We start from the raw sequence: 144,179 nt of genomic DNA, 5'->3' as shown, positions 1-144,179 counted from the left end.
CCGGTACCGGGTACCAGTGATTGCGGTGCCGGTACCGGGTACCAGTGATTGCGGTGCCGGTACCGGGTACCAGTGATTGCGGTGCCGGTACCGGGTACCAGTGATTGCGGTGCCGGTACCGGGTACCAGTGATTGCGGTGCCGGTACCGGGTACCAGTGATTGCGGTGCCGGTACCGGGTACCAGTGATTGCGGTGCCGGTACCGGGTACCAGTGATTGCGGTGCCGGTACCGGGTACCAGTGATTGCGGTGCCGGTACCGGGTACCAGTGATTGCGGTGCCGGTACCGGGTACCAGTGATTGCGGTGCCGGTACCGGGTACCAGTGATTGCGGTGCCGGTACCGGGTACCAGTGATTGCGGTGCCGGTACCGGGTACCAGTGATTGCGGTGCCGGTACCGGGTACCAGTGATTGCGGTGCCGGTACCGGGTACCAGTGATTGCGGTGCCGGTACCGGGTACCAGTGATTGCGGTGCCGGTACCGGGTACCAGTGATTGCGGTGCCGGTACCGGGTACCAGTGATTGCGGTGCCGGTACCGGGTACCAGTGATTGCGGTGCCGGTACCGGGTACCAGTGATTGCGGTGCCGGTACCGGGTACCAGTGATTGCGGTGCCGGTACCGGGTACCAGTGATTGCGGTGCCGGTACCGGGTACCAGTGATTGCGGTGCCGGTACCGGGTACCAGTGATTGCGGTGCCGGTACCGGGTACCAGTGATTGCGGTGCCGGTACCGGGNTATAAGCATTACCATGACGATTGCCAAGCCTTGTAACACAGGATTGCTAAGCATTACCATCACGATTGCCAAGCCTTGTAACACAGGATTGCTATATAAGCATTACCATGACGATTGCCAAGCCTTGTAACACAGGATTGCTATGTAAGCATTACCATCACGATTGCCAAGCCTTGTAACACAGGATTGCTAAGCATTACTATCACGATTGCCAAGCCTTGTAACGATTGCCAAGCCTTGTAACACAGGATTGCTATGCATTACCATCACGATTGTCAAGCCTTGTAACACAGGATTGCTTCCCTCATTCCCATTCCCGTTGCCCGCGGTCGTGGCCAGCATTCCAGGCGGGAATGAGAGCGCCGGTTGTCTCGTTAGGAACTGACAAGACGCGCTGCTCTTATTACTGAACGCGACTCTTATTGTGTCTTAATTGATATTATATTAGTTACTGCGCCTCTACCGCCATCTTTAATTGCTTTCTCCGTACCAAAGATCCTAAGAAGATCCTGCGACCACATCATTGTTGTTTTGGTCGTTGTTATCCTATTGTAATAACCGCTGCGATAACCGTGCTGCTGCAGCACTATGCGCTCATGGGACTTGTGTGTGTTGATCTCATCTTTTTATAAGATCTGATCATATTTTTTTACAAATTTCTAATTTAAAGCTGGTTTTCCAGAGAAATCCATTTGAAGTAGAGATTAAATTTATTATCATAATACGGTATATGGATAAATCAAATGTTATAGTTATGAAAATTTTAACACAAGTGCCATTTTTAGTTACCTGAAATGCTATGGCAAGGAAAATAATATTTTAGCGTATAATTTAAACTATGACAAGGCTGGCTTAATTTATGACTCTTAAGTTTACCGCCATACCGTCCCTTGTCTAAAATAAAACTAAATCAAGGGCCGGCCTCTGCTAAAGCGCCTCTTGTTTTCGACAGGCACGGAGTGGCAGGTTTACGACACTACTTTTTAAACGATCTATTTCCGCGGCAAGTTTTTATATGACGCTTAAGCCTTCGATCTTAAATTTAGCCTCTTGAACTTACACGGCGAGCACGTCAAGTGACGCGCGCTCTGTCAATGGCCGTATTACTGCATTATGGTCGTATTATGGTCATATTATGGCCGTATTTTGTCTTGGTTATGGCTGTATTATGGTCGTGATGGTCGTTTTTATTGTTGGTCGTTTTGTAAAACCACATGATGGTCGTTTTTATTGTTGTAGTCTTTTGGTCGTGTTAAGGGCGTGATATGACCATGATACTATTGCTGCATTATGGTCGTATTGAGGCCGGTTAATGGCCGTATTATGGTCTTAGATGAGTCGTATTATGCGCGTTTTTTGTCTAAGCTTGGATGACCTTTGCTCTTTATTAGCTAAGCTTCATCCAGGAAGAATACATCCACGGACGATAGTTCTAAAACTAAAAAAAATCAAATTTAACCACAAAAAGCCCCAACTATTCACTTTCTTCTTTTAAAAACGTTTTCGAAAATTTGGGATTCAAGTAATAGTGTCATTAAATAATACTCATAAAAATCTGTGTGCAATATTTTGAATATGCGTACGTTATCAAGTTGAGTTTATGTAGTTATTCTATCTTCTAAAGATATTCTTTAGTAATTCATCGTGACTTCCGAAATGCTCACGCTAGGCCAATATCAGTAAATTTAAGCATTGATTTGAATGTTCTTACTCGAAATCGAATTTAACTTACTTGTTTCATCCTCGAGAACGAATTAAACTTCATTGTTTTCTACTCGTGTTGACTGCTGCTCAGGAATTCAACGTCTCGTTCTCAGCAGTACGCGAGTAAATTCCTCGTTCTTGTCCTGCTAAGAAGTTTGAGCTTTTCTTTGATTCTGACACTCGCAAAGTTCTTAATTATTCCAGAATATTTGCAGCGACTCGTGCTCGATGAACAATACCAAGCTTTAAATGGAGGAAAACCTGTGCCAATTGTTGTATCGCCCGTAGGAATAACACGGTGCTTCATTTACTGCACTTGGTCCACAACAGACACTTAATCCTTGGTGTATATTATTCATGGCGCACTAAGAATTGAATGTAGTTTGAAGGAAGTTAAAGCTGCGTGCGTTATAACTGCTGATGCCGGCCTTGCCTGGTCCCGATACCGCTGCGCACACTTCTCCGATCAACTAACTGGATAATATATACTTTTAGTTGCTTCATATGATATATATCAATAATAAAATAATTATAAAGCCTGAATGAAAGCTTGAGCAAGTAATGAATACAAAACCTTCATGTAAAACGGAAAAACAGGGTCTCGATATCATATATTACTAGTTGCTTCCGATGATATATTTATACAATGACATGTGAACCGAGTCATAAATGAACCTCAAGTTAACAGTGAAAGAAAATCCTTCTTTAAAATAGAAACTCAAAGAGAAACTATTGGCTGCTGATCAGAGAGCAAAAGATCGATGTCGTGATTGGCACTCGGATATCGTGGATTAATTCACTCACTTGACTGATGATGATGTTCTGTTCTCAGCTCATCTGAATGATTTCTCAAATATTTGTAAGCTCTTGTCTGAATTATTTCCTTTTGAAGTTGACTTGAACTAAAGCTCTCAGGTAACGACAAGAGCTCTGCGAACTCTCTAAGTTGTTTTGCTGCGAGTGTCTGGAGTTTGAGGTCCGCGACTTGTCCAATTGCGATCTTGCAAGGAGCACGGCTTCAAGGCTTCAGCTTTAGTTGGTCAGAGAGAAGTGTTGTTTGAACAGAGCAGTTTATTCTCACTGCCTCGCAACTGCTCAGATCTCGTCTCGCCTCACTTTTCTCACTGCCTCGCAACTGCACAGATCTCGTCTCGCCTCACTTCTCTCCCTGCCTCGGAACTGCACAGATCTCGTCTCGCCTCACTTTTCTCACTGCCTCATAACTGCACAGATCTCGTCTCGCCTCACTTTCCTCACTGCCTCGCAACTGCACAGATCTCGTCTCGCCTCACTTTTCTCACTGCCTCGCAACTGCACAGATCTTGTCTCGCCTCACTTTTCTCACTGCCTCGCAACTGTACAGATCTCGTCTCGCCTCACTTTTCTCACTGCCTCGCAACTGCGCAGATCTCGTCTCGGTTCACTTCTCAGCGCACTCCTCGTGTCACTCTCGCATCAGCGAGCGTGCATAGAATAAAATAGATGAATAAATAAATGTTAATAAATACATCTTAGCAGGTTCATGCGCTACAATGGCTAACTGTTTCCAAGATACAGGTTGAGTGTCTTGATGAATGCGTGTAATTCCCAAAAATCCATCGAAAAACGGGAAATGGATATGGATATCCCGCGACCAAAATCCTATCATTCACTGATTTCGCCTGAACTTTCAATAACCATATTACTATTGTAATGGTACGCTTCATTGTCTATCATTGTATCAGCAGCCCACATCCCCTGCACCCAGGAAAATGAAGGGGTCTAACTGTCCAAATAGTGACACTCTTTCTACACGCAGCATTGATACGGTATTTTGCAGGCCTTTACTGGGTCTGGATGACCCTCACAAGGGTGGAAAGTGCATCGCTGTTTGGACAGTGTCTTGTTCATTTCTATGAGTGTATCAACTAAGAAGCCTACGTAATCTATATAGTACAATGATTGCCGTTCGTGCATTGTGGAGTTGTTCTGATGATAGTCATCACCACCGAATTACAGGAGCAGTCTTTCCAAATGATACCCTTATTCTTCGACTATTTTCAGTAAACTAATCTTTAAATGGAAAATAACTATAAGATCATCGTATCGATGTGCAGGAGTTCGCTGATCTTTAATAAAACGCATATGCAAATTTTACTGGGAAATTTAACCTTTGCTGTGAAACAAATAATTCAGTAGGGAATAAGATTAATAGGAAAGTTTCCTGTAAGAAATTCGAGTTTCACTAACGTGTATCAGGGTTCATTACGTGAAGAATATTATTTATCAACAAGAATTATATTTAATCATTCGCCTTTTTTGCTGCAGGTTAGACTTTATATATCAGGTTTTGGTGTTCCGTAACGATGTCTAATCCCTAATACGGAAGAAATTCTACTAAAATGCACACAAAGGCTCGGACACTCGTTGCTGGAGTTGGCGAGACAAGGAACGCTGATGTTTCGTCGGCATCGCGACTTTTCCGGGGCTTTTTGAGTGGAAACAAAACGCCCTGTTGATGGGCTCGTTGCTCATTCTCGCTAACACAAAGTCTCGGGCTCGAGACTGGCAAGGATTTAAATTGGGATGCCGGCAGTGATGTTTCATCTCGTTGAGGTGCCGGAGTGCGAGAGCGGGCGAGAAACTTGGAATTGGCGTGAGTGAGTGAGCGAATAAAGGGTCTGTACAAAATGGAGCGAATGGAAGAGAGGTTACTGCGTGAAGGGAGCGAACGGAAGATAAATTACTACATGAAATGGAGCAAGTGGAAGGTAAGTTACTGTATATGATATGGGGCAGATGGAAGAGAGGCTGTTCCCAAATTTTATAGGTTAGGAGGTATGGAGTTGTAATGATAAATAAGCTGGACCTCAACATGTTAAATTATGGAAAAGTCGTCGACTACAATGAATGACAGCGTCAAAAAACATAAAAAATTTTGTGATGGGAAATTAAGGAAATATAACGAAACCAAGGGAAAAGCTTCGTGTATAGCGAGCTCACGAAATTGACGGAGAAGGGGGGGGGGAAGAACAAAGAAAGATAAAGCTGATGAGAAGAATAGAATTAAGACGAGACTTAGACCCTATCTGGGAGAGGAAGAACAAAGGAAAGAAAGCGATCAGACTCGAGGTGTACGTACGACCTCCTCATCCTACCGATGAAGAGGTCGTCTCTGTACGTACGAGAACGTCGGCGTTATAAAAATGAACGTTGGCGTTATACGTATTATAGAACGTCGTCCACCGGAGTTATTCAAAACAAAACCCGCGTTGTATGAGAGAACATCGGCGTTTCATAAGAGAACACCGGCGTTATATATGAGGACGTCGGCGATATATATGAGGACGGCAGCAACTTATAAGAGAACTCTGGCGTTATATTAGAGAACGCCGGTATTATATAAGAGAACGCCGGCGTTATATATGAGGACGGCTGCATGTTATAAGAGAACCCTAGCGTTATTAGAGAACGTCGGCATTATTTAAGAGAACGGATTTGCAAAGATCAAGAGGCTTGCTGGCGCATGCGGCGTCTCTAGAAATTCTGCGAAAATGAGCGAAATCGCCGCCTTCTTCAGCATTCTCATCAGCTCGCTGGAAGTTTAATGCGCGGATCAAATGAGACTCATTTTTTGTGATATTAGGTAATGGGAGATGAGCTTCCAGGTTATATAGGCTGGCCCAGAAGAATGGCGAGAGCTGGAGTACGTCTCACGAAATATGGAGTACGTCTGACCCCTTAATTACTTTGTGTGAGTCATTCGTCTTCTCGTAGCATTACGGCACTCGGGACGTAGGCTAAATATATTTCCCTTGATATTCCTTTCTAGAGTAGAGGAATTTATTCAGATATTTCATTTTAACATATTCCTCCTTAGAGGAGACTTTAAGGGCACTAAGATATATACAGTAGTGTACAGGAGAATGAATAATAACTAAGTTCGGAAATTTTATTTCCAAGTAATTAACTTTAATTTCAAATTCGATTCGGATTTATTCCGAAATATATGCAGTTCTTAACACTGTATTAATGTATAAATGACTTGACAGAGAAATTTATTGTATATTTTTCAAAATCTATCGGTTTTGTCCCTTGATCATTCATAAAAATGATGTCCCCAACTCTGGCTCACAGTAAATTATGTACATGGTTATTTTAAATGATGGGCCAAATTGCGACAAAATCATTTATTAGTACAGATTATGGAAAATTGTACATGGAATTTTCAATCCTTAATTTGGGTGAAATTTAAGTTTGACACTTAATGTTAGAATAACGTTAAAAAATCGCATTAATTCAATTTTTAAACAATTGGCATCTACCAGCAACTCTGGTTGATCTGAAGAACCGTATCACTGCTACGGTGCACTCAGTAACAGAAGATATGCTTTCTCGTGTGTGGGACGAGTTTGCATGGCTGCCATTTAGATGTTTGCCGTGCAGCACACGAGGGATATATTAATTAAACATTTGTAAATATGTATAAAAACTTTGAATCTTTCCCTTCCCATTGGAGTACAAATTTTACATTTTAAATTTATTCTCAAATGAATACAAATTTATCAAATTGCGTCAATCATTTAGAATAACCCTATATAACTAAATTGCTCCTACTTGCTGTGGAAATAGGTTACGTATTCAACAGTCATTTGCTTTTTATTGAAAAGCTCGGAATGCAGGGTTGATTTTTTTTAATTGAAAACGGGATTAATTAATTAATTAGTCCGTTTAATGGCCCGTTGCGTTGTTATTGTGTTGCTTCAAGAACACAAATTAGCACGTAAAAATTAATAAAACTCTCTTAAATTATATATTTTCAAGCCTGTCTGATGCCTGGAAGCCTTGGTGCCTATTCTGCTATTGTTTTCTGAAGAGCATCACCGTGTTGAACTGTTGAACACAACACCTGTTGATTCATTGAGCAAAGCACCCGCTGAATCATTGAACAAAAAACCAGCCGCTGAGCCATTGAACATAACTACTGCTGAGCAGATAAACTGCACAACTTTTGAACAGAACACTTGTAGAACTGTTGAATAGAACACCTGTTGAACCGTTTGAACTGAACACCTCACAGCTTCACCTCCCATATGTCCCGAACTCCATCATAACTCCACATCAGTTATCTTGATTACATTTTCCCAGCGAGTGACTTGCAATTGAGTGCGGAATAGAACTTGCAGCTAAGTGCCATGTTCTTCAATCATGTTCAGATGTTCTGACTTACTGAGCTCATTTTCCTAGCGTGAATAGCGCGTTCGACGTGCCACAGCTTCTCATCCTCCAGGTAAATGACGTTGAAATAACGTTGATTACGAGTTGATTCCGTTGAAACGACGTTTAATGAAGTTTACTTCATCTGCAAGGATGAGCTATGATTCTATAGGCAATTGAATTTCTGCAGTGTTGGAGAACAGAACAAATTAGTTGAGTAACGTCAACTGCTAACAACTTTGCGAAAGCCATTGCTGTCTGCTCAGGAAACTCTGCAAATTTCCTTTCTCCCTCTTCTGGCAACTCTGCAAATCATATCTCTGCCCATTTTGGCAACTCTGCAAATCTCGTCTCTGCCTACTCTGAGAACTCTGCAAATCTCATCTCTGCCTACTCTGTCAAACTTGCAAATCTCATCTCTGCCTATACTCTGGCAACTCTGCAAATCCCATTTCTCCCTACTCTGGCAACTCTGCAAATCCCATTTCTCCCTACTCTGGCAACTCTGCAAATCCCATCTCTGCCTACTCTGACAACTCTGCAAATCCCGTCGCCCCAAAAATCGTGTCATTTCCCGACCGATGATAGCACAGCCAGCGTCCCGATAAATCGATTGAGTCTGTCCTCGTTAATTAGAAACATTTTTTATATGCCCATCCTAATACGCGCGAGCCTTGCATGTCCGCTGCCTAATTCGCTAGCCAATATTTCCCTGAACACACTCAGAGAAATGTGTGGAACTTTTTCCGTTCCTCGTTAATTAGAAACATTTTTTATATGCCCATCCTAATACGCGCGAGCCTTGCATGTCCGCTGCCTAATTCGCTAGCCAATATTTCCCTGAAGACACTCAGAAAAATGTGTGGAACTTTTTCCGCATAGAAATAAATTTTTTTACTATACTGACCCAGTTTGGCCTTGTTAAATGGGCGTATCACTGATACGTCCGTTCTCTGATCGGGCTGTTGGCAAGGAACTGTGTCACTATTTGGACACATAGACACATTAATTTTTCTGAGAGTAAATTACACGGCAATTGCAGCGGAAATTTAACTTCGATGCTGCAACATGTGTCAAGCTTGAGCTTCCGTTGAGCGTTCTTATAATTCGTTGTAGGAGCTGCGCTGGGCTAATGGTCGGATTATAGGAGGCCGGCTATAATTCTGTGCTCAATAATAATTCTGGTGCTATTATTCTGATGCTACAATTCCGGTGCTCAGTAATAATTCTGATGCTATAATTCTGATGCTCAATAATAATTCTGATTCTTAATAATAACTCTGATGCTATAATTCCGGTGCTCAATAATAATTCTGGTGCTATTATTCTGATGCTACAATTCCGGTGCTCAGTAATAATTCTGATGCTCAATAATAATTCTGATTCTTAATAATAATTCTGATGCTCAATAATAATTCTGATGCCTAATGATAATTCTGATGCTCAGCAATAATCATGCTGCTATAATCCTGTCATTATTTTTAACTGATTAGTGCTTGCCTCTGCGTGCGTTTCTAGGAATCGTAACGTCGTTGGTGGGCTTGATTTCTTGTTTCTTTGCATTGTAATTAACAATTTTTTATTATCTTATATTATAATCTGTTTCTTAAGTAGATCTGAAAAAGGTTACACGAATGTTTAAGTAATTATGATTAATTGCTCGCACTGAGGTGTGTACGTTTTGTGATGAATTTCGTTGCTTTGCAATTTAATTTTTTTTTCGTAAACCTGACAATGCATGCCAACAATTTTTTAAGCAATGATGCGGATTTATTTGAAAATCTAGGGGAAAATTTTAGTTTAAAATAAATTGTTCATCATTCGCTTGAAGTTGACGTATGCAGGGACTTGCACCAGCAACGGTGACGCGTTTCATGAATTAATTTTCTACTTCGTCATGAATAAATTTCCTCATGAGATTAATAAAACTTGCTTCCACGCTCCATAGAAAATGAGTTCTCAACTAATCACGCCCTTGTGAACACGAAAAAAATTTACGCGAGAATTAAAATACAAGTTTTTCGGGACACGGTTTTTCCGGAGCGCAGTCATAAAATTAAGGCCGTTTTATAGGTGGCCGACCGTTGGCATTATTGGCGTGAGTAAAGCCGTGGCATCAGTGGCCAACCGTTGGCATTATTGGCATGTGGCATAACACATCAATATTCATTTAATGTAGACTCGTGGAAGCAAAGTAACGAGCCATACCGTCAGTTGTGTTCTATTTATGAGTGACAAGAGACAAGCGACTGATGAAATTGCATCGATGTTTGTAATTTCAATTTTAGCGGTCGCAGTTGCTTTCTCGTCAATATAAAATAACTTTAACTGTTATTAAATAAGAGACTATCGTCACTAAAAATCTACCACGATAATACCTTGTTTATTTACATCTTAGTCGTATTATTCTCATAAAAATAATATCTGTTGATAGAAATAGTAAAATATTGAGATTTCAAACGAAGTGCCGCTCGTCGTTCCCAATTACCGTGTGTTATCGTTATGAATTTCTTGCTTACATGCCAGGTTTATCTTCAAAGTTTGTAGTTCAGGATTTATCTCTGATATCGTTTAGTGTTGTAATGAACTGTTCTCAGAACGTAGTCGTCTGAGCATCCAGACGTGCTTGGTTCTCAGAAAACAGCAGCTTCCTTAAAATGTTTAACCTGCAAAAATGCGCAGAAGGTTATTAACCTGAATAAATGTAATATTTTATCAGTTTTTAATCGCTTGATATTCATGTATTTATCAGCAGAATCAATGTTTGCAGAAACATTTTCACATGTACGCTATATAAATATTTATTTGTGGAATTTACAATGTTGAAATTTGTCCATATTAGCCTCATCGTTCTGTATGTTACAATAACATTCAGTTTACCAGTTTTTTTATCTGGGAAGTATCGACAATAAATTAAATAGAAGAGAATAATAACGGTTGAATTTTCGGAACCAGCAGAGCGGAAAAATGGAATAGCTTTTGTCACTCATTAGTTGATATACTTTGGCTACTGTTCAAGTCAACACGATATGTTGATCAATATACAACAGTAATACGGTCTGAAAAACGGCACTCTGTAGCTCGATTATTTAGGAGGCAATATATGTTAGGGTTTGCATAAATGCATGTTTTAATGGCTTGTTTTGCAACAAGGTTGTTTTTTAAGTGCACAGGGCTGTTGTGTTTTGACTGGGGGCAACCGTCGCAGGCTGTCGCGTGGAGCATGGCAGTTATACGCTGTTTTGAACGCGTTTGGGGGAGACTTTTGTTTTCTTCTTGGGTTTATGGAAGCGTTCGGTCCTTCAGAACGGTCGGTGAAAAACATTCAGAGCTCAGGCGAGGAGAAAAAACTCTTCGTCTTTTTTCGAGAGACGGTCGTGCATGGTGTTGTTGCGACCATGTCGTGACGGGTTAAGACTTACATTCGTCTTGACAGGTCAAGAAATACATCCATATTCACTGGTAAGATATGCAACCGTCTTGATTGATCGAGAGATGCAACCGTCTTGATTGGTCAAGACTTGCATCCGTCTTGACAGGGTAAAGACATACATCCGTCTTGACAGGTTAAAGACATGCATCCGTCTTGACAGGTCATGACATACATATCCGTCCAGACAGGCTAAAATTTTAATCAAGTATTGTTTTAATATTCGCATTAAATTTTGCCACTGCAAAATTGTATTTTAAAATAAATTTAGCCTTAAAATATTGGTGACCAAAATTCTTCATAATTTTTATAAGATTATTTCAATTTTTTTACTATTTCAATGATTATTTACTGGTAAAGCAACTGAGAAATAACTTACCTTTTGAACTTTCTTCCTATATATAACTTTTTATACAATATTATTATAGTATATCTTCAATATATACTATAATAGTATATCTTAAATATATACTTGTATTGTACATCTTCAATATTATCGGTCGAGACGCCTGAGTAAAACATCTGCCACAGACGATGGGTGCTTCCGGCGATTGCTTCCGGGAGAGCAGCTGGAAAAGTTCTGTTGGGGCACAGGTGTAATTTTTCTGTGTGGAGCAGCTGTGCGAGCGCAGGTGTAATTGGACAGGTGCATTTGGTCGTCATTACAGGTCGCACTTAAAAGACCTTCTTCCGCACACGACCTCTTCACGGGTGCCACCAAAATTCTCTTGGGTGCCACGCAGCTTTGAACTTCTACGTCTTGTTCTAAATGGTTCGGTCTTTAGTGTTCTTTTTGTGTGCGGTATTTAGTGAGGTCTATTTGTGCGGGGTGAAGTGTTTTTTCACGGAGTCGTTTTAGTCTTTTCATTGATTGCTGTGAGGCAAGGATCAGTCTGCCTTGAAGACTTACCTCATATTACATACCCTCTGTATAACTTAACCTGTAAAACTTACCCTGTAAAACTTACCCTGTAAAACTTACCCTGTAAAACTTACCCTGTAAAACTTACCCTGTAAAACTTGTTATCTACAACTTATTTTGTATAACCCTGTAAAACTTATTTTGTATAATTTACCCTGTATAAATTACCCTGAACGGATTAAGGTCACCACTGCTTGCTTGTCAACTCCTAGCGTCGCGGATATCGGCTAATCAGTGGCAAGTGGCGTTCCCGTAACAGATTTTTCTCTCTATTGTAGTATTGAAGTGACGCCGTAATTCCTCAGTTGGCATTATTGGTGCCCGTGATTGCCACGGGGGTAGGAGGGGGCGCTGCGTTCCCTGGCCATGCCAGGGCCCGGTGGCCTGTAATGAATGGCCATTAATAAGACCTAATGTGCTGCCCTGTGCTCATGCTGCTACTGCTCCAGCTCTATTGCTGCTCTGATATATGATGCACACTCCTCATAATAAGAAACAATATATATAAAATATCAAACTTATCTAATATTCATACTACTAGCGTACAATAATAGAATACTTAATGATTTGCCATTCGACATACAAGAATCCATACTTTGGTCATAGAATGGTACTTAATGATTTGGGATTTGATTTAATAGATGAGAATCATGAGATACAGTTTTGAGATTTAATATTGAATTTAAAATTTTTGAAAAATTGACTGCGCGCAGGTTCATAATCCTCATAACCATTTTATTGAAAACTTTATAGGACTTAGAGCGAAATTTTAAAGAAACTCATACAAATGATGTCCTTATAATATTATAACTATTTATAAGGACATCAATATTATATAATACGTAATATTGATCGATTATGATAATATATCTTAGTAAATAATATAGGACATGTAGGGGGAGCAGCCGTAGCAGCGTCACTACGGCCGTTAGGGGGAGCAGCCGTAGCAGCGTCACTACGGCCGTTAGGGGGAGCAGCCGTAGCAGCGTCACCACGGCCGTTCTGTGGCCATCATCGTCATCTCGTTGTGCTGACTCAGCTGTCGTTCGTTGGCTCGTTAGGGACGAACGCTTCGTTAAAGTCGTCCCACGTCGCTGGCTCGTAATATTTTATGACTTCATCGTCCCCTGCTCATCGTACAGAACTTCATCGTCCCTGTATTTGGCTTCGTCAGGAGGCATTCGGATAGCTCGGAGCTGTAAAATTTATGCTGTCCGAGTGTAGCCGTCATCGTCTGTTGGAATCCCAATCTAAAAATATCAGTTGAACGATTTACTTCTCCACGCAAAAAATGTATTTGTGATGACGTTTTTCTAGAGCGAACTTCTAGTTTTCATCGAAGCGAATCTCTTGAACCTCTTTTGGAGAGAAATTATTTCCTATGAAGTTGATATTAAAAGAATTCCAAGAAAACTGGACGCTAAATTATTGAAAATTCGAATCCGTATCTCTTCAGCTACTTCTTGTCACACCTACGACTGAAATAATTTACTGGGCAAAAATAATTTATTCGCAGCCTCGAATCCGGACCAATTTCCATTCACAGCTGCGCAACACCCACCCAGCATCGTTTCGCACAGCTATATAACAATCCACGTAATTCTATATAACAATCCACGCTATATAACAATCCACGTAATAAATGTATACGACTATTTTCATCACCTCATTCGGCGGCTGGAGCGTCTAGTCCTTCCGACTAACTGATACCGACCAGAAGCACTCCATGTGGCTAAGATTCCATCTCTACGTCCATTAGATCACTCCAGGTGCACGGAGTCTCGTATCACTCCAACTGTTGGATACAAACCACTCCAAGGCTCTTCTTGGAGCACTCGATGCGACTGGAGTCTCCCACCACTGCGGCTGTCGCCGAGTGCTGCGAGAATGTCTTCCATTCCTCCAAGGCACTTCTTGGAGCACTCCACGCGACTGGAGTCTCGGCTCTCGTCGAGTGCTGCTAGAATGTCCCCGGCATTGCTTTAATAAAATGTGACGCTATCGACGACTCTGCAGTCAATAGCAGCTGTCGCGCAAGCCTGCCGCCCTCTTATGGACAGCCGGACGCACCTAAAAAACTCGCCAAACACTTTCCGAAAGGGTCGCGCCTCGTGTGCTAAAAACTCCTTTAGCACTTCCAGAAAATTCGCTCTAACTGTCGAGGCAGGAGCACCTCTCCCTTAATGAAAGTTACTTCCTTCCTTTCCTTTGCAAATCTTCTCTGCCGACCGACATGGGCGCTTCTCAGGTATTTCCAGACTTTTAGATGCCATTGAGGTGGTCTTGGGACTAATGGTATATTTTCCGCGTGCCAAAAAATTAATCGATAAAATAATGTAGACCTGATGACATCTAAAATTGTGTCGCATCAATTGTTTTATGTACGAAGATCACGAAAACTTTAGAAAGCGAACGTTGAATTTTTCAGTAGAGCAAATCACTCTTGTTAATTTTAGGAATTTTTAAAGACATAAATGAGAACGGCAGCATAAATGTTGAAGAGATCATTCCGCAATTGAGGATTTAAGTGAATAATCAAACAAAATCATATCAAACAAGCTTTACGAGTAAGGTTTGTGCTTTGGTGTCAGAATCACATCTCGTTAATGTATGACTCATGTGGATTTCATGAAAACTAGCTGTTCATTATCGAACGTGAGAGTTTTGTGCTTACTCATGGTAACTTTGTAATTTATACCTGCGTGATACTGAGCGATTTAAGTCCGCATGTTAAGTTCCGTCTCTCCCTCGTATGTTCTGCAAGAGTGGCACCGTTGCGAGCTCGCGCATTAAAGCTCGCCTGCTTTTTTGGCTGGAGAACATCAAAGGAGTGGCATCTTTTAATCGACGTCGCGCTGGGGTGTGATGGGGAGGGGCGAGTAGAGCTTAGGCTGGTTTGTTGCGCGTGGCGAGGGAACTTGGGGATGAAGGGATAAACGTAAGGGGATTCGTAGCAGTGTGGGGCAACCCCAAGTGTTGGGGAGAAGAAAAAGAAGAAAGGACACACAGACAAAAAAAATCAACGTAGAGGGATTCGTGGCAGTGGTGAGTACAACCCCAAATGTTGGGGAGGAGAAGAAGAGGGACCGAGATAAAAGGATTCTTTGAGGATGCAAGGATGGCTATGATGCGGCCGAGGGAAGGAATCCTTCAGCCGGAATGGAGGCGGCAAGCACCGCTCGTGGACTTGAAGATATAAATTCCAAACGCGTTTCGATTGTTCTATGAAATAAGTCTCCTACAGAAATAATAAAAAATCCATTGTTTTATTTCATTTCTGCAATCAATAAATTAGTCTATGATAGCTTCTGATTACATGTTTTTCAATGATATTTAAACCTGCTTTGAAATGTATCTTTAATCGTTCATATTAGTCAATGTACTTTTCCATTATAAAATTCCTGATTATTATCGTTTGGTTATTCTAGCAACAATTATTTAGTAATTCCAAGTGCGTGCTAGGCGCTAGTTTTCAGCGCAGGTTCGTTCTAGGAGCTCCCGAGAAATCCGACGTTAATTTCCCTCGCCATGGGGTGCGGGCGGCAGCAGATCTCCCCTCACGCTAGGCAGTCCAGCCACCCTCGTGCAGCAGCACCAGTGTTGCTCTTACTGCACACCTCGTTACTAATCCTTCTAATGACTGTTTTATCTGCCACTGATGACAATTTCATCTCCCGCTAATTGCCGTTTTAACTGCCGCTAACGTTAGTGTCGTCTTCCACTGATGACAACTTCATCTGCCATTAATGACCATTTGATATGCCACCAACGATCGTTTTATCTGCCACTAATAACCGTTTTGTCTGCCACTGATGACAGTTTTATCTGCCACTGATGACAATTTCATCTCCCACTAATTGCCGTTTTAACTGCCGCTAACGTTAGTTTCATCTTCCACTGATGACAGCTTCATCTGCTACTAATGACCATTTGAAATGCCACCAACGATCGTTTTATCTGCCACTAATAACCGTTTTTTCTGCCACTGATGACAGTTTTATTTGTCACTGATGACAATTTCATCTGCCACTGAAGACAACGTCATCTAGAAAAACTCATCGTCAAATTTACCGTTGAAATCCGTTTATCATGAAGCGTCGCTTGCAGCATCAGCAAATTAAAGCAATTTCTGAGTGCAGATGTTGAATGTATGTTTGATTGATTTGTTTGCGCCATGTTGTCAGGATTACTTTTGCCTTGCATCGCTCGAGCACCTCTTTGATGTGGACGGAGGAAGATGTACTTTTAAAGCAATTAGCGAGTCCAGATTGGATTTGATATTTTTAATTGGTTGAGGCAGATGCAAGCTCGCCTCAAAGTATTTGATGTATTTTGTGCTGCAGCGCGCGCTGTAAACTTCTTTGTGGAAGGTAAAAATGACAGGACACTCGCAGCGGCACTCAAAGGGAGCTGAACGGTGACTCGCGTAAATGAGCTTCCGGCAACTTGCTCTTGGTTGCTGCACTGATGCGACACGACGTCGGGTGAATGCTTCGATTGTTTCCAGTTCTGAAAATCCGGACTTTCCTGCACGTTTTTCTTGCGCACCATCTACTGTTGTGTAGAGCAGTATTCATCTAGGATCTTTTATGGTTGGAAAATACTCTTGCTGCGCAAAGGTAAATAAGATTACCTTGACAACAGACAATACGGATGTACCGTGTGCCGTGAAAATTTCAATAGCCATTGAGTGGAACGCTTTAGTGTCAAGGGCTAATGACAAGCCTTCTTTGCTTCAGTAGAACGGCGTTCCCGAGAATTTGGTGAGCGTGCTGAAGAGCCCAGAGTTTCGTTCTCCTGCAAATCTTTAAGACAGTGTCGGGGCCTGTGGCGCTCGCCTCCATCTAATCCAATTGCTGCTGATTGCAATTGTCTTTCTGATGCAAATCGTGTCGTTGGCAGCACGGTCATGTGTGGCCGCTATCACTTTGTCTCGGACATTACGAGCCCTGCTTTGTACGGCTATAGAGTGCTGCTGCTGCTGCTGATATTGCTGCTGCAGGGTGCTGATATTGCTGCTGCTGATGTGGCTGCTGATGTTGTTGCTGATGTTTTTGCTGATATTGCTGCTGGTCCTGCTGCTGCTGATATATTGCTGCTGGTGATGTTGTTGCTGGTGCTGCTGCTGTAATTGCTGCTGGTATTGCTGGTGATGTTATTGCTGGTGCTGCTGCTGATATTACTATTGGTATTGCTGCTGCTGATATTGTTGCTGATATTGCTGCTGGTCCTGCTGCTGCTGCTGCTGGTATTGCTGCTGATATTGCTGCTGGTGATGTTGTTGCTGGTGCTGCTGCTGTAATTGCTGCTGGTATTGCTGGTGGTGTTGTTGCTGGTGCTGCTGCTGATATTACTACTGGTATTGCTGCTGCTGATATTGTTGCTGATATTGCTGCTAGTGCTTCTGGTGCTATTACTGCTAGTGCTGCTGTTGATACTGCTGCTGGTGTTGATATTGCTGATGATTCTGAAATGGCTGCTGGAGCTGCTACTGAAATGATTGATATTGCTGCACGAGTTGCTGCCTGCTAATTGAAAAAAAAATTCGTAATTCACAAGCATATAACAAAAAAAAAAACACGCATGCGATAAAAATTCAATCTTCTTTTGCAGGAACGTCAAAGAAAATGGTGCACATTTTATAACAAAGTTCTTTGTTTGTCATAAAAGTGTGGCGTTGATTATTTTGTACACGTTCGTTATTGCCGGGCCAGGTTTTAATATCAACTGTGCGCTGGGTCAGGCCCCGCACAAAGAAGCGCCGCACAATGAAACTATGCCCGGAATTTTCTCCTGGCTTCTCTTGTCTAGCGTGATATTGCGCTTATATTTGAGTGGGGGCTTTTTTTCTTACGGTATGCTTTGACAGCGACGACGCAATAACCGGCAAATGCATGCGTCCCCTCTCTCTCTTCCTCTGTCCCTTCCTGCTTCTTCCCTCCTCCTCTTTCCTTGTCTCTCTGTTCTTCCTAGCCTCATTCTTTTTCCCCTTTTACTGTATAAATCTCTCTTTCTATCCTTTATTGCTCATATTCCTACCTTTCCTTTCCTATTTATCTTTTTCTTTCTCATTTCCCTTTCTTGATTTGCTCCTTACTCTTCCCTGTCCTATTCTCTCTCTCTCTAATTCAGTATTTTAAATGCTGCTGCTGCCCTCCACTGATCAGATAGTCTAGAGCTGCACGCGCTGGCGTCGCTCATGCCGGACTAGAAATACGCTGGCCTACGTAATTTACAGCCTTTTTTTCAGAAAGCGTCAATACAGCGGCGCCTATTGGTCCTAATATCAAAAACAATTAGAAGTTCCTAACTCCATCAGGCAATCACTGACGGTTTCAAGCTAAACCATCCAGTAAAAGGCGAGAAATCAGCCGCCAAGTTTTCTTAGACCGCTACGTGAAATCCCTCTACATGTACTTAGGCCACTACGTGTTCTTACCGCTAAGTGTATTTAGGCCGTTGTCTGTACTTAGACCACCAGGTGTATGGGAAAGTTTTGAAAGTCCGATTTATGAGCTTTATTGAAGCTTTAAATGGTCAACGGAGAGGCGCAAGTCGCGATGGTTCTTAACTCCTTAAAGTCAAAGTGACAGCCGTTGTTTAGATGGCCGATGTCGGCCACCAATTGACCATTGGAAATGCGTGCAGGATTCTTAATGAAGAGCTCAGCTCGTCCTACATGTGGCTTATTAACTGTGGCATTTCATGAGGATCACGTTACCAACATAAAACATGATAAACTGAATATTCAAATTTCCGCCTACATTTCTTAGAAAGCGTATCTATATATGAAATAATAGTATTTATTTTCACATTCTAATTGTGTCAAAAATTTACCTTCATAATAGCTCCAAATTTGCCACAGGTGGACATTAAATTTCGGGAATGGTCTCATATTTTCTGCTACCTTTCGGAAAACCTTTCTGGCGTGTAAATTATTTCACTTTTTTCTTTACAACTTAAAAGTTTCCAATAATGTGATATTAAAACAGTAATAGTTTAGTAATAATATATTAAAAGTATGGTATTAATACATTATATTTTAGGTGATCAAAATCTATGACATATGAATTCAAAATTTTTTAATTAAATAGAATCGACGAGTCTAAGAATGTCTCCAAAAGATAGATTGGTAATATTTTATATAATTTTGATATAAATATTATTAATAATACTTAAAATAAATTTTTTCCTTTCTGCCTACCAATGCCATCGCACATCGGGCAGAGTTCGTAGCTCCTCCACTGGAAGCCTAATTGTTCTTTATAGCGCACTTGTCGAGAACGGCCCGTTTACAGGGGCCTCGTCCCTCGAAAATTGAATATCATGCTTGATTATGATGGAACATTTTTTACCAAATTGCTACCCAGCAGAAAATTCCGCCCCGAATTTCTGAAGCGGGTCGTACTGCATAAGGAATATATTTCCACGTTAAAGGCAGCAAAGTTTGTAAAATAATAAAGTGCTGAATTTCTTCTTATACGTGTGATGTATTGTATGATTTGACTATTAATTGGCTAGCACCTTAATTTCGTATGTCTGAATTTCACAGATTTTAAGAAATATACTGTTAATGATTCACATCATGAATGAATTCCAAAACTAATCTTGTGTTACTTTCTCTATAAAAAGTGTTTGATAGGGAGGAGTTACAATTAAGCGAATTTCTCACCAATACGGTAAAATATTTCTCACTAATATAACATTGTCTTATTAACTCAACCTTTTTACTTCCCTCAAACTCGCTTTTTATACAGGTTATAAGAAAAGGTCTCCCCACATTACTCCGGCTACAACACCTCCTACATTTTTCCAGCTACAGCCCCTCCTTTATTCCTTCTTCTACTTCTTTGCTGTAGGAAGCCAACATTAACCGGCTGATGAATCTGCTACATGTACTTTATTATTGCACCATGAATTTACGTATTATATAACATTTAGAGGAGGGCAAGCCTGGTCTTGAAGGTGCCTGACAATGAGGCCGAGACTGCATCCGCAGGAAGGGGGTTCCAATTGGAAATGGTTCTGAGGAAAAATTTCATCTGGCGGTGTTGAGTTCTGCTGAAAAGAACGGCATACTGTTGAGGGTGGGAATTCCTGGTATTCTAAATGGTGCAGCTGATGGTGGGGAGGTGGTCGGTTTAAACACTGGCTAGGTTGTTATGGATCTTGTAAAACATGGTAAACCTAGCACGCCAACGTTGGCCATCCCAGGTCATTCTGCATGTCATCCACACTTCAAGTGCGGCGGAAACGATGTGAGACCAACCGCTGCTTTTCGTTGCACTCTTTCGAGGGTGGCCATGTCGTCTGCTGTATGAGGATCCCACGCACAACTGACGTACTCCAGTAAATGGGACGGACTAATGCTTTATATGCGGCTGCCTTTATGGATTGGCAGGCGATCCTAACGTTTCGCTTGATGAAGCCTAGGGTATGGTTAGCCTTGGCGATGTTAGAAATATTGGGCCCCCACCTCAGCTCTTTGATGAGTGTGGCCCCAAGGTAACATACTTATATTCTATCAGGCTGCAACCATGAAGCAGTTACTCACGATTCTGGGTCATGCTGTGGCGACTCTAATGGACCTTGGAGCATTTTCGAGGGTGGCAGGACAACTTCCACCGCGGTTCCTACGCTGAAGGGGCATCCACGTCCACTTGTATGAGATCTTTGTCTTCGGTTGTTTTGACTGTCTGGTGGCATGCAGCGTCATCGGCAAAGAGCCTGGCCCTGGCAGAGAGTCTGGCCGGTAGGTCGTGCATGTATAACAGGAAAAGCGATGGACTCAACACGGAACCCTGAGGAATCCCCGGTTCCACTGGAATGAATTCACTGGAAACTTCGATCCGTTAACAAGAACAGGCTGCTTCCAGTCGCTTAGGAAACATCGGATCCGGGCGTTCATCCTTCCGCTCATACTATAATGGTGGGTTTTGCGGATCAGAAGGCTGTGACTCACTTTGTCGAATGCTTTCGAGAAATCGAAAACGATTAAGTCTTCCTGGAACCCTTGCTCGGGAGTCTTTGTTACCTCGTCCAGACCAAGCAACTGAGTCTCACCGGCGTGACCTTTTCGAAAGCCACCTTGTTCTTTACAGAAAATATTCTGCTCCTCACAGTAAGCCATGATCTCTGCGACGAGTATATGCTCCAAGAGCTTACAGGGGATACTGGTCAGCGGGAAGGGTCTGTCGTTCTCATGAGAGTAACGTTCTCCTTTCTTGAACACAGTGCACACGTTTGCAGTCTTCCAGTCCGCTGGCACAACTCCAGCGACAAGGGAAATCTGGTACAGAAGGGTGAGCGATGGGGCCAATTCTGTCGCAAATTAATTTAAAACACCTGCAGGGCTGATCTCGTCCGCCCCACAGGCCTTGAAGAGGTCAAGATAACGAAGCAGCTCCTCAACACCAGCGCGTGATACATGTACCAGCTCCAAGAACAATCTGAGGGCGTTCATCGGTGGCATCAGGCATCTAGACTTGAACTCCTCCTCTGTGAAATCCTCACGGCTAGTGAACGCAGACTGAAACTGCGGTCTTAGTATATCTGCATTGTCTTTGTCGTTCATGGAAAGTTTCCTGCTTTTTTGAGAGGATATATGTTAGTATTGTGGTTCTTAGATAAAAGACCAAAAACGTTTGGTGGGGAGGTGCTGCTCAGCCTGCTCCTTCGCGCATGATTAGTCCATCCACATATATACCTCCGGGACTGGCCCCTCAACCTCTGCTGCACTTGCCTCTTCAGTGACTTGAATGCTTTGTACAGATCGTGTTTTCCTGTTCTCTTCATCGTCTTGTGCAATCTGTCGCTCTGTTTGATGAGCTTCTGTGTCTGATTTTTTCAGTGCCCAATCTGTCTGTGTGGAATGAGTAGTTCAACAAGTTCAATGAGGCTCGTCTTGAGAGCCGCCCATATGATCGTTGTATCGGGAAATGCGGAGTGTGAAGATAATGTTGATGGTGAGCATCTGTTTAAAGGGCCGGCCCAATCAGCCCTCCCACAACACGGCACCTGTCTGGCTACCTGTGTCGCGTGGACAACCTTGAGTTGGAGCTCGGAGTATATAATGTCGTGGTCAAAGAGGCCATGCACAATCTCTTTTCGGGGAAACCTCTTGGGTTGGTTCGTTACCATTTGATCGAGAGTGTTGTTCCCCTTGCATGGTTTTTAAATGATCTACTGCATACAAAGGTCAGTGATGCCTTCCTTAAATTGTTGATGGAGGTGCGGAAATTACGACCCTTTCTTCGCCACCCCTTCACCCCGCTCCCAGTCCTCACCAGGTAAATTGAAATCCCTCCAATGACGACAATGCAGTTGGTTCCTCCGGCTGTAACCCTTCCAACATTCCTCCGGCTACAACCCCTCCCTTCATTCCTCCGGTTACAACCCTTTCTAAATTATTTGTCTACAACCCCTCTATTTACATTAATGCAGTTACAATCTCCCCTTACATTATTCCGGATACAGCCCCTCCATACATTCCTCCGACAATAAATCCTCCATACATTCCTCCGGCTACAGTCCCTCCTCGTATCTCTCCGGCTACAATAACTCCACACATCCCTCCGGTTACAATCTCTTCTGCATTCCTCCGGCAGTAACCCATCCATAGATTCTTACAACTACAAGCCCTCCGTACATTCCTCAATGTCCCCTCTACATGCCCCCTCTCGCGAAAGCCTCAGATGTCGCGAGTCCCAAACTTCCAAACTGCGATGCTAAGCCAACAATAGTCATCGCTGATGTACGTTCCATTGGCAATTCGATGCGTGTTTGATAGTATCTGGCGGTCGCATTCAGCGCTCTCCCCTCTCTCCGTATTATGTATAAAGCAACGATTTAAGTTCCAACTCCCCTCACATATAGGGTACCTGAGAGCCTGATTGTCAGCATGCGTCGGCAGTTTGGTGTGTTTGCTCGGCTCAAATGTAACGTATATCATTTAGAGCTGCCGACAATTAGCTGGATGGTCCTCTCCCTCTCTTGGCGTTCCTAACTGTTAACGTGCAGAATACCTGCAACCATTTAACACTCAGTCTGGGGCGCATTTGCATGCATATTAGCTGGAGTACAGCAAGGCTCCGTCGACTCGCCATAGACGCGGATGGCGGTTACGTTGGCCATTGCTGCTTATGCTTACACTCAGGAAAATAATGGGTCATCTTGTTCAAATTACGGTACACTTCCTGCAAGTAGCACTGATACGTCCTTTATCGGCAAAAATGGGTCAAAATGACCCACACAAGAGAAATACGTGCACCGATAGTACTACAGAGTTTCGTTCATTTCTCTGAGTCTAGCGCTTTCGACCCTCGACGTGCACTCTGAGAAATGAGTGAGACTTTGTCCAAAAGGAGATGCTCCTTTCGCGCTTGTGTGGGTCATCCTGACCCAGTTTGGCCCGGCATCCTGGCGTATCAGTGCCGTGCGTGTGCTCTCTGCATGCGGCAGCATTTTGTAGCTGTATTACTCTCCAATTAAAACATGTTCAATATTTTCAGTCTAATTCATTTTATTTAAATTTTATGCATTTTAGTTTAATAGTTTCATTGATTTCGTTTCGAGCCAAATATGTTAATTAATCCTGCATAAATTTACGTGAATTGTTATCTAACAATAACTCAGCACATCTGTTATCTAAAGCAGACAGCCAATAAATTATCATATTTGAACATGTAAAAAGAACCGCGTGCCTAGACTTCAGAAGGTAAATAAGATTCGAGCACAAAGGTTCTCTGATCAAAAACCGCTGACTGAAATTGAGCTCAAATTGAAGATTAAACGGACAAATTTCTCAGATCGCAATTTGCATCCCAAAAAAATATGCGAGCGCTCATCGAAGCTTCTTGTTTTTGAACGTCAAGCATCTCCGACTTGAGTGTGAAGCAGCGTGCGTGTTGTGAAGCGTGTAGCAGCGTGTGTGTTGTGAAGCGTGTGGCAGCGTGGGTGTTGTGAAGCAAGAAGCAGCGTGTATGTTGTGAAGCGAGAGGCAGCGTGTATGTTGTGAAGCGAGAAGCAGCGTGCGTGTTGGAAAGCTGTATTCTATTTCAAATCAATCACATTGGTCGATCTTATTTCTGTTACAGTGAATTTAGAGATCTTTTTGGGTTGCTAAGGTGCTTTATTGACAAAAGATATGCTGAGATGGTTGAGTGATACTTAGTGGCAATCATGGTGCCATACAATCACGGCCACGGCAACCTTGAGATGATGGAGTGATTGATTTAACATGACTCAAGACAAATTTAGAGTCGAAACACTCTGAACTTAAATGAAACTTGCTCTACTTAAACTTCTGAGTCAGGAGATTATGTCGAAATTGACATCTAGATATTATTTCTGTAATTCACACAAAATAATTGTACAATTTATATGTTTATTCGCAAGTGCCTGTTATCTGATGAACCAGAAATGTAATTATATGTTCGATCCCAGTTAACAATATGGCTTCATGCCTCGAATATTCTATCCAATTTCAAGTGTATAACTTTTTCTACAATCAGGTAAGAAGTACCATTTATTTCCATTTACAATTCCTACGAGAATAAGTTTCTTTGATGCAGTGTGCTCATGTTTGGTGCGTTTAACAAATTTTTCGGACAGATTTTAAAGCCGTCACTCGAACTTTCTTTCCGGTACCAAACTGAACTGAACAAGATTTTCCGAGGACAAGATCCTTGTACATGAAGCACTACCATGCAAGTCCTTTCATTCGCGCCTGCTTTTTCAAAAAGAACGACTCAGGATGACGTCTGGTAATTCTCATCTGAAATCCCCCTCCAGCATCAAGATCTGCTTTTTGATGAATTGCACCTTAAGCTTGATAGCTTGAGCCTATGCAGCGTAAGAATATGATGTGTGGTGAGGGATAAAAAAAGTCAGGCCTAGGGAGAAGGTATGCAAATGTCGCCTAAAGATGCATAAATGCTGGAGGTGCGGGGCAGAGGCAGGCTCGTGTGAGAGGTTCCTGTAGATTGCACGAAATTGCATGCTAAATGGAGTTGGGAGAGCGCGCAGCTCAGCGCTGCCTCGCGTCAAAGAGACTGTCGGCAGAGAGCGCACGAATCTCTGCCAGAGCAAGCAGTGCAAGAAACACTGACACTGCACAGGGATTTTACGGTGGCAATTTCAAAATTACAGGGAGTGCAGGAGATTTACTCAAATAGTGAAGAGATTACCAGCAGTGCAAGTGATTTAAGCAAGCAGAATTGGGATTACTGACGTTGCCAATAGAATGGGAATCACTGGCACTGCAACGGGATTTGCGAAAACAGTACTGGAGTTACTGGCACTGTCAAGAGAACTGAAATTACTGGCATTGCAATAAGATTTTATTATGTTTTCCACGAGTCCTTGCGAATAGGACTTCATGGCAGTATTAAGAAAACAAAATTGAACTTTTTGGGATCGATACTCGTGTTGAGTAACCTTAGGAGGTGATTCTACCTTTTTTTGCGTGTTGACTTAGAGGCACAACGCTTGCTCTGCTGGTGCCTAATGTGCTGGTGGGTCGGCAAACGACTTTAGACAATGCTAATTACGAGCTGATTTCGTTGAAAACAACTTCGTATGTACGTTCATTCAGCGTCACTGTGACGACACATCGTACGGTGCAACTGTCATTGGTGGACTTCTGGAGCCATACATTGGAAAACGGTCATGAGACGAACATCGATGAAAATTGGCCGTTTTTGCAATTCGGTCGCTACGTGTACTTCGGCCGCTACGTGTACTTCGGTCACTACGTGTACTTCGGTCTCTACGTGTACTTCGGTGCATGCTAAATGGAGTTGGGAGAGCGCGCAGCTCAGCGCTGCCTCGCGTCAAAGAGACTGTCGGCAGAGAGCGCACGAATCTCTGCCAGAGCAAGAAGTGCAAGAAACATTGACACTGCACAGGGATTACTAGCAGTGCATGAGATTTAAGCAAGCAGAATTTGGACTTCTGGCGTTGCCAATAGAATTCGAATCACTGGCACTGCAACGGGATTTATGATAACAGTTCTGGTCTTATTGCCACTGTCAAGAGAACTAAACTTACTGGCATTGCAATGAGATTTTTATTCTGTTTTCCAGGAGTCTTTGTAAATATGACTTCACGGCAGTATTAATTTCAAATTGAAGCTGAATTTCAAGTTGAAGCTGAAAAATTTCAAGTTGAAGCTGAATTCCAAATTGAAGCTGAATTTAAATTTGTAGCTGAATTTTAAGTTGGAGTTGCTAATCCGGCCGTAATTTGCACGGAAGGTAAGGCCGCGGGGCGGAGAGAGCACACCTTTAACAGCCGTCGTGTCCCTCGACGTCAGCTGCGGCAACGCTGCTATTGCCTTCACTCACAGACATACGTGAGACTTTGTCCCAACAGCGATGCACTTTTTGCGGATGCCTGGGTTATTCTTACCCTTTTTGGACCGGAATAAAGACGTATTAGTGCTAAATTTGGGAAAAAGTGTGTCACTAAATAGGCTAAATGATCCATTCATTTTCCTGAGTGTTGGCTCTGCCAAAATGCTTAAAATTTACTTTTTCTGGCGTCTCGTTGGCAGAAGTTTGTGTCTAAAATTATAATCATATGCAGATAATCATAATTATATAATCTTTGAATTAATGTTGTGTCATCTGCGAATTCATGACGCATGTATATTTTTAGCACAAACAATTCTCATTACTTAACTTTCTTTTCGTTTAAGAAAAAATTAATTATGTTTATTATTATAGTATTTATTATATATTGTTTAATTAATTTTATGTTTTTCAGTGAGAAGTTTTTAATTCATTTCATCCGCTCAAATAAATGAAATGAAAGAAATCTACCGGGATTTTTATCTTAAATTTATGAAGTGATTTATGGTAGTAAATCGTTCACGGAATTAATTGAAATATACTGTATGAATAAATGTTCCTTCTAATTTCGTTTAACTAACATTGTCACTTGTTCGAGGAGTTCTCTGGTTGTTTCTTAAATACTTGATACTGAACGAATTACTCTTTTTAATTTCCGCTTCCGCTTAAATAACTTCCTTGTAACAAATCTTGATGATTTATTTGTTAATCAATTAGTTGCATATTATCTTATACATCTATTAGAGTTCCCTTGCATGACTTAACGAGTGACTCAGAAGCTACATCGTTTCTTTAACCAATTATTTACGAGCCTCCCATAATTAAAGTTGACAATCACAGAAATTAGTGGTTCATTGTCCAAATTACGAAGTATTTTTTTATATTTTATGGGTCATCCTGACCCAGTGAAAATGCATATTAGTGATAAGTCCGCTCTCTGCTTGTGCTTTGGGTAAGAAAGTGTGTTTCGGTATTTGCATAATATGATCCAATAATTTTTTTTGCGTGTGTAATTTAGCCGGCATTACGCGTACTATAAGAGAAAATGTCTGCCTGGAAATGTTCATCCATTTCTCACTGCATCAAATATCGTCAAAACCGGCAAACAAAATAGGAATTCTCTCGAAATTCATGCTCAGAATATGAATTGTTCTTAATGAATTTTTATTCCGCCCAGGCCGCTGCAGTTAATTCTCATGCATATTCAGTGGATTGAAAAGAAAATGCTACCGAGTTTGTTTTTGTTGCGTGTCAGCGCTGAAGTTGGGCAAATCAGAACTGTTATTGTTGGGGCGAGAAACTGTGGTGCTGCGTCGAGTTATTCAACGTCCGGCCTATTAGAATTATACCTACCTAATAAAATAAAAAAATAATGTTATTATTAATACAAATAAAATAAATATGATGTAATTTACTTTACTGCAAGACTTTCAAAATCTTTTCTATGGGTTAGCACAATTAGGAGATACTCCAGAATTCAATGCAGTATATTTGAATAGATTAAGGTACTATATGTTGTAGGAACCGGGCATCGTTATTGGACTTAGTAAAAAGTGATGGATGAAATTGATCACCAAAAACTTGTATTGATTAGTTGTTTTATGTTAGGATGGAACATTTGGTCCCATATGCATATTGTGAATGGTTGTATTTGGTGATTATGTTTTGATTCGAGACAGAAATTGCTTTGTTAAGATTATGGAAGCTAGATCAGTGGAGGCTTTTTGGCTATTGGTTTCCGGGCGGTTGGCCGACGATAAAATGGCTTCAGATTACGGTTAGCCGTCGATAATACGGCCCTTAAAATATTGTTGGCCTTTGATAATTCGGCTCAAAAATGTGGTTTACTGTCGATAATACGGCATACAAACTGCTCGATGGTGCTCATGTAGCCATTGCGCACCATCAATTAACAAACCGGCGCACCGCTGTTGCACCATCGCACCGAGAGTGCGTGGCGTGACGCACCGAAACTTCGGGCGCACTCTTTAGCAATTAGCGAAATTAGCCTTGCATCGATTTAATAAACTCACTAATGGCTCAATTATGCAGGATTTATAGCGAGCAGGATTTTGGCGCGCGCAAGCCTTGCGCGTCCTACCAGATGCTGCCTGCATTATCCTGCGCTGGTTAATGGTGATTAGAGGGATGCTCGTTAGTGGTGACGATGGTGTGGTGATTAGAGAGATGCTCGTTAGTGGTTATAATGGTGTGCTGACGGTAATGGTCGTTAGTGGTTATAATGGTGTGGTGATTAGAGGAATGCTCGTTAGTGGTGATGATGGTATGGTGACGGTAATGGTCATTAGTGGTGATAATGGTGTGGTGATTATATTGGTGGTCGTTTGTGGTGATAATAGAGTGGTGATGGTAGTGGTCATTAGTGGTGATAGTGGTGTGGTGATTAGATTGGTGGTCGCTAGTAGTGCAAAGGTGTGATGATGATGATGGTGATCAATAGTGGTTAAGAGTAATAATGGTTTCAGTGAACCATTATGACAGATCTAATGTTCAACATTTATTGAGTGGTGGTAGTGATGCCGATTATTCTGCTGGTTATTAGCGGTTATTATGGTGGTGACTTTGGTGATTACGAGGCTGATAATCTTCAGTGGTGTTATGAATACTAGAGGTGATAAACTTATAGTCACTCACCTCTAGTATAAGTTAATGCTTATAGTGATTAACTTGAGATGAAGATGGTTAAATATCAGCGGTAAATACAGAATCTTTCCTATTCTTCCTTCTCAGCATATTTTACCTTCTCCGAATCGGTCGTTTTCACAAAGAAAAATTAATGGGTTGTATTGATCAAATAGTGGCACACTTTCTTACCCAAAGCAGTGGGCGTACCACTGATGCACTCTTTTACTAGGCCGAGGTTCGTCAGGATGACCCGAACAAGGGCAAAAAGTACATCGATGCTAGGAAGGACAAAGCCTCACACATTTCTCGTAGTGCAAGTCGACGTCTGCGAGTGACGTATCGCGTCTATTCCACTTAGTGATGTTAAAGACCAGACGTTCTTGATTTAATTAGTTAGTTAAGAAGCACCTGGTGTATGACATTAAAATGTTCTGCAAGTGTAATGTAATGTTCTGCAAATGTAATGTTCTGCAAGTGTAAATATCACTCAGAGAAACAAGTGGGAATTTGTTCAAATAACTATGCTTTTTGCCACCCTTTAAGGGTTTTCGTGTTCTAGTTTGACCCGGCAGAGGGCGCATCTGTGCTACGGCCGCTTTCTGCTGGTGCTATGAATAATAGAGTGTCACTATTTGGACAATATTACTTATTCATTCTTCTGAGTGATAATTCAATCATTTAACTGTAAGTTTTCGAGGGATCAGCAAGCCTATCGTTTCACGCGTTTTTTCGGTGCTTTGCAGGGTGGTTAACATTTCCAAGCTTAGAGCAGCGAAGAGTTGGGGGTTCGAAACCTGATTTTAGTTTTGGAAAATTTTGGTCTAAATCTGCGATAGGTGGCCGGCTTGTTAAGAATCGGCGAGATGCCAAAGAAAAACACAGCATTATTTTTACATATTCGTATTTTTTTTTATCTGAATTAGACAGCGCCTCATTATTCACTATTTTCGGTCAACTCTGCGGCTGTGAACAAATCTTCATCTGAAGAAGGGAACATGCATCTTTAGTTTCGAAAATAAGTCATAAGTTCGCTCGACGGTCGGCAAATATCTGACGCTACACAATCATTCCATTTTTTCAAAGGCTCTAAGAGCTCGTTGGTGCTTTTCATGGTACGCAGTACCATAGTGAGTAGTCGGGATACAGGGCACGCAGTACGTTTAGGAGCATATACTATGTACAGTCAGGGCACGCAGTACGTTTAGGAGTATATACTGTATATAGTCAGGGCAAGCAGTACGTTTATGTGTATATACTACGTATGTACAGTCAGGGCAAGCAGTACGTTTAGGAGTATATACTGTATATAGTCAGGGCAAGCAGTACGTTTATGTGTATATACTATGTACGTACAGTCAGGGCAAGCAGTACGTTTAGGAGTATATACTGTATATAGTCAGGGCAAGCAGTACGTTTATGTGTATATACTATGTACAGTCAGGGCAAGCAGTACGTTTATGTGTATATACTATGTACAGTCAGGGCACGCAGTACGTTTAGGAGCATATACTATGTATAGTCAGGGCACGCAGTACGTTTATGTGTATATACTATGTACAGTCAGGGCAAGCAGTACGTTTATGTGTATATACTATGTACAGTCAGGGCACGCAGTACGTTTAGGAGCATATACTATGTATAGTCAGGGCACGCAGTACGTTTATGTGCATATACTATGTACAGTCATGGCACGCAGTATGTTTGTGAGCATATAGTATGTACAGTCAGGGCACGCAGTATGTTTGTAAGCATATAGTATGTATAGTCATGGCACGCAGTATGTTTGTGAGCATATAGTATGTACAGTCAGGGCACGCAGTATGTTTGTGAGCATATACTATGTACAGTCAGGGCACGCAGTACGTTTGTGAGCATGTAGTATGTACAGTCAGGGCACGCAGTACGTTTGTGAGCATGTAGTATGTACAGTCAGGGCACGCAGTATGTTTGTGAGCATATAGTATGCACAGTCAGGGCACGCAGTACAATGTGGCAGTTGAGACTGGCGAAATTTTAGAGGTTTTATCAGGAGCGGAGGTGTTTTTACCGGGGGCGTTGAGCCCTCAGGAGGATTCGCGCAGACCGGGATGAGCTGCCTAAAGCTGTGTCAGCAAATTCAATTGGAGGGACTTGAAGCGATGAAATCACTTAGGATGATATCGGGCTGCGCCGCACGCCATCTTGCATAAGTTGACACTGATGACCGAATGAACGACGAGATACGATCTAGAGACTGACGTACGTTGCCTTCTTTCCCCCAGTCCCACGTCACGACGAGACTTTTGTTATCGTCATCGTCGCTCTTTAAGGCTGACGAGACCGGCTGAAGAAGTCCCCCCTAAAAAAACGAAAGATTGCCTCCCAAAAGTCTCTGAAGTGTGAAATGTAAAATTACTGGAGAATCTCGCGAGACGGCGCTGTATGTCTTACATTAAAACTTTTCCCAATTATTTTTATATACGATCTTCAGCGATTGTGATTATTATGATTTAAGATCATTTTTAAATTTAATGTTCCGCCAAATTTCCGTTTTGAATCAAGGGCATTTTTGCCTATAAATTTGACTTTAGCTCCATTTGCTAATAGAAGTTTATTTTCTACCATCAATATTTTATTATTTGGAATGCTTATGCACATCTTTTCAAATTCATGGAAATTCAGCTTCCAATATTTAGCTATATACATTGGATATCTTCGAGGTTTTCATGTATTTTTTCTTGTTCTCTTTTCCAGGTATGCTGTTCTGAAGGTCAAATCGTTCTCGATTGAGTCCAGGAGCGTGAGTACATATAAATATGATTCTTTTCGTTTTTAAACGCGAAAAAAACTCAATGTTTTTGAACTTGTTGCGGTCTTCCTGCAACTGAACATCGATCAGCGTTTACAAGATTGAAGTGAGTTTTTGAGCAGCTTGACATTTCAGCGCAATGTAGGACCTTCTCTGACCTATAATACGAAGCGCTTTTCATCGCTAATTCCCTTTAGGCGAAATTCATGTAAAGACGAAAGCGCCAAAAACTCAAGCTATTATCTGAAGCTCGTCAATAGACTCTCTCGGTTCCTGTAATAAAATTGTTGGTGAAATATTATTTGGTTTGAGGTCAAAAATAAATTAGTAGGTAAAGTGTTTTTTTTTCGTTCCCAGGTCAAGTAATGAAATTCCAGGTACACTGATTCCTCTTGAGTTTTGATAAGGTGATTTCATATTCTCATACTTTCCGATTTTTTTAAGAAACTAAACTCGTTTAAGCGTCGAATGAGAAAGATTTGCCATGCAGATTCATTTCTTCACACGTACTGCTTGGCAGACGATTTTCTCAAAAGACTAAATGGGGATTTTGTCGGCATTTTAGTGACCACTTTTTTAACTGCCAATGCATTCAACGATGTCTTTTGTTTGGTTTTATTGATGTAATCTGTTGGATCAGGATTGCATTAAGTGTGGTCCAAGGAAGGAAAGCTTTTTCATGATCATTTGTACCTTTTTGGAGGTAAATAATGATTCGGCTGATACTAATAAATAATATCGAAGGATTTAGAACCATGAATCACCACCCACAGGTTTCTTATCGGATGATCCTACAAACTTGCGGGCCTTTGATGATCCCTTGAATTTTAACTGTATTTTTAAGCAAAGGTTCGTTCCAATCAGTATGAAAAACAATTTATCTGCCCACATCACCAGTGAGCCCTGGTTAAAAAGGATAGCCGGATTTTAGATGGTCACTCAAAATAGCCTATCGTGCCAGCCCTACGATTTGTTGGATGAGGATTTGGTTGCACGAGATTCGCTTGCCTCGGTCAGTCCCTTGTGTGTCCTTTACCTCCTGCTTCTTTTCGTTGCTTCCCTCTACTCCCTAAAGTGGAAACACGATCCCTGTCGTGATTAGAGCCTGGGTGTTGGGCGGGGGCAACAGGGGGCTGCGCTTCCTGCTTCTGCCAATAGTTCATCATTACTGGTGGGGCTGAGAGCCGCTCCCTGAGAAATGGGCAGCGTGGTCGTGTTCCTTATGTTTTTCAATCATGGCAGATGGAAGTGATCAGCACTGATGTGTCGGCCCTCGATTGTGTGTAGCTTCCCTCATCGCCCTCGTTAAGCTCGCCTAACGAGCGCCCCGATTAGACATTCATCTTTCCCCTTCTTTTGATGTCCAGGATATCGAAGGAAAATTTCCATAAACCTTGCAGTCTACGCAGGATATTTGGCCACGGAAAGCATCGTGTGAGCCAAGAACCTATCGACATGACAGGCAATTGTTAACGGACCAAGCCTCCGTTACTCAGAATCATAACGATGGAAACCAAAAAGCTCTAAATGCGTAACTGGCGAAGATAATTTCACAGACGTTCCTGAGCTCAAATTAGATGCACATACAATTTTATTTTTATAGCAGTGTTCATGCATGGTCATCAATAGTGTTAATGGATGACAATATATCAAAGGCCTCATGCATGTGTGAGCATGTAGCTTGTTAAAATCATGCATAATGCTCCCAATCGTAAAATGAAAAAATACAATGAACGGATCAGGATTGATCAATTTGTGTCTCCAACGAGTAACTGCATTTAAATTTACAGAAATAATTCAAGTCGGTTTGATAATAAAGGAATAAATTTATATATATGAAAATAAAAATATGTACACATAGGAGTATGACACGCTGTAACGCGCCATTCTCCTCCTATAATCTTTCTCTGTTGAACTTTAGGAAACTAATTGAGAAAGCTGCATGCGTTCTAAAGCTGTTCTCGTCTTCATTGTTGAGTTTTAATTCAGTTGATAGCAGCGAGCTCAGTTTAATTCAGCAGCTGCAAGAAGTTAGGGCGTGCATTTAAGTGGCGGAGGCGAATGCTTTCACGTCTACGCATGTCGCTTCAAAACTTCTTATTTCCGCGCTCCATAGGAAGTGTAGGCAGATTTTCCAGGATTTAAGTTCGTTATTTTTTATTCACATAGGATTGGACAATCGTAAAACAATACTAAAATAATAAATAGTTGTTTAAGACATATTGAGTGTAGCCCTCAGCCTACCATGCAATCTAACCAGCATCTAACATCTTAGCAACAGCTTGCGAAGAAAATACGCTTCTAAAAAATACGCTACAAAATACTACCGTTAGCGTCATGCTGCATTCATATACCACATGTACAGAGCTCGCTAATTTGCGCTCACGTGAACGTGATAATGACAAAGTCGATCACAACAGGAATTCTTGATTGTATTATCCTTGGCTAACGTACGGTGGATGGTTGGCCGAGCATAGTTCGCTCGCGAATTTGTATAGAATGATTGCGTAAATTTTCAAGTTTACGGAGCCATATGGATTGGTGATTCATTTTTTGGCATACACGTGTAGAAATCCTATGGATTTTAATTATGAATTAGTAATATTTTTTACTTGATAATTTGTCGTGTGGATTTTCGGAGCTCATCGGGAAATTGTTTAGTTTATCCCATTTATAAGTTCAGTGAGGTAGTTTCAGATTAACGTAATGAGAATTAACGTAAGCAATGAATATTTCAATCAATATTTCAAATTCAAATGAGACCGAAATTATTGAAATTCGAAACAATGTTTTACTTTCCGGACAAGAACCGTCGTGTTGGACCCAATATTTCAGAGCAACTCATGTAGTCATGTTATTGCACCCTCGATTGATGTGCAGGCTCGTATTGCCCTCGTATTTCATTAAAATTGTCCTGGTCGTGCCGATTTTCAATACATCGTTGATGTATTATAGAGAGTTGGCAAACTCTCTGTACATCGATGATGTATTATAGAGAGTTGGCAAACTCTCTGTACATCGATGATGTATAGCGCAAACTCTCTATACATCGTTGATGTACAGCGCAAACTCTCTATACATCGTTGATGTACAGAGTCCCCAAACTTTCTATATGCATAGTTGATGTACAGTGAGCTCGCCCGGCCGTGGCCTTCAAATGTCAGCTGCCAGCCTTACAGTTGTATTCTTCTTGAACTTCTTGGCCACGACTGTATTCCTGTCTCAGAACCACTTCCGTCTAATTAAATCAAATGCCACTCGTACCTATCGGAAAAAATCAGTCTATGAAACCGATGGCGAACGATTGAATGCGGTCGCGTACATTGATATGGCTCTGGATTCGATTTAAGGATGTACAGACTTTCTTAATTGCAATGGTTTTCTAACAGGCTTTTAAGCCGGATTTTTGGATAAATTAACCACCGTTTTATAAAAATACTACTTATCTTAGCATAGACCGATCTGAACTACGTAATATGTTGTTCACAAATGTATGTTTATTATTGATATCAATTTAAGTTCAGAGTCTTTTCAGTTATAAGGTCTAACTGGCGGTCGATACAGTTATCCCAGTTCTGTAAAGTTGCCTTGATTTTCGCAACGTGAAATGTCAGCGGAAATATGATCGAGTTGTCAATTTAATGGAATAGAAAGGTAAATAGAAGTTATAGCGAGTAGTAATATTTTCTTCCATTTGACTCATGGGAAGCACATTCAGTACAAATAAAATTATCCGTGAATATTAGTAAAGGATGGCTGAATTTGTTCTTTTAAACAGGTTTGATTGAAGGCCGGAGAATTAGTTTATTGACGACTTTTTAAATAAGATTTTTCACTATATCGAACACATTTTTCGTTTATCCGTGAAATGCTGCAAAAAGTCCTGCTAAATCATGCCACTTATCGAGTCACGTATTATTTCACGGATTTTAGTGCCATCACTACAACCGCCTACAATTTTTTCAGGTGAATACCGGCATGTTATGTATACATAACATACCTCCATAAAGACACGTGGCACAAAGGAGATCACTCAGCCAGGTCTTGTAATTCGCTAATGCAGCTCCGCGTCTGTTCGCGTTTCTTCATCTCTTCTAATCTTCGTAATTCCTGAGGCCTCGCTTTGTCCTCTCCGCACTTCACTTGGTTGCTGGAGAGGACCACCAGCCGCCTCAGCCGTAAAAATGGCCATATTATCGTCGGCTGACCTGCGGCCGCATATTGGCCGCTGACCAGGTGACGTTTTTTTTCAATTTATCGTCGTCACCGAAATCGCTTATCAGCAGTCGATTGATCACGTATCCAATGTAATTTTTTTTTCGAACGGGCATCACTACTCGTATTACTTTCGCAAGCGGGGAATTAGATAGGTTTTTACTAGCGCTTTGTCGATGTCGAATAGGAAGCATGGAACAACAACTCGACATGATATAAAATTAGGGACGAGTCTTCCAAATCGACGTTATTTTCATCCATTATGCACAAGCACAAGCAAAGTCGTTTTGCGCGTCAGGATTTGCCTCCGATTCGTTGCACTGCGATGCTAAATCACTGTGATGTTTTGTTGTCGCTCGAGTTTTCGTCACCGCACGTTAGAAAATTTTTTCGTTTGAATAGCATGAGCCCTGAAGCCTCACTCACAATGACGCCAGGCTATTGTTTTAGAGCAACGCACGTGATATCGTCCGTCTGGCTGCTTTACTTGCCACGCTCTACGTGTATTATCGTCCTATCAGTCACGCCGCGCCGCTCACTCAAAGCCTTCGCCTCTCGAGCAAAATTCTGCTCGCAGGTTCGCGTCGGTCACGTACTATTGCGGTTGTGGGATCCCCAGCACGAGGGGTACCAAGCCCCCACGCTGGGGTCAAGGGCACAACCTCCAGGGGTTCTGCTTCAATTTCTCGAAGCCTGCACTCGTCCATGTCAGCTTCAGTGAAGCGCATCACGCGGCGCGCTATCACGAAGCATCGGCTGCGCTATAACCGGACCTTCTTATCGTAGCTGCGGTCTGTCGGGGGCCACACCTTCCTTTGTTGGGTCGCGCTACGCCGCGCGCTTCGAGAAGATATTCATATCCTGAGTAGGATTTAATTCTTGGAGGTGAAGATTGCGTGACTTATTTAAAAATAGACTTCATCTCCTGATGGAAATATTTATGAATGCTAAAGTAGAAGGCCTAGAGTATATATGAATATTATTTTTTGAAATAGGCAAATAAAAACTTTCTGACGATAACATAAAGCCAATTTAGCACTCGTGATTGAGAAAATTTTCGTACGCAAGTTTATATTAACTTCATTGTTCTTGAAGTCCTATTTTAATATACCTGTTATTGCATACCTGAATCATTCAACTCTCATAATTTCGGTATAGGCGTATTTTTCTGATGAAAGCTAAAATTTTTCTCGCTGCCGTAGCCGAATCGGTATTAACGCGCTGCTTGACCTTGTTTTTTATACAGCATTAAAAATGGTTGACGCAAAACGCAGGCTACGATCGCGATAAAGAACCTACCCTATTTTCAGTTTCGGCGAGGTCTCCGTATTATTTTTAAAATTAGTTCTAGTAAATCCGGGTTTTTACTCGAACTGCGTTTGGGAAGAGGTCGTTCGTGCTCAGTTCGTTCCATCGTTTAATGGAGGGCCTACATTTTTCTCTGGGCTGAATGATGTTGAGTTTGTGATGGTGAACTGGAGTAAATGGCGGGGGAGTGAGGGCTGTGGGGGGACCAGGGGGCTAAGGGAGTGGATACTAGGGGGCTCGAAGGAACCAGGGGGCTAAGGGAGTGGAGATTAGGGGGCTCGAAGGAACTAGGGGTCTAGGGGGAATAAGGGGCTAAGGAGGACTATCAGGAACAGAGGGGCTAGCGGGGAATAGGGGGCTAGGGAAGTGAGAATTAGGGGGCTAGGGGACTCGGGTCTAGGGGAGACAAGGGGGCTTGGAGGTTGGGACTAGGGGGCTAGGGAGGTGGGAACTAGTGAGCTAGGGGGTGGAGTAGAATGAGTGAGTGTTGAAAGCGTCCGGTCCATTCATTTTGTTGCATCTGGTCTATTTCGTAGTATTAGATTTTGGTATTCTTATATCGTGTCATTACTATTATTAACAAGCAATATGGATATTAGTAGCATTCCCTGCAAAAGTTTTTGTAATTATTATGCATTACTTTGCATTAATCGCATTGAGATGATAAAAAATGAAGACATATTCTACGCATCAATTTGACTTTAATTATATTAAAAGAGGTCAGTTGTGTTGAAGCTAATAATATTTCAAGAATATTGATCGCGAATAAAATTGGATTCCATATAAGAATTTCGATTATTACTTTCTACTGCGAATATTTTTCAGTCGTAATAATTTTTTTTATTTCGGTATTTTCAACAGTGGCTTACGAAAGTCTGCTAGTCAATAATGCTTCTTTATTAATCCAGAGAAGCATATTTATTCGACGAAAATTATTTGCGAGCGATGAACATATTTCATAAGAATCCTTGCTTGTTGGTATCTTGATATTCTTCCTGAACAAAGCGCATTCAGTTGTATATTGGAAGCCACCATGTGGCTGTTGCATGTCCCTGCCACTATTCGTGGGCGTTCAGAGTCGATATTATAGTTCGGCGCTGGCCAAGAGGCGTTCGTAAAGGGGTTTTCAAGTTGTGTTATAGGCTGCATCCAGCTACAGGAAATAATGCTGTCACTGGACGAGAGTGGTGGCCGTGCCAAACTATATTTTATCCCTCAATGGCTTCCTTCACTCGCCACGATATTCTGACGCCTCGGTTACGCTTCGCCGCCCGATTGCCTGCTACGCCAGAATCGACTTTTTGGTTCACATTTGGTTCAGGAATTTTCAGGTTCACACTTCTGGTTTTCTGTGATAAAGTTTTTAGTTCAAACTTCTGGTTATTATAATCTGGTAGTAACGTTTCTGGTTCTTGTGATATAGTTTTTAGTTCAAACTTCTAGTTTTTGTGACCAAATTTTGGTCCACCCTACTGGTTTTTCGCGTTACGTGTCTTGAAGCATTGAAGTTCAAGAGTTCCTCTGACTGAACATTAATCGGCAGTAGGTAAACCCGTTTGAATATGAATTAACAATTAATAAGCCTGTTTGAATATGAATTAAGTATGAATTAGGAGTTAAGAAACCTTTTTCAGCTAAAAAGAGACGCTAGTTCCGTTACGTAAATTTTGCTTATAATGTACAGTATTTGCCGCATATTTTTCGCTAAATCGTTTATAATAAAAGCATTTCTCATATCAACACAAATATTAGATAAAATAGAATGAACTGCAATAAGGCTCACGATATGATGGTAAGTAGAATATTTTTAATAAGGCTCATGATAAGTCTCGGTAGATTATTTTAAAAGGACAAAAATAAGCCTTAGGCTCAAATCAGCCTCTGGCTCAGTTTAGCCTCAGCCTCAGGTCCGCCTCTAGCTCAGTTCAGCCTCAGCCTCAGGTCAGCCTCGTAAGTCTTATTGCAATCCGAGATCGAGGCGGAATCTGCCGTAAAACTGCTGCGCCCTCCAATTACTGGGCCTCTTATGAAGCGCTAAGAAATAAATAGACGGGTTTTTGCTTCGTCATATCTGCAGCTGAAGAACCTAAAGCGACCTGCCTTTCGTAGCCCTCGTCTCGTCTTTGTCTTCCGCCACTTAGTCGGCCTTTAGAGCCGTCGTTTCTCTTAGTTCAAAGACCTCCGAGGTTCCTTCGTCCACATTTTGCCTTTGTCTCCCTTGTCTTTGTTGGCTTACGACGTTTCTGTAGCATGAACTTCTTACATGACGCAGTGCTTCGTCTTTGTCTTCTGCAGTTTCGCCGGATTTTTCATCTTCATTTCTACATTCATCATATTTGTTTTGCGCAGCTTAACAGATTTTTTTCACCGTCATTTTTCTACGCTTTATATGCATTTTATGCATTTTAACCTGTTTCTGATAGTCATTACTTTAGTATAGAACTAAAATAAGGTCTGAAAAAATAAACACAGAATGCTTTGATTTTGTTAAAGTCAGCGAAGTCAAATTAAAGGATCTGGGCCTACTGTAAACTAAATCAGGGTTTTTGTTCTGCTGATAAAATTAATTTTACCCAAACGAAAATACAGGAGCCAAACATCAATCATTGAATGGCATGCGATTTAATCAACCTAAAATTCCTCATGGAATAATTATGAAGCTGCTTAATTCGAATTGATTTTCGTTTATCTAGGCGTAATTATTTTTAAATAGACAATCCTAAAATTATTTTCATTGACAAAGCTTTACTGCCAGAAGTTTTAGTATTGGTCACATAGCTTAATGCTTCAAAACTTCAAAGCCTACATTTTATTAGTCATGTCTATGATAAACAATGAAAATTTCCTTCAGGAACGACGAAACCAAAATTCTCAACGCTCGTTGCTTTTTTTTTGTGTTGCATGTTTTTATTGGCGCATTCATTAGAATATGCACCAAATAAACTCGTGAATACCTATAGTTCATTCCTTTATATTATATATTATAAATTTGTACTATGTAAACATCGATCTTTCGATATTTTAACTTCTAAAGTAAAGGAATTATTTGCAATTTGCTTAGAAGCTTTTGGACTTATTTTCAGAAAGGAAAAGTCAATTTCACCTTTTCACAACATTGAATAATTGGTGAAGTTAGAAGGGATATATTTCCCAGTTATGTGCAAGATACGTTAAATTGCTAAGTAAGAATCAAAACACTTCTACTATTGGTAGTAATTGAATGATTAGTTTTTTATGTTGAACATAGGTAGAAGAAATGAGTCATGGTAAATGGACCCTATTGTCTAAACAGTGACACACTATCTGCACATAGCCCTGATGCACCCATTTGCTAGCCCAATCTGAGTTTGGATGACCCAAACAAAGGAAAAAAACTATCAATATTTCGACCAAATCTCACATATTTCTCTGAAAGGACCAAGATGCATGTTAGGCGTCACCAGTAATCAGGGAAAATGTTTGGGTTTACAGTTGTGTTCAGTGTTCACGGGAATTGCAAGCTAACTGCCCGGCAGGCTGCAACTGCAACATTGAACTGCTTGCAGACCTCATATCGGAAATCGAGTTGAATTAGCTAGGCGGCTGGAGTCCAATATCACGGCTGCGCTTACAGCACTCAAATAAATGAATGGGTAATATTGATCGAATAGTGACACACTTCCCTGCGCCTATCACTAGCATATAGCTGACGTAGCCGTGATTCACTCTTTTACCGGTTTAAAACTGGGTCATGACGACTCGGGTTTTGCATATTCTTCAGCCAGTTTAACAACGGGAATATTTTTGCTGTATAGAATTAAATGCCTAAATTTTGTTCTTGTAATTTAGTCAAAGTCTCGGATGATAACTTGCAACTTCCAATTTGAAATTTCCCAAGAACTCAAACTCCAACCCTTGAATTTCAACTTCATTAGTTCATTAGTTACCTGTACGCAAAATTACCGCCGATCATCGGCGGCCAGCTCAAAGCATCGAAGCAGCTGCTATAATATCGCCTTGAGTTTCAATAGCAAATCCTTAATCCGGAATCTGAGCGAGCGACTGCCTCGTTCTATCGCCGAGGCTTGCTTAAGCCGCTGTTATTGGGCGGTCTGCGTGCGTGTGGCTCTAGCGATACTCAAGCTGCACTCGCATGCTTCACAACTGCTTCACGCCAGACAGTTAAATGCATTTTCGGGTATGGTTTCAAGCTGCTTCGTAGATGAATCCAAGCTGCTTCGTAGATGTCGTCAAGCTTCTCCAAGCAAGACAGTTAAACGAATCATGTTGTGCTCAATGTAGTGCCGCTGCTCCATGTAGACTTCGAAGCTGCATCATTAAATGGATTCTTTCTCCATTTTTCCGGTTTAGGTTAGATTCGGGATTCATTCACTTCCTTGACATGACCTCGATGCTTTAGCCTTGATTTATCAGCAAAACTATAAATAGTCATTAAAATGTGAAAATCAAATCGATCTTATTGATCCTATTAATCAAAGCTTATTCACGAGTAACGGTCTGTAATTCTTGTACAAATTTTGCTAATCTATTCATAATGATATAACTGCTCCATAAAAATAAAAGTTTTATAGTTTATTTCTACCATGAGATATTATAATGAGCATAAAAAGGCGTCAGACGCAGCGTTCATAATGAGCGTCGCTCACGTGTCTGTTATTGAGGAACACAACGCGTTCGTTTTGCGCGCCGCGGGACGCCCGCTGTACGCACTCTCTGATCTACGAAGCAGACTTCGCTCGAGCTGTCAATGTATTTTTTTTCATCATAGGTTGAATAAACAGAATGCTAGACCGACGAGTTTGGCTAACCTTAGTCTAACCTTATGCCAGCTCGTCGTTCAATAACAATGTTTTTAGTTGTATTTTTTCGTTCTATTTCTGCCAGCTGTTTTCTATTAAGTGTAGAAAACACTCAATTGAGCTGTGTTAAAAATGGTTTAATTTTTATCAGAGGTTCACAAAAGAGATAATTAGATTGGATTAAAAAGAGCACTATGAACAAAAAGAGCACAGCAATAAAAAAGCACTATGAACACCAAGAGTGATATGAACAAAAAGAGTAGTATGAAAAAAGAGTACTATGTATAAAAAATATAACTCGGTACTCACTGCAGTGAGTGACAGAGAGCGCATTTTATCGTCGACAAAAACTTGAGGTCACGGACAAACAGACAGACAGACAGACGGACATGGCGAGCATAATAGTGCATTTTTTTCCATAAATGAGAAAATGCGCTAAAAAGAGCACCATGAACAATTTGAGTGTCTAACCTCAGTTGTCTAACACCTCCTCATTTCCATTAAATATTCCTGGCAAATTCGTTACAATTGCGCCGTTCGCGTATAAATGTTTAATCACCATTTAATGCCTATGTTTTAATCATCTATTGTTTAAGCCGAGTTTCTAACTTTATGTCAGCTCAGTTCAACCGCCATTTGCATAGCTCTCTTTTGACTCTATATTCCAGCCTGATGAAACCGTTCAATTCAGGTAAATTCATTGCAATAAAATTACTCGCTTAAAAAAACCGACGGACTAGATATTCAGGCGAGTAACTTGGGACAGACTTTGGCGTGATGATTGAGGCTCGCACCAGCAACTTGCAATGACCTGTAATCGAGCACTATATTAGTAGGTCGAGTGAGTGCTTGAGCTTGTACGTGCTCTAGAACTTTATTCTAGACCGACATAGTTGCCTCAAAGTTTGAATGCTGTAATATATCAGTATATTTTTTACTGCGATGAGTCAAAGAGTGCGCTTACATTTTAGACTTTGAAATGAAACAAATATATTTTCGACCATCAATGCACGAAAATCTCTTTGTTGTTGTTAACTTTTGTTGTTCTGTTTCAGCGCATTATTTATTATTTAATGTTGCAAGAACTATGTGCGTCCGCATGCATTTGGTGTTTGATTTACCTCTAAGAATAGTGAATCCATTTTTACTTCAAACAATGAAAATACGAAGGCTTTCACTGGAAACATTTCTACTAGAATTAAACATTTTTAGTAAAATTTTAAAATTTATACTTTTGTGAAAAATTATTGATAATGCCACACGAGGAAATTTTTTACTGCCAATTGTGTAAGATTGTTTTGAAATTTTTTACTTTTCTAATTGGATGAGCTCAGAATAATTGCCTCCTCTCTCGAAAATCGCTTGGCAACTGTTAATCGAAAAATAAAATCGTTTTTCGGCTTTGTTTCGATAATCTTCAAGTGATGCGAATTTGTTATTATTTTTATTAGCCTTCGCAATTACTGAAGAATGCAATCCACATGCACCCGAGCTACGTTGGAGTGACATTTTCAGCGGTCGATGCAGCACTCTAAAAAAGGTCATTATTATTTGAAAAGGGCAAAACTTGCGTCGCTATTTGGACAATCATCCTCTCATTTTTCTGAATGAGGTGTTGGAATCTGCCTCGACTTCTTTGTCTTCTTTGAGTTTTTTTCTCCAAAATCGCCGAGTCAGGAAAATCTTGTCCGACTGGATTACCTCAGAAAGTTTGGTGAAGTTTCCAAAAGGGATATTACAGCAGCAAACTTGATAATACTTGCAGCACTGCTTTCCCAACTTGCCACTCCTCGTCTCTTGCTTCTGATTTCTATCGACCTCCATCGATAGAAGTTGTGAAGTCCTGAAGGTTCCTTCAGGAAGGTTTCTTCAGGAAGGTTTCTGAAGGTCCGACATATGTAGCTTCTCTTGCGCTTTTCGTACCTCTTGTATTTTTTGAATTTGGTCCTGATATTAATCAGGGAGATTTTCTCCTGAGAAAAAGTATTTTTATATTATATTTTTCTTGCTTACGAGACGCCATCTGTGTCTAAGATCGTAAAATAATATTGATTCACAAAAGGGATTGCTTGATTATTAATAAATTTTCATTCAAAAATTATAGAATAAAATATAAATTTTGATTTGATTATTAATATTGCTTCACAAAAGCGTTTATTACAAAAGTTATTTGACACAATGCAAGCGTATTCATTTAAATATCTCGAGGAGAGAGAGAGGGGGAAGAGGAAGGTCGCCCTCGCGTGAGATATGCACATCTGTAAAGGGGTCCTATATCTGGTCTTCATAATTATGATTAGGATCATGCTGCCCATAATAATTAATAATTAGGGTTGAGCTAATGTCGGTCTGGATGGCCTACACAGCGCAAAAAGTGCATTGCTATTTGTAAAAAGTCTTTCTAATTTCTATGAGTGTTGGCTCGCTTTTCTTCTACATCCCTATTGACCGAATAGGAAGATTACTCAAGTAAGGCTGTAAGGCTTGTGTGCTAATCTTTATCTGCTCCATGATCTCAATTTTATAGCGAGGAATATTTCCATTGATTAAAGAATTCATTCGCATAGGCAATGCGAGAATCGTTTTATAGCTGTGTTCACTGAGTCCCGGCGGGAAGCAAGCTCCCAAACAAATCCATCGAAGCAAATATTTAATATTCATAATTATGTAATATAATTTATACTTATTTATATTTATTTAAAAATAATGCATCCACACACTTCTTTCAGTTCAGCGAAATGCAGGCATAGTTCGTCTAACCTCTTATTTGTTCAGTCTTGCTGGTCATAGAACGAGACATCGGGGCTAGGAACTCGTTTACTTTTTACTACTTTTTTTCCTTTTTTATGTATACTTCTTTGCTGCCTTCTTTCCTTTTTTTATTTTTTACCTTATTTTTGCGCTGGTCGGTATTTTTATCGCGTCACAGGAAGTGGACCCAAGCTACCTAATCGAGCTTCGTAGGGAAGCTCGCCTGTAACTCGAGGGTTGCCCTCGCTGATCTTATTCTAACGATCCGAGGACACGACTTGTGATGAGTAAAGCCTTTCCGGCTCAACCCTCGCTCTCTTGAGGGCTGTCTTGCCTTGCTTTGCATGAACGGCTATAAAAAATCCGGTTAGGTTTTCGAAGGTATGCGAGTCGCATAAAGTTAGCTGGCGTCTTTCCTAAGATAGTTTTTTATAAAATAATGTAATTTATTTATATGGCTTTTTAGGTAAAAAGCTAATAAGCTATAGATTTTATTAGGTTAGCGTTTACGCGTGAAAAGGTTGAATTTTTTAGGATTGCGGCCTAAGCAAAAAAAAAAAAACCTTCAAAACTTATAGAGGCAGCAGACCTATCATTTAAAATTAAAGGATACATTTTAATGCATCAAAAATCAGTCCATATGCGTTGGTGGTAACTGTAACTTAGCCGACTTTCTTTAACTATCGTTTTATACATCAGTGCATAAACAATCATTTCATAATTTATCACGATTCTTTAATTAGTGATTAATCAACTGGGAGTCTCAGTTTCATAATTTGCAATTATTGAACTTGTTATTGCAGGTTGTTTTCGCTTGATGGGCATCACACTCAGAAATATAAGCGAGACTTTTAAAAAATATCGATCTACTTTTCGCTCGTGTGCTGGTCATCCTCGCCCAGTTTGGCCTGGCAAGAGGGCTTGTCTGCTCTGCTCGTGCTGAGGGTTGGATAGTGTGTTGCCATTTGGGCACTTTGACCCATTCATTTTACCAAGTGCAGTTCTGAGTCCTCAAATGTGCTTGCCGAGATCACGGAGATCTCATTTAGTGTTCGCAGAGATTTGCTGCCATGGCATACAATGGCGACTATAAATGAACAGCTGTTCATGGCGATTATAAATGAACAGCTGTTAATGGCGATTATAAATGAACAGTTGTTCCTTGCTATTATAAACGAAAAGCTGCTCAAGTTTTCTCCGTGAGCACCCGCTGGCATCTAATGACCATGTGTGTTGTTTAGATGAGACTTAATGCAGTCTTGCGGCACTTGTTACTGCACGTTGACGATAGGCAATGCTATTTAGTGAACTCTTTATTGTTCATGTGGCACTAGTATCATGTTCTATGATGCTAGTTACTACACTATATGGCCAGAGTCATTCAGTTCAGTTACTACACTATATGGCCAGAGTCAGAGGTTCTACGGCACTGGTCAATGCACGTTAAAATATTATTCACCGCACTATATGGCACTAGTCACTGCAATTCACTGCACTAGTTACTACTTTTTATGGCACTAGTTACTGCGCTCTATGGTACTAGTAGCTGCACTTCATGGCGCAAGTTATTACGCTCTGTGGCACTAGATACTACACCCTACGGCAATAGCCATTAATATTGTACTTAACGGCACTTGTCACTGCACTTAAAAGCACTAGTTACTACTCTCCGTGGCACTATAGTTACTATACTTTAGGCCACCAGTTGCTACACTTTATGGCAACAGTTACAACACTTTATGGCACTAGCTAAACAGTTTATGGCACTATTTTGTTCATCTTTAAACAAATATTTAAATTTAGTTCAGTTGAAGCCTGAAGCGAGCTCTCCTTTCAAATTCAACGTCTTTGAGATTCAGTATTGTGAGAGTGAATAACAGCGCTGCTTTTGAAATGTGCGCTCTTTCATGCTGTGATATTGAGGAATTTTAATAATTTCTTATGTTACTGAATTGAATCATGAATGTGTGATAAAACATTGAGCCACGAGCCTTTGATGTGCATTTGAATATCGCCACATTGTGAAGTATTCGCTACACCACGCTTGAGTCTTTCATGTTCAAGTATTGACCTATTGCGCATTTGTACACAATTTAAATGTTAAGATGCGGGGTAATACCGTGAAACATTCAAATAAAACTGAAATTGCTTTATTGCACTTCTTCGAGCAGTTCAAATCTTACTGCGCTATACCATTTCCATTGGTTCGAATGTAGCATCATTGTACAATTTCAAAACGGAAGATTGTTGCTACATTTCACCATTTCGAAACCTTCGATTGCTGCTACATTTCAAAATTCAAAACGTTCGTTTGGAGCTACATTACAAATTTCAAAATGTTTTATTTTAGAATTTGCAAAATATTCCAAAGTGTTCGATTGTAGCTGCATTGCACCATTCCAATACGTACTATTGTTGCTACATTTCACCATTTTAAAGCGGTCGATTGCTGCAACAGCTTAAAATTCAAAACGTTCGTTTGGAGCTACATATCGCACCATTCCAAAACGTTCGATTGTAGCTACATTTCACCATTCTAGAAGGTTCGATTGTAGCTGCATTGCCTCATTCCAGAATATTCGATTGTCGCTGCATTGCACCATTTAATTGTTGCACATTATATATTGTTGCTACATTGCTCCATTTCAAAAAGTTCGATTGTAGCTACATTGCACCATTCCAGAATGTTCGATTGTAGCTGCTTTGAACCATTTCAAAGCATGTAATTGTTGCTACATTGCACCATTTCAAAACATGCGATTGCTGCTACATTGCACTATTTTAAACCATGTCTTGTTCTCCACATTGCACCATTTCAAAACATGCGAATATTGCTCCATTTCGACACGTTCAAGTGTCGGGACAGTGCACAATTTCGATCATTTAAATGCGTCACCATTCCGCGCATTTTTATGGCAGTCTTGCGCTGCTCCACGACGCGAATGCGGTGATGGCACCGAACTGGCGATCGATGGCGCATTTAAGAGCGTCGTTTACGTTCGCACCGCACAATTGATCTCACTCTGGCACATTTACGCGCTTTTAACTATCACCCATCAGCCTTGAATTGCTTCGCTTTATTGAGTGCTCTTTGCTCCAGGCTTTTCCTCTGATCAATGTTCTTGCTGGCAGCTCAGAGTGTTCCGAAATTTGCTCAACGTCTGTAGTTTATAGGACTGAGGAATTCACGTAGCCGCTTGTTTTCCGTATAACATAATTAACTTTTTGGGTATAATCTGGTTTGATTGTGATGAATAACCAGCAAGCCGATATTAACCGGCCGTAAGCTGAATAATCCCGAATCAATCAAGTATTTGAAAGTAGGGAAAACTTCAGCCATCTCGAGAACTGCTCCACGGTCAATTAAAAAATTTGAATGTCAAAATTTTTAAAACTTTCGGATCGATGACTGAGCTGTTACGTGGGGTTTTCTTTGATGTTAAATACTTGATAACCAGAGTTGGGATAAACCAATTCGTTTTGCCAGATTCCATTCATTTGGGTATTCAGTGTTTTCGGTTTTACAATAGTTACATTTGTAAGGTGCACAGCTGGTGTCTGTGCCACAGGTGCTGCCAGCTGTCGCTGTCAGGCCGCTGTTTACAAGACGCTTTCTCGTCAAACTTAAGCGAAGTAATAGAAGCAAAAACTTGGCAATTAAAATATGTTCAAATTTATACGTTCGCCATAGGCAGCGGTTATAGGGGAGTCCCGAAAAAATTAGTTCATTCTAATACATATATCACGATTGAAATAAAATTTGTCACAAAAAATTCAGTCCCTCCGTTGAGTATTGCATCCTGAACTTATTGTAGATGTATTATTTCTCCTTGAAAACCAAATCATTTTGATTGCGCAATATTAATTCAAATAGAATATTTATTTAAATAGTACATTAATAGTATTGATACTACTCATATTTTAATTTTTAATGATTACTATTCTATCTATAAACTATCAAACATTCATGGTACTAAATTAAATTCTACTTATTTTCTGATTTTTATTTGTGTCCAGCAATCGGTGTACAATAGCAATTTCATACCCATTCCTATCTTAGGTATTAATTCTATTTGATATCAATAATCTAAATAATCTTTAAAAAAATATATGTAAAACGTAAATTTTTTGTAAGCGCCAGGTCACGAGCCTGCAAAAATGACGTGATTTTTTTTCGTGTGGATAAAATTGTGATGAAGTCCACGGGTATTGGTCGCAGCATTTGATTTACTTTGACGATGGTTGACCAATACATCGTTTAATAGACTTTGTGCTCTTCTTTTACTGATTAATGGCTAAAATGCATGCTTAATTTGCTCATCTGCTACTTATTTAACTGTACTGCATTACGGATCAATTGTAGGGAATTGGAGAGCTTGTGGGGGATTAGTTATTTTAAGAGAATTATGCATTGATCATTCTACTATTACCATGTAATGTAGAAAATTTTTCTTGTTTACTTCGTAGTTCTAGAGTGCAGTTAAGCTGCCTGTTAGTCTCATTAATATTTATTGCATAATTAAATGTCGTTGCATTACTGAAATTATATTAATATGATCCATCTTTAGTTTTTCCTGACAAAGCACAACCCTCAGTAATAATTGTACAGATAAATTTATTTCCACAGCAGAGACAGATCTTACATTCCCGAGACAGAGATAGCATTAGTTTTTGCTGCTTCTCATGTTGCAGCAGCAGCAGTTTTGCTCCACAAGCCTCATGTTGCAGCAGCAGCAGCATCTTGAGCCATGAGGGTCTTTGATGAATATAATGCTTAATTATTGTTATGAATTATTATTCATAATATTACATTATTAATATTATGATTATTATTATTAATAATATTATTATATTATTACAAATTATTCATTGTTATGAATAATTTTTTCTAATTAAAGATGAATAACCATAAATATTATTTATTCAGCATAAATAACTTGAGTTATTCATTTTGCAATACAAATTTAATTCAAACCAACATCATATTTGAGGCAATTTATAATGGGTACGGAAAAAAATTTTATCCGTTATAAATAGATTGGCCTTATTTAGAATGGTTAACTGAAAATGTTTTAATCTAGCATAAATAAATGCAACTAATATAAGCTGGTTGACACATAAATACTAATCAATGAGTAAAAATTCGATCTAATTTATAGTGACAAATCGAAAATTGCATGTCAACTTACGTGCCATTACGAAATTATTCAACCATTAATTATTATTGTGTAAGATATTTTCGATCATCCTAGCTCGAAGATATTGAATCACATGTGCTAAAAAATTCTTAGGACTGAGCTTGCGCTTCATTTTCGAAATCTAATTCAAAAATATAGCTTTCATTCGCGTGGAAATTTTATTGCAATATTTAACAATTTTGGAGAAGAGGGAGATATCTCAAAGAAATAGTCGAGCAAATAAAAGCCATGACTTCAGCAAAATGTTGTACATGTTCAAGAAAAATATTGTGAGCTTCCTTTGAAACCATGTCCTTTGAAAAGACAGGAAGTCAAAATTCTACCTTCCCTTGCATAGATTTAGCAAGAATTCAAGTGCCGCATCTATGCTGCATTTTCTTGCAAGTCTCTCGAGGTTACATTTGTACTGGATTTCTTTGTTCGTATTGTAGAGATGAAGAAGTGCAGTTGGCCTATTAACAGAAAATTTCGCTCTGCATATCGACTTGTTTTGAGGAAATTTCAGTTAATAATTTATGTATATAAGTAGTGTAGTTGACTGCAATTATATAAGTGGTGCAGTTTCTAGATCTCTCAGTGATTTCACCAGCGAGCTTCGGCCCTAGGTACATTATTCTTGTGATGCCGTTTCAGTTCGCATTTCACATTATGAGCAATATTTTCTAAGTTATTTTGTATGTACAATATTCTCTGTTATTTATTTCATAACTTATTTACGTAATTTATAACGAAGCTCTCACTCAAGAAATATTCCACACGTCTCTCACTCCACCATCCTTCTGCACACTTCACCGCCATCGCACACACATTTATGCTAACCATCCCATTTCTCACTTTACCTCCATCCCACCATCATCCCTCCCACCACCATCACCGCAGCAAAGATTCGCAGGTTCGGCGCCGAGGTATTGCTGAGGTCTTACCTCAGATCGAGCAAAGACTCGCAGGTTCGGCGCAGAGGTATTGTTAAGGTCTTACTTCAGATCGAGCAAAGACTCGCAGGCTCGGCGGCGAGGTATTGCTGAGGTCTTACCTCAGGTCGAGCAAAGACTCGCTCGCTCTGCGCCGAGGTATTGCTGAGGTCTTACCTCAGATCGAGCAGAGACTCGCAGGTTTGGCGCTGAGGTATTGCTGAGGTCTTACCTTAAATCGAGCAAAGACTCGCAGGTTCTGCGCCGAGGTATTGCTGAGGTCTTACCTTAAATCGAGCAAAGACTCGCAGGTTCGGCGCCGAGGTATTGCTGAGGTCTTACCTCAGATCGAGCAAAGACTCGCAGGCTCTGCGCCGAGGTATTGCAGAGGTCTTACCTCAGATCGAGCAAAGACTCGCAGGCTCTGCGCCGAGGTATTGCAGAGGTCTTACCTCAGAGCCGACACTGATCCTTCTAGCCGCCAATGACTCCGTTTCTTATATGCACTCTCAATAAATAATACTTTGGTCGAGATCGCGCCACAGCTTTTGGCCCCGCTGGCTCTACGCTCGATATTTTTGATTTCTTGAGTGGATGCGTTGGTATTCCTTGGGGTATTGAGAGGAATTTCCTAGTGTCAGATAAGGATTCACGAGGTACATATCCACATGACTGATTGGTTTTCGAGAGGAATATCTACAGGCTTATCGGTTTTCGAGAGGAGTATCCAAACGAATGATCGATCTTAAGGAATATCTGTGCGCTTATTTTAATTGGTGTTCGAGAAGAATACCACGCCTGATCTAGGAACTGATTTGTACTCCCGATTTTCGTTGTCGCGTGTCGACATTTTCGAGTCATTTTTAGGCTTTTTTCTTATATAGCGAATGCAAGCAGAAACTTTTCACTCTGCTCGGATTTTTGTCATTTTGGAGTGAGAATTAGGATAACGGCTGATATATGTGTTTGCTAAGAAACTTGTCGAACTTGGAGTAACTCAAATTATTGAACACAATTATACACATTTTGTACAAATAATTGACTTCTTAAGAGCTTAATTCATTGTTCCCTTTATTTTAAACAAAAATATTGTTTTTTTTTATTCAAAATGCTTTCATTATGGAACTGCGCTTCTTTTTAAAATGTTCTTATTTAATGCTCTGTTTCTCGTTAAACATTTTTCTTTACATTGCGATGTGAGATTTGAATTTACTTACGTCATATAATTTTATAATTTCAATTCCACTACAAAATACTTGTTTCATCAGTGCATTTCTTTTGCCGCAGATGGTGACACGCACGAAGAAGATATTTGTAGGGGGACTGTCGGCCCCCACGACCCTGGAAGACGTCAAGAATTACTTCGAGCAGTTCGGCAGGGTGAGTAACTATTGTGCATTTTCTACAGATTATTTTATATGTTTTCACAACTATAACTCATAAATAAAAAACTTTAAGAAGCGTTCTGCAAAGCTAAGCAGGGCTGCAGCTTAGGTGTGGTGCAAAGCTAAGCAGGGCTGCAGCTTAGGTGTGGTGCAAAGCTAAGCAGGGCTGCAGCTTAGGTGTTGTGCAAAGCTAAGCAGGGCTGCAGCTTAGGTGTGGTGCAAAGCTAAGCAGGAAGTGCACACAAAAACAGGCCGGAAATTTCCTCATCCATGAGCATAAAGCGGCTGCGCTTTGCTAGCTGCTCCGCCCGATTATCTTAACAATAGTTTAACTAATCAACCATTCTAATTACGAGCGTATATTGACAAACCGACCATTTGAATTACGAGCGTAGGCTGACAAACTGACCGAATTACGAGTGAACATTTCTTCCAAAGCTGGAATTTTTTATAACCCACTTGCTAAGAGAACTAGTATAATTTTAATATGCATAAATATTTTAAATGTCTCTAATGAATTTTGTTTGTTTTGCATTTGTATGTAAGTCGTAATATTTCAGTTACCAAGCTAATAGCAAATCATGTGTGATTCGATTGTTTTTGAATAAACTTTTCATTTATCTATTTGAAAATCTACTGGGTGATTTCAGATTTTTTTCAAAATTTCTAATTAATATTCAACACTGATATTGTAAATGCATTACTTGCATGCACAACTAACCTGGTCGCCTTCAAATCAACGTCATATGTCGTTATCATAACTGCAATAACTCCACTCCAGAGTCATTATGTAATTCATTCAAAAATTATTCGCCCTGGTCCTCTCGCTTCGACTCTGGCCAATTAAATTAGTTCTCATTTCGTTCACTCTCTCTGCACTATCTAATATCACAAAAATACTATCAATAAGAATCACTTTCAGTCTCTTTGTTAATTTCATTATTTGGTAAAGACCCAATTCTGACAAATTAAGCCAAATTCCCTAAATATTACGTGTTACCTGAACTTTGCATTGCTTTTCTTGAAGACGATCTCACTGTTGATGTTGCCCTTTATTTGGCCTAATAAATGAATTGAAGACTTAGACTTCCTTTTCTGCACGTCGCTGTTGCTTCCAGCGGAAAAACCTCGCCTCACGAGACCGTTTCTCGCCACGCTATTGTTGTCTCGCCATTCTAGCCATTATTTATCTAACGGCTCGTCGCTCCATGTCAGTCCGCAAGCGTGTCGCCGCGAGATATTTTCTGACTTTGATATCTGATAGCTGAGACTTGACAGTCTACTGCACCGCCCTTCAGTGCGTCTGATAGCTGGGACTTCTTATAGCTGCGGTCTACTGCACCGCACTTCAGTGTGGCTGATAGCTGGGACTTGATAGTCTACTGTACCGCTCTTCAGTGTGGCTGATAGCTGGGACTTGACAGTCTACTGCACCGCTCTTCATTGTGGCTGATAGCTGGGACTTGACAGTCTACTGCACCGCTCTTCATTGTGGCTGATAGCTGGGACTTGACAGTCTACTGCACCGCTCTTCATTGTGGCTGATAGCTGGGACTTGACAGTCTACTGTACCGCTCTTTATTGTGGCTGATAGTTGGGACTTGACAGTCTACTGCACCGCTCTTCAGTGTGTCTGATAGTTGGGACTTGACAGTCTACTGCACCGCCCTTCAGTGCGTCTGATAGCTGGGACTTCTTATAGCTGCGGTCTACTGCACCGCTCTTTAGTGTGGCTGATAGCTGGGACTTGATAGTCTACTGTACCGCTCTTCAGTGTGGCTGATAGCTGGGACTTGATTGTTTACTGCTTCGCATTTCAGAATTTGTCGACACATATCTTTTTCCTCGCACTCATATTAAGTCGCATATTTTACTTCACGGTTTACAGCTGCACGACTTATATTGGTACATCTTACATGCGGCATTCAAAATAGCATAGTTTTACAGATAATTAATTTCGATTTTGACCTTTTGTTTTAGATTTATACCGAGACAAACTTTCATTTTACTCATTTTTTGTATTGTAAATGTTCGTTGACGAACATAAAGCTTCGCATAATCACCGCCCGTGACCAACCATGTAAGAGGCTGTTGTTACTGGTTCTTGCTGCCACCGTCGCAAAATATATGCATCTCTCACAGGCCACGACCGTCTTCCTCATCGCCCCCCCCCCACGACTTGCAAATCACTCTCGCGGCTTAATTATAAAGTAAAAGAAACTCGTGCTCTTGGGAAGTGCTCCGAAATTATTCAGTCTGCAAAGAACAAAACTTGAGCTACGCAAGGTTTGTCTTACAAGAGATTTGGATCAACGCGAACTTAGATGGGAAAAGCCGGTGCTTCCCTCGAGCTTGATTGAGTCCACTTTTGCATATTGAAGAGAAGCGTTTCTGGCTGCTGCCCTGCCGAGACTTGGCTCAGCGCACACCAGATTACCTCGCTAAACTCCTGAGAGCATCATTAAAATTATACAAATGGCTTGAAGGCCAGCCTCCTAATCTCATATGCTTGCTATCTCAGGACGATCCTGTTAACTGCATGCTTTGGTGAGGTGCAACCATTGCCGGACGATCGCATCAGTGAAATCACAACCAGGGTAAACATCAGTGAAATTAAACTTTCGCTACGGAATTTTGATTCCAGATTGGTAAATTTAGTGTAATGTATTCATAGAATACTTATTTCTCTTTTTGTATGAAAATATGTTCAGACCAGTTACTCTTTATTTTTTAATAATAAAATTTAAATTTATATCATTCAATCATGTTATCTCATTCCTAGGTGAATGGTCTCTGTTAGCTTACTTATTCCCCTGCACGTTCCATTCAAGTACCAATATCTTCACTCTACAATGGAATCAGTGAAATTATTGCGTTAAATAGTGTTTGTCTTAGTCTTTACTGTGTTTTTTGTATTCACACCTTCGTTTCCCTTTTCGAAAACCAAGAATTCGATTTTTTTTCGTTGGTTTCCCGATTGCTGCAGCGGCGCAGCGGCATTACAATGGCGGGGCTCTGATCGACAGCATTTCTCTGTCCAATACCTGTAGCAAATCGTGGTTAGGAGCGCAATAACTATTGGCGGGACCCTTGTAATGTTTGCCCTAGTAATAGAAATGTACCTTCGCAAGCTTTTTCCGATATCCGAAACTGGTGTATCGAGAAAATTGGAAAGATTCCAAGTATTTCTTGGCCAAACTTTTCCCTGAATTAAGTTGTTTGTGGCAGGCCAAGCACCGACCGTCTTCCATTTAGGATTTCAATGTACTTTCGCTTGAAAAGAAATTAAATTTCCTAATGGCGGTGCAATACGGCCGCCTCTATAGCAGCTCGCAGACCTCGTCCTGCAGCGAAGGTCTGCTCCGTGAAGGCTTGCTATTTTATAACAGTCTATTCATTGCAGGGCAGGGTTAAAGAGACGTTAAATTAACCTTCAGTCAAGTTAAATATTGACTGTTAAGCTCGAAAATAAGCCCGTCGAATTTATTTAGTTGTCATTTCATTGCAAATATTACAACTAATATTATTTTCCTCACATTAATTAACAATGGGAAAAAATTATTTATTATTAATTTCAGGAGTCTTTGTGATTTTGCTAATATTTCAATGTGGATACTGAAGCAAGCCTTAGGACAACTCGGCCTATACACAACTCAGCCTACATTCAACTCGGCCTATACACATTACACAACTCGGCCTACGTAAAACTCGGCCTATACACAACTCGGCCTATACACAACTCAGCCTACATTCAACTCGGCCTATGCACATTACACAGCTCGGCCTATACACAACTCGGCCAATACACAACTCGACATATACACCGCTTGGCCTATACATAACTCGGCCTACACACAACTCGACACATACACCGCTCGGCCTATACGCAACTCGGCCTATACACAGCTCGGCCAATGCACAACTCGGCCTATACACAACTCGGCCTACACACACAAGCTAGCTGCCTTTTCCCAGCGCCAAATATTGCAGGCGATCACCCGAAGCACAACTCCTGTGAGAGTACAGCAGGTTTTGCAAGGGAACAGATTACGAAGTTTCTTTGGCTTGTGCAATAAATTTCATGCCATTTATTAGGCAGCCAGGATAACTTTAGGCTCGTGCGCGATATACTATGGCGTAGCCCTCAACCTCTGACCTCGCGCTTAAATTTCCTTCTATTTGCTGGACTAACAAACTGCAGGCTTCGATCCTGGCATCGATATCCGAGTTTCAGTAACATCTCTAAGAAGTCTAATTTGCCTCTTTGCTTTTTTCCGGATTTTCAAGCTTTCCTGCTTCATAGATAATTTCTTAAATGAATTCTAGCTGAAGTTATGTTGACGGAAAACTGAAAAAATACTCAGAGTTTTAAACTGATCTTCTCTGAACACAATTTATCTTGATATCTTGTAATAAACATCTTTTGTTTTTTCAACGCCATTTAGCGCCCTGTAATTTCTATCAAAATACCCTATTTTATTAAGCTAATCGATTCCATTGAATGTACAAAATTTGAATTATAACGAAACCAACGCTCTATGTTATAGAACAAAAATTTATTTATATAAATGTATTTTAATAAATGCAAGCTTTTTCACTGCACCTTTGAATCCCTCGTTCCCCCGCTGGATATCCGGTAAAATGACGACGAAGTTCTCGTGTCTTTTGTGTGCAGTCACGTACTTTTTCTAATTGTATTACTGCGCGTGGAGCAACGGTCGTCACAGTTTCTATGCGACTGCGTCCAGGGTTGTGCGCGACGCTCCAACTATTAAAGATGCGTGGGGAAATAAAGAATAAAAGAAGGGAGCCGAGCGAGAAAGAGTGAGCGCCAAGTGGCTCTTGAATGCGTATTCCAACGAGGGACTTTTGCAGATGTTTCCTTTCTTCATTCAAATAAGGCATAATTCAGAGCCAGGCAAATGTTGACGCTCGAGTCGCGTGTATTTACTGAGCTTTCAAGGAAGAGGGCGCTCGTGCTGCCTTCAATATTAGAACGAAATGCGCAGGGTTACACAAGTGCTAAGGAAATGCTTGTTTTCCGCCTGATTATCTCTTCTCTGTATGCCTTGAATCCGTGAGCCTTAGGCCTACTTCTTACTTGGTTCCGGCCATCGTATTTTCCATTAGCAAAATAAAGAGGATTTTATTTTCACTCTAAATATTGAGAATATGTTTGCCAAGTTTAGTAGTGACGGCACTGCAAAATGGGCCAAGTTTGGCCTGTCGCTGATTCTCGTAATTTTCGTGAGTCGTTCACCAGATATTTGAAAATTGGTCTTAGATCAGATATGTTCAAAACTGAGGTTGAAATGCGCAGCGACATATTATATCCTTGGTGTGAAGGTCACTTCAAGCCTGAACATATTCGTCTGCATCAACTGCTCAATTTGTTCGATTAAACAAATAGTATTAAGTTTTTAGGTATCATCGCCAGCTGATAAAACGTATTGTTAACAACTCCTGCATATTTATAGGGAAAAATATAGGCAGGGCGTGGTGATTTTTTGTTGGCTTGTATTCGCTGATTTCCATCGATCGGGAAGCCGTTTCCTGCCCTGGCCGCGGTCCCGCTGGTTCAATTAGCAGCCGTGTTTCCGGGGCCAATGAATTTCTTTTGTTAACAACTACATTGCCAGGCAAGAGCGTGTAGCACTCAATGCTACTCCATGCAAAACAGATCTGAATTAAACCACTCCAAAATCAGGCTATGTTCGGTTCATTGGACAAGTACTATATAGCTTGTTTTGATTTTGCTGTTGAAATTTATGGAACTGCGATGAAAGCTACTGTCTCTAATGGGTAATGAAATTTTTGAGTCAATTTGTTACTGATTTCGCAGCTCTGAAGTGAATTCCGTGGCCATTCGCCGGAAAACTGATTGGAATTTCATCCATTGCATTTTAGCGTCCGTTGCCGCACAGCGACGCCGCCTGAACATCATGACTGCATTTGTATTGAGGCCTTACGTTCTCTGGACGCTCATTCAATTTGCCGCTATTTAGCAGCGAAATTACGAATAATCCAGCAGGTGATAGCATTTTCGGCAACTCGTTAAAATATGTGGCCGCTGCTAGTGTTTTGCACGCTCAAAACTGCTGCTTTTTCGGATTTATTATATATAAGTTTCTTAAATGTAATAAATGTTATAAATTTTAAGTATAGTGACTGAATGCATAGTATGAGAGTTAATGTTCTAATAATTTTTTTTCCTGTTATTAGATATAAATGATTGTTATGCGGGCCAAATAATTACATGTGGATGGGGTTTAATCTTACTTAAATTTTCTACAGCTTCAGTTACTTGATTCGTGTGTAAAATTTGCTTTTTACATTTTTTTTACTATGACATTTCAATTATATCGCGCAAAATTTTTCTATCAGTGGAAAGACATTAATAATTTATATTTTATTAAATCAAAACAATTTGAAATTTACTCATTATGGGACAATCACTAAACATTCTGAATATTTTATTGTTAGTAATGGAGATTTTGTATCATTTTAATATCGTGTCAATACATGAACATTGCAGCTCTTCTCTATTTTTAAGCATTTTTAACAACAGGTCTTTTCGACTGCACTTCAGGTATTCTTTGTATTATATATTTCATATATATTATAATATATTCTTTTGGGCTTCTTGCATACCGAAAGCCAAGCCTAGAAAATTACGTTTTGCAATCATTCTTAGGCCGGAGACGTTCCATAATTCTGAAGCTGTCGGGTGCGTTCCGGTCTTTTCAAACTTGTTAGTGATGACGACTCTGAGCTAAAACGTCATCACGACCAGATGTCGTTTTCCACAGCAACTGCCTGCACGTGAAGCGCAATAATTCCTCTCGTTAACAACCCAAGAAGAAGAAACTTCACTGAATTCGTTATTTCCGCTTATTTCAGTTACCTAATTTTTGTTTTCCTGTCTTCAACATCATCGCAATCCCCTGTTGGCATTTACTTAGCACGACCCTCCGGACAAATGACGTTGGAACCACGTTTATCTAACGTTATTTCAACGTCAAATGCCTGTTGGTGAGCTGGCAGAGCGCTTGAACTTTAGGCGTTTTGGAAGTGGGGATTTTGTGCTCCATCATGCCGTATTTTCCGGTCCGCTGGCGAAAGCTCGTCTTTCTGACTGTTTATTCAGAGGTTATGACGACAACGCTCCGCTTTTCTGAGCACCTTCAAAAATATCAGATCTTCGCGCTATGTTTTCTGGAGCTTCATCCGCTGCAACAACAAAGAAGTATGTTTTCATTTCGGCTTCATTTATGCAAAGTGACAATCGCGCTTTTATTTCAGTTTCTTTGCTGTCCTCAGATTCGTGTCTTGCTAGCATCGGACTTGTCTTCTACAAGAATTATTTTCCGAGTAATGAATTAATGTCTATGTGTCGCTGTTTTCATTTCCATCGGATAATTTCTAAGCTAAAAATTTGGAAGGAGTCTATGAGGATATAGCAACTGGCCACAAACTCGATAACTTATTGCATGGTCACGTTTAAAGCGGAATAACCGAAGGACGCCAGCAATATCATCCCGGTAAATCACCGATGATTTCATCCCGATTAATAAACACCGGTAATTTAATCCAGGTAAATCGCCAGTTATTTCATCCCGGTAAAACACCGGTTATTTCATCCCGTTAAAACGCCGGTTATTTTCATCCAGGCAAAAAACGCCGATTATTGAATTCCTATAAAACGCCAGTTATTTCATACTGGCAAAACGCCAGTGATATCATCCCGATAAAATTTCATCATTGAACGTGTTGCCCTTATTCGGTTGCTACGAAAAATACGCGTTATAATCATTGGATTTGTTGTATAACGTGTGTATAAGATTTTCGCATTTATGAGTACTAAATTACAGAATGTGAAATAATAATGGAATAATGGAATGTTGAATAATATGTGGAATAGCGCATGCGAATATTCAATATTCCATGAAATCAGCTTGTTTGTCAATCGTTCATTTCAGGTTCTAACTAAGGAACATAAGCGGTATATTTAATTACTAGAACACTATTATAATCAACGCAAGCCTCTCACGGACGCCGTGGCTGCGACACTCTGAGCGCGCGTGGTCGTCAGTCGCGTCACGCGAGCGCCGCGCATTATGTTTATAGCGGCCGAATATGAGAGCTATTTTTACGACCACGACCTCCGTCGTCACGAACTTCTTCGTCACGATTTCTTCGTCACGACCGCCATCGTCACGATTCTTTCTCACCGAGTCCCGGCTCTGCAGAACGACGGTAGCGGAATTGTCAACTTTTGCGAGTGCCTTGTGATGACCTGGGCCTATACTTTCAAACAAAGTAAAGAGATCGTACGTTCATGAACCAATCATTGACGGCCTTTTAAGCAAAATCTACCAATCATGGACGTGAAAATTGAGCGTAAGTACTTACGTTCACTTAGCGATTTTTGAAAGTATATTATGGCCGACTTTTCATGTTTTCGCGATGCACCGTCGCGATCATGCCTATTGTCATCACCCATCTTGTCATAACCCTGTTTCATCACCATACTCTCTCGTCACGAAATAGCCTTAATTGCCATCACCCTACCTGGGTGATGGATGGTTCGTTATATTATTTTCATCTTTGACATTCACTAACACGAAAGCGTGGATCCTAGTGTATCACCACTTTTAATATCAAGTAAGTGTTGTATTACCTATTACAGAATCTACAGAATCTAGTGCGTCTCGTATTACCTATTTTAACTTTAAGCACCAAACCACTGTTACCATCGTTGCTAAGGGTGTCGCTACTTGTATGCGGTTCAATCTTGTTCATTGTAGACTCAGTTCCGAGTCCGCTTTCTCGAGCAATGCGTCTTGACTCTTGATAATGCAGGCGAGCAAGCTAGGCTTGCCTTGTTCCTGCACGAGCGTTCGCCTCGTGTTGAATGAGGCTGCAATTACCTACACAGGCTATAAGAGAAGACACATCGGTGTCCCGAGGCCTTATCAAGACTTCGCTACATGAACTTCATCCGAGCTAAAGCCGTCTTAGGCCTCGAGTCTCTTAATGCTTCCGATGTTCTCTGCCTTAACTGCCTGCACCTCTACGTCGTAATTGAGATGGCTTGCTGCTGCTCCTGCTCGCTACGTTCTGAGCGAGCGTTGTGCTCGCTCTCTCTAAAGTTACTGCTCACTCCGTGGCAAGTTATCAGGTATAAGCTGTGCTCGGTCACTCTAATGTTGCTGCTCACTCCATTTAAAGCCATCAGGTATACGCTATGCTCGGTCACTCTAATGTTGCTGCTCACTCCATTTCAAGCGATCAGGTATACGCTATGCTCGGTCACTCTAATGTTGCTGCTCGCTCCATTTCAAGCGATCAGGTATAAGCTATGCTCGGTCACTCTAATGTTGCTGCTCGCTCCATTTTAATTAACCTAGTATACGCTAAGCTCGCTCACTCTGATGATCTGCTATTAACTTGAATTGCTGTCCCGCGCATCACGATACTCATGAGATTTGCGATTTATTCCTCAAGTTTTATGTTAATTTAGCTTAAATTACAACGTTCCACGATGCAATGGTGCTGCGGCTATTTTTTCCAGTTTCAATTCTTGGAGGTTGTAGTTGTTTTTAATTTTTTTCTGGTTTTCCTGCCCTATTCACTTCTGGGATTGTAACAATCTATCTCCTCATTATAAACAGCATCATTTATAATCTATAAATTAAGATGATTGCCCGTATTATTTATATGTTAGCCACTCCGTTATGCACGGAGCGATGCGAGCGCAGAAATCTAATCTCATAAGAAGTGAAGGCATGTATACGTAGCACGGCCTGACATGCCGTGTTATGGCCGTATGTCGTAAACTTAATGTGATAAATATTGCGGCTGTTGCCACTATACAACCCTCTAGCATGCAACCATTTACTTAATAGGCAGGAATTAGTTGGCTCCATGATGTGCTGACATGAGGCCAGGTTATAGCATCGTTCCTCCTACCACTGCAAATTTAGCCTCGTACTTAGCCTCTGTGGCCTCCCACTCACTGAGGCTAAGCTTATACACCCAGAAAAATTATTGGGCTGCACGAATATCGATGTACTTTTCGCCTTTGTTTGGCTCATCATGCCCCAGTTCCGTACCTGAAAGGGGCATGTCAGTGCTACGCTAAAAACGTGTGTCACTGTTAGGGAAGCTTGGTTCAATAATTTTTCTGCTGATAACCTCTATGCCGTGTAAAACTTGCACTTGTTTCTAAACAAATGCAGCTCATGTTTCTTAGACTTTAAGTAAATAAATATAAGTTAATAATTAATCCTAGATGTTTCTTAGCAAATGCAGCGATCTTGTTTCTTCAATTTTAGTGAATATGAATAACTTAATATTTAACTTGATTGTTTATTGAGCAACTTATTTACCTGTTCGTCAGGAGAATCTGAAACTTTTCCGCGACGCGTCCCAGAATGTTGGAAGTTTTCTCGGTTTGTTCAATTTGTAAATATTATTATAAAATTACCCGACTCCTTGTATATAAACTGTGGTCAGCAGCCTGCGATGCACCTTAATTTAATCTACTGTATAAGATTCATAATCCATAATAATCGTTTTATTGTGTCTGGTGTTCATTTATGTTCATGGTTGAAGTAATGGCTTTTAAAGAAGCTAGCTTCTCATGAATAATATTAATTAAGTTCTTTTACGCCATGAAATCCTTTTTTTTTTTCGTCGTGAGAAACTTCAAATTTTGTGAATTGTTAATATTGGATTGAATAATGAGAAATAACAACTTTATTTTGTGATGGATTACCTGAGCTCCATTGTGTTTAAAAAATATCACTTATTTTCATTAGCCACCGTAATTTAAAGCTTTCATATTTTCTCTCATCGAAATGAACCCTGTTAAAGATCCGATCATTGTTTCCTAACGGTCGTGACTAACACGATTCAACACTAAAAATTAATCCTCATAATAATTTATGTTTCTAATTTGTCAAAATTTTACCCTAAATCGTAGAAATTATTTATATCTATATTTTCGCACTCAAGCCGCTATGTTCGCTGCAGGTCCAAACCTTAATAATAAGATTAATTAACTTCTAGGTTTTCGCGCACGAGTAGCTATTTTTTTAGCCCAACTCGAAATTACTCCTTCTGTAATTGCACGTTCTAATTTGAACAAAGTCCAAACCAAAATAATAAGATTAATTAACTTCTTTGTTTTCGCGCCCAAGTCGCTATTTCTTGACGTCGATGGCGGCACATCAAATATGCGCGCGAGGCTCTCGTCTTAATGACGTCGTTCCTTCGTCGTGTGATCCTTCCAGTTGCTATGAAGACAGAAATTTCTAGTGATGGCACCAGATATTCTCCTTGTCTGGCACGAGATGAGCAAAGCAGAAAGTAATGAGCCTTATGTCAATCTCAAGTCGCTCGTTTTTAGGGACAATGTCTTTCTCGCCTTCGGCTGACAGGTCTTCCATATCGGTGCGATTTTGAGCTCGACTTCCGGGCGCGATTTTCTGGAAATTCAATCTTCATTTCACGCAAAAATCTATGGATTTCTCTGAATTAAGAAGATATTGATGAGAGGTCTTATTTGAAATTTAAATTTTTTTAACTAATTAGATGATATTTTCACTGAACTTGTCTTGGGGGAAATAAAATATAAAAAAGTGAGTGAAACTGTGATAGACAGATTTCCAGTAAATAATCATTTCAAATTTTAGTTTAATATGTCCATTGATTACTAGAACTTGTGAACCAGAAATCTTGTATTCTGCCTCATGATGGCATGAAGAAATTGAATCAACTTCTAAATTCAACGCCTAAATGAAGTTATACCTCCAGGTAAGCAATCGATTTTGAGAACGAATACCGAAACCAAGTAAAACTACGAGTGTAAACGAAATAAACTTGGAAAATGGCATTTATGTGATAGTATTTTTTGTGATACTAATGAACTTATATTTTTTGTCTCATCATTATGTTTTATGTTGTCTCTCGCCACCCCCCTCCCTTACCATCATCCCTGTTGGAAGAACGAATGTTCATTTGCCATGTTCTAAGCACCGAAAATAAGAATTTGATTGTAAAATAGTGCGAGCTCGAGGACCATTGTGTCGGATAATCGTAGCCTATTCGGTTCGTACACTTACTTATTTGTGTTAAAGACAAGGCCTGTGGATGTGCCTGGCTGAGACAAGGTCAATTAACGTGACGAGACCCGTGACGATTGCCCATTGATTGCGAACAGCACGTCTCACTCCAGCACTCCTACACACTTGCACGAGTTACTCCTGCACAACTGCTAACGTTACTCTTAACAACGAACCTTTAGTGTAGTGACCTACCCACATCAGTAGTGAACCTGCAGTGAACCCGCCTGCATTTTCAATGAACCTGCAGTGAACATGCCAGCATCTGCAATGAACATGCAGTGAGCCTGCCAGCATCTGCAATGAATCTGCAGTGAACCTGCCAGCATCTGAAATGAACATGCAGTGAACCTGCCAGCATCTGCAATGAACATGCAGTGAACCTGCCAGCATCTGCAATGAACATGCAGTGAACCTGCCAGCATCTGCAATGCATGTGCAACGTCCGGCTTCATTTGGTGGTAGACTTGGATTGTTCCTGCCTCGCTGTCTCGCTCGTTTATGCTAAGCAGCTGCCCTGATTGCCGCCGCGCGCTGCACTCCAACATTTCTCGTCCCATCAGCCCGTCAAGCCTGGAGCTGAAAGCTCAATTTTGTTCTTCGCGTCATCCTGTTCAGTTTTGCCAAACTTTTGAGAGATTGGGTTCGCTATTTGTGTTATTTTAATGTACGAACACAATTTCTGAAATCAATATTTATAATTGACTGCGATGTTGCAGAAGACTTACTCGTGTATCCATTCTATATATTCATATTCACAGCTGGACTCGGCCAAAATGAGTTCTCCGAGAAATTTTATTGATACCCTGAAGCTACGATTCCAAATTATGGCTTCACTGTTCCATCTCCCCATTGAGGTTATTAAAATTGCCGCTCAAGTCAGACTACAACTCTGACGTTAGTATTGAAATTTCACTGGGAACTCGAGCGCCATGAGGAATCTGATGAATTTACGACGGCTCGAGGAATTATTGTGCTGGCACTGCAATAATATTGATCTTGTGAAGCTTGCGCTCTAAATTGAACTACGCGATGTTATATTGATATGTTTCAGAACTATTTTAATTTTGCGAAGCCTATTTTAGAATCCTTTAGTTTGCTGTCTAATATGAAATCGAAGCGAGGTGGATGGATTGAACCTCGATTATGGTCACTGTTTTTTTTTCTGCATGCATGAAGGCGAATGAGTGGCTGGTCAAGATCTTATTCGTCACTATGAACACGTTTTTATTGTTAATTGTGCGTCTGCAGATTGGCGAGCTTCAATTAAATGGTGAATATTATTAAGCATTTCGCAAGGCATCCAGGGAAGGAAAATCTAATAATTCTTTCTTATCTGTCAATTCTTCTTGCACTCAACTTGCTTCTACCGTAGTTCTTCCGTTATTTTGATTTTTTTTTCTTATAATATTTTAATGCTTCATTTTGTTTTTTTAGGGTCATAGAACACTTTTCATCTAATTTTTTATCTGGACTGAAATTTCAGAAAATTTCTCCTTGAATTAAAATTCTTCTCGTATCTGAATCTTAGCAGAGATTTTTAAGCGCATTCCGATGGCTCATGATCGCTCACCCAAACACTCTTGTTTTTCAATGCGGGTGAATGCTACATCCCTTACGGAGTTCAATGGGTCGTTTCTGCATCAATTGAACTCCGTCGTTTCTGCATCTGATAAAAGTATTATTACCTGTTTTTGTTATTAACGTATCATCGATATTAATTTAGTACTAATTATTTTCATTAGTGTGATATTCTCAATCCCTGAAATTATATTACAAATCTATCGCTCGATGGCTCATAACAGACGGCTGTCGAGCCATGATTAGCACAAATGCTCTAATTTTTTATTATGTACGAAAACGTTGTCAATCTTTTCAATCGTAACTTGAAACTCAATAATGTTCCTTATAATAAATATTAAATTTTCCTGGACCCATGACTGAATGCCTCCACTTCTGAATGCCTCCACTCGTGAATGCCTCCACTTCTGAATGCCTCCACTCGTGAACGCCTGGCTGAATGCTTTCACTCCTGAAAGCATGACTGAATGCCTCCACTTCTGAATGCCTCCACTCCTGAACGCCGGTCTGCATAGCTCCAGATACCTTGGCCTTGCGTCTCTTAATTAATGCTGTTTATTTGTATCTCTCAAGTTTTTTCATATCTCGAACCTGCTTTATCTCACAGAGCCCATTCCTTCGTTTAGTGCACGACTGCGTTGTTTTAAAGCTCGAGTTGGTGCAGATTCTCCGACTTTAATCTGTGTTCCAGAAGCGTTTGTGTGTTTTATGGTGAGTTTGGATTTGACGACAGTCTCATCCTATTGAGAAACATCGTCGGAGCACGAGCGTCTGATGGCTGGCCGTCCCTGATCCAGCTATAAGTCTCAATAGGGAGTGACAGCGCTATAACTGTAACCGTAACGCGGTCTGTAACTCCGGGATTTGCCCGTTGCGGTCGTAAGGCCTGAACGTTCCATCACGGTGTCCCTTAATCAAGCACTCAGTAAAATGAATGTAGTATTGTCCATTTATTTACACACTATAGTCATCAGCAGGCGTCTTTAGATATCATTAAATCTCGTTTCGATGATCGTACACACTGCTCGATAAATGTTCGTATAATCATCCACATTCGTCTTGACTTATCATTTGTTATGGCGTTGCTGCGAGTGACAGCACTTTGATGCTTCATCCGCCATGTGAAGAATTGATCAATAAAAGCCTTGATCAATAACATGGCTTTTTGGAGCGTATAGGTTAATTTTTTGACGTATACAACTGAATAAATTCATTGTAGCCTGCCACAAAACAAGTCTGCATATCTTACGTTTTGCGTCCGCGATCGACCGAAGTGATTCTTGTCAGCTTCACGTTTCGACATTTGCTTCTTTGACCGTTTCTTACAGCTCGCGAGGATTTGATGAAGATAGCTGAAAATGTCTGATCTATATGACTTCGCATTTAACGAGAGAAATGAAAAATTATGATGGGACTTCTTTGAAAAAAACACAAGATAATTATTTTTCTTTTTGGTTTGTGTAGACTGAAATAAATAAAGAATTGAATCCAAAGAAGCCACACGATATAATGAGAATGAAGACCTAAAATGAACGCACCAATAAATCTTCTTTTTTTCGAGCTGAGGTGATGTCCTGATTGACGATCTAATTTCATTAGGCAAAATCGGCTATAGACGTGGAATGTTGATGACTCGAACCTTGTGTCGCTTCTAAGTCTGTTGATCCGTGATTTTTAAATGATTGGCCAACGGTTGGCCAGCCGTAAGACGGCTTTAACGACTCTCAAAGTGGCCTAGTCTGATCGAAGCCTACAATTCAGCACGGGTGCGTCTAGTTGCTGTAGCATTCCGGCTCCCGAAGCAAGCCTATATACACTCTAAAAACTGAATAGGTCATATTGTTTAAATATTGATACTACCACAACACGAGCATAGAGCGGACTGCACCGCTCATTTGTCGAACCAAACTGGGTAAAGATGGCACGAACTTAGGCAAAAAGTGCAGCGCTATTTTGATGAAGTTTCGCTCATTTTCTTGATTGATCCACTGCGCGTTTGTATGGTACTCATGGAATATGTTTCTTCGTAACGTCAGGTTAGGCACTCTTTCATACCTTGATTTACACTCTCTACCAAATACTGTACAAAAAATACATATTTCTCTGTTTAGGTTATTGACTAGGCCATCTTGAACAGTTCTACGAGCGACATTGTACAAATGAGTGATATTTGTTTGTTTTCCAGTTAATTGAAAACGATGTCACATTGCGGGCAATGAATGAATTTCTTTCATCTAGTCCCTGAAGTATCTTATGAAATATTCAACAATGGTAAATCCAGCAGCAGCTTCCTTGTATTTGTCAGTCGTTGGTTTTGCAATTAAATATTCAAATTACATGTATACTTAGTTATTAATTTAATGCAAATTCAATGATTTCTTTGCTTTAAATGGTATGAACGTATTCTTGAATTTAAAATCTGTAGGAGTTCAATTATCAAGCTGAGTTTCAAGCTATTATGCCCAAGTTGTCGAGTTTAGAAAAATGCTTCAAACTAATTGTAAAGTTTGCTCTTCTACATTAGGTAGTGGGAGAAAAACACCCCAAAAGGCTCTTGACGAGTAAATTCGTATATCACATGTTGAAAATTTTCACATTCCATTTCATGCTAAAAATTCGATTTAATGTCGTTCATTAAATTGCAGGAGAAAAAGTTAAATTTTTTATTGGAATTCAAAATTGATTTTTGGACAGAAATTCTTTTAGATTGATAAACGATTTATTTTCAGTATACGGCAGAGACCTCTGACTATTCTCGTGATATCTTTCGTGTTACTCGCTCAACTAAACTCTTTTCAACTCCTTGAAGCCGCGATTCATCCAATAATATACATTTTATCATGGTAAGCATCACTGAGAGACATGAAAAAGACTTTCTACTCTTGGCAATGCACGATTTATCCTTGCGTGGGTCATCCTGACCCAGTTTGATCGGCGAGAGGACGTATCAGTGGTACGTTTGCACTCCGTTTTTGCATGATTAATCAAGCGTGTAACAATTTGGAGAATTTGACCTGTTAAATTTCTGGTCAATGCATGATGAATAAAAGGTAGCATGTGGTTTTCAGCGTGAAATCCAACAACGAGGATGTTTTCTATTTAATTAAGAATGGAAATCAATCTGCAGTCAACACTACAACACGAATGGTCTCGGTAATGCAGGCATTGGGATGCATTTTGCTGTTGTCGCAGCAATTATTCTCCACGCCGAGACTGCGGGAAGAACAAAACCAGATCACGCGCTTTTTATTTCTTTATATATTTCTACTTTTTATCTCTCTTCTTATTGCCACACATTTCACAATACACACAACTATTCCCCAAATTTTTAGAAATATTATTGGCTAAGGTCTCTCTGTCAAAAATATCGACTAGTTCATAACTTTTTCAGCCAATCCCTGACGGCTTTTCAAGCTAAACCCAGCAATCGCAGACGAGGAATCAGCCGCTATACGTGTTCTTGAATAAGTTAGCCTGTTGTCCATTTTAGATATATGAAGGGTTTTTTATAACCTTACGAATTTTTGAACCCATAATGTACCGTCATTTTAAAAATAACGCTGAATGTTATTGCCGGAATTTAAAAAAACGGTTCTTGTGTCCACAACCAAAGCGAATGTAGCTTCTGTGACCTCACTAAGGCTTCTATGTTTGTGTGTCCCAAAACCACAAAAAATTACTGTTTTCGCCCGACTCTCTCTTCCAAAGGCCAAATTGCCAAAGTTTTGACATTCAGTGGTCGAAATTTTCTCAAGAAACTCCAACGACGGTTTCATAATTTAGACTTTCCTCATAGAGCGCAGCGCTGCAGCGCACCCACGACATTAGTCTGCAAGACAGCGGTAGGGGCACGGGTTCACGACTCATGCATCCATTCATTCATCAATGGAGAAATACTTAAAGTGCTTCGAATTTCACGTGTGAATATTCAGGTATTATTGACTCAAGCATGCATGCAAACAACTGAACAGACGTTTTTGTGATGTAGAGTGTGATTTGAGTGATGTGTCATGTGTGAGTGCCTTGTTTCTTGCCTGAACTTCATAAATAAAGATAGATCAATAATTTTGAATGAATTGCATCTTTGTTAGTGAGAAAAGATAATCCCCTAAATAAATATCTAAATAAATATACACTATATAATATATCATTTACATTGAAGATTTTAATTCGTCTAATTCAACATGGAATTATTCCTCCACTGTCTTCGTGCGAAGACGACCGGTAACTCGACTCATAAATTTAAGTAAAACTTTTGACAACGACCACTCGGCTGAGGCTCGCATTGCACGGCGCTCCTGACATCTTCTAGACGCTGCCGTCTGCTCGAGAAATCCTACCTCGCACTATTCTTGCTCTCAGCAACTCTCATTCATTTTTGGGTGGAATTAATTCGTGTGGAGCTATCCAATATCTGTGGCAGAGAAGCTCCCCGACAACGCCGCTGATTGCATCAAGGAGGCGCGCGCTTCATTGTCAGCTCTGCCAGTCCTTTAATTTTCCCTCGAGGTTCTCTTGCGCGATGCCAAATGATAAAAGTGCTTCACTCAACTTCTACTCTAATATCAGCTTCATTTTACTTGTAATTTTGGCCCCACATTCAATCGAAGTATTTCTGAGCTGGGGAAGTGATATGGGATTTGCGCGATCGCCAGCGAGAATTTTTGTCGTTTTTATTTTCAATTCTGATCTGATTTTCTTGCATTAATGTCGTATGACGTCATACCGGCCTACGTATATCCATCACTTGGCTCCAAGACGCACTCAAGTTAACAGCATTTCATATTTCTTTCAAACTTACCCTTGGAAACAAACAGAATTATTCTCGCAGCACAGCAGTTTCTAATTTCATTTCTTGGAGAGAAGCTTCAAACTTGAAGACGGAGACAAGAATTCTCCCCAGAAATGTTGGCTTTCGCTGTGTTGCCTGGAAAGTCGTCAAGTGCAAGTTATTATTGTCTTAAAGTTAGTGTGTCGCAGTCTTGATGTTGCTCGGGACCATTGCCCGAACCGCTCCAACCGTGAGTGTGGTAAGCGTTTGCCTAACTTTCAGTCTCGGACGGTTAGTGGCGCGGGCAAGTTTAACAACTGTCCCTAACTGCTTCCATTCGCCATAAATTGCGCACTTTTACCGTTTGTCAAGGGAGTGGCATGTTGAAAAGTGGCAAGCGCTTATAGCTCCCCATTGGCAACTTTGACGCACTCCGTATCGCTCTGAGAGACGCCGGCAGGGAGTTGTTCGTTCGACTTCTTCATGAGTTACGAACTGCGTTCACAGAACCGATACTCGCTCACTTGAGTTACGAACTGCGTTCATAGAACCAATACTCGCTCACTTGAGTTACAAACTGCATTTACAGAACAGGGCTTATACTTTCAAAAAAATTTAAGAGATCGTAATTTCATCGGTCAATCATTGACGGCCTTTCAAGCAAAATACACCAATCATAGACAAGAAAATAGAGCGTAAGTACTTACGTTCACTTAATTAGCGAGTTTTGAAAGTAGTGCCCCTGATGCTCGCTCACTTGAGTTACGAACTACGTTTACAGAACTGATGCTCGCTCACTTGAGTTACTAACTCTGTTTACAGAACCGAAACTCGCTCACTTGAGTTACGAACTACTTTTACAGAACCGATTCCTAAGATCCTAGTAGATTGTCCCTCCCTCCGCGCCAGTCTGCTCAATGCGGTCGGTCAATTGGAATCAGTGGGGCATAAATTTCGATTGAGGGACTTGGAGGAAGGATCAAAGTTGAGGCGCGATTGAACTTCACCGCCTGACCAGGGACGACGACGCATTGTAACCTAAGTCCACTAAATGGTCGCCAGGCCTGAACGCTGTTCAGCGCGTGAATTTCTCCTAGAGTCTAGTTCTGCATGCAATTATTTAGTTTTTTTCACTCAATATCATTCTTTGTATAGTACGTCCTATGTTATATACTCGTAGGAATCAGGCTCCTACTTCATGGATTTCCGAATTTCTCACAGATTTCAAATTCCACGCATCAGCGTGGACTAGGATACGGACGTCAAAAATTGGACAAAGTATTCGTCGCAACTCCCATTCTTCCAAAAATTTTGTTCCATAAAGTTCTGCTAAATATAGTACTTCAAATGGATTCGTATTCTTCAATTTTTATTGGCTCATTTTTTCATTTATTCATAAATACTCACTTTTTATTCACTCTATAAATGTCTATATCGTTTTTACTCAGAATTTATATCTAAATAGACACGTAAACATATATTTTTCTCCCTAGTTTAGACCCTCCAAAAATCATAAAAGACAGTAGCAGCGACTTCTAAGTAGTTCGGGCTGCTGAGAAAAGCAACTTCAGACCGCCGGGAGGTCGTGAGAATAACGTGCAGTGTTGCAGCCCAGAAATAATGAAACTGAAGCCCCCACACCGTGATACATGTTGTTCATTAATCACGAGCCACTGCTGGCCTCATCACTGGGAGCATTAGGATTTTATCTGGATCAAATTTTTCTCTGCCTTGCGCTTTGCTTGAAGCTGTTGTTGGGCGCAGCGCTGTCATTCTCGGCTTCCATGTCGGCACTCACATAATTTGAAGAGAGTTTGTCCAAATAAAGATGCATTTCTTGCCCTGCTGTGGGTAAACCTGGCTTATTTTTCCAATGCAAAATGACCTATCAGTGCTCCATGCAGGAAGTGTGTTACTATTCGTATAATATGATCCACTGATTTTTCCGAGTGCATGGTCTCCTCCAGACAGAGCGCAGTTTGGTGTTGGGTTGACATAACGATGTTGATAAATTTATCGGGAGTTTTTACCCTCTATTTCTCGCGATCATTGTTTGTTTATTTCAATTTCGTCTCTTCTTTCATCAAGGCAACGACAAGTGTGTGAATGTTCTAGAAACTAAGAAAAAACTTTTGTGCGTATATTAAGAGTCCAAGTCAACTGAATTTCATTGATCGTTAAAAAACGTATACAGTAATTCTCTGTTTTATACCAGGCGCTCTATCTTCTATTGTTTTCCTGGTTTTTGAAAAATTTATGCTTTCTAAGGAATATCGTCTTTATTCCCGAATACACGTGCATCCAAGCGTATGATATTTCTTGTCATGAATTCGTTGACTAGAAATGAATTTTGGTATCCAGTTTAAGTTTAAATTTTTTGTTGTAAGAATTCAGCTAGAAATGAAATGTAATGAAACGGTTAAAAAAAATCCTGATCGTTAGCCATTGTACAATGAGATTTTATCAGACTTCTGGCACGGTGAGCAAGTAAATCCTTATATTTCTTTATCCGATATTTTCACTGTTTTCTGGCGTCATTGTTTCTGTTCCTGAGATTCGATCGATGATTATTTTACTCACGGCCGCGGCCATCACTTCGTGGGTGAAAGAGGAAGCAAATTTATTCGCCGATCGTTTTCCTTACGTCATGAATAAAAAAAAATAAAGTACAATCTGCAAAGGGTTCGTTCTGGCGTTCAAGTTCATTTATACGTCATAATGGACATGATCGATTAATTAAACTATATACTTATTACATTATGCAATGAAATAGCGCAACAAATAGTTATAAATGTGGTTAATTATAGAATTTATATGGAAATAAAAGTGATTTTCATTTTGAGTTTTGGAATTTCTGAAGTGCCTGGCACATATAGATAAAAAACGATTATTCTCACATCTGCTGATGTCAATCCTGGAAATTAACCTTCAAACATCAAGGTTTTTGTCATTAAAATCTTGTTCGATCGTTTCAATCATTTAAAGATCTCAATGTAGGAAGAAATACACTGCATTATGTGAGCCCAGTACCGAATATTGCGACGACATTCCAGCTATTTTCGACGCTGCAGGCAAATGTTGCGTGAAAATGTTCAAACTTTGGTCCGGAAATTAGATTTTTTGATAACTCGGCATTTAACGATAATATTGAGGTTCGAGATTCAGTTTTTGGTAATGAACAATGATGACCTCATCAAGTTGGAAGTTTGGACATTTGAAAAGGAGTTATGATCGAAAGTTATTTCAGAAATGTTAGCGGTGAACTTGGCATCCATATATCTAACGTAATTTTAATTTTAAATCGTACTATGCGCATAAGTTTCAAAATCTTTTCCGTGTTTCTTTTATTTCAGCTATGAAAAACTAATCGATTGAGCTTTAATTGAATATAGGAAGAATCCAATCAAAACGGATGAACCCGATGTTTGTTCCAGATGAACCCTGAAAACCATAGAAGAACCCAAACATAAGCATTGTTATTTAGCTAATTTTCGTATAACCACACGATTGTAATGTTGTTTTACATATTAAAACCAGAATTAGGATTATTAAAGGCATTTATTTGCTTTAGCCGAATATCGTGGAGTCTTTGCCGTATTTCCGTATGAAGAAAGCCATTGAACGTGGATGGGGTGGTCGCTAATGGCCTCTTATTTACGAAGAAGTTGAAGCGTCGTTGTGAAGCGACTCTGCCATTCAGAAGGAACTTCATAAAAAAGAAGAGATCTTGATCCTCGACAACCTTTCCTCCGAAACTCGAGAGATAAGGACGCTGCCATTAAGTCACTCAATTGACTCCCTTCCCTCACAAATTGTCTCTCAATATCTCTCTCCATGCACGAGAGACTTGATCAACGTATACGCATGCATCCCCTCGGAAAAAGATAAGAAATTAAGGCACTTCAATTCAGTAATTCTTTATTCGTGTTATTTTTATTCCTAATGAAGAAAACTACAATGATTCACTCTACTTCCTCAGTCCATTGTTTACAAAAGTTGCGTTGACTTCCTTTCTTGCGTCTCGATTCTTGACTGCTTGAAAAGGAGGATGTTGAGATTTTTCACGGAATTTTTTCCCAGAACGCGTAAAAGTTTATTTTTCCAACATGCTCCCCTTATTCGACCGAAATTGCAATAATTATAATTTATTTTCGTTTCATTTCACGCATTTTATCCGCGAATCACTAATATAAGAGATTAAACATAAATCAAGCAGCTTCACAGAAGGTAATGAGTACAGTAAAACTCGGTCTAATTCCAACATAATTTAAGAAAATTCGTTCAGCTTTATTTGACTTCCTTCTATTGATGTTTGTTATCAGCAATTTCATTTACACCTCAATTATAAAAATGACTTCCAATATCCAAATTATTCTTATTTTCGTTTTTATTTATGAAATAATTTGCTATGCCTCAACCTTATTTGCTTTTTTACGCAAATGTAGATATGGAGTTCTTTGCTTTGCAAGGCTTTCCCTTATACCGATTTTTAAGCTTGACGTTTCTATCACAATTGCGTTCTTGAATTATAACCATGAATCTATGATTTCCTATTTCCACTGACATTTTCTAGCAACAAACTCATTGATATCACCGTCTGCTTGTCTTTCATCCAGTCTACTTTATCGTCTCTCCGCCATTTCGGTGTTCGTTCCAGCAGTCTTCCATCCATCAACGTCTCTACCTCCGCGTCTTTCCTCCGTAGCGGCGTTCTGTCCAGCAGTCTTCCATCCACCAACGTTTTTACCTCCACGCCTTTCTCCATATCGGATCGGCGTTCACTCCAGCAGTTTTCCATCCAGCAACGTCTCGGCCTCCGCTTCTTTCCTCCGTATCGGCGTTCCCTCCAGCAGTTTTCCATCCAGCAACGTCTCGGCCTCCGCGTCTTTCCTCCGTCCAGCAGTCTTCCATCCAGTAATTCCAGCAGTCTTCCATCCAGCAACGTCTCGGCCTCAGCGTATTTCCTCCGTATCGGCGTTCCCTCCAGCACTCGATTTGCTGAGTTCGCCTGGGCGACGGGGAGTTGTGCTATTTACGCTCCAGCGGTCTTCTAAAAACGTCCCCCTTACCTGGGAGTTGCTCACAAACGAACTAGGATTTGCAGTGTGGGATTCATTTGAAGCTCTGCGCGCGACCTTATTTGTTGGCATCGTCATTGCGGCTTCGAACATGCAAGTATGAAATCCATTGCTGGGATATTGAACAAAAAATATAACTCCGTATTAACTGCAGTGAGTGACAGAGAGTGCATTTTCTTTTCGACGAAAACGTGAAGTCACGGACAGACGACAGACGGACGGACAGACAGACGGACATGACGAGCGCAAGAGCGCTTTTTTCCATAAATGACAAATAGCGCTAAAAATTCAACTAGTAAATAATTCAATGTATTTGTTTTACCGTAATATAATGTTGAACAAGAATCAAGCGCAAAAGACATTATTAGCGCATTTTCTCATTTATGGAAAAATGCTCTATTATGCTCATCATGTCCGTCCGTCTGTCCGTCCGTGACTTCATGTTTTCGTCGACGAGAAAATGCGCTCAGTGTCACTCACTGCAGTGAGTATTGAATTATATTTTTAGCGCATTTTCTCATTATGGAAAAAATGCACTATTGTGCTCGCCATGTCCGTCTGTCTGTCTGTCCGTCCGTCCGTAACCTCAAGTTTTCGTCGACGAGAAAATTTGCTCTCTTTCACTCACTGCAGTGAATACTGAGTTATATTTTTTATGACATAACTTCTACGATAATCTAGCATTTTCAACTCGACAAATCCAGTGCTGGTCAAGATTTTCATTCCTGAAGCTATTAGCTCATCAGTTGTGCAAATTTTACGTTAATAATTCAAATGAAGTTCTGAGCAACTCTTTTTAGCGCATTTTCTCATTTAAGGGAAAAAAGGCGCTATTGTGCTCGTCATGTCCGTCCGTCCGTCTGTCCGTTAGTCTATCCGTCAGTCTGTCCGTCTGTCTGTCCGTCCGTCCGTCCGTGACTTCGCGTCACGGACGGACGCATTTCCTCGTTCACGACGAGGAAATGCGCTCTCTGTCACTCATTGCAGTGAGTACTGAGTTATATTATTGCATTTTTTTACCGCTGCGTACACATTTACTCGTCCATTCATTACAACACTTATCTCAGAACTCATTCCTCTGTTGTTCCTTGGCCAGGCATATACTTTGTACTAAAGTTTATTTGACATTATCCAACGACATCAATTTGTTATCAACGTTCTTTCAACGTCATTTAACAGGAGGGTAACACACAAACTCCTTCCATTGAAGTCTTCACCGCATCCGCAAAAAATGTTCACCGGCTTATAGCTTCCTGTAAATTAAATCGCCGAGTTGTATATTTTTCCCTTGGCCGGCAAAAGCTGTTCATCGTGAGCGTGCATTTTTCATGGGTTTAAGGCTTGTCTTGCGTGGGCTGCGCTCCCGTTGTAGGGCTTTATTTTGGCTCCTGATGATCATTGATGGTGGGCAGAGACTGGGCGTGGTCGGCCTTATCTCATAACCGCCTTCAGTTTGCATCAAGTTCTCCCTTCCACCGCCCGACTCGCTTTCTGAAGTAAACAAGTCGTTCGGAAAACAGGTTTAAGCTGGGAATTTCCGTGAAAAGTTTCAAGAAATCTGGTCTCTGGAATCCTCTCCATAGAAGTTTGGTACACGAAATCGTCATTTTAAGCGAGCGCATTTCAGAAGAAATTTTCCACAAACCTGCGTTGATACGTGGTTTAATGCTGTGATTCGGCTGACTGAGTCAATAGAGAATTTTATTCACTAAAACCTATATAATTTCTCCCAATAACTCACTCCTTTTATCCTCAATCTTCCCTTGACGGGAATGCGTCGGAATCTGAAGGTATTAATCGGCTCAAGAGGATGTCGCTCAAGTTTAAATTTTATACGTTCTATTTAATGACCCGAGTTGCGCAGAACTTCTCAAACGTTACCAGGATTTTAGCCTTGATAGCTTGCGTGTAGTTATTTTCACATTTCTATTCTGATCAGTTTGTTGCTGTATATGGCATTTGTACCGCAAAGAGTTATTCTGATCAGTTTGGTGATGCTATAATATTGCTGACATAGAAATTTGCTGAGCTGCTAATGTTATTCCTACGGCATCAAAGCTGTAGGCTGAATCAATGTAGGATTTGTGCTTTCAGCGATACCTTGATAATTCCGAACTCTCCAAATGTTTATCTTGAATGGAGGTCCTCTCGTGTATAATTGGGATGCGGGCTTGTGCGCTCACGGTCCTGATTCTTTTCATCAATTTATTTTATTCATTTAAGCTGGATTCTGAATTTCGAGTTCAAATTTTTATTATTTGAGAGCAAAATATTCGCAATTCTTGACGAAAATGCCAACTAGAATTTTCGGTGTAGGCTTCGTTCATCTTTTGTAACTGATTTTAATCCGCTTGAACCAAATTCCAGTGCTGTAAAAACTTACAGTTCTATCTAAATTTAAGTGGGATTAAATTCTGTGAGCTTTGAAGGCCTTTGAAAAATTGAGGTCTGTATGTTTAGAATTTTTTATGAATGGTTTTTCGTTTAAACTCACAATAAATTTTCTTTTAGTAGAAAATTATTTATTATTCTTCTTCTTTGGTTGTTGTCGCTGATATTGCTTCTCACACTATTCTAGTCAAGAAAAGTACAAGAATCGGCGACAGGCCTATCCAGGCCTATTCTTTAATGCCGAAGATACTATACTATACTATTGTTTCGCTGCTGCTGTTGTGCGCTAGTCTAGTAGCATTTGCTTGTGCTTCGCGTGGCTGTGCACACTTTTCACTATTGCAACCCACTAAAAACTACAACAGCATTAGCACCGTTTGTTGGCTGGCCACCCATAAATCACCTTTACTTTCAACGTGTGTGTTTCCGTTGCGCAGCGTTGGTGCGTCTCAGGCAACTTAATGGCTTGGAAATGAAGCGATAATGTGTGCAACTCAGGGAAGCCATGACGACTTTGTGGAGGCTCTTGAACAAAAATGGTTCCAAATTCCCGATAGATTGCAGTAATAAAACTTGCTGGGCCGGCGGCAAGAGACACTCAAGGAGAGATCGTCTGGCAATACCAGTCTCAATCATGCTTGAATCGCGCGTTTTTTCTATTTTAAATCACTAGCGATAGAATTTTATTTCCTTGCCTCCCCAGACGGTTCAACGGAACGTGCATTATTGATACCTTAAGACCTTGCGGACTCCGAAAAATAAGAATATATTTTTTACTTTGGAACTGGGCAATCAACTTCTGCAGAAATTCGCGTATTTTTACTAACCACATAAAACCTGACCTGTTTCTCGAATAGGATTCGGATTTTAAAACTGTAGAAAAACATGAGACTTTCGTCTATGTAGACGAACTTAAAAAGAAAATCTTACCTTTTCCAAACTAAATTTCCAGTAGGCCCTGAACCATAGAAAATGAATTTTTTTCATATGCCTAGAATTTGTGCTAACAATTTCGGGGACAATTGTATGATAAGGGGAGGTCACATCAAGTAGGAGGCTCTGATTTTTTCTTAAGAAAGATAAGATAATCCGTAGGTGGAGGCTGCAACAACATTTCTTCCTAACAAGACGGCCATCCCTTTGTATTACTTTCTTTTTATCGGGTTGTGCTATAATCGACCTCATAAAATGATAGCTTCGTGAAAATGTTGTTTTCAAGCACGACCTGGATTCAGTTGTTATGGTTTTAAGATTTCTTTTCATGTGAGAAAAATTAATCAAGTATCGCCTTTTCGTGAATTCCTCTTCTGATGTTTTTGATTTTAGTATAGAAATAATGAGCTTTTAATATACTCATCCCACTGTCTATACTAATCCACAAATGATATTCTACTCAAAATAACTCGTTTTAATCATATTGCCATTTCATTTGCAGTATTTCTTCGTATTACATTCAATTTTTAACTCGCTTTTAGAGAGTTCAGGTTCGCAAATAACTGGAATAACCCTTAGGTGGCATGACGTTTTGGCTCAAATTTTCTACTACTATAAACGTCTTCCAATTTCTACCGCTCAGTGCACGTAAATTATCGAGCAATTGTCTAAAAAATGAGGTGTGCGGATGGAAATTTATTGGCGAATTTCCGCTGCTTCTCTGATCAGCATCGTCCGAGCAGGCCATTTTAGGCGCTTCATTTCGTCTTTTACGAGGCTTGGTAGGAATTTTTTCTTAGGGTTATTTGATTCCTACAAAAATCCTAATGTAGTTTGTCCTTTTGTGCGAATGACATTACATTGCTGCTCTATTCTGAGCGAGATTTCATGGTAGCCTTGTACTTGAATCTTGCTAATCAGCACTGCAGTGTAATGTGAACATCATTGAATGGTGGCATGAAAAGCACTTAATTTCAGGGTGATAAACATAGCAGGGCTGTGTGGAAAGCCTTGAATTGCATGAAAAATATTGAAGTGCAGTGTTGCAGAGCAGCTCCTGCAGTGCAGCGATCAAGTGCTGTAATTTGGATGGCATTTATGTATGAAATATGCGTGTGTGATGCATCCGGTTACATTTGTATTCCATTCTATTTCATATTATCGAAACCCATATGAAGTTGCAATAACGCTAATCGAACTAATTTCGGTTTTTACTTTTGAAGCTTTGACTTCGAGAATAAATAACTCATGATAAAAGGTAATCTATTACATATATACTATATAATTTAAGCAATGCAATTACTTCATCCAAATCTGATCTGGATCATCCAGTTATGGCGTGCTGTAAGCAATCTCATGTTCAACTATGGCGGTCGTAAAAGTTTTTTCAGTGGAAACTGGAGGGATTTGATTGTAACGTCGCTGACGTTATCCATCAGACCTACGGTGGATCTCCTGCTAATAAACCATTTCAAATTTTACTGTGGTGGTCTTGGAATGCTTTTTTATAATTAAAACTGTGGAGGGATTTGATTGTGACGTGGCTAACGATATCCATCAGACCTAGCAGACCTAGGGCAGCGCTCCCGCTAATAAACCATTTCAAATTTTACCGTGGTGGCCGTGGAAGGCTTTTTTATAATGAAGACTGTGGAGGGATTTGATTGTAACGTCGCTAACGATATCCATCAGACCTATGGCTGCATTCCCGCTAAACGCTCCCGCCAAAGAAGCCAATCCTTTTAGCGGCCGCCGCGCGTCCCTCCTGGCATTGTTCCGACACGGCGGGTCGGGGAGACGAGTTCTCTTAAATGCAGAGAAATGAATGGGACTTTGTCCAAATAGCGATGCACCTTGACACTTTTGCGTGTCATCCTGCCTCAAGTTGGCCCAGAAATAGGTTGTATCAGTGCTACACGCTGAAAGCGTGTCACTATATTGACAACATGACCAATCAAATTTTCTGAGTGCACAGTTGCTCTCCGCTTATTGACGAGTTTTAGCAATAAATTTATTTTCCAGTTGCATTCCAGCCATTTTCTAAGCCTCCATTATATTTTGGGCGTTTGAGGTTAGGTTTGTTAACAAAATTACGAACCTTTAACCTCCTTATGCTATTCCGAACGTGGAATGAGAAAACTCAACTTTTGTTCAGATAAAATTTAATTTTGAAGGCGATGTATGGAATCTTCATTAAAATTCAAGCATTATACAACATAGAATATAGATTTCAAACCCTATTTTATAGGAAAAACTTATTTATCAGTTTATTTCATGCCAGGTGTTGTTTGTCATTACACTGATTTCGTTTCTTCTTAATTTGAATATTTCAGACCATTTTCCTTGCCCGATTCCCCCTCGTATGATTCCATTGAGCTCAATAGCAAACCCCAGCCCTCCGACCGCGCTCATTTCTTCCGTCTATTTTGATGACCAAAAATTGCCTTGATGGATCTAAGTGGAATCTGCGGTTATGCTTTTGTCCAGCGCAGGGCTTTAGGCAGATTGAACCCGACGTCCTGGCTGTGAGATTATCTTTTTTAGGGATCAGTTAATTTCTGCTCCGTGTTTTCAATTCGTGGATTTATTTGGTAAGTTTATTTTTTTATTGCAGTGATATTAGACTATTTATTATGAATTAATACCAATTAAGTTATTATTAAGGATAGTGAAGCCGTTGATATAACGTCGCCCATCTTTGCCCTCGAGCAAAAAATTCAAAAATCATGAGTAGATGTAGTATACTGAACTATGTAATATATAAATATTTTTGTACTATTAAAATAAGTGTCCATTGGAAGCTTTGGTAAAATTCAAACTGGTGGTCTCCGAAAAAGTAATTTAAATATTTGGCGAGTTATCCGTAGACTAAAGATTGAATTCTTCGATATAAGTGATATTGATATGTGTGTTACGCAAAAGTTAAAGGTCTACTCAAAGACTTGATTTTAATCATTTATATGCAAGACATATTCGTTTTCTGCCATGGTTCTCCGCGTAGGCTCAACTAAAAAACAAACAACGAAAGAGCATTTTTTGGCAATGCTCTTCTACTTCATTTCTATTTCTATTTTCACTCCTGCTTTTCTATTTCATGATCAAAGTCTTGATATTAAGGTTAATCTGTGATATTCTTACAATTTTTTTATATATTTATATCCTGAACATTCATAAACGCTCGTGTTCGGCTGAGGTCTAAACCTACAGCGCCATGCGGCTTGCACAATGACTGTACAACGGCACCTTGTCCGCCCCAATTTAATGGCATTTTTATTGCCTCGCAATATATATTGCAATTTGATGTTAGTGCTATGGAAGTGTGGGCGGATTTGCGAGATTTCAGCGCCGCCTGAGCCTTCGTTTCCGCCGTACTTATTTTGGAGTGTGGCAAAATAACAATGGATGATTTACGTATTATAATAAAATATCAACGAAATGATTTTTTGTTGGCAAGATCTTTTGAAATGCTATCATGAAAAGCGATCTACTTTGAAAAAAAAAGGAAATCCTGTTCTATCAAAGTACATCTTTCACGAATATATAATGAAAATTAAATGACCAAATAATTTTTTACTTATTTAGTAAAACCTATTCTGTGTGAAGCAGCACCTATTAATTATTATTAATTTAAATAAGTGAGCAATTTCTGATTTATTTAGTAGGTGGCAGGATATTTCGTGAGATTATTTAACTTGCATTAGCTGTCGGTGTATTGAACTGACTTGAATTAATTTCTTATGAAACGCAAATCACCACTCCGTATTCGATAGAAAAACTTAGCACTCAATAATAGTGCTTACTGGAAAAACGACCGTCGTAAAATTCAAATTGATAGCCTCAGGAAATGCACAACACACAGAGAGCGGAGAAGTGAAGTAAGGGAATTAAAAATGTTATTAAAAAAAACTAGATAAAAAAAGCTAGAAAAGATCTCTTGACGATTTTTTTTGTTCATTTAAAGCATTCTTTTCAGTACAATCAAAACTTTCCTGCGTTACTGAGACTTCCCTATAAGACTTCCTCTTAATTAAATTGAATGCCCGCAAAATGCGCTCGAAATTGGCCATCTCGTCAGCGTTAATTCATTTATTTCTTTTTAAAATTTTACCTCAGCTTAAATGAAGTCTTTCCGAGAATGAAATTACTTGAACAGTAATTTCAGAGAATGTGTGTTTGATGAAAGTAATCGCGCAGTGATGCCACGTTTCATTGAGTATTTCGTGTATTTTACCGCCTAAGCTGCCCAAGCATTTGCATTAATTTTGTTTAAACACGCACTGGCCGCAGGGATGCCGCATCATTTTCAAAGCACTCATGCACAGACAGCTTGTAATAAGCACTCAATTCTGAATCGAGTAACTTATTCGTTTCCATTGACGCTCGTACCGGCAACTAATGTATTTATGTGAGTATTATGATGCAGAATTACTCTGTTGATAAGTAATATTATTATTATTATTATTATTACTTTATTCGTAGAGTTCAATTTTCTCTAACATTACAGTATAATTATTATAATTAAATTATAATTTAATAAGTTTTCCGAAATTCCTTTTCACTTTTAATGATGGTTTTTTAGGGGCTCGTGATGGTTCACGAGACAAGTTTAATCAATGAAATTACTCAGCATATTGATCCAAGTTTCTTTTTACTTCTGAATAATGGTTGTTATTTTTTAATTTTAACATTTTGCTTTGGAATTATACCTGTTAAATTCGAATGACACTCATTACTTCCTAATAATACTCGTTACTTTCGAATATTACTCGTTCTTTCGAAATAATTCCATTGGACTTCAATACAATCGCCCGGCAGTCATTTCCCAGAGAGCCATCCCGTGTTCAGAACTGAAGCTATCACGCTTTTAGATTATGGCCACTTCATTCTGTGTGCACTTGTGGCTGCATTCTCCCCAATATATTCATTGGTTTTTATTCACTCTCTAGCATAAAGTCAATTTCCAGAGCTATCTTCTTTTTGGTTATTATTCGCTTTGCATTTCACGCCTTTGCCTAATTTTCATTTGTCTGCTACTTACCTTGAATTTGATAAAAAAAGAATTTTATAGATAATGTCGAGGAAATTCGCCGAGTCATTAATGCTTACACTTTTCGTGTTTTCTTATATTACGCATATTTTTTGTCTTTAATATTATTAAATTAACATATTACAATGCAGCTTTGCCAGCTGCATGGTAAGCTTTTTTGTACTCTCAAAACTCGGTTGTGATATTTCGCTCAAAGCAAAAAGCATTTCATGTGAGATACCTGCATCGAAAGAGAATATTCATAAAATCTCGTGCCGTTTGTCCAATATTCGGTACATCCTTTGTAGTTTTGTGTGTCTTCCTGCAAATCCTAACTGATATTTTCCTTGGAAGCTCCCTAAGACCTGGCTGTGATCTCGCGCAAAGCTCCCTTCATCATCTCGAAAGCTCGGCCGGTAACAATACTCCCCAAAATACTTAGGCTTTCAAATGGAAATACCTTTGCTTTAGCGACCGAATTTTCCATTAGGTATGGCGCAATAGTATTGCATTGGACTCTTATTTATGCACATCCCATGACGTTATTTTCCTGTGTGCTCGCGGTGGTTTACCTCAATCCCTTCTTAAAGCGAAAGGCTTTGTTCCAATAGAAGTTTTCATCTCTTTAATGTCATTCTTGTTGAATAGGAGGAGAAATTAAGTAATGCTATAATTGATCGCTTATTATTTCCGTTGATACGTATTTCAAAATTCACTTTTTTCTCTGCAGTTTTTTTTTCTTTTTAGAGACAATTGCTAAAATAATTCAATTTAGGTAATCATGCAAACTTCATTCATGATCAATTTTAATGTTACACTTCTGCGGCTTAACAATTCTAAGATTCTTAATTAAATAAAATATAACAAGAGCTTAAAAAACTTACTTTTGTCCATCTAGTAGGTAATTTCATAAATTTTCTGAACTCTTCTACTCCACTATCTTTTCATTTGTGTCTTGAATCGAACTTCTTGTCCTGAATACGCAGAAATTATTCCACTAATGCTACGCATGACATCTGCGTTCTTCAAGACATGGCTTTGCCTGGTCAAATGTATGGAGCCTGGAGTCTTAAGGTGCTCGCGGGTTGTGCCCAAGTTTGTAATGGAGGAGCGGCTGGGGCATTGGATGTTACACGCCATATGTTGGTGGGAACAGCTCGGTGACGTGGCTTTCGTTAAGGCAATAGCGGCACGGGACTGCGATGCCCACATAAATCCTTCCGAACTTGCCGCGATGTATTGCCGTGCGGCAACGACGACGTTATATCGTTTAGTGGACTCGTATGCTATGACGATAAACGATTAACGTTCTTTGACGATACAGAATTTACGTCAGTGAAAATATTTATTTCGGATGCAGACTTGTGTCCTCAAACGATACACGATGCATGTTTTTGAAAATTTCTACAGTTGAATCTGATTCATGTCCTCTGACGATACACGATTCCATTTCATGATAATAATTATTGCAGAAGCTGACTCGTGTCTTCTGACGTTCTAGGAGGTTATAATGGTGCCTGAAGATGTCATCTTAAAGTTACGAAAATTTTCATTTTAAAGTCGAAATCCGAGTTCATTTTTTCACTGTTTATTGGCTAAATAACCTGATCAAGAAACGACTTTGCAATTTCTAATCGCTACAAAAGAGTTCAGTGAAATTTTAGGTTCCATGTGTTGAATTGCCTATCTACGTTAAAAATATAAATGATAGTGAGGTGATGATCTTTTGATTGTAATGATATGCTGTCATTGCAATGTTTCTTATTGATGATGTTCGCAGTTTGCCAGTGTTTGCTCTGGGTGTTGCCAATACTTGGGGTTGATTTTCTCAGTGTTTGCTGTCGATGTTGCCTGTATTTGGGTTGATATAGACAACATTTAATGTTAATTTTGCCAGAATTTGGGGTTGATGTTGCATATATGTTTAACTGATATTACCAGTATTTGGGGTTGGTGTTGCGAGTGTTTGCTGTTGATGCTGCCAGTATTTGTGGTTGATATAGGCAACATTTAATGTTAATTTTGCCAGTATTTGTGGTTGATGTTGCCAGTATGTGTAGCTGATATTACCAGTATTTGGGGTTGTGTGTAGCGAGCCTACGGATGCGATGACGCGTCGGTCGGTGGGAGCTCAGGTGCTGCTGCTGATAAAAGTTTTGATTGTACGGCCAACGCACTGCGATTGTGGGGGGCAAGGGGTGAGTGATTCACTGGGGGGTGGGTGAGTGGTTCAGTGGGGGACAGGATGAGCATCTCAGTGGGAGGATGGGGTGAGCAGCTCAGCGGGAGATAAGGTCAGCGGCTCAGTGGGGGACAAGGTGTGCAGCGCAGTGGGGGATGATGTGAGCATCTCAGTGGGGGCATGGGGTGAGCTATTAAGTGGGAGAGGTGGTTGAAAATTGCGTTTTTGTTGAAGAGTATATGACCGCTCTGTGGGTGGTGGGGGAGAACTTTTCCTTGGGGGTTGAGGGTAGGTTATGCAGCTTTCTGAGCGAAGGCTGAGGACTCCCTAATGTGTTCTCATATTTCTTTTGATTGTAATGATATGCTGTCATTGCAATGTTTCTTATTGATGATGTTCGCAGTTTGCCAGTGTTTGCTCTGGGTGTTGCCAATACTTGGGGTTGATTTTCTCAGTGTTTGCTGTCGATGTTGCCTGTATTTGGGTTGATATAGACAACATTTAATGTTAATTTTGCCAGAATTTGGGGTTGATGTTGCATATATGTTTAACTGATATTACCAGTATTTGGGGTTGGTGTTGCGAGTGTTTGCTGTTGATGCTGCCAGTATTTGTGGTTGATATAGGCAACATTTAATGTTAATTTTGCCAGTATTTGTGGTTGATGTTGCCAGTATGTGTAGCTGATATTACCAGTATTTGGGGTTGTGTGTAGCGAGCCTACGGATGCGATGACGCGTCGGTCGGTGGGAGCTCAGGTGGTGCTGCTGATAAAAGTTTTGATTGTACGGCCAACGCACTGCGATTGTGGGGGGCAAGGGGTGAGTGATTCACTGGGGGGTGGGTGAGTGGTTCAGTGGGGGACAGGATGAGCATCTCAGTGGGAGGATGGGGTGAGCAGCTCAGCGGGAGATAAGGTCAGCGGCTCAGTGGGGGACAAGGTGTGCAGCGCAGTGGGGGATGATGTGAGCATCTCAGTGGGGGCATGGGGTGAGCTATTAAGTGGGAGAGGTGGTTGAAAATTGCGTTTTTGTTGAAGAGTATATGACCGCTCTGTGGGTGGTGGGGGAGAACTTTTCCTTGGGGGTTGAGGGTAGGTTATGCAGCTTTCTGAGCGAAGGCTGAGGACTCCCTAATGTGTTCTCATATTCTTTTATGGGGCACTAATAAATAATTGATAAAGGAAGATATTTATTTAATTATTTTTTTGTGGCGCTGCTACTGATGATTTGTCGCTGATGAATTTTATTCTTTTTCTTCAGGTTGAGGACGCCATGCTGATGTTCGACAAACAGACCAACAGACATAGAGGTGAGTACAAACTCGTCTTCATGTGTGCACCGAGAGAAATAAGTGGGATTTGGTCCAAATAGTGTTGCATTTTTGACCCAGACCTCGTGTGCCCGAGCAAAAGAATTACGTGTGGAAAGAGTCATGATTTGGACAATATGACCCACTTTTTCACGAGGATGCATCATTTTCGTCTGTGTTTTTTTTCCTGCAAACTCAACATTTTGGATAAATTGTTACCCACTGCTACTTAGAAGCAAATATAGAGGTCAACATACGTAAAATTAGCTATTATATATCTCGTTATCTGTGAAATTCAATATCAAAGAATTAGATGACCATACTAAGAAAACGCGGCGCAGATATTTCCAGTTAAATATAGTTGTCATTTGGCGTAATGAATCGGACGGCATTTTACCACAAAATTTTATTCATGTGAATCGGACCGAAAAAGCGACAGCTGCTCAGTGACGAATTTTAACGCTGAACCTCAGCCCATTTGCGGCCCGCATGCGCGAGGATTGCTTCCCACTTGTGATGTCCTATGCAGATGCTCAACTTTGCGAAAGCTCTCAGAGTTTTCGTTTGAACTTTCTCTTCTTTTTATTCGCCACGAACATTTCATAAAATCGAGAACTCTTCGGTAAAAGTCAACCCCCGTCCAGGAAAGTTTTTTTGCAGGAAAAATTTCCCCGAGATCGGACATGGCCTCAGATGAGCAACGGAACAAAAGTAAGCGCCGAGTTTAATTGCAAGTCGGCGCTGGCTTTGTCTTGGGCGCTTATTGCCTGCATGCCGTATTGAAAACTATCAGCGGATTATTGGTGGCCAACGAACGGCCGAGGATAATACATCTTTGGATTTTCCATATGGTTTTGCTGCCTGCAGAGCTTCGTGCACCAGCTGTATCGATCGATTGGAAATGTTTTCACCAAGTTTGGCCATTCATCTGGCTCTGCCTAAGGTGGCTGAAGCTCTCGCTAGCGCCAACGAGGAGGTTGTGTAGCGAGCTTTTCTAAGCATTTCTAGAGCTTCATCACAGCAGGATAAAGTCCACATCTTCATTCGTTGTTGCTCAGAATTACCTTGTAATTTTAGTACTAGTTTCGCGGCTTGATTTTTTGCAATATCAAGTGTATGAATTTTCGGAGTAAAATGTGTACTGGGAAGAATAGAATGCTAGTCCTATGACTTGTTCCTGTCTTTTTTCTTTACGAAATATCATAGTTCAAAGAATTAATTTCCTGAGATACTTTGGCTTTCCTTTTCTATGAATTACCTCAGTTTTTATCTATTGGTATTAATGTAAATTTAGCATAATTAATTCTGGTCTCTTAAAAAAGCTCGTTCCCATTGCTTGATTAGACGCGTTTCAAAATATTGGGTTTCATTCAAATTTAAGCCAATTCTAATGTTTAGATTTTAAATTACAATCGGGCCACTGAGCCTCGACTAAACTCTGAATGTCGATTTTGGTCTTCTGTTAGTGAACAGTTAGCAGTTTTCAGGCAATGACGTTAATCGCTTCACTTTATCAACAGGAAATCAATCGAGTATGAAGGCTTCTTGAATACCAGGCCAAATCCTTCACAGGGCATGCTTTTGAAGTTTGCTTCTGCCGCGCGGCATCTCAGTACCCATTTAAAGTTTTATTATTCTTCAGCACAATTCACTCATAAACACAGACAGCCACGTAACAAGTTCATATTTTTCCTTCTCGTCAAACATTTACTCACACTTTTTCTGTTTCTGTTGGTCTTGTCACATTTTTTTTATTTCTTTAATTTGCCGGGAGTCATTTATTATGTTGGAGCGGTGGCGCGCAGTGAAAGCTGCGCTAATGAAAACTCTCGCGGTGGCGTTTACTGCGCCATATAAGCGCCTGCCACTCGGGTACTGGTGAGTCAAGCCACATGGTGATAGCCACAGTCAAGCCGTGCGCCACATGGTGATAGCCACAGCCAGGCCGTGTGCCACATGGTGATAGCCACAGCCAGGCCGTGTGCCACATGGTGATAGCCACAGCCGGGCCGTGTGCCACATGGTGATAGCCACAGCCGGGCCGTATGCTACATGGTAATAGCCACAGCCAGGCCGTGTGCCACATGGTGATAGCCACAGCTGGGCCGTGTGCCACAAGGTGTAAGCCACAGCCGGGCCGTGTGCCACAAGGTGTAAGCCACAGCTGGGCCGTGTGCGTTTCTCTCAAATTTTACCGCCATGAATATTTAATATTGTTATTGGCAAAGTGCTAAGCTTTTCTATATTTACTCTAGACATTGCTATGCATGAGAGCAATAAATTATTTCAACCTCAAGCGCCTGATCGTTAACGAATGATATTGAAAGAAATCAATTACATTTTTAGTAAAATTCATATCTGATTCTCGGATTAAGGCCTACTAAATTCAACGCACATCTCTCTATACTATGCAAATTGTGATAGTTATTCCTACCACAAAACTCGTAAACTTGATAATATATACAATTATTGTAGTTGAGTAGGTTTCAAATTGCATTGTTTTCTTAGTTATTTTTCTTATTGCGATTCCACGCGAATTACTTTAGGAATGCAAATGAGGATCTCTTTCTTTTTAAGTTCGCCTGGGAGTCGTGGTTGCGTACAAGCTTCTTCGCAGACCTCAAGAAGACACAAAATATCAGGATTTTGAGCAGCCTTTTCTCATTTTAATTTCGTAATTTAGTCCCTTGAGACGATCCAGATGCACATTAAAGCGGGGCCAAACAAAGATATTTTGACTACACGATGTCCCGGAATACCAAGTGCTTCATTTAGATGCCGCGCAAGGCTCACCTCTTAGAAATTCTTTGCTTGAACCATTTACTGAGTTCGTAATCTGGAGATGGCAGCGGAATAACGAATTATCATGGAATGGTGCGCAGGGCGCTCGACCGAGATCTGGTCTAGGCAATTCTTGCTGTGGGTTTTTGCTTCACAAACTGTTCTAAATCCACCACCGTATCACTAGGTTTTTTTTTATGTTGTGACATTTTTTATCAATGTATCCATTTTTTTATTTGTGTTAACGCTAAAAAATTGTTATATTTCTAATTTTTCCTTATTGTTTCTGTCGTTCTTTTTTTTAATGGAAATACTTCCGGACAACAAATCTATAAATTTCACCTAGATTTTTTAAGTATTCGTTGCATATTTTCAATTAATAGTAAATATATAAATCGAGATATTTAATTCTTACTTGTATTGATAGATAATATATTTATATTTATCCAAGATAAATGCCCAATTCTGATTCGAGTTAAAATTTCGGATTTCATCTTTTGCTAGTAATCGAATGTGCACACGTACCACTCGAAATTTACATATGCACTCACCGTACGAATAAAATTCTATCTCACTTCTCCGTTTCATGCCAACCAATTCAGTTTCTTGCAAATCTAAAGACTGATTTTTGACCCTAAATAAAATTCTATTTGAAGCCCAGTACCATATACCCGGCCAGAGTCTAGAAGAGAAGTCATTTGTATATTTCTAGTCTGAAGACCAGTTCCATATTTGCTCTCTCTAAACACGTACCAAAAAAAGCACCGCGTATAAATTGCTTGCCAATGTTTGACAGCGCAAGCCATCCCGTGGTCCGCTCGCCATTTCAATGTGAGTGAATAAACTGCAGGGGCGCTTCGCAAGAACCGGAATTCTCTAATGAATATCCATTCAAAATTAATTAACTGGTTAAAAGTTATGAGAATTTCAATGAAGTGATTTCACTTTGAATGAGGCAGAACGCAGCGGCTGCTGCTGCCAGATCTTTTGCGGTCTCCCAATGAATTTAGAACTTCCTGGCTGAGTTTGAATTAATTTCTGTTGAGATGAGCTTGGGTGGTAAATTCAAGCTTCGGAAACGTCTGTCCCTGAAGCTGCTTCATTAATCGTCAAGAGTTGGCTGATTTATTCTTTAAAAGTCTTAATATTTTTCATTAAAATCAATTCTGGTTTCAACCATGTTGAAGCTGAGCCTTGTTCAATTCATACCAATTATTCGACTTTTGAATTTTAAAGTATATCCCTGCATTGAATCATCAATTGATGAAAGATTTGAAGTTTGTGTTCGATTTTCGCGCAGCCACGTAACGAGTCAGAAAACACATTGCTTGAGTTAAGCATTTGTAATTACTTTTTTTCAGCTTTCAAACACAACATATCTTCCATTTGTTGTGTCGTTTGACGACGTCATAAATAAAAACTTGAAAAAGTAAAATCGTTTTATTATATTATTAATTGCGCTTTCTAAGCGCATTGTATTATAGATGTGATAAATTCTTACTTGCACCAACACTATTCGCGATTATCTTTTGATAATTTTCTAATGCATGTGAAGAATTTTGCTGACATGTTTGCTTTCTCTTTACTATGTTCGAGTCTTACGAGTGTCTCCTTGATAATTTACACGTTCATTTTCACACGGACATTAGCAGACCTGTAGTGTCTTAGATGCTGGTTATTAATTTCTTCAGGATAGATTTGTTGGCACAAGATTCCTTCTGACTCGAGCAGTGAAGTTGCTGAGTGATGGTGGAGCAAAATAGGCGTTTTCAGCTTGGTCGCCATCTATCCACTCCACCCAATCCATCCTCTCCGCCCCACCGTTACTGCCTAAGTTTGCTACCATAAACTTGAGTGCGATCGAGAACGTTTCTCCAATACTGCAGAACACAAATTTAGCCAAGATAAATGCTCAGGATAAATTATGCCATTTGGACAGATATCCTCTCCAATAATTTCTTGTCGAGGGCTCTGAGCGAACGTTTAGTTGCAGAGCGACGCCCCCTCATAGCTTGCATCCACCACGCTATTTTTACACGGATTAATGCAGAGGTAAGGTTATAGATTTTGCTGCACGAATATGGTAATAAAACTTATCCTATTTTTACATGGATTAATGAAGAGGTCAGATTATACATCTTACTACACGAATAAAATGATCAAACTTATCCTATTTTTACACGAATTAATGCAGAGGTCAGGTTATAGATTTTGCTGCACGAATAAGGTAATAAAACTTATCCTATTTTTACATGGATTAATGAAGAGGTCAGATTATACATCTTACTACACGAATAAAGTGATCAAACTTATCCTATTTTTACACTGATTAATGCAGAGGTCAGTTTTATAGATCTCTCAATACACGAATAAAGTGCCAATACTTATCCTAGTTATTTACACGGATTAGTGCAGGGATACATTTTTTTATCTTACTATACGAATGAAGTGTAAAAATTTTCCACCAAATTAATCTTTACTGCTCAACCCGACCATAAAAGATATTTTTACTTGTGATCGAAAAGATTATTAGATTATTTATTTTTCTTCGTTCGTTCTAGAACGTTAGTTCCGTCAAACCTGAGGTCGTCGATGAATTTATTGAACAATTTTGATCGCTTAATTTATTTATTTATTGCAATTCATTGGCGTAATTTGCCTGATGTATTTGGATAATGGCCATGTCGCGAGAAGCATTTTGTGGGGAACTACCAAAGTAATCACTGATAAAAAAAGTAATGAAGTCGGCTACTAAGCGAATGCTGAGCGATTTATAATATTATACTAAATGGTCCAAACATCTTGCATGTCTCAGAATATAACCCAAATAATCCGGTGATTCCGAAAGATAATAAAATTTTCATGAGCCACCTTAGTAAAAAAAAGAATTCTTCACCCAGTCTTTAAAGCCATTAAATACCTTAAGCTGGAATTCTTTCACAGCAATTTTGCTGAGTGTTGCGTAATTCTTACGCATTACGCAAGCCATCACTCCTGAGTGATCGAACTCTGGTCTCTAATAACAGCGATCGAGGCTCGTGCGTATGGCAGTTACGGTACGCTCGTCTGTGAAAAGCGTACAGCTCGCATGCGTCGCAAATGGAACCATAATGAGTGGTGCCAGCATTCCACGGAACTGTGAGTTAGAGTGAGAGTTTTAAACTAGGTTCCAAGTCTATCCCCAACGTGAGCCATGTCAAACGTGGGAGTTGTGAGCTAGGTTCCAAGTCTATCCCCCAACGTGAGCCATGTAAAACGTGGGAGTTATAAGCTAGGTTCCAAGTCTATCCCCCAACGTGAGCTATGTCAAACGTGGTAGTTTTAAGCTAGGTTCCAAGTCTATCCCCCAACGTGAGCTATGTCAAACGTGGGAGTTTTAAGCTAGGTTCCAAGTCTATCCCCAACGTGAGCGTCAAACGTGGGAGTTTTAAACTAGGTTACAAGTCGATACCAAGTAAATTTTTTAAACTAGGTCCCAAGCTGATCCTCGATTTGGCATTCTAATCGCTTCAGATGTCATTTAATTAACACTCTTGCCACCTTTAAAAGTGCATTGTTGAGCATTTATATTAAATTATAGGTTTATCCGATGAATCTAAAGACTAATAAAGTTTATAGCCACCAATTTCTATTGGGCGAGCTAGAGAAATTGTAAATTGACGATAATTGTTGGAATTTTAAAGATCAAACCGAAATTAACCAATTGTGCTTAGGGCCAAATTATGATTAATAATTGCAAGTGTATTTTTAATTAATAATAATAATAATAATTGAGTTTTCAAATTTTAGCACATATACAGTGTTTTAAATATGCTTACTTAATAGTGTTGCAAAGTACAGTTTGTGCGCCAGACCCTGATGGACGCCCATATATAGAGGTCGCTCATGCTAACCTACCAGTTTACCGAGGGTTAAATCCTCTCTTTTGAAGCGAGTTATCACTCTTAAGCCGATTATCTTGCCTGCTTTTTCTCTCGCAGCGAAGATTAATCTTCTTAAAGTCTTTGGACAACACGGGTTTTTAGGAAGTGGTTTGCCTCGTTCCTGGCAATGAAGGATGATTGTGAAGCACACTTGCGACACCTTCGTGTCACTCATTACGCACGCATTCTCTCATTTGCAATTGCACGAATTTCCTTTCTTCTAGTGAATTACACGAATTTTTTTAACCTCCGGTTGCGTTATTATTGAGGAGAAGAGCGCAGCTTTAGCAGGCGCCTGGAATGTTGCGTCATTTGGTTTTAATTCCAACTTTCGTTTTATAAATAATTAATTTAAGGCAGTCGGTGGATCAAACAAATAATGAGTTTATTATTGAAAAAAATGAAAATATTTATCTTCTCTAAAAAGATAACCAATAAGTTTTTTAAATTTTTCATCTTTATAACCTACAGAGGGGCCGAGTTTTAGTGCAAAGTCTCACTGATTTCTCTGAGTGTGATTTATGAAGGTACGCGCACGGAGCACAACTGTCGTGCTTATCTGCCATGCTTGACTCCGTCCGGCATTCCGAGTTCATCAACGCGTAGCCTTGATTACCCTGTCTCACTCCCTCCTTTACCCTCTTTTCTCTCTCTCACTCACTCGTTTACCCTCTATTTCTCTCTCTCACTCCCTACTTTACCCTCTTTTTCTCTCTCAAAGACCCTTTTCCCCTTTTCTCTATCGCGCTTTCACACAAACCCATGATGAAGGCGACTGTGCTGCTGTTGCTGGTTCGTAATTTCGCTCAGCTTTGCTCGCTTCGTTTCAAAGGCAATGGAATGAAGCTTGCAAATTGACGCTCATTTCAACTTGGTGCTCCTGCCAAAGTTGGTTCAGTGCAAACATTTGGTGTACTCGAGCTTGATTGTGCTAACGACGGCCCCTTCTGTAGGCTGGCTAAAACTTCCAACTTCTGCTAAGAACGTTTCTTTATTGGTGTTTATCGCAACGGTCTGACTCGGCATTTCTCCACTCTCTTTGCGTCTCAAAATTTATGCAAAAAATTGGCCCTTTACGCAGACAAATCATTCCGGTTAAATGGCAAATTTCCTTGCCCTGAAGACGCTCGTACAGTGGCGGCTCTTTGATTTAAGCGAACCATGTTTCACCTTTCCTCTGTGCGAGCGTTTTGATCAAATTTCACGCACACTAATAGATTTTACTTAAGTAGATAAGCTCGTGTGCTAATTCTGTGCTCTAAATGACGGAGAATGCCCGGAATTGGCATTCTTGCACTAGTTTTTGACAGTTGTTTGCAGGTTTAAAGAGCCGTTTAAACGATACAAATTTATTCAGCAAAGTCGCCTTTATGGTGATGCTCAAATTTTGCTTACCCCAAAAAAAATCATGATCACCGATAACTCTTTTTTCACTAGCAACCATTGATTTATATTCAAGTTGAATCAATATTTAAATTTGCATAAATAAACCAAACTCCCTCGTCCCCATAGCCAACATTGCCATTTTCTTCAAAGACCGAAGACTATCTTCTGCACGCAACATCCCCAGCTCGTGATACCGTATATATCCCCCCGGGCGCCCCTAGCGAGGCTATAACTTGCCTCGGTCGTATTTAGTGCGGTAACTTCCTTAACGTTATGGTAAGCTCTCGCTCTGCCCAAAGTTTTATTGAACTTCTTATGATGCTACAGTTTTGTGCTCCGTAAGATATAAGAATTTGTCTGCCCTTTTTTTGTTCCTCACTTGATCATTTGGTAACAGTATGGATTCTATGGATTAAATTGAGTAATATTCCGTGATTTCTCTGGTATTATTACCTGAATTAATTATAAATGATGAATGTAAATATACAACTCGAAGGCGTTACTTATTTAAGAAACAAGTTTTCTCTTTTGTCTGCTGATGGATGATCGTGCGCTGAATAGACATCATATTAAAATATAAGTTTTGACTAATACTTTTATGAACGAATCTTCAAATTCACTGATAGAAAGCTTCTGCAATTTTAACGATGATTTTTAAAAGTAATGTTTTATAATGATGAGTGTGGCCTTCATTCCGGACCTCCACTCAGAATGTTTTTACATATTGTGATCCTTGAATAGGCAAATTTCGTTCCATGAATTTTCCAAGCATCGTGTTTGCTAAGCACGTGCAGCAGCAGCCAAGAGCTTAGAGTTTGCCCTTCGAACTTTCATAATTTAGCAAGAAAAGAACATGAGCTAATTCTGCTCCGCTCGAACCATGAAGTTTTAATTATCTGGACATCATTTTTTCTGTTAGCTTGGCTTTTTCTCCGCAACTGTTCGATAATTACACCAATAATCGATCGAAGCTGAGCACGAGAGCGCATAATTCGCTCGTTCCTTGATTAATATTCTTCACATAAGTGGCGCGAGAGTCAAGAGAAATATACTATTTTGTGGGCGCGGTAAATTGAAAGCAGGCAGAGAAATTAGTGGCTTGTTATCCAGATAACGTTGCACTTTTTTATTATTTTCTTCTAGGTCATACCTACCCAGTTTAGCCTGGCAAAAGTTACTACTTCTGCTCTGTGCTAGCACCGTTCTAAGAAAATGCGTGCTACTATTTTGATGATGGTCCATTTTTCTGAGGTTATAGTTACTGCCTAACCGTTTCATATTTAAACACGATTACCGTGACATACGTTCTCCTGAATAACTAAGACCGAATCCGTGATATTTCGCGTGTGGATTGAAAATATTGAAAATAATTTTTTTGGCTTCATGATTGAGAATTAAATACCCTTGGTTCATAATTCAGAACATCGTGCAAAGTACTTAAAGTACATTAGCCAGCATCAGGGATCTATCTTTAGGTACGTATATTCTCTTCGTCGTTTCATAAGAAGCGTTTCGTTAGAAGCATTGTAGCGTGACGACAAACTTGCACTAAGAATTTTTCGCTTTGGAAACCATTTTTGTCATAGCATTTCGTTGTCTCCCCTTCAACTGTCATTCTGGGTGCCATTTTCCTCCGACAAAATTTTACGACCCGCCGTCTTAAGGAGTGTAATTATATATTCATGACTGTAAATAGCAGTCTGCCATTAAAAGGCATAATAAAGATTTTAAGAGACAAGTAAGTCATTTCGCTGAGCATCCCGGAGGATATTTTTTAGGACGCCCGTTTGAATTAAAGAGACTCGTGAGATTCGCGTACTTTACAATTTCCTAACCATTCACGGGAGGGACATTTTTTCGAAAATTTCTGTGACCTCTTCGAGAAAAAAATATGCAATAAACCATTGCATGAATGTAGACTGCAGCGCATTTGTTCAGATTCCACTACCTCGGACATTTGAGGCACAAACAAACGGCAATGATCGAGAGGCTTTGAAACGTAAAAATGTATCATCATATAACAATGGTTTCATTTTATACAAATAACATCTTACATCAGTCACCTAACTAGGCAAGTTTATCACAGAAATTTCTGTCTGTTATAATATAAAGCTACGATAGATAAACTGAGTGCGACGGTTGTTTAATGCAAGTCATCAAATATATGATCAAATACAATAAAGGTTATGTTCTTATCCGGTATAACAAGAATTTTTTCGCAAGATTGGCTGTGAAATGAGCCGTGAAGTTAGTCGTGACATGAGCCATGACATGAGCCGCGAAGTGAGTCGTAATGTGAGCTCACAGATAATTACTTTGTTAAGCGTGTGATCGTACAGATTTCTTTACGTGTTGTTATAAGTTTCAATTTTTTATTATAATCCCCGTGTGCTTTTTAGAAGTCTTTAGATTTAGGAATAAAATGCTGTGAAATATCTCCACTTAAGTGCTGAGTCATAACATATTTAATACAACATTTTATAACTAACATACAAATTCCGTTCAGAATGAAATGAGTTTCAGGACACAAGTAATATAAAGAACTGCGGAATAGCGTGACGTTGCATAGCCCATACTTAGGGCGAGCTTCCGCCTACCAGGCGGCCTTCGTGTGCGGGGAGGTTATGGTTTAGGCCGCTGGTCAGGTTATGGTTTAGGCCGCTGGTCAGGTTATGGTTTAGTGTTATGGTTTAGGCCGCTGGTCAGGTTATGGTTTTAGCCGCTGGTCACGTTATGGTATAGGCCGCTGGTCAGTTTATGGTTTAAGCAGCTGGTCAGGTTATGTTTAGGTCGCTGGTCAGGTTATGGTTTAGGTCGCTGGTGAGGTTACGGCTTAAACCGCTGGTCAGGTTATGGCTTAGGCCGCGGAACGCTAAGCTTACCTACCATCAATATACCTTTAGAGGGTACTCGAGGCCCAGCCCTTGCAGGTATTTTTCAAGAGACTGATTGAACTCCTCCTTACGACTTCAGGTCACGAAACTCCCACTCACCTGCAATCAATGCACGCTTCCTACGCTTAGACTAGTTTCACTTTCGGGTTGGAATTTCGGGTCTCAAATTCGCAGTCTTTCTACCAATGGAAAACATTTATCAAGTTTTTTTTTTCAATTTTTTACAACAATTTATTTTTATAATTTAGATTTCTGGCCCCAGTGAGAGCGAGAAAATTTTTTAGCTGTTTCATCTTCAAATATTCACGTACCTGGAAACATTGTAAATTTTACTCGCAATGTGAGTGCAACTACTGTAGTTTGAGGAAGTTTTATTTATATGTTATTGATGCTTTTACAAATCTTAAATACCTTCGCTCATCAATGTAAATTTCAACTAACCCTGGATTTTAACGCGTCTATAGTACGGTCCATGTTCAGTTTGCCTGCCCTATTCACCGTAGCATTTCCAGCAAGGAACAGTATTAACAGCCAAATCTCGACTGCACAAATATTTTTTAAGTCAATTCATGAAAAAATTTTGCTGGTTTTGTAGCCTACGGCACCTAAGCCTTGCTTCATTTTGGGGATAGTTTTTTATGGCATTGCGAGCAGTGTTTTAGTGAGCTCGCTTTAACGCTCACTCGCCAGCACTCGTAAATCCGTTGTAAATATCCGCTTTTTTGACGCCCAAGAACGTCAAGTGCGTGAGCTAAATCGCTGCTTTTTACCGCGTCCAATGCGGCCGCTTTTGTGTGCAGCCTTCGATGTGATGTTAGAATACGATGCTGTATTTCTTTTTTTTTCTGTGGTTTACTTTGAAAATTTGCGTTCATTTGCACGTTAACTAGCAAAGCTTTTAGGCGAACGTGACCGCGCTCTCATTTGTCTTGCTCCGCGCTGTGATAGGACCGTTTCGTCAATGATGAATCTTTGTGGCCATTTGCTCACTGAGTTCTCTAAAACGACCACTTCTGCTATTAAACCATTTTTGCAGTATATGCAATGAATGCTTTGGAGTGAACATGAAGATATATAATAGAGGCAAAACTTGTTGCTGTTTAATAATTTAGAGTTTGACGAAATGGTTTCCTTCCAGCACTATTCCAGCCGACCAGCTATCAGTATTATTATTATTTTTTAATTATCTTGCAAACTTAAACAAATAAAGCGCAATTGACTTAACATTTTCAACATCTAAATAGCTGCGCGAATTATATTGAACCGAAGTTATTAAGTTTATTTATGAATGATTATGATGTTTCGGATTCAAATAAAACGTGCGTAAAACCTTTCAAAGAGCGATCTCAATTATTTTTTTCTTCGTGTTATGCTCTGAATAGCTCATATTTATTGCACAATGGCGCTCTAAATCCTGCTTGCTTCTCTACCTAGCTACTGCTGCAATTCTCCACTCTCAGGACACTGATTGGATCATGTTGTTCAAAAAATGAAACAATTTCTTAGCCACAGCATGAGCTGAGAGCAGACATAGCACTGATACGGCTCTCAGTCGGACCAAACTTGGTCAGAATGATACACTCACGAGCGAAAAGTGCGTCGCTTGTCGGCCAAAAGCTCACTCATTGCTCTAAGTGTGTGACCTCTTAATTCTCACGACATCGCCTGGTGTCTTTCTTGTGATTTGTGACAGTATGTTAGCTTCTGTGTCAATTTAATTCATACGTATGTGTTATATATTCGTGCTCGAGTTGTGGTTTCCACTATTATATTATGTGGGTGAGTTGGAGACACTACTGTGGTTCTTATTTAGGATATATCCGTGTATCAACTGTCCCGACTCAAGTATTAAATGCAATTTTATACGTACCCATAATGATCGCTGTAGTTAACTCTTGAATATACCAATGAGCGGCTAAAAACAGTACAAGCTCTAAACCTGAACCTCGCTTTGGGTTGCTTAGCGAGCAAAATTTGATTTCATATAAAATCGCGGCTGGTTATCACATAAACCGAGACTGAATTTCATGCAAAACCAAGAATGTATTTCATATAAAACTGAGACTAGATTTCATATAAAACCAAAGCGCTATCTAGCCAGGCAAGTTTACCTAGAAGTGTGCGTGTAAATATCGGTCTAGAGTGCCAGACGCGCTCATGTGGTTGCCATTTGTGCCATTACCGACGCCATTACGGCACAGGTCAGGTAGTATTGGCTTCCATTTGCGAGATTCGAAGCCTTCACAGGGCTGAGATATGCCTGATGAAACGCAGCTATTCTGTCACCTATTGAAAACCGATAATCCGGGCCCGCGGTAATGGCAGTCGCGCGATAGAGAGACGGCTCCTCAAATTCGTCTGTGGCTTATATGTGTTCTTGGCGCAGGTTTACTGTCTGATAAATCACCTCTCGATGAGGCGGGTGTGGGAATAGCGCTTGGAACGATAGCAACGAAATGCACTGCGAGAGGTTCAGTGTCATGACTCAATTCGTAGAATCAGGATCAAGTTTTTATTAAGTAATGTAAGGTACACGCGATTTTTCTCCAATGCAGAATATTTTTCGCCGTTGATCTTAAAAATATTTCAAAGTTAACGGTGTTGAAGCACCTGAACTTCCACACGCGCCGGCAGCTAACAGATCGGGTTGTGTTGCTCGCGTGCGTGGTTTCTTCTTCATAAATCCGTGGGCTTTAGTAATTTCCGGAGCCATCATTATGCTTCCTCAAAGCTCTTATTGATCGCCGTCTCGACCCACCTTGTGATCAACTGTGGGTCATCCTTGACGCTTCCAAGACGTAGCTCTATAAATAGCGCTCGGTGATGTCCACGTGCGAACCGAGGTCTCAGGAACTGCAATTTATTCTTGTATGCGATCAAATTTTATTTTTTGCAGTCCTATAGTAAAATTTGACTTGATTTGTGTGTAGATCTACCTCCTGCAAATATATGTTTGTGACTTCATTTTTTATACTGTATTACGCATAATGAAAATAATGAGATTTAGTGAAGATTAAAATTAATGGTTATTGAAGAATTTATAGGAATTAAATATCCTTATTTTTATTTCAAAGGTTCGGTATCTTAAAAATCTAGAGTCTAACTCTCAACAAGATTTATCCTCGAGAAAAATTCGAGCTACATTCTGTGGGCCTAGAAAGCGGCCGCCTGGCCTACTGCACGCCGTATTTTTCTGCACGACCGCGTCTCGTTTGCATTCCCAGCTTGTTTTTTTACTTCATTCCTGTGGGAATTCAGGACTGGGCCGAGGCTTATCCCAAGGCACTCGTGTGACCACGCGTCATGGAGCTGATTTGCTCCTGGAAATTTCTTTTTTTTTTTGGGTGGGGGGATCTCGAGTTGTGGGGAAGGGGGCAGTGAGCATCTCAAGCTACCACCTAATTGATATTCTACGCCTGCTGCTGCCTCTGAATGGCCGGACTAACACAAATATATGGCCCGGAAGGAGAATTTCGTCACGCTCCGCTGTTCGGATTTCGACATGAATGCTTTCGACTTGCCCAGCTGCCTACAGCGATGCAAGGCTTGCTGCATCTTTGCCAATATGCTTATTGGCTTGAATCAATTTGCGAGAAATGCTTACGTGGCTCTCACGCAATGCTTTATTTTACGTTGCCTACGGATGCTTCGTTCCTGAATACAACTTCCTACATCTCGAGCCCTGTTGGTGTACGGATTTTGAGTCCCAGCGAGTCATCTAATATTTTTTATTTTTCTTTATGAATTTCGCGAATTTATTTCTGAAGTCATAATACAATCACATTTCTCGTTGCTTTGAACTGGTTTCTTGCTTTAGCTTTCTATTCCAAATTTCAGATTCTATTTAAAAATTAAATCAAATTACCCGGCATTATCAATCTTACAATTAAGTTGCACTTCACTCAGAACAAACTTCATAAATTTTTTCGTGAGCCATTTCATTTCTATATTTCCCGTAATACACGCTGTTAATATGCTTCAAAATAAAAATTACCGTGTTTATAATTAAGTTTTGATTCGAATCTATATTCAACTGCTCAGTCTCACGATTATCAAACGGGAATCTCAATCAGCGAGTTGCAGATGTGCGCGCTAAAATTGAATCGCAAATTTAGCGTCTCGCTGAGAAGCAAGAGAAGTCCATTAACTGTTCGTCAGAGGCAGCATCAGCTGCGATGATTTGTTTCATTGGTCGTTATAATCTCGTGCGCTCGCAAATGTGACTCGGCTTTGTAAGTTGGACGATGATAATTCCAACGGCGCGGCGCTGAATGAGATGCGTTTAGCTCTGACGGTATTTGCGTGTATCATATATTGAAATGAATGAGATGCATTTAGCTCTGACGGTATTTGCGTGTGTCATAAATTTAAATGAATGAGATGCATTTTGAATCTCGCATCTCTTCAATGTTAAAAAAAGTTTGAAATCAATATAAGTGTATTAAGATTTTTTCTTTTATTCTGGTCAACCTAATGCAATTCTTGTCTCTATTTATACCCGCACCGTTCAGCCGCTGTACAAGTTCACAATTTTTTCGCGTAATAATTTCGCGTTATAGTGTAATAATCTGAACGATTAAAGTACTTATCATATATACTTTTCATTAATTTCTTTTTCCTGCAAAGACAAGTGTTTATAAATGCACGGAAAATATTTTATTTCACTGCATGTGTAGAAGCCAATTCTAATTTATGTTGTTTATCAGAAGCCATTGGAGCATCGCTGGAGAAAGGCGCCATCGTCCGATAGGCCGAGTGAAGACTTTTATAGTAAATAGATAGTGAGTAACGGGCGGTGCAGTGCTAGAGATAGTGAGTAACGGGCGGTGCAGTGCTAGAGATAACGCGCTCATATTCTCTTATACTTACCGCGTGCCTCAGACCGTGCGGCTCCAGCACTGGTCAAATATCTGCCTCGACTTCATGAAAAAATTTGGTTTGTTATTTCCGGCAAATATACATCGCGTTCCGATGTATAATATTGTAAATTATAAAAAATTATGTACATTCGCAGTTCGTTGTTTTTTTCGTACTAAATTGTGCTTTCGCTAAATGCAATGAATTTGAACTTGCCATGGGCAATATATCCCGCTAAACGAGGTGAAAATGAATTTGCCGTGTGCATCATATTTCGCATCAACCCAAATATACTTATAATCGTAAACTGGTAATGTCGTCTCATTTCTCCAGGAGCTCATGATGCAGGTAGTATAGTAAATTATTCCTAGAAATAGTGACGGAAACCCGTAAACCAAATAATTTCAGACATTGGAACACGACTTTCGACGATCGTTTTACTTGAAATCTCCACCAATGCTTTGAGAAGTTGGCATCGTGTCATTCAGTCGGAACGATGCATTCGATTTTGACGAAGACATACAATCGAACGAGATGTAGGGGTAACAATTTTTTTTCAACACCGAGCACTATATCTTTACGTTCTTTTTTAAGATTTTTTACCTTGCTAGTATAAGACGCGTGATTGCGGTCGCGTTTTACGGTCGAATTCGAAGCTTTACTGGCGCTTGCCAGCCTCCTGCTCAATTCCTTCTCAGCTTACGCTTTGCGCAATGTTACTTGTCCGGCTCCTGCTCACATCCTTACTAGCTTACGCTCCCTGTAACGTTGCTCCTTTAGCTTTTCATTTCTTTTTTAGTTTTTCTTTGTATCAAATTTTTCTTATTCCATTCAATTCACTTTCTACTTTCATTCTATATTGCTCAATCTCTCTCGCTAATTCTCTACAGCTCACTATCTGCCCATCACTTCCTACCATACCTCTTTTATTCACTCTCTTTCGCTTGTTCTCTTTACTTTTTATCACATCATTCTCTTTACCAACCCTCTTTCCGTTTAACTCGATTTTTATTTCATCTTCGAATTATTCCTTTACATGTCGTTCGATCTTCTTTTCTTTGCACTTCCCCTCATCTTCACCATAGTTCGTAGCACGCATATTTTCCACTGACTTATCAATCCTATTACACTGGTATCTTCAGGCCAGCGTTTCTGCGGCAAAAAGCAGTAAATTTTTGTAGAATCTCTTGTATTTTCTGGCTGGTGAGAAGACCAGTTTTCCAGTTGCTACCTCCAAGTCATCATGGAGTGTGTATAGCAGGAAAAACGTCTTATCTGTCCCAGTAACGACTGCAGAGATAGTTTTCATATGCGAACAGAATTCCTTGTAACCAAATCGAAAGGCGGTCATAAATATGGCGCACTCGTAACGTGGACAGTTTATGCTCGCCTCTGAATGCCCGGGGCCTGTTTAATGCTGAGCGAAGACCCACAAATGTGATCTTTGTTCGGGACGACTATGCAAGGCAGCAATCGCCCTTATGAGACCAATTTATGGTCTTCTAGATTCCGCGTTATAAGTGAACGAGAAGCCAATATGTGTGAGAAGCTCTAAACGAAAGCGCTCGCGGTGGCCGACAATGCCGTCGTGACTCGTATGGAGGCCGTAACTCTCGCGAGCAGACGACTTATCAGCGAGCTCGACTGCCTTCCTACAAACTGCCGCCATCCATTGTGCACCTCCACATTGTGGCCGCCTGCCATGCTTGTAATATTGCCAGTAATATTACCAGTAATATTACAAGTAATATCTTCAGTAATATTACCAGTGCTGGCTCGTTATCATGTCTCGTTTATAGTCCTTCCAAGCTCCATGGTGTAAAGCATTAGTCAAAAATACGTCCAAAACGCGAAATGTTCTAAATTGTTACAATAATACTAGTAATGAAATCCCCATGTATAGTCGCTGGCTCACAAGTCAGACTCTTATAGTTTTAGCAAGTTATCCTTTCCGAGTACAATAATAGCAAGATCGGCAACGAAGTACTTGCGTCAGCAAACCCGAAGCAATATTATGGGATCGCATGCAAGCTGTGATGTGTTGCCCTTGTGTGTCTTGATATAAAGCGTGTATGTTGTTCTCATTAATTCCTGGTTATTAAAAGCAGAGTGTGAATGCGTCTCGCAAGAAGGGTAACTCCGTGATGTAGCACGCCGCTTTGTTCAGGATCCAGCATGTGGAAATATGAGACCACCGACATGTTGTTTTCATTGTTTATTTCTGGTCCTTTGCCACATGTAGGCCATTAACTTCTCATATATCAATTTTTCTGTAAATGATTTAACTTTTGCATATTTTATTTTTGCAGAAATAATTCTTACGCCTCATTTTTGCATGAACGATAATAATTTTTCAAGTGCTATTTTGGTAAAAAGATGCAGAGGAGATAATACCAATGATGATTCAAAAGATTAATTTAATTGTTTAATAAAAATTCAAATACTCTTAAGATGTTGACTAATCATGCAGACTGAAAATCAGATTAGTCAGCAGAAAATCCTTCTGATTTTTTATTAAAAATCAGAATACATTGAGAAAGCACAGAATGCTGGGTAAATATATCAATCCAAAATATAATTATTCCCGTGTGATCGAAATTTTCCATTCTATAACCTTTATTCTCGAGAAGTGTACCCTCGACAGAATTGTTTGTACTAGGCAACAGAGCAAGTATATACAAAAAAAATTTAGGTCACGGAAGAAGCGCAGTTAAATTTTCCAATGATAAATTTGCTGAGCTTCGGCCGCTGTTGCTCGTTGTTGACTGACTTTTAGTAAATCTTAGCGCCTGCGTTATCAATTTTGGCATCGCACCTCCAGAGCGTTATTGATTTACTAGCAACTGGCTACCAAACTGTGCTATTCATGTCCTTGCTCCTGTTGGTGAAAATGCGCGCGCCTCTCCCACATTTTCTGGCAATGCTAATGGTATTGTTTTATGAAATTTTCCTTGTAAAAAGGCCGTCGAGCTTGCATGTTGCTGCTTTTGTTCGTAGACTTGCATGCTCCATTTCTGACCATCTTCAGTTCGCGTACTCGTAATCCAGTAACTCTACCCCCAGATGTTCTCAATGTCCCTGCTTCTGATTTCAAACATTTTTCTGAAGAAATTTGCTGGCATTTATAGCTAATCTACGCTAGTTATATCATTAGTTTGGTTACATTGCATGTTAAACATAAAATTAAAAACCAAGAAAATGTAATTCTTGCTAACACTGAAATTTTCCCCAAAAAGATTCTTGATTTTACTGCCTCTAGAAAGTATGTCGAACCTGCCTTCGGGAGCGTAATTATTCTAAAGCTTGGCATGATGCTCATGAACTATTATTAAAAAGTATAAATTAGAGACCATAAAGGACATAAACTACTATTATCGTTATTTAGGGTCAAGCATCAATAAAAATTATATGCCCTGGAAATCATTTCACACATACTTCCTTGGCTGCGTTGATAGTGAGGCTGGACCTCCCACATTTACAGCCTCCAAATACCGCCTCAGCTTCGTCTCGCATCGATCTTTTATTCGCTTCGACGCAACTTCACTGATTGAAGCTGAGTCTGCTACCAAAAAAGTTGTCCCGTTGAGTTCAGGAAAAGGTTTCGACTGTGTTCAGGATGGCATTGTTCTTGGATTTTTGGAATGCTGCTGCAAAAGTCCGACCCGATCTCTAAATTTTCTGCTGGATCCCGTAAGACGTCGGGCGCTTGTTTTGACTTCAGTGCTGCTTCATTAGAAGTCAAAACTCGAGGTTTCTTGTGCAGTTCATTCCATATTGAAGGCTCACAAAATGTAAGGTAGCAAAAAATTTTGTGAACATCGGGCTAACCTTTTTCAGTGATTTATATTTTTAATAAATGGGCCGTATTTGATTCCACCATTTGATAAATTAATGATTTGTTAAAAATACATACGATTTATAAACTTATATTTTTCCTTTAAAAAAAGGTCACAGACTGCCAATGAAAAATACTGTAAGAGAATACTGTAAATTGTTCGAAAATCAAAGTTGATTTTTCAAATTTAGGTGCAGCATTGAAACTATTTACATATAGAATATTCTTCAATTATTTTCATGCATTCTTAAGATTGTTTTATTTTAAGATGGCCTATCGCCGGCAAATTTTTTACTATGGTAACTACCAGAGAGCAATAATTGTGTTATATTAATTGTAATGGAGGTAAAGTCCGACCCGATCTCTAAATTTTCTGCTGGATCCCGTAAGACGTCGGGCGCTTGTTTTGACTTCAGTGCTGCTTCATTAGAAGTCAAAACTCAAGGTTTCTTGTGCGGTTCATTCCATTTTGAAAGCTCACAAAATGTGAGGTAGCAAAAAATTTAGTGCGCATAGGGCTAACTTTTTTCAGTAATTTTTATTTTTAATAAATGGGCCGCATTTGATTCAACCAGATGAATTAATAGTTTGTTAAAAATACATACGATTTTTAAATTATATTTTTTCCTTTAAAAGAAAGTTCACAGACTCCCAATGAAAAATACTGTCAGAAAACACTGTGAATTGGACTAAGAATCAAAGTTGATTTTTCATATTCCGGTGCAGCATTGAAACTGTTTGCATATAGAATAATCTTCATTTATTTTCATGCATTCTGAAGATTGTTTTTATTTTAAGATGACCTATCGCCAGCAAATTTTTTACTATGGTAATTAACAGAGAGCAATAATTGTGTTATTTGAATTGTAATGGAGGAAGATGAGCGTTATATTTCAAAAAGGTCCCTTATTTTGCAGCTGAAATTATGTACTCTAATTAAGTTTAATGCTATACACTGTCGCGGTAGAAACCAATTATGTCTTTGTCAAAAACTATAAAATGTCAAACCTCTCATAGACTTGCGGCTTAGCTGGAGACAAACAAGTATTAACAACAAAACAAATTACCAAACGCAAGCTAGTGTTTCACACTAGTGACCGACGCATGCTGGTGTCACACTCTAGTTACCGACGCATGCTTGTGTCACTCACTTCTAGCATGAAAGGAACATAATAATATTATTGTGTTCACACCAGTCGACTCAAGACATTACGACACAAATTAAAAAGGGAGCAGACCGTCGCACGCGGCCATTCCGCAAGCTTTATTGCTCGCCTATAGTTTCATTGCCTCCTCAAGCGGAGATACAGACCACAGACACGGATATTGCCTAGCGGTGGTGACGAGTAACTTTCAGGAGAAATAAATGAATTGTGGTTTTCTTATACTATCAATAAATTAGAAAAGAGAAAGCAAAACATGGATGCAGAACAATAGAAAAAAGTGCAGCCTCAGTGGAGCTGTTGGTATCTCTCCTTGATGCTCATTGTAACAGCATAACCAACTCATCCTCATTATTCGCAACCTCACATAACATTCGCACTATAGCCTCATCTTTGTACCTAGATATATCACCCTCAACATCACAGCATGCGAAGTCTTAACTCAACAGCCTACGCAACCCTCAGGACCGCAGCCCCGCATCACCCCAACACCACAGCCCAGCATCACCCCAACACCACAGCCCCGCATCACCCCAGCACCACAGCCCCGCATCACCCCAACACCACAGCCTACATCACACCTGCCGAGAGCAAGGCTGCCCTGCCGTTCATCTCTGCACTGTTAGTCTTCATAATTGCATCAGCCAGAGGTTTTCTGACCGAGACTCAAATTATGCGGATTGCGAAGTTTATGTTGGCCGGCCTACAACTGCGGTCTCATAACTTTTCTTCGTTCCCCGTCTGGTTCATGCTTCAGTTGTTTATATTTCCATTAGAATTTATAATTTCAATTCAGCTTTCATAATTTTAAGCTGTAATTTCCATTTGAATTTATTATTTTAGAATTTCATTTGGATTTCATAATTTCTTTGTGTTCGTATATCCAATAAAATATGTAATTTCAATTAAATTTTCATAATATCAATTTATCAATGGACATCCTCCGATATGTATTTGTGCTTCATCTTAATTCTGCTTTGATTCATACGCTTGGATTTTGCTTTCGGATTCTCTTGCATAGGTTTTTTAAATGCAAATGAAATTTTACAAGACATTTATGACGATTTTTTTTCTTTAGGAGCACCAAGTTTCAGTTCAATAAATTGAAAAAAACTTTCCTACTGTCGGTTGTATAGAACATGGAAAGCATTTGGATGAGCAAAAAGGCATGTTTCACATTTCATTTTAATGTCGTAAAAACTAAGAAGTTCATTGTGTGTTGTGTAAGTTTAACTACTTTAGTGGTAGTTTTGGTGGTAAAATTACAATCTATTGCTTTCCAATTTTTTGATTGGTTTAATGAGCTCATGACAGCGTCAAAATCTTTAGTAGCACGGGATGAAGGCTTTTTCATTCAGTTTTCGCACTTAGCGGCGGCATGTTTAGGGTGAAAATAATCAACATTCTTGACAAAATTATTCCGTTTTTATAAGTAACCGTGAGTTTATAAATCATTTCTGTTTATTTCTTAAACTTGTTTTTGATTGCCAGTTATTGAGTAAACAGTTTGTTCGGGGAATGCTTGCTCTGCTCTGGACGCTCATGTGACAATAATGAGCTGTCGCTTATCATCACCGTTGTGTCCGATGGAAAAATTTCGGAGTCAAGCCTCGTGAAGCCTTTTACGTTTGATGCATTCTGATTTTGTGCCTCTAAACTGAGAATAAATCTGGACAAAACGCATAATTTTGTGCCAGTAAACCAAAAATTTAGAAAAAAGCCATTTTTCGTTTAGAATACCGATTTCAATTTGATTTATGAAGAATTTCAATTTACGAATAAATCATCTCTCATATAATTTTGAAATCGAATCGTGGAAGTGATATATTTTTCTTCCACACAGATCCATCCGACAGATCAAAGACCACTTAAACTTACTTTTTGCGAAAATGTATTTTTCTCCCGTCTTTATTTAGAATTTTTGTCTAATTATTTTGAGACATATTTACAGAATTTATACCTGTTATATTCTCATAAAACGTATAGAAAAACCCAATTGCTGCATCGCATGCATAAGGCTTGATGTTTTCAGTGGAAGATTTTGCTCGTTTTATCAATCTTAAACTCATGGTTGGTCTTCCTCTGAATTTTTGGTCTGTCTAATGGTCGGAGAAAGGCAATGAGTCGTCCAGCAGGCCGAGGCTAGCCTAACAAATCTGCTCGCCAAGAACAGATCATTTTTCTGGAAGGCGCGACAGGCTTCCTATTGTGCGCCGCTTCCCTTTCCTCAGGCCGGTGGGCCGAGTTGGCCAGCACGAGCAAACGCTTTTCGGGCTGGAGATTCCCTCAAATTTTACTCCTCTTGAGATTTTTAATTAGAAACTTTGTAGGCTACGAGCCGAGGCCCAAGCATAGGGTTTTCCGCAAAAGTTGGCCATTTTGGGATGGCCTTTAGAACAATATTCAGCATCGTGTGGCCTTATTAATGAGCGCCTGTAATGAATCTTCTAACAAACAATACCTGCTATTCCTTGTGAATACCTTCTTCAAAAATATGCTCTCTCAAGGCATCGAAGAGCCGCTACCCTTTCCACCGAATTAATCTTGGCTGATTTACGTACGTATTTAGAGCGAGCATCTCTTGCTCGGAAGGGATGTGAGGAGCTTCCACGAGGTGTCCTGGGGTCTAATTTATTGCTACTGGAGTTTAGAGCAGCGAAGAATGCCGCTGTCTGCTACTCATACTTGATGCTTTTAATATTGAAATGATTAATGTTGCTGCGAAAATGAGTTCTGGTCTCCAAATTATGTTTGATGTATAGACTCACTAACGTTCTGTTGACACAGAAGTGATAATGCTACCGCATATATGTGTGTAATTAACTTACAACAACTTGAACTTACAAAAATAGGCCTTTAATTCGACATGATTCTTATGATTTATTATCAGATTCCTATTTATATTGCTAGCTTATATTTATTCATAAATTATACTTATGGTTAAATTTTATCAAATGAATATAAATATTTTTGGCCATCTGCTAAAACTAATTTATTGAACGAAGTAACACCAAATAAAAATATATTCATTCCTGATGTATCTACTTGTTAGGACGCTAGCGGCGTTGTCTGGGATGGATGTTATTCAATTGAACTTCCCTTTGATTACAGATTTGCCTGAACCTGTAAAAATTACTAGTTGATAACCCGCGGCGTGATTGAAGTTGGATGGGGCGTGCGTGTGACTCAGAGTGTCTCGTGATCTAATGACAGTTCCATGTTCTCTCATGTTCATCCGTCATCTTCAAGTGAGCTTTCGACAAATTGAGCAAAATTGGATCAGGCTCAACTGAAATGAGTTCCGCGATGACGTTCTGTCGCTCCCCCTAACACGTCGACCGCCTCGAGGTGTGGTCGCTTGAAGATGTCTGTTAATCCGTATTGTTATTTTGAGTCTATGACATATATTATCCGGGGGGTTGACTTGAAATAAATGGCAAGTTTAAATAGAAATTATGTAGGAAAATATATTTTTTTACTGCCATCAAAATGTGTAATCTGAAAAGGTATTTCCACATTCGCGCAATCGTGATACAATGAGTAGAACAGAGACTAAATCTTAACCAATTCAGCTCGAAATCAATGTTCGTCTCGATTCAATAAATTAATTTCAATTGTCTAATCCACAATTAAATTAAAATTATTCGCTCACTTCATCAATGCGATTTCTATTTGGAACGCTGGTTAGTTTTACATTCATGTGACGCTGTGGCCGCAACTGTATTTTTGGTAAAAGTTAGATGAAACTTCGGGTGCATTTCTCAAGCTAGATAAGGTCAGCTTTGTTATCACAGTCACGTAAACTTTGCTATTGTCCAAGTTTGCTAAATCTGCCCAAATGAAAATGCAGCTTGCTCTAAAAACTGCGGCATTCGGAAAGAATTGCAGCCGATGTGCAATTAATAACAAAAAGAATTTTGTTATGATGTTTATCAATTACTTTTTAGGGAATGTCTTATAGACGACTTGACGACAGTTACATTACACTAATATTCATATTATTTATTTTCTTAAAGCGCAATTTATACTAGAATCTAACAGCGGAGAAAAGTTTAAATAAATTTCCCATATTTTAATCAATGTACGGTTAATTTACGTGGTATTTTTTTGTGTCAATATACGTTTACACTTGAACTTTTTAGCTTCAAACAATGATATAATTTTTTATCCAGTGCTCATGTTCTATCTTTCATTTTCTATCTTTCATGACTTTCGCATAAACATTATTTTATTAATACCATAGAATATTCAACATTCATTTCATTGTGACCTCATTGTTAAACCATTCTTTTAAACTACGAAGATATGCAAACTCAGTCAATAATAGAGTATTTAAGATTTTTAGTCACACATAAAAGCTAAGCAGGATAAGTGTAGTTCTAATTCGCCTCGTAGGCACATAAAAGCTAAGCAGGATAAGTGTAGTTCTAATTCGCCTCGTAGGCACGCATAAAAGCTAAGCAGGATTAGTGTAGTTCTAATTCACCTCGTAGGCACGCATAAAAGCTAAGCAGGATAAGTGTAGTTCTAATTCGCCTCGTAGGCACATAAAAGCTAAGCAGGATAAGTGTAATTCTAATTCACCTCGTATACGCGTAGGCACGCATTAAAGCTAAGCAGGATAAGTGTACTTCTAATTCGCCTCGTAGGCACACATAAAAGCTAAGCAAGCTAAGCAGGATAAGTGTAGGCTCGTCCAATGCCTGCCTGGTCGTAGGCTTACAACGCTGCCCTCCAAGTGCGTCCATAAAGCAGCTGATATCGACCTCTTTATCGGTCCTTTTGAAACAGCCATCCTCGATGCCCCTGTGATTCTTTTCTTTTATAGCTCCTCTAAATCCTGCAGCAGCTCTTAACTTCGCCTCTTTTGCTTTCATCGATATTTTGTGTCGTCTTGCAAGTTCTTTGGCCTTATCGCGACTTCTGCTCGCAACTGTACAGTGATACTTGCTTGTATAACGTCACTCTGGCGGGCATTGCCAATCCTATCTAATTTCAAAGTTTCAATATTATTTAGGCATCTAATGAGGATATTTCTGATCCTGAATCCTCACATCGTTGGGAGCTGCGAAGTTCTGACTTAGTTTTAATGTTTGGCCATTTTCATGCGCCTCTATTGCCATGTATTTTTGAAAACCTTTCTTTTACAAGATTATTGACGACAGTGTCTCATTTCTGGAGTCTATAAATTTTAGTGTAAACTGGGTTATAAAAATATGTAAACAGTCTAGCTTTTTGACGACAAAAATACCGCAGCAGCAGCATTTTATTTTTTCCAAGCGAGCAGAATTCATACCGCTTCGATATCGTTCCAGTTTCTTACCACCACATTTTCATACACATCGTTTCCTTTGTGCTTGCATTTTAATTTTAAATCGATATTATCAGTATCATTGGTCATATAATTTTTGTTCCTATCCTTGTATCATATAAGCTTCATTACCAAAAACTATTTCTAACCCAGAGCCAACAAAATTTTATTTTATTTTTTAATTCTGGCGCGTGAAAATCCTGGTCCATCAATCTTGTGCTTCTTTTTTTCGACCGGGGCAATGGTAGGTGACTTGATTTTACACTATTTTAAGATGGACTCACACTGGCATGTGAAAGGGAGAGTCATGATCGAGGAAAACTGATAATGAAGCTATGGTGTAAAAATGAGCTAATTAGAAAAAAATACAGGTTTCATGAGCAATCATTTTTGCGGTTACTTTAAGGGGTAAGCACTAGTTCAGAAAGCTCATTTTACGAATTCTGCTGAAATTAAACCCGAATTCCGCCTTGTGAAATGAACCAATAACCAGAACAATGAAAGGAGGTCAGGCTACAGATTAAAGCTCGTCAAATGATCCACATGCAGGTCACGTTCTCAGTCTAGTCTCGCTGCCGTCCCTGAAAAATCATGAATTTCCTCGTATCCCAGCGCCACGTTGAGAAAACAACAACATCGTCATTGAGCAAATGCACGCTGAGACCAGTAGCGTTGCTGCTGCGTCTTGGTTTTTGTTTCTTCCAGAGACGCGTATCCTAGTTTCTCTCGGAGAAATGTATTCATCATTTGCATTATTTTACGCATAAAGAGGCAATTGTGAGCGAGCTCCGTTCCCGATTGAGAGGCATTAACACTAATGAGGAGCGCCGGACGTGAGATGCACTAGAATTCGTTACAAGTTTGACGTGTTGTCATTAATCAGGAAACACGAGATAATCAGTGCGATTCTGCATTTTTGCGGAGCATGGGAATTGAATGACTTTCATTACACAATCTGCGACCATCATTTGTTGGGAAAATAACATTTAATTGTAGTCTTTTGCAAATTTGAGTAGTTCAATGTATTGGATTGCTTGATTCAATGTATTGGAACTTCTATTGCGGCTAAGAGTGCATTTCTCAGAGACCGCGAGCGTCATGCTCAGGCTTGCGTAACAGAGCGTCCAGAAATCAATACTTTTTCATCACTTTTGAAATGATCAAAAGACGTCATCAGACTCGGCCGTGGACTGATTGGTCGCACTTGTGTGGGGACAAAGCCATAATGAAATCATTACCACCAGGCCGGCATTGCCTCTATTTGGTCCAACCGCATTTAGGATGCACGGACATGGCACGGCCTTATTGCAAAACACGCCACCGCGGGAGTCTGGATCTGATTACCACGCCGTCGAATTCTGCCACCTGCGTCTGAACAAACCAAAAATGTCGGCCTCCACCGATGAACTTTTTTAGGCCAGGCAGCTGCTCGCAATGTGCGATTGATTGCTTACGCTTCACTGCTCCTGCCGGTCATCAAATGGCCTGACCTCAGCCCGTCATCCCACAAGCGTCTCCACTTCACATCGGGAAATGTTGACGAGTTTCCCAAAAAAATTTATTTTACTTGCGTAAATTTTACGCTTTGAGCTTTTCTAATTTACTTACAGTATCGATGATTGTATTTCTAAAAATGTATCAAGTTTTCAGAAAAATGTTAAACAAGCGTGATTTGCACGCACTGAAATTTTTTAATTAATTTAAAGTATTATCGATTGTATTTATACAAGTTCGATGAATCAGTCTATCATCATGCCGTTCAAAACATTCTTCCTTCTAAATGTTCTTAGTTTTCTCCACATGGGACATTTAATAGTTTAAATCTATTGAATTTTCCTCTCACTGATCTGCATATCCCTCGCATTACTACGAGTACTTGTCAGAAAATATCAATATGTTTCTAGAATCATGCATTTCTTGAAAATATATGATTTGATTTGATGAAATTTAATTTTTTAACTACGTTACTCTAACCGAAAATTTTCCTTTTTATCAATTTACGCTGCATTTTCTCATCTTCCACACTTCTTGTTGTTAGGTTGTGTGGTTCTTCATCGTTGTAGGCTGTTTTTAATTTCTTCTCAAGCGCAAAAAGTCTCTGGACTGCATCCAAAAAAATCCACGAATGCCGTGATTTATCCATTTCTCCATGAGTAATCCATGAATATCCTTATCTGATTGACTTACAAAATTCAGGAATATTTTTTCAGTTGTTGTTGTTGATGAATCTGATTATTGTTTTTAATGTTTCCGTGGCATTTCAGATCAATTTCGTGTGTAAGCTTATAAATAGAAACATAAGTTATTTTCCTGGCGAGTTTGAATGGTTAAAGAATATGAGAAAATGAATTAATACTTTTAATTTGTCCTATAATGCCACATTTGTGACGAAAGAAAAGGCACCACGGCCTTTGTTTTGTTAAAGTCAAACAAGAAATGTGCAAAATTAATGTTTCATAATTAAAGGCCAACTCCTGATTTTCCATAATTGTTCGAAATCTGTGACTCTATTAACACAGTCTACCTCAAAAGTTGTTCTCGGAGCCCCCGTTTTCTGTTAATCTGAAGGGAGCTGAGGCCTGCAGTCGGTGGCCTGACTTTAATTGCAAGGCTTTGTAATGGCGCTTTTGTTTGTTTTTTTATGTCGCTATAAAAATTATTACATTGGTGACATGAAATCCGGTGATTAAATATCGCTTATTTGTGACGGCTAACTTTAGCGCGAGATTATTTTTCACATTAATCCTTTCGATCATTAGAGATCAAGTTAACCCAACATACAATGCAGGATATAGTGATGTAGTTTGATAGAAATTATCTATATTACCAGTAAGATGTCTGTAAATTTTATGTAACTCTATTCCACCAGGTTTATCTGGCGCTGTTTCGGAGGCTTTTATTTCGTGCCTTTTACTAACATTAATGAATCCTTTTCGTCTACTTATGACCAAAATCACAAATTTCGAATAAAAAATTAGAACTTTATTTTTAAATTTATTTAAATATCAATTGAATTCAAAAGACGTAAAATGTCTTCTAGTCGGATTCGGGATAGCGGGATATATAACTTTCTCTTACACGAAATTAAGAATTAACAGAAATTTCTATTTCTAACTATGATTCTCATATTAATAATATATAAGAAATAATAACATATATTTATACAATTTTCATATCCTGATTTGTTTCTTACACAGGTTTTGGCTTCGTCACGTTCGAGAGTGAGGATGTGGTCGACAAGGTCTGTGAGATTCACTTCCATGAAATCAACAATAAAATGGTAAGGAAACGATTTATTTCTGATAATTAATAATGTTGCTCGAATAGAAGAAAATATTATGTCTTAATTCATCTGCAATATCAGGCACTTTCACTTCGAGTTTTCACTGATTCACAACACTTTTTATTATCACGAATGCATGGCTAGGTAAAAAGTTCAACTGTGTGTTCTAAAGTCTACGGTATTTGATCCTGAGATTCAAGTTACTTTTCGCACGTGTTGCTAACAATTTAGTCTTTTCCAACAAAATTTTCTTCTAAAATTTGTTCACAAGATTTTAATCTTAATACTCCTAAAATCATTTGCCTGAGGATTGTGTCCACATTCGATAGTTAATGCGATTAATTTATTAATTTTAAATAATTTGTTTATCAAAAATGTTACGTATATTCAAACGATGAATGCTACACATCTTAAGGGTTTTTTCGTATTAATCGTTCTTAAGTCGGTATAATTCATGACAGTTCCTATTAGTACCTGTTAGTAGGTTCATGTAATCGAATAAATTTAATAATTTCCGTTATTTGGCTTCATTTTAATTGAGCAATTGTTTGTGAGCTTCACTACATCGGTCAAACAAATAACTTTTTCTTTTCAGGCTTCATTGTATTTTCACGATCAATGTAATTATTTTCCTTGTCTCTAATAGCCGTGACGGATATCAAGCTTGTACTCACGTTGCATGTTTGAATGCGTGTCTCGCCACAGGTGGAATGCAAAAAAGCGCAGCCCAAGGAAGTGATGCTTCCTACAACAGTGGGCCGTGGTAGGGCTACAGGCCGAGCTGGCTATGGTGAGTTAGTGATGCTCTCAGCGGTGCCTCCCCTTGCTACGTACCGCTACGCACCATACTCTCTGCCCTCGAGTGCCGGTGCGCTACCCTCACTCACAACCTTGCCTCAGGTTACTCACACCCCAGGAGGCTGCCTCAATGCATCTCTCACACACATGGGAGCAAATATGATGGCAGGATTACCGGGGTATGGCGCAGTCTATGGCATTGATCATAACGCCATCGATTTGAGTGGCTGCAAACGTGTCGCTTCATTTACCTCCCAACCAGCCACCAACACCACCAACTCTCTGGGGTACTCAGTTTCAACCCTTCTTGGGGTGCAAGGTCTCACTGTCCCAACCTACCCCATTCCAGTGGGGCTGTGAACGGATGACTTTTTCTTGCCGCTCCCGGAGCCTCAGAAATGAACGGGGAGATGAGGCTACTTGCCCGTGGCCCTCTAAATGCGCGATAAAATTGTAGTTCTCTAATTAAGACTCTCAAAGAGACGTTGTTGAGTGCTAGAGTAAAGAAAGTAGAGAGTCGCGTTTTCGCTTAAGACAATTTTCACGTAGGATTGTACTCGGTTCGTCACCAAAGAGAAACCAAAGCTCCCGGACTTCGCTCTTATCTTATCAGTCTCTAAAAATCTCCCATCTTCTAGTCACGACTAAACTTTGTTCCTTTTCTTTAATTTCGACGCTAATTAATTCTGTGAAGTTTGGTGGCGTGGAAACATGAGCCACAAAGTGAGAGCGTGCGCTAATTATTAAAAAATGAAAGAATGGAGCTTTCATAAAGAGATTGTTTAAAGAGCTCGCTATTAAGAGCTCATGTAGGACTTCAGACTATTTTCAAGGAGCTGGATGTCTGAACTCCTTTTCTCAGTTGTGGGCCCAGTTCTTTTTGTTTTTTGAGTGAATAAATTGTAAGTCTTGTGAAAGTGTAATTTAAGTATAATGGTTAGAATATGTTTGTTAGGTTAGCATGTGAGTATGTTCGTTGATGTGTATCTATACAAATGTGTCTATGCATCTGTATTTTTACATAGCTTTCGATGAACAACGCTCTCACTAAAGGAATTTCTTTCCAAAGACTATGCAATAGTTGAATATCTGATTTCTTAGGCTAGCAGGAACATGTCTTCCTGCGGCAGATAATTCCCTCTGGAGAGCCCATTTGATTGCTCTGCTCTCCCTTCACAATATCGTGTAAATAGAATTTCTCACGTTAAGGCCACTAATACTTATCGTTCTTAGATGTTAAACATAAAAAGGTTTGGATAGCTTTGTGCTGGTGAAGTTATCTATGGAATTGTTTTTTTTTATGCCTAGAAAGTTAAGCTCTTTAAAAGGCGCTGCTACGGTCTTTCTGAAGCCTCGATAACGGGCGTCTCTGTCACTGACGATATCCGGGCTTCCGTTTGCTGCTTAGAATCAAAACAAAACTTTCTCGGGGGATTATCTCCAGTCAATACTCATTGCAGAGTCTATAGTTTCGTAACTTACCTGATGTCTTGATTAATACCCTAGTTTTTCCATTTGTATTCTTTTTCCACAACAGAACAACTATAACCGTAAATTATCTGCTCAAATTTTAGGCCCTGTCTTAATGAGTGGCGATTCACTCCCGCAACTCGCCCTTGATGAATAACTTTTAACTATTTGAGCCCCCAAGTTGAAAAAAGTGAGTTCAATTAAACATTGAAATGACGCATTTGTCCTTGACTTTCTCAATATTGCATAACTATTCTATAGGCAAAGCAGGAAATTTTTTGTCATACGATCGTTGTCAATGTATTTATATTCCAGTTTGCATAAAATTCCTTGAATGATTGCATGAATATAGTGGCCGCGTTCGTAGATTTCGTTCAATTCTATTACAGTTTTTTTAACACGAAATTGTGCGGAAAATATTCATAGCGCATGCGGAAGCTGGATCTCGTTAGTTACGCAGAAGCCTCGTGAGCATGGAAGTAGTGCATTGATTCTCGCTCTAGCTAAAATGTTACCAGAAATGTTTCATTATTGCTTAGATGGTGACATACATACTCATGTGTTGCTCAGGCTGCTACTCATAATCTCACATTGTCTTCTATTTGTTCATCCCTCCAATTGATTTGTTTTAATTAGTTGTCATTTTATATTATTATTTTTTTGCTTGACCCCGGATAATAACCTACGCCGTACTCCATAGTGTTCACATGCTGTAGCCTTAGCTAGCTCTAGCATTACACCCTTTCTTCTCACTGTTACTCAACAGGCACATTCTTCACAGATATGGGGCCTCTTCGCAAAGCTATTTTACATCGATAGCTAAGTAGTTCTCATATCAATAGAATTTTTTATTTAGTTTTTGCTACATTCTCATGAGCATCAGTTTTCGGCCTTTGTACCCATTATCCGTACGTAGAGATGTATTAGCTCCAACAGAAAAACTATCTCTAGCGCTGTGGTGACGTATGTATATAGGCGCAGCCTCATCAGCCAATGCGGTGCTTGCGTTGCCGTCTTCTCAAATCAATCAGCTGTTCCCTAGTACAAAGCAAATCTTATTCAAAGCAATCGCGATATCGTTAATTCATTAGACTGATTTTAAATAATGCCCGACGATTGTAGGCAAGAAATATTGTATTTCAGACCATCGTAAATCTTACGATCGTGATGAGAATGTTTAGAAATGCAGACCTCGGTGAAAGACTATAAGTTAAACATCAATCTTGCTTATCGCACTGATTCATGGAGGTGTCACACTCTACTTCCGTTTCTTTTTCGTCAATTTAAACTTCAACTTTATAAAGTTGACAGAAACTTCGCTCAAATGATTTCCTTCGAAGATCAATATAGCAGTTAGTTCAATCCACAGTCAAGTGTCCTTTTAATTATATAGTCATCTTCCCGTTTGGTATTTTCGAAGACTTCAATTCTATTCATGCCACTAAAGTAGAGAATTTTCTATTCTAAGAAACATCCCAAAATTTTAGCTAGTCGTTGGAATTTTGCACTGTTAAAATTTTGTTTCTGTTCTGCTGCAAATGCCCAGTTATTCATCAGAATGAACAGAATTTGAACAGAATTTGAAATAATTCATGTATATTAACTAAAACTAGTGCAAGTAACCGATTATTGTTTTATGGGAACAGATTTGCTCTTTTCTTCTCGAGGGCAGGAATATCCAGTTGTAGAAGTGCTCGTTTCTAAGAGCACTGAAATGCAGATCAAACTCGAATCAAAATTTGAGAGGAAGCGATCAAGTTCTCAGTTATGGACTACCCTATTTATCGCTGCGTCGTTATTTATTAATTCAAACACTGGATTTTTGAACTTGCGTTTGCGAGTGTAACGAAATGAATTCCCTCCTGAAATTAAGTTTTTTGTTGATTTCAAGTTATTGAGTGGATTTATTACGTAGCGTTAAATATCCAAATATTTGTAGCGGTATAGTTGTTAGAGTATAGGACGAAAATTTAATTTATTGAGTGTTAGCAAGTGAAACGTGATAGTCTATTAGTTTAGACAGCGTGCAGTAGACATCGCAGCTGGCGCTATAGCAATAACTGTGTCGTACGTTAAATAGTTTAACTGCGGTGTGCAAGTACCGAATGTATCGTTTATTTTTGTCTGGACTTGACTGACGAATACCATCTAATCACACTCTGTGAATCACGTACTGTTCGTAAATTCGTTATTTGCGAGGCTCTTTCTTTTCACCGGCGTTTTGCTGTCTCCTTATTTGTATATATAGATCCACATGCCTGTGTTCTGGAAGACGCTCTTCAAACTACCTTACTACGAAGCTTCTCCTCTGTTCCGACATGCGTCACATTAGCCTGGTAAAACCTTAAAAATATTCATTCCTACATTGTTAACTGAACGTCCTCGTTGTTGATCTTCTTCCGTACATCCGAAAAAGCCATGGATGATCCGGCACAGCGCGCTCGCTATATCCACGCTGTCGTGAGCATGTTATCTGTTCAGGCGTCGTTGTAATGTGTATCGTTAAGTGTGCAGTTGTTGCAGTTCAAATTCTCAACCTCGAACTCATTCTGAATTTGTATCGAAAAATCTGATGCATATTAAGTGCAGGCAATGGCTCGTGGTTTAGTCTCATCATGTTTCCAAGTTCAAGTGGATTTTGTGGGATGCAATCAATACATATCGAATGTTCCTGAACTCAAACTTGGAACTTTAAACTTTTCTCTTGTTTGACTGTAGATAATCGTTGATTTATCGTGAGAAGTCGATGAAAGTGATGACTTGTTATCATGCTCTCAAGGTTGGGTTGAAAATCGTGTTCTGTTTCCGAAACATAGGGAAAATTTTCAAATCTCACATTCAGGTTCCACCTCGGAACAAGCGATCCACTGCTTGATGCTCGCTGAGTCTGTCGATATTTCGCTGCTTCTGCTAATCTATAGTTTGATAAAAGCAATAAATGACTTCCATATTGTACTTAATCGATCAATATATGCGTAGGAAAGCAATCAGATGTAAATTTCATAATAGACGAAGCTGACGAGTTTCTTCGATCGCTCACGATCAATATTTTTTTCATGATAGTCTAGATCCTATATTTTTCGAATACCCAATTAAATAACTGTTTTGGAAGAGGCTCCTTGTAATAAAGTGCTTCGATGCGCAATGATGGTCTAAGAATAATAGTTAAGAATTTTACTATTGTCTACAGCCATTTATGCATAGACAAGAAAGCTGGAAACTATGGAGTGGGCGCAAAAGTGCAACTGGCTTTGAAATGATTCATATTAAAATCACTTCTAAATTACAAGCAACCTATGAAGGAAAACAGTTGGAGGATAAATGCATCATACATGTAATTCAGGCCTGTAATTGGTTGGGATTATCCGTATTAAAATGGAACCTATTTAAGAAATTGTATGTTCTCGTTCATGGTCGTCATGTGCCAATGGTAGCCTGTATGCCGTAGCTTGCCAGGCGCCGAGCCTTGTATTATATCTGTTCATAGAATAAACATAACTTGGAGCGATACACGCTGTTTGTCTTTAGCATAGCTCCCTCCCTTTCCTTTGTAGTCGATTATATTACAGTATAGTGAATGACTAGAAAAAATCTAAATCCTTTCTAGATGCAGAGTAGATCACTCATGGAACGGTTTTCTTTTATGGAATTGAAGACTAAAAGATAACTTTGAAATCTAATAAAATCAGTTCATAAAAAAATTTTGAATGCGTCATTTTGCTTGGTTTTCAACTTCATTGGAAATTTTAATTTTATTCGCTTAATCATTTGATGAATTGATTTTCGTACGAAGTTTTATCGGAAACTCTCTCATATGGTTTTGAAGGCTGAACAAGTCTTGAAATGAATGAAAAACACAGGAGCCGACTCGCCTCTCCGGTCCCATTGGCTGATGCTGGCATAACTCGCAAGCTTTGACTCGACCGCTCCCGGTGACCACATTCGGTCTAAAGCATGAGAAATTCGTAACCATAGTACTAAACTACCTATATTTTTGCTTCAGTAAAATGTCAAGTAGATGTTGGTAGCTCAGTCGTAAAACTTTAGTAGACTGGCAACGTGGCTTCACCTACATGGGCATCCAAACCTTTTTATGTACCATCAATGATAAGAAGTAGAAGATGATAACCATATACTTTGATGACCTCAATGATCAGGTATCTGATCTAGTTCTTTTTCTCTTTTCTCAAATGTTCTAGATCTAGTATGGTCGCTGGGAGCACTCCCTGACGGTATGTATTTGAATTTTTTTTCCATTGGCAAACCTTGTTAACTTCTGACGAAGCAGAACTGTTAACTTTTCTCCGTATAACCTAAATAGATCAAACTCTTTCTTTCGGAGCTTTGTGGTTTTAATTTAGGGTTTCTATGAACTGGAAAGGTATTCTAGCTTATACAGTATATTTCTTAGCACGAAACACTGTACAACTTCTGTGACCTGTAAAAATACGAGCCTCGTTGGTTCTATGTACGTTCGATCCAATCTCGTTCTAAACTCTCATCTGCGCTGAACTCTAACGAGAGGGGAAGCCTTGTACCTGGCAAGTCATACCTTCAGGTCTATCTTGCCATAACAATTTCCAAGGGCACGCATGCAACACAAAGAAAGAATTTCCGTCCGCATAATAAATAGCTTGCTCCTGACTTCTCTTTTTAGCCAAAAACATCGTTCGTCATAAGCGTCTCCCCTTCTCAATGAATTTTTACAGAACATTTGTACTCTTTCCGCTTACTGCTTTCGCTAACTTGTGCACTCATCACCCGTCCTCATAATGGCTTCTTTGTTTTTCAGTTCAGTGTATCTCTTATTACTTAAGTTCATATTCCTTACTCATACCTGTAGCTCTAACACTCGTTAATGTGTCTCACTATCACCTCAATTTCGTGGTTGAAGTAACGAAGTCCTGTTTCATTTTGAGAATTATTGGGCATTTATTTTCTCATTTTCAGTTTTTGTGTGTATCTTTGAATGCTATTTGAATGAATGCTATTTCTTTGAATGCGATATTGAAATTATTGCGGGGAAAGGTCCTTTGGCATCATATTCACTTCTCGTACTTCGATACACCTCCTTACCATATTTCTCGCTTCCGTGAAATTTATTATAGCAGATCCCTGAGCATTGCCTCGTATCTTCCTGGTATATAAAGGCTACAATACACATCTTCTTAATTGTGCTGGCTTTGGTGATGCAATGCTCATATTTTGCTTCTACCGACTATCTAAATTTAGGCATACCTGCTCACGGCTTTTGCATTTGTAGGCATCTTAATCTATGCTTCAAAATTTAATTTGATTCGTGGCTCTTTGTTATTGGTAGCGTCAGTGTACCACAGCTCTTCTTGAATCTACTCTCATTTGAGGCACGCGATGCCGGCATATATGATGTAGATATGCACCGTAGATAAATAGATTTGCTCTCGTGTTCAATGTTGACTGCGTTCTCTTTCTGCCTCTCTGCTCATTTTTTCTGTCTTTTTTTTTATCTTGATTTCGTATGATGCCTTCGCATAAAATTCTTTCACGTTGTGTTGGTATTTTCCGAAGTAATTTTGGTATAATTATATGTCATATTTTTCGATATGTTATCTATATCAAGTTTCACACGTGGGTTCAAAATTTTAACGAAACTTTGACAATTCCTTGAATATCTTGAGAATTTATGTTTTCATTCATCAAGTGAATGAGATGAAGTCTTTCTCCTGAATACACTTTTCTTGCTTTTCTCTGCTCTGCCTTAAACATTCTGTTCTATTTGTGGGTGTCTTTCATCGAACTAAAATCAAAAGAGTTGGTGGAAGATGGCGAGAAGGAAGAGATTCACTAAAATTGAACGTGCGCACCTGATATTTTTGTTCGTGGACTCAGGAGGTCAAAAGCCATGCAGGTTGATCATTGTTTCGTGTTTATTTAATTTGCTTCCCGTAATGAATTTTATCTTTCTTGAGCTTTGTCAGAAGTTGTCTCGGTAAGCCAACCAAATTCTACCTCGGCCACCAACTTGACACACGTATTATCAATATTATTGTAAATATCATCAATTTTGTTCCCTCTACAGTAATAAAAATCTAACCAGCTTCTCCCGAGGAACCAAAGTATTCAAGCATTTTCCCTTATTTATGTTGCATTCATATTGATGCTGTAGATGCTCTTAATTGAACACCCCTTTTTTAGCTAAGTTTGAGCTATTGGTTTAGTAGAGAAGCAATCAGCACTCTTTGTTCTCGTAGTTGTATAGTGTGAAGTGGTTGCCGGTGGTATTACTTACATTTATACCTCGAGAGAAGTTAGTGGTATGCAATATAAGCCTTATTTTCTCTCACTTGAATTTGCTGCTTCAAACAAAACGGATTAAATTGCATGCCTCTACTTCTCCTTAGTCTTAGCATCATGCTTATCTATTCTACAATAGCAACTTGTATCTTTTGTCATAATTTGGATCAATATTTTGATGAAATATGTGTTAGGTGAATTGATTATTTGGAATGCATGACTAGTCTCTACATATATGATATAGATCCTAGAATTGATATTTTTGACAGTAGTGCAGCTTCTTAATATTTTAGCGATTTTAACAGCAAAGTTCACGACACCAAACGTGTCTTTCACTTCAATGTTTTATGTTTTGCTTATATTGTTAACATTTTGACTATAGTGAAGTTATTGAAGCCCATCATCGCATATCTATCCGAGATTAGAAATCAAGCACATCATCCATTTCAGTTGAAACAATTGCAGTCGATAATTGTATCAATTTAGGCAGTAGCGCCGTTCAAGAAACTTTCGTGGTTTTAGCGCTTCAATTTTGTAGGCCGTTATTATCCATTCAAATTCTCAGCGAGTGCCACTAGATTAAGATATATATTCTTACTATTACCATAGTTATATATTACGGATATCTTAGTGAACAATTCCTAAAATATGTCACCTAATTAACCTTTCGTTCTTCTCCATGTTTTGAACTGACTTCACAGGTCTACAAGCTGCAGCGTATGCGGCATACGCAGGTCGCGGTTTCTCAAGTTACCCTAGCTTCGGTTTCCATTACCCTGCAGGTAATTTGAATTCAGGTGTGGCTGCAGTGTGTCTAGGTCACCCTACTCCTAGCACTACTCCTCATCATCAAACTTACGACCAACTTGGAGTGATTAACTTGCACGCGGCCTTGCAGTTGTAACCAATTGATTACGTGTCGTTCGGACCTCGTTGTGGAGCAGGGATAACTTTGATGCATGTAACTCTTATGATCTCGACTAACAAAATCTCTTCAGATTGAAACCCCGAAAAGTTTTTTCACAGTGTGTTAGTGTTATGAAGTACAAAATGTGATTATAATTTCGCTGATTTCGAATAAAGCTTTTCAACGACGCCTAACTGACTATTTGGGGCCGGATTTAAAGTTTGATTGTCTTCAATTTCCCGAAAGAGCAGAAAAGACAGAAAAGCAAATATTTTATGCGATTGTTTGAAGCAGACTTCTGTAATGATTTTCGGATGCAGAATTGATGAATTATTCGCAAGGCCAAGTATAATGTTGTCGCTAATCTTGTTCTTGGAGCTCTGAAGTTTCTTGAGACGTATTGCGATGTAGTTAATTAGATATCATTAGTGAGTTTTAAATAGTATATTCCATTCTTCATTGATAGATCAAGGCTTCTTCTCGTGTTTGTCGAGGAATTTTGTTCGCTAGAATAGATCTGGTAGGAATATAGTTACTTCAGGTTAAATATGTTACTCCTATTAAATAGTTGCTGTGCTCTCTATGCCTCTCTGATACTTAGTAAATTAAAGAGACTTATCAACGTAATAGTTTCCTTCATTGCGTTTATAACATTTTAATTTATTTTTTAGCTATAATTTGTTTTTCCGTGACTTGGATTTCGGCTGGAAGTGAAAAGCTGTTGCGGGGTACGCAGGATTTCATGCGTAAACGAAATTAAGGCTTTTAAAAATCATCGTAGAGCGGTTCAAGAAGCGAAGGTGATGGGGACCACACTAAATATGGACAATATATCTATCGCGCTTAGGAAATGGAGTCGCATCGCCTAAATTTCTATTTAGGAATTTCGTCGCCATAGATATGAGACTCCAACAAACTCGATCAAATTTTAAAGCAATTTTTCGCTTCTAGCAGATCTACACTAAAATAAGTCCATCTCTGCCACTAAAAAGTAACTTATCCTTATGCAATGTGTTATCTTGATACAAAAATTATTCTGCAACAGAATTGGTCATCAACGTTTAGATTGGGATAGCAACCACTGCATCCGGCCACATTGAATGTGTGGGGCCGTACCATCAAAAATATTTAAGAGTTGGTAACTCCGTCAGCCAATCACCGAGGGCCTCTCAATCTAAACCCACCAATCAGAGACGAGAAATCGCTGCTGTGCGTACTTAGACCGCTACGTGCACTTAGGCGAGTTTTGAAAGTACGGCCTCTGAAATATAAGTGTGTTAAATCGGCGGTCCTGGCATTTGTCTTGTTAATTGAGTGTGAGTCCCACGTCCTAGCTAGAACCTCTAATTGCTGTAGCTGGTAGACCATAACATGTAGTGCATCTCGTGTAACTCGTGAAACGTAACTATGGAATTTTTTTAAACGAAATATTTCTGAAATATTGTTATGGGTTACACAATTTATTCCAAAATACGGAAATATTTAAATTTCAGTAAACAAATTATGATCGAAATCCTATTATCATTAATTTACAAAACAAATCTGCGAACGTACTTGCAAGATTTTGATTTTTTTCACTTCCAGGGATTATTGGAATCCTGCCTGAACCCAAGTTCAGGTTAGGAGATTTTTGGGGGGTGAAAACTTCGGTCGGAGTTCTAGGAGGCCTGAGCTGATCGAGATCGATCATCGCCTGACCTCGATCAGGAAGATCGAAGCTGCAATCTCCAAGAAAGCATCAAATTTCCATGTCTTGCTGTTCAAGTTGGTCACTTGGTCCATTTTTTATTGTGCCGTTGATAGTTAAAGAGCAAATTTTCTGTTCGCTAGTAAGCTAGTAAAGACCAAACTTAGGCCTGGCTCTCGCAGATATATGTTTGCCTATTAAATCAATCGATCACTCTCCAATTCAGGAGAAACTACAATTATTTAAAATTCTTTGTTCTAAAATACTTAAATAACTCCACATGACAAGAATTTCGACCAAAGAAAATTTCAAATGAAGCTCATCCCAAAGGTTATCAAAATTAATCACTTATAAACACGAATTGAATTCCTCGAAAGAAAATATTAACGAGTTATAAGAATAATGACTGTCACTGAATGACACTGTTTGGAAAGTTTTCTTGATTTTTCTTGCACGTAAACACCTACATTTAGGAAAATCAGGAATCATATGTTAAAGCGGTAATATTTAGCCAACAAAATATGTCATTTATTTTGAAACAGTTTATTATAACATCTCCCATTCCCTCTTCTAATTCATTGGCAAATCCACTCTATACCGCGGGATGCACTGCATGTTAGGTTTACTAGAGTTCCCGAGTGTTGAAACTTTCAGGTTCATTTGGAGTTGTAGTTGTGGTAAACAAGAGTTCTCAAGTACATGGAATTGAAAGAGAACCTGGAAACTCAATCGAATATTCCGAAACGAAGGATGACGACGGCAACAAAGTGCCGATAAACTTGAATCTATTTTTGTATTGAAGTTTTTCTATGACTTGATTGCAGTTGAATACTTTGCTTGATGTTGGTTGTTCGAATGACTCGTCCACGAACAACAATAGCTAATTTACGCGATATCTTGCAGACTTGAGTGCCTTTCCTATGTTATGCTTCTTAATCGTCTTCGTTTAGCTTTGCCATTACTCGTTGTTATTGTTCAAGTTTGATATTTCAATGCAATTTCAGAGCTTGTGAGAGGAAAATTAGTTCGAAGTAACCTCAATGCGTTACAAGTTTCTTGTCACCGAAATCACGATTTGTGAACTTAAATCGTTCCTGTTGTTCCTGTTCAGATTGGTTACAACTGCAAGGATTCGTAGCTAATGAGCTATTTTACTTCTTGTTCGTCACTCACGCTGCTTAGGCAGAATTAAACTGCTTGTAACTCGTTGCGCTTCTCGATTTAATGTATTCGTTATTATGGCGAGGTGAGTATCGTGGATATTTTGATTAAAGCTGGGAACTTTTAGTTTTTGAAAATTTTAAAAATATTTTCATCTCCCTGTAGTCTACTTTGATCGTACGGATACAAATACTGTTTTAGAATTAAGTTTCCGAATGATGGAGGCCTCGTACTTCTACAAACGTCAGATCGGAGTCCAAGAATCTGCGGGTCTGCAGCACCAAAATATCTTTAGATGATTATTTTCATGCTCTTGAAATTTTTATTTCAACATTTTATCGGCAAAGCTGAGAATTTCATCGTGAAAATAATTCCAGAAGTTGTTATTTATTGTCCTCGCGGCCTCCATTGATTGCTGCTACGGAGATACTGGTCCAATTTCAGACTAAATAACTGTATTTTCATTCGTCATGCAAATGATTCATCAGAGCCAAAACGTTTGCCCTATGAAAACTTGTACTATTGGATAGGATAAATTTTATAATTTCTGCTATTGTGTGATTGGAATTTTTTAGTAAATGTTATTTATCTCTTGCTAAATTATATGCAATTTTTAGCAAGGTTAATAATAATATTTGCTCCTAGGTAGGCTAAGCTTTCTTAGATAATTCAAGCACTTGTAAAGCGTTTAGACTGTAATATTAAGTGAATTATTTACAGCAAGAGCAATATTAAATCTAGTAACTTCTATATCACTTCGATAGCTTTTTGTTTCTCAAGCATTGATTAGAACGAAAGTTCATTGAATGACGTGCACGGATTTGTGCTGGCCAAGCAATCGTGCCAAAGAGGGAAATTTATTGATAGAGGACTAAAAGGGAATGTATTTACAAGTGCTTCTCGGCCACTTAATGCTGTTTATTCGTCCATTTATAATATGAAATAAGAATGTAAATCTACGAGTCGCTATAATTTGGTCATGAAGTCTACTAACTTTTATCGAAGTTGTTATATCAAAACATGTTTATATGAATTTATTATTGACTAATTAAAACACAAACGATTTTGATGTACCTCCTTCTGTTTTTGAGATGCATTAGTTCTGTATTAGTTTCTAGTTTAAACAGATTTAGTGATAGACGTGACTTCCTTCTCCATTAATTGTCATTTGGCTTAAAAAGTCTAATATTTAAATTCATGAAAGTGTAGCTTGAACTTGAGATTCTTCATTATTGTGCCAACTAGATAGTTTGTAGAGATATCAGAATGATCTCGATTAGAGTTTCCTCGTCTTCATTTTGATGCGAGTGCCAAATTATTTGAGGATTAAGTGAGTTCTCTTCCTCGAGTACTTTAGAGCGTTTCTGTGTTAGAAGTTAGTGAATAGACTGTAGTGTTATTCGACCATTTCTCCATGGGATCTGACTTTTGCGCTCTGCATACCTGCAATTTTTACCGCATTGCTGAGAAGAGCAAAAGAACTTGGAATTGGAATTACATTTTTTGTGAAATCTTGGATTGCTTGATCGAGCGTTGAAGTCCACAAAGGATGTTTCTGTAGCAACAACGGTACGACTCGTCTCTATGTACTGCTTGTTTGTCCAATAAATATAACCATATCCGCTATAATTCTCTATTTTCCTCATAGATCTCATGATATACTGTACGATAAGTTTTTTTTCCCCGCCTCATTTTGTTAATTGTAACATTGTTTTCAACGTAATTTTCTGGCCAAAGTGGTTTTATTGATTGTAGACTAGCATGTGAACTAAGGCATGAGTATAGATCCTCCTTGGGTCGGCGTTTTAGTCCTCTAGCATTTCCCTAAACACTAGCGATTCTAATAGTTGCAGATGACGTACTAAAAACTATCTATCTCCTGTAAAACCTCGTCCCCGCATACTATTTCTAATGTTTGAATGAATTATTTTGCGTATTAACGTACAATCCTAAAGAGCTTCCCAAAATTTATAAGTAGCCGAATTGCAAACAACTGGAAATTAATTTAAATAACCTATTCACAATAACTTTCCTCCAAATGAACAATGATATTCAACCTAACTGAGCAAATTTTTTTATAATATCAAATTAAACGTTGCACCCATTCGCTTTTGTAAAATTCTCATCCATTTAGAGCATAACTTTGAATGTTTGCAAATCAGCACAGCCAGAGTAACCTTTCTCTCTCAGTACGCCCTTTAAAAAAATGGTTCCCAATTTAACTTCATTCAGATGGGCTCTATTAACGGAAACGATTCCCGTATATTGATTAATAATTGTTATGTCTATAGATATATAAAGCAATGCTTTGTACATAAGTAAGACAAATACTGAGTTCTGAAGGTAGTTCCCTACGTGTTTTGGTAGGCCTATCGAGTGGGACCAGCGCAAATCTGAACCCGTCGGTGGTGTCTTGTCCCGATGGGGACTCGATGAAACCCCTTGCTGCGTCCCAGGGGCTGCATCCAACCCCTCAACCCTTGCGTGCCGTACATTTTGTCGCGCATGGTAAGCAGCCATGACGATTCTTGTTCGATCATTTCCACCACCAATAGCATCACCATAAGAGTCTTCTCAGTCGTGCACCCTCTTATTGAAAATCTTAGGAAACTGAAATTTCGATGGTCGGTTGCTCTTGAACCCCTATGATTTTCAATGAGATTTATCCACATAATGTTACTACCTTCGACTCGGGGCGAAAGTGTCTAGTCAAAAGGCTACTTTCACGCGAAGTTGCGTTACTACGCACCTTGCGGATGTCGACATCTCTGCCGCCCCGAATCGGCGGTAACATACGTTGGTGTGATTGAAATGCAAGACTTAGAAGGTCTTATCTTGTGGGAATAAACGTGCTTGCTTTATCGTACATTAGCAGTTGCATACTTTAAATCTAGAGAGTTACTCCATCTTCAATTTCCCTATTGCATTGAGCATCTTCAATAGAACGTGCTGTACCTATCAGAGTTTTCCTGTTCAAGTTAGCTACCATGCGTCTCAGTGTCCCGCCTCCCTGGTGCCTCATTAACATTTGCAGCAAAATAACGCAACCGAGACATTAATGAGCGCGTCATTTCCGAGGCTGATCTAAAATCGTGCCTTAGTGCCACGCCTGCTAGTTTTCTGTTAATGTTTTCGTTATCAGAGTGGTCTTTTGTAGACAAAAGTTTGTTTTCAAACGATCCCAATGGATTTTATTTAATTTTTTACGGTAGACACGATGTCACATGGAGTTGTGTTGTCCACGGATATTTTCTTTGTAGTTTTTCTCAATCAATTGTGCCAAAGGAAATTTACGTAGTTTGTGAACTTAAGCTCGGACCGTTGCCTATCTTAAATAGATGTGGAGAAAGATCGAGCAGGGTTCTTGTTTGCAAGTAAGTAACAAGACTCGTAACATGAATGCTGTCACTCAGTAGGATTAGCAAACTTTTTACCAACTGAAATTTTTGGTCCTTGTCTGGACTCTAGATGTGGTAACTCCAAGTAATTTCTTTGCAAACAACTGACGAAATTTTTTCCCCTACATTAATAAAGGTTAAGTTTAAGAAACTTGTTGTCGGTTCAAGTACTTTTTGTAACTAGCAACGAAGTTTCACCACTGACTTCGTACGTGATTTTTGTACGATGCAGTTAAGAGATATTATATTTCTAACTGCATTATAGTATAGATAAATCGTAATAAACGTTAATGGTCGGTATATGTAAGGATTTAATGAGCATTTTAAGGCCAAGAAAATGTATTTTTTTGTGTAATTGTAAAGGCAGTCGGACAATGAGAATGATAGTCCCTGACGCCTTAATAGTGTCTTGCATTATGTATAGATTTGTTAATTGAATATCTAGTGTCATTATTGACAATCATGTTCAATTGCAGGAAAAAGTACGTATAAGATTTCGTATATTTATATACGCTTAGAACAGGCATGTAAATGGAATGATAAAATTAGACAACCAAACCATTCAGGATTTATGATCAACTATTTTTGAATAAGACTGTCGTCGTATTATTAAATATGTTTGTCTTAGTGAGAATGTTGGGTTTTCAGCAAATGATTTTGATGCAAAACATTGAGACCTTTTTGCGTAAACTGCGTCTCGACGTACGACATTTTGCGGCTTCTGAATTTCGTTACAAATTTTTCGTAATGAAAGACAAATTTTTACCTGTACTGTGCTCCCGAAATGAACATTTTCCCTTAGCTTAGTGATTGAGAATTGAGTAACTTTAGCTTAACTCTAAGTGATTGTTGTCGACCTCCTAATTGTAAAAATTTTGTTCCCCGCCCTTAATGTTTCCCTGTACAAAATGTAGACAAGTCTTCCCAATGTTATAACATATTTATCCCATTGATATTTCATCATTTCACCTTTAATTATTGTTGAGGCTTGTGTTATTACCCCACCTATATATTCTTTTGATCGTATTAGTATTTAGAACGTTACTGTGACGACTTGAAACAAATAAACTTACTTTTTTGGCGAGAACATAACGGAATCAACGATTACCTTCCTCATATTCCCTCTTCATTTTTTATTGTCAATTTCATGCTAAATATTTTTCCCCGAAATAGCATGAGCCTCATAATATTTAAATTCAAATGAAAGTTCTAAGCGTGCACATTGCCCACCCTCTCCCTTACCCAATCCCTGATTTCGCATACTTCTCCCCTCCCCACCCTCGTTTTAATTCGTATTTTTCATTCGCTATTTACAATGTCTCATCAATGTTATTTATTTGTTCGAATTTGCATTATTCTTCCGTAATATTTTAACCCAGTTGATGATTTGAAAATTTTGAAAAATGTTTCCCATGTTTTGTAGATGACTTTTGAGACATTGTTGATCATTTTCAGCAGTGAGTAAATCTGATAATTCTGCCAATTTAAAATAAATCTGGTAATTAGGAAAATTTTCCATTACTGAAATTAATTTTTAATCGATTTTCGACATGACTATTTCGTGCCTTATCATTTAATGATGTCTCTTTTTCTCTCTCTCTCGCTCTCTCGCCCTCTCTTTTCCCTCTATTTCGTTCTCTGTTCGTTTAGTCTCTCACTACCTTCGCCTATACATCTCGTCTCGATTTATTTTTCAAAATACTTGATTCCTAATCCGGGTTTCATGTCAGCTATTAAACTAAAAATTTACATACACGATGTATACAAAGCAGTTAATATTCATCACCCGATAGATGTTTCAAAGCTTAGAATTTCCATACAATTTCTGCAGAAGTACAAACTAAATTTTTAATTATATACTTGTAAACCTTGATCCTTTCGTGCCCACCTACTGCCTATACATCCTTTCACTTTCCAGTTCTATTTTACATCTTTGGTGTTGATCACAACTTGTTAATCATCATATTAATGTTTGGTTGTTTCACGCCGGCTTTACAGCCGGCACATTCCCGGCAGGCTGCGGTTACTTCCCATCCGCGGCTCCCGGCACTCCAGCCATAGCCGGAGTCTCGCCACAAACGCCAACTCACGCCGATGGCTTTAAAGCCACGGCGTATTACGACACCGGCGCCGTGGCTACGCCAACCCTAACGCCGACTGCGCCAATAACGCCAACACTCACAGTAGGTTGCAGTGCTGCAGAATTTCTGGGCTAATCCGGATAAATTTTGGATTGGTTTGGAATCCTGCTGAATCTGATCGTAAAAATAATTTTGCTCTATCCTGTGTGATATCTGAATATTTATGTCACGAGTAAGCTTTGGAAATCCGACTGAATACTAAATTGATTGTGGACTTTTAGAGTTATTTAATTGAGTTTATATTAGCTTATTACACTAAAATATTGAATTTATGTCTTTTTTTAATTCTCGTCAGTTTCTGTCCCGCAATATTTTTCAGCTTGGGAATCTGCTGAGCTATTTGACCTACGTTTTCTGTGCGAAAAACAAACTAGCTTTCGAATAAATAAAAATATTATTAAATAGGGTGGCCGAGTGGTTAAAGTCAAGTACCAGTATTGGAGCATTGAGTAGCTGGTTTGATCCTAGCAAACTTTGAATTTGGTCATGTTTTGAATCAGCGAAAGCCATATTTTGCCAAATGAACGCTGAGACTACAAATTATTATTACTTGAGTATTATTTGCGTTACAATCGGCTTCATTTACAGATTTTTTAATCATAATTATGAGTATTTTGTTTACGTGCAGGCTGACCGTCTAGGCAGCTACTACGACGCGTCGCTGAGCGACCAGCGCGCCGCAGCTGCTGCAGCTGCATCTGTACAGGTGTCGAGTGCAGCTGCTGCCGCCGCCGCTGCAGCTGCAGCAGGTGTTCCTGCAGGTGCAGGCGTGCAGCACAGCCGCGCCGACCACATGAACTCTGCAGCTATGATGCGTACGTCAGGTTAGTATGCAGAATCAAATATTATGCGCCTGAAGAAATTTTGAACCTTCCCCCCCCCAAATTGAATTCAACTCAACTTTGCAAAAAATAAATGAGACGAAAAAATTTAATTAGTTTCTCCATAAATTACTTCAAACGTAAATATTTGCATTTTTGGGTAAATATTTGCATTTTTTCACCTCCAAAAAATTTATAATTAAAAATAAAATGAAAAATGAATGATATGGAAATGAATGAAATGTGAATGAAATGAGTGCTGATGAAAAAAGCTGATGAAACGTGCCGTTTGATATCGGCAATTCAAACTCAATGTTACAGCGGGATGTAACTTACTTCATAGTCATATGGTAAATTCCAGCTGGAATTTTATTAAAAATTTATTTGCGCACCTGAATTTATTTCTCACGCTCAGCAAATAATAAGTTTTTTTTTATTTTTGATGTATGTAAAAAAATATTATTTAACATCATTCAAAATTAATACTTCACTTATTCGAACTTTTACTAACGATCGGACATCGTTTATTTAAAGCTCAATCTTAAAAACAAAAATCGCCTACGGTCTGAAAGATTCGGCGAATAAAATCAAAAATATTATTCCTAACTTAAGCATTTTCTTCGCCTTCTTTACATTATAAAAATACTTCCTTATCTGTGTGCATATGGAAACTAATTCTTATCAATTATTTTAAACTACAACACAAATCTTGATTCAGCGCCAGTGCCGGAATTATCAAGGAATTAAAAATAAACTTCGGATTATGACGTTAGTCTTGGAGCAAATCCTGTCATTGCGCAGCTGAAGCAACGCCATTACCGAAATTCACGTACGTTGTTAGCGCTGCTAAAGACTACTCCTAATTTTAGTCAGAGGTGGTTTCGGGTCGGCCAACCATCAGCTGCTGAAAGATCGCGTCAAATCTTGCCGTGAAATTCAATAAGGATTAAAGCTCTTGATGAACGAGCGCAGAGAGCGCTGCGTTCTCAAGACCTTCCTCCCTTGTGTGACAATATTGTCTTAGAGGAGCTACAGCCGCGTCTTGAGGGCCTCAATGTCCATTGTCTTAGCCGTCTGAACACTTCCTCCAGCCATAGGGACACTTCCTCTAGCCATATTAACACTTCCTCCAGCCATATGAACGCTTCCTCTAGCTATATGAGCACTTCCTCCAGCCATATGAGCACTTCCTCTAGCTATATGAGCACTTCCACAGCCATATGAACACTTCCTCCAGCTATATGAACACATCCCCCAGCCATATGGACACTTCCTCCAGCTATATGAACACATCCCCCAGCCATATGGACACTTCCTCCAGCCATATGAGCACATATCTCCAGCCATATGAACTCGTCCTTCGGCCATTCGCAGATTTCCTTCAGCCATATGGATACTTTCTTCTGCTATTTTCACAATTCCCTTAGCCATTTTAGCCATTTTTGCACTACATTCAGCTATTCACACTCCTCCAGCCATTTAAAAACTTCTTACAGCCATTTCAACATTTGCTATAATTTTTTTGCCCCTTTCAACACTTCGTGCGGTCATTAGATTACTTCCTTGAGCACCTTGACCTGCCCCCTGGGGCCGTTAATATCACCTTACTCTGCAATTACTTACCTTTAAATCATTAATTACTTACCTGTGTATTCATCTCACCCTCGTATACTCCTATTCATTCTTTCATCCATAACCACGTACTCAAGTTATTCTTCTCATTCACAACCTCATTGTTTCGTCATTGTTTCACCATTACCTCTCTATTAGCCCACCATTACTACATATTCACTCCCCATTACTTACCATTGCCACACCATAAATGCAACGTTACCGCATTAACTCACCATAAGCGGCACTATTAACGCACCATTATTGCACTATTAACGCACCATTATCTCATCATTAATGCACTATTATCACATTATTATTATGTCACCATTACCTAGTAAAGTTCCCATTAATTCAACTAACTATTTTGTTGCCCTGCAGACGCGATGATGGGGCCACAGTCTGACCTCCAGCCCAGCTACTACCAAGACTTTATTGACGGTAAGACTCCACGCACTATTCACTCCTCATTCATATTTCATACGCTATATATTGTACGAAAATTCATGAACATATATATTTATATATTTTATCTTATATATTTTCTTATCCTGTATCTCTACTTTATTTTATCATACATGTTATCTTTGTTTTATTCCACACAGTAATGAGCAGCTTCCCTCAAGGCTACGGCCCCCCCACATCCCCCGCCACCAGCAGGGGGTTCGCCACGACGGGGTCCCCCGGGCCCATGGACGTGTTCAGCCCCCAGGCAGACTCAGGCGTCGGCTACGTGCAGTCAGCGTCACCTCAGCCTACCTCATTTCAAATGGCAGTTAATAGGGTTGGTCATTTGGCCGTAATGGCCGTGCCATTATATGTCTACCTCATTTCAAATGGCAGTTAATAGGGTTGGTCATTTGGCCGTATTGGCCGTGCCATTATTAAATTATTGTGCCATTAAATGTCTACCTCATTTCAAATGGCAGTTAATTAAGTTGATCATTTGGCCGTTATGGGCGTGCCATTATATAATTATTGTGCCAGTATATGTCTACCTCATTTCAAATGGCAGTTAATAGGGTTGGTCATTTTACCGTACTGATGATGCAAAAATATTTTGAGTTTGACTACAAATAACTTAAATGCTTCCTTAAATGGTAATGGTCACAATAAAAACAATGTTTTCATAAATTCGCTGAAATTGAATGAGTGTCGGAACCGAACACATCCAGTATACAACGTTCCTTAGGTCTGTACAATTTTCCTTTTCAATAAGAACATGATTTGCCCTCGCTAAAACTTGCTTCCTTCTCCCCAACAGGGAACGCTTATAGCGGCCTATGCAAACGGCTATCACTGAAATAATTAGCAGGTTTGTATTCTTGCACATAAATTAAATTAGTTTTTAATTTAATCAATTGTTAACAATTATGAAACTTTTCATTTTCGTTTCTATTTATAAAAGCAGAATTTGTGAAAAAGTGACACCCTTAAATGCTTTGTATAAAAAATCCAAGTTGTATAGAAATTTTCTTGCCTTCCAGAATACTCAATAAGCATGAAATTTCTTCTGTTTTACAGCTACAGCATTGACGTACGGGTGGAGGAGCGCATGCTGAAATGTCATATTTTCATCCCATTGAAATGGCGAGTTTTGGATCGGTCCAAAATGGACTCGCAATCAGTGACTCCTGGCAAGAAATTTCAAAGCGTTTGGAGCAGATCAGTGGCGGTAACAAATTTGTTGACGCATGATGAAAATTATTGAAAATCAACTCATTTTTGTCGGGTTATTCACGGCCAACCAAAGCACATCCAATACCCCCACCACTAGAAGAGTAGCTATTTAAAATGAGGGTGGATTTTTGTACTGATATTCTGCGGGACTAAGCTGACGAGTCCATTTCTTGAGGTGCAATTGAGTGTACCAATTAAAAAAGCAGCCTCACCCATAAGTTTTTTTAAAATAAGGGTATTGGGAGTCTAAATAATACGTCTTGCCACAACATTGTGACTCTTCCTACAACTCAATAGGACTTCTTTAAGCAATACAATGCGTACTTTTGTGCATTGCAATCCTCATTCTTCATGAATATGAAACAAATGTGCAATGTCTTCGCTCCAGAGGTGATGGTTCCATAAGCTTAGAAAATCTTAACTGTACATACTACTAGTCTGAGTTCTAAAAGTTCACGGTAGGTAAATGGCGTTTGCTATAAGTTTGTAATAGATTTTTTATGAGCAAATTCAAATAGGTTCCTTAGATTTTCTACCTATTAAAAATGGAGGATTTGTTTGTTATATATCTGTTCAATACTTGCTAGACCAGCGCGATGTGGAAGTAGCGTCCACATCAACAATTATTGTTGTGACAATGTCCCCTTCCAATTTTACAAAACAATAGCGTGAACTAGCTTCATTCTTATATATTCATTACAATATAAATTAAGTTTGTTTGCTAGGTATGGTACATGTGAGCAGAGTATTTTTGAAAAAAATTCTCCATCATATGAGGTTCTTGGTGAAACTTCACCGCAAAACTAGCTAATAAGTTGGTTTCTATTGTCAAATTTCCATTTTTCCAGTTGTATCATGGTAAACTTTATTTGTAAAAGTGTGAAATGTTTTTTTACTGATTTTTGCTTATGCTTGTTTATTAGTTTTTTCTAGACCTTTTAGTTTTAAATGCAAAATCCTTGAAAAATTACTAAATTTGTTAAACTCGATGAGCTTTTTGTATAGTTTGCGTGGACCTCTAAAATATTTATCGGAAATTCAGGTCACTTCAATTCATATTGTTCCTTTTCTTCTCTCTACTTCTACGTCTATTAAGAGCTCTCGTATTCTTTAGCTAAAGCTGCTTTCTCTTTATTTATCTGGGTTCATAAATAAAGGAAATGTTTTTCATCTCTCTTAAGTCTCGCCCTGTTACTGATATTGCTGCTGCAAATATTTGAATGTCCAGAATTTCCTTACTGCCATCGACACCACCGACTTAATATCCTTAGCCGTTCCTATGTGGGTTTACAGTTCCTTTGTATACGTCTTTAACTTTTTATAGCTTTAAACTAAATCGTTTTAACTAGAGCAAAGTTATTACTTGTAAGAAATGAATGCAATGTATTTGCTGGACATTCGTGCCGATTGAGTTTAATGAGTAGGTATATTGATTTTTATAATCATTTACGCCGTTAATCGTTTGATCGTTTGTTTGTTTGTTTACGACGATAGGCGACGTTGTCAAGCATGTTTTCCTAACCATGTTAATTTGATCAATTTTGCTGTTCCTGCTAATAAAGAGCTCAGCAGAAAATTTAACCCTTCTCAGGAATGAAAATGAGTAAAATTCAACGAATTCTGTTTGTGTGAATTATGATAAATTGATTCGGGAAATTTTAGGTTCGTCATGATGAAAATAGTGGTGAGTGTGACGTACCGTGTGACGGGCCGTGTGACGTACCGTGTGACGTACCGTGTGACGTGGAGAGCGTTCAATCGTCTCCTGTATTCAAGCTTCGTCTCGTAGAAGCTGAACATTCTCTATGCAATCGCCGTTGCTTCAAAGGGCAACCTTACTTATAGTAGTTCGTCGTATGCAGGTCTTGATAAATAAGCTGAACTATGCTGAATTTTCAACTTAAAGTTGGTGTAGCTCTAAGAATTTGGTGGTCCAAGTTAATACCGCAGTGACTCAAAATGAGTGCAGTGTTTAGGGCAATGGCTGCCCAGCTGGCAAATTAGATATTCTGCAAGCAACGTATTTGCAAATTGAGCGCCTAGAATTAAAATAATTATGAGAAACATTATTGAATGTTTAATATAACTGTCGGTGTTGATGTTGTATTGTAAGTATTAATAACGTTGTCAATGCTCTTCTAAGAGTTTGCTTTGAGCTTTCGTTCTGAGCTCCTGATTACTGCGAAAAAGCAGTGTACTTGTTTAAAGCCTGAGTTTCTTCGTCGTATCTGCAGAGAGCTTAAGTTCCCCCGTCGTGTCTGCAGAGAGCTTAAGTTTCCCCGTCGTGTCTGTGGAGAACACAAGTTTCCCTGTCGTATCTGTGAAGAGCTTAAGTTTCCCCGTCATGTCTGTGGAGAGCTTAAGTTTCCCTGTCGTATCTGTGGAGAGCTCAAGTTTCCCCGTCATGTCTGTGGAGAGCTTAAGTTTCCCCGTCGTGTCTGCGGAGAGCTTAAGTTTCCCCTTCGTGTCTGTGGAAAGCTTAAGTTTCCCCGTCGTGTCTGTGGAGAGCTTAAGTTTCCCCGTCGTATCTGTGGAGAGCTCAAGTTTCCCTGTCGTATCTGTGGAGAGCTTAAGTTTCCCTGTCATATCTATGGAGAGCTTAAGTTTCCCCGTCGTATCTGTGGAGAGCTTAAGTTTCCCCGTCGTATCTGTGGAGAGCCTAAGTTTTGTGCTTCCTTCTGGTCCGTCTCGCGCGTATTTCATTCAAATTATTTTGTGCTGCGTTTGATGTGGAAAAAATCACTGCTTGCTGACTCGTTGAGAGCTCCATGTTTGCACATGCATAACTCAGAGAAATAAGTGAGATTTTGTCCAAGTTGTTATTCACTTTTGACCCTTGAGTAGGTCATCATAGACAAGTTGGGCTCGGCAAATATACGTATCAGTGATGCGTGCAAAAAAGTGTGTCACTGTTTGGACAACTTGGCCCTTTAATTTTCCTGAGTGCGCATTTCATTGACCTGTATGCGTTGTATCAAATGCTGATGATAATGTATCTTACCACTTGATAGCTTCTAGTTTAATATTACGTGCTAAACTTAGAATGGATTTAATCAATATAAACCTAATTTATAAGGAAAATTAAGTGAGTATCAATGCCTAGTTTTAGGTCTAATAAACGTTGCGATAATTTTTGTCTACCTCATCAGAAGTATTTTTTTTTTTTTTTTAAATTATGATTTTCGCCGAATTAATTTTTTTTTCATCGTACTGCTTTTGGTATACTAATAGATCTTTCATGACGCCATTGCTTGTATTCATTTTTTGCAAAGTGCGTAGTTTCCGTTTACCATTTTTATTCTCAATAATTTTTCCTGTATCCTTTAAGTTTTTCAATTTTTACAAGAAGTTAATTTTATATTTCCCTGCTTTAATGCAGAAAAATGGTCGTCATTTACTTTTGGAGTACAACACAACCTGGTGTTTCATTCACATTTATCGTTGGTTATTCATTTATAAACAGTGCATTTTTATGTTTTTTGTTATACTGTCTTGGTGTTTTACTGATTCAAGAAACTATAGCTACTGGTGGCAATCAATCTCTTCGTAGCGTAGCATTTTACAGCGACAATTAATGCTGTTGGTTTCAACTTGCAGCTAATGCTTCCCCTAATCTTGGGCTGCGTTTGACTTAATGTTCCTCAATGCTAATGCTAGGTCAATGACAGCTAATTTGAAGGTCAATGATAGTTAATTTTAAAGTCAGTTGTAACAAATTTGAAGGTCAATGAGAGCTAATTTGGCTTTCGAGGCGTAATTGACAGATCAAGTTATAAGAATGGAAATTTAGTCTCACAGCGACAGTAAAATTCGGGTGTTTACTTGAAATTTCAACGCTAAATTCCGGCAAAAGTTCTTTAAACTCTAAATATATTTCTCTTTAGTTATCGAAATCATACGCGGCTTCCCGGCAGACGGCCTGCACAGAAACGGGCTCATTTCTTTGAATTCTGTTAATGAATTCACGGTTCGATAATCCTGTAATATTGTGAGAATTCACATTCCGTTTTGGAAATAACATTCTAAGCGAGTGAACAACTTCGTCTCAAATAAAGTCACATTTTCTCTTATCGATTTTTTGACAGTACGAGCTTGCGTGTATATAGCTACTGAAAGGAATTATCTAAAGAGAGGGAACTTTTGAGATTTTCTGAGGTATTGGGTGTGCAAAATAAGATTTCATGTTGAAAATTTTTTATTTTAGTTATTTTTCTACCCTAGAGAAGAATTTTTAACGCAATTATTACCGTGCAAATTGATCTGTAAATGGAACTCTTCTTATTGCATTAGATGAACGCACGTTTAATTCTTTGTCTCCATTTACTTTTTAATTTAAAATGTTTCAATTCGACGATGGCCTGGTAACACTTCTCTGGAATGTCAATCTCTTCATTAGACGAAGTTAGGTATAACGGCTAAAACTCTTCTTCGAAGTCAGGTCTCCGATAATCAGAAACATGAATTTTGGAATTGCTGATAGTTTCGTTGTTTACGGTACAGTGTGTGGTCATATCTAATTGACGATAGTGCACGTAGCAAAAATACTCCACGAGATGTCTTCCTCTTGTAGTTTTCTTCAATCTACTCAATTTATTTAGATCCGTTCTAGTAGAAGATCTTCAACTTTGATGCTGGTGTTGATGTACTGAGTAGATTACGTACATGGGCTAGAAATCGAAAGTATCCGACATGTTAGGCCTTGTCCCAAGTACAGAATAAATCACTTGAATAATCTGGAGGAAATTATATTACTATTGTGAGCCGAGTTTTTGTACCACATATGCCAGTTTGCATGAGCTTGATATGTTGTTCCATACATTTATTTATCAAAAGCTTGTTTCTTTGATGCTAAAAATCATTTCCCTGTAAATATTATTACAGGTGTGTCTAATGAACTATCCTGATTCCGATGTATATATGAGTTGTATTGCTAAGCCGATGTTTTTTTAACGATCGTACACACTTTTAAAAATTCGAGAGTATGGAGGCTGGCCATTCCGTAATTCAGTGTGAGTTTAGTAATCTCCAGCAAAATTTACTGCAAATGTTTTGTT

General features: G+C 39.4%; 1 protein-coding gene across 2 annotated transcripts; it reads left to right on the top strand.

The window, feature by feature from the left end:
- Window positions 1-52,246: 52,246 nt before the first annotated feature.
- Window positions 52,247-140,054, top strand: LOC108670811 (RNA-binding protein Musashi homolog Rbp6). 2 transcript variants are annotated; one of them, XM_047883913.1, is made up of 13 exons: window positions 52,247-52,339; window positions 87,697-87,745; window positions 117,093-117,175; window positions 117,884-117,968; window positions 123,646-123,678; window positions 126,421-126,501; window positions 131,842-131,982; window positions 134,871-135,055; window positions 135,642-135,837; window positions 137,827-137,886; window positions 138,051-138,229; window positions 138,710-138,760; window positions 138,970-140,054. In XM_047883913.1, the coding sequence occupies exons 1-12, from the start codon at window positions 52,247-52,249 to the stop codon at window positions 138,746-138,748; spliced, it is 1,224 nt and encodes a 407-aa protein (XP_047739869.1). In that variant the 3' UTR covers window positions 138,749-138,760; window positions 138,970-140,054. The 2 variants fall into 2 exon arrangements, with proteins under 2 accessions (XP_047739869.1, XP_018013795.1); XM_018158306.2 differs by lacking the exon at window positions 131,842-131,982.
- The last annotated feature ends 4,125 nt before the right edge of the window (window positions 140,055-144,179 follow it).

Source organism: Hyalella azteca, unplaced genomic scaffold (genome assembly GCF_000764305.2).
Source record: "Hyalella azteca isolate HAZT.00-mixed unplaced genomic scaffold, Hazt_2.0.2 contig14006, whole genome shotgun sequence".
Classification (NCBI taxonomy): Eukaryota; Metazoa; Arthropoda; class Malacostraca; order Amphipoda; family Hyalellidae; genus Hyalella; species Hyalella azteca.
This window is presented reverse-complemented; position numbering and strand designations above follow the sequence as displayed.

What these genes read in the sequence shown, in the direction of transcription:
- LOC108670811 (XM_047883913.1), top strand. Translation starts at nt 52,247, where the DNA reads ATGGTGACACGCACGAAGAAGATATTTGTAGGGGGACTGTCGGCCCCC. An exon ending in ACTTCGAGCAGTTCGGCAGG is followed by an intron (nt 52,340 to 87,696) that starts GTGAGTAACTAT and finishes CTTTTTCTTCAG; the next exon opens with GTTGAGGACGCCATGCTGAT. An exon ending in ACAGACCAACAGACATAGAG is followed by an intron (nt 87,746 to 117,092) that starts GTGAGTACAAAC and finishes TTTCTTACACAG; the next exon opens with GTTTTGGCTTCGTCACGTTC.